The 144179-nt window shown below is 40.6% G+C and overlaps 4 protein-coding genes across 8 annotated transcripts; 1 reads left to right on the top strand and 3 right to left on the bottom strand.

Moving 5' to 3' along the window:
• The first annotated feature begins 48983 nt into the window (after window positions 1-48983).
• On the top strand, window positions 48984-51103 carry LOC121976941 (DELLA protein SLR1-like). The gene has a single exon (XM_042529371.1). The coding sequence runs from the start codon at window positions 48999-49001 to the stop codon at window positions 50880-50882; it is 1884 nt and encodes a 627-aa protein (XP_042385305.1). The 5' UTR covers window positions 48984-48998; the 3' UTR covers window positions 50883-51103.
• Window positions 51104-51655: 552 nt separating this feature from the next.
• Window positions 51656-59816, bottom strand: LOC121976942. Of its 4 annotated transcripts, none has more exons than XR_006110715.1 (19): window positions 59511-59816; window positions 59378-59443; window positions 59124-59276; window positions 56463-56537; window positions 56270-56396; window positions 56113-56177; window positions 55939-56009; window positions 55682-55791; window positions 55508-55545; window positions 54895-55045; window positions 54620-54820; window positions 54364-54444; window positions 54215-54279; window positions 53807-53894; window positions 53667-53713; window positions 52896-52970; window positions 52615-52792; window positions 52292-52344; window positions 51656-51983 (listed from the first exon to the last, which is right to left on the bottom strand). XR_006110715.1 is itself a non-coding variant. In XM_042529372.1 (18 exons), exons 1-17 carry the CDS (start codon window positions 59721-59723, stop codon window positions 52655-52657), a joined length of 1782 nt encoding a protein of 593 aa, XP_042385306.1. In that variant the 5' UTR covers window positions 59724-59816; the 3' UTR covers window positions 52113-52344; window positions 52615-52654. The 4 variants fall into 4 exon arrangements, 1 of the variants encoding a protein (XP_042385306.1); XR_006110714.1 differs by having other exon boundaries at window positions 51657-51983; window positions 54379-54444; window positions 59106-59276; XR_006110713.1 differs by having other exon boundaries at window positions 51658-51983; window positions 59106-59276.
• Window positions 59817-69362: 9546 nt separating this feature from the next.
• Window positions 69363-71036, bottom strand: LOC121976940 (protein FAF-like, chloroplastic). Its single transcript, XM_042529369.1, has 2 exons — window positions 70851-71036; window positions 69363-70745 (listed from the first exon to the last, which is right to left on the bottom strand). Exon 2 carries the CDS (start codon window positions 70728-70730, stop codon window positions 69606-69608), a length of 1125 nt encoding a protein of 374 aa, XP_042385303.1. The 5' UTR covers window positions 70731-70745; window positions 70851-71036; the 3' UTR covers window positions 69363-69605.
• A 31788-nt stretch (window positions 71037-102824) lies between these two features.
• On the bottom strand, window positions 102825-120074 carry LOC121976939 (oxysterol-binding protein-related protein 1B-like). 2 transcript variants are annotated; one of them, XM_042529367.1, is made up of 9 exons: window positions 118865-120074; window positions 111970-112054; window positions 110685-111133; window positions 107412-107567; window positions 105486-105653; window positions 105269-105409; window positions 103863-104093; window positions 103660-103773; window positions 102825-103197 (listed from the first exon to the last, which is right to left on the bottom strand). In XM_042529367.1, exons 1-9 carry the CDS (start codon window positions 119174-119176, stop codon window positions 103030-103032), a joined length of 1824 nt encoding a protein of 607 aa, XP_042385301.1. In that variant the 5' UTR covers window positions 119177-120074; the 3' UTR covers window positions 102825-103029. The 2 variants fall into 2 exon arrangements, with proteins under 2 accessions (XP_042385301.1, XP_042385302.1); XM_042529368.1 differs by having other exon boundaries at window positions 110685-111130.
• Window positions 120075-144179: the final 24105 nt, after the last annotated feature.

Raw genomic sequence — 144179 nt, 5'->3', positions numbered from 1 at the left:
CCGAGCGGATGACATGTTCGGTCGAAGACATAAGGTAGCATACTGCTAACGGTCTCCACAGAGCACCTTACTGAAAATCTCCCAAGTAGACCACGATATGTGATCGGCCGGACGCAAGGCGCTTGCTGGCCGGCCGGACACCCGGCAGGGAGTAAGCAGAAAAGGACAAGGGACATCTTCTGACAGTGGGCATGCTCTATAATCTGGCCATACTCCAAATCTTACGACAGAAGGATCCGCTGTCCCATCAGAGACGTGCTCAAACTGTAGCAGTATGGAGTCAAGTAAGCTCCTCTGACAAGCCCACACTACGGTATGGGAAAGGACACGTGTACACCTCGATATGTGTGCACTCGCTTCTCCACAGTCCTATATAAAGACCCCCACCCTTCGCCTGAGGTACGTTTTGGACAATATTTTGGAGCCACTTCTTTTTCGTTTGCTTACCTGACTTGAGCGTCGGAGGGTCGCCGCCGGGAACCCCTTCCCGGCCCGACTTCTGTGCAGGTTCGCCGGAGGTTCGCACAACCAATCGGAGATCTACGTCAGCGACTCGGAGAATGCCACGTGCCCAGCGTCCGTTGATTCAGCTTTCGGACAGGATCAATTTGGCGCCGTCTGTGGGAACGCTCCTGCATCCGAACGGAAGCAATGGACGAGGCTGGACGACAGCACACGGTGACGCTTTCCACGGAGGAACTCGACGCTCTGATCGAGTTGAGGGCCGCTAAGCTTATGGAACAAAAACAGAAAGCACCTGCCAAGCGGCCTGAGCAGCAAGCAACATCAGCATCTGGTGGCCGAGCAGAAGCACCACCAGCCACAGTTCCATTCCATCGGGCTTTATTCCGCACTCCTGAAGCCGCAGCAGTTAATCGTGATCGAGGATCATCCTCAGATGAAGCACCAAGACGAGACAGTAGAAAAGGCAAAGCCCCCCGGGCGGACGCCTCTCCCGAACGGATCAACCGTCAATTCTCAGAGGCTATTCTACAAGACCCTCTGCCGAAGCACTATGTGCCCCCGGCGATCGGTGAATACAATGGAACCACCGACCCGGATGATCATTTGGGTAAGTTCGATAACACGGCTACTCTTCACCAATATACAGATGGAGTGAAGTGTCGGGTTTTTCTTACCACCCTCTCGGGATCGGCCCAACGATGGTTTCGGAGACTGCCAGACGGATCTATCTCAAGTTTCAAAGACTTCCGAACTGCCTTCCTTCACCATTTTGCAAGCAGTCGGAGCTATCAAAAGACTAGTGTCAGTCTGTTTGCCATCAAACAAGAAGCCCGCGAATCACTTCGAGCTTACATCCAGCGGTTCAATAAGGTGGCCATGGACATTCCTACAGCCACCTCGGAAACCATGATGAATGCCTTCACACAGGGCCTCGTGGATGGGGATTTCTTCCACTCGCTCATTTGGAAGCCGCCCCGAGACTACGACCATATGCTACACCGAGCCAACGAGTACATCAACGTGGAGGAAGCCCAAGCGGCTTGAAGAAAGGAAACTCCAACCGAGCGGGCTCCCCCTGCCGAGCGGAAGCCGCACACCGCTCATCAGCCGCCAAGAGGACCGAGGGCCGAAGCAATCCGCTCCCCCCATGTGAGGTCCCACGTGCAAGAGGTAGATGCCGCACGGCCCAAGCCAAAGAAGAAATGGACCTCGATGTTTTGCTCCTTCCACCGGACGGACACACATAACACCAGAGATTACCGGAGTCTTCCTCTGATCGCCCACCCCATCCCCCGGAGTGGCGGCCGTCGATCGCCATCAGCCGACAGGCGACAGAGGCCTAGGGAAACCGATCGGACTATAGTCGACAGGCGACAACAACCGACTCCCGAGCGACACCACACTCCGAGGCGTGAGAATCCTCGGATGTCTAGGGAGCGGCCCCGACCGTCCGCTCGAGAAGAAGAAAATAGAAGTAATATTTCCCGAGGCGAGATCAACATTATAGCTGGCGGGCCGACCGGAGATGACTCTAATCGAGCAAGGAAGGCGAGCGTCCAGCAGCTCCAGATCCATGCAGTCGGCTGCAGCCAAGAGCGGACGAGCGGACATGAAATCAGTTTCGGGCCCGGGGACTTGGAAGGAGTTGAAGTGCCCCACGACGACGCTCTGCTCATCAAAGCGGTAATAGCCAATTACAGTATTCACCGTGTTTTTATTGACACAGGGAGCTCGGTCAATATCATATTCAAAAAGGCCTTCGATCAACTACAAATCGATCGAGCCGAGCTGCTGCCCATGACAATCCCCCTCTATGGGTTTACGGGCAATGAAGTCCTGCCGGTCGGACAAATCCGGCTGGCTATCTCAATGGGAGAAGAGCCGCTCAGGAGGACGCGGACAGCAAACTTCGTGGTGGTCGACTCTCCCTCGTCATACAACGTTATTTTGGGACGACCGGCGCTCAGCGAGTTCCGAGCGGCTGTCTCCACCTTCCACCAGAAAATCAAGTTTCCAGTTGAAGACAAAGTGGGAGAAGTACGAGGAGATCAACTAGCGGCTCGGCGATGCTACGTCGAGATGGTCCGATCAGAAGCTAATTCCGCTCGGAAGTCGCCACGGATCGAGGTGAACGCTATAACTGAAAAACCTCCCTCTTTAGTTTATGAAGAAAAAGAGGAAGTGCAGATTCACCCGACCCGATCGGAGGCCACAACGTTCGTTGCGTCGGATTTGGAGGCAAGTCATAAACAGGAAGTGATCAAATGCCTCCAGAGAAACTGTGATGTCTTCGTCTGGTCGACGCACGAGCTGCCCGGAATTTCGCTTAGCATAGCGCAGCACGAGCTACATGTCCGACCGGACGCTCGGTCGGTGAAGCAGAGAAAAAGGGATTTCAACGCCGAGCAAAATGCTATCATCTGGGCGGAAGTTGAGAAGCTTTTGGAGGCCGGCCATATACGTGAGGTTCAGTTCCTGAGCTGGCTGGCGAATGTAGTATTAGTCTCCAAGCCAGGCAACAAGTGGAGAGTGTGCATAGATTTTCGGGATCTCAACAAAGCTTGTCCGAAAGACTTTTATCCTCTACCTCGGATCAATCAACTTGTGGACTCCACAGCTGGCTGCGAGTTGATATGTATGCTCGACGCTTACCAAGGCTATCATCAAGTGCCACTCGCCCGAGAAGATCAGGAAAAAGTCAGCTTCGTTACAGCCGACGGCACCTATTGCTATAATGTGATGCCGTTCGGATTGAAGAACGCGGGAGCCACATATCAGCGTCTGATGAATAAAGTGTTCAAGGAGCAGATCGGGCGAAATCTGGAAGTATACGTGGACGACATTCTCATCAAGTCCGTCCGAGCGGCCGATCTCTTCGAAGACATGGAGGAAACTTTCCGAACGCTACGGAAATATGGAGTCAAGCTAAACCCTCAGAAGTACCTGTTCGGAGCAAAAGGCAGACGTTTCTTGGGATACATAGTGACTGAGCGGGGCATCGAAGCAAATCCCAGCAAAGTGAGAGCATTACAAGATATGCCGCCCCCAAGAAATTTGAGGGAAGTGTAGCGTTTGACCGGTCGGATAACTGCCCTGTCCAGATTCATCTCCAAGACCGCCGACCAGAGCCTGCCTTTTTTCAAAATCTTGCGCAAAGTAACTAAGTTTCACTGGGACGAAGAATGCGATCGGGCGTTCGAAGATTTGAAGACGTATTTGAACTCTCTCCCGGTACTAGCCAAGCCAGCTGCGGGTGAGCCACTTTGTATCTACTTATCTTCAACCGAGCAAGCAGTCGGCTCGGCACTAGTAAGGGGGCGAGCGGAGAAGAGCCTATATATTTTCTGAGACATCTTTTAAAAGATGCTGAATCTCGCTACACAGGGCTCGAGAAGTTGGCTTTCGCTCTGGTCCTCGCCGCTCAGCGCCTTCGTCCATACTTCCTGTCGCATACCATCATTGTCAAAACTAATAGCCCGCTCGGACGAGTATTACTGAATCCAGAAGCGTCCGAACGGCTTATTAAGTGGACAACAGAATTGAGTGAATTCGACATTCAATATCAACCCCGCTCGGCAATTAAAGCGCAGTCCTTAGCAGATTTTGTGACTGAGGTGCAGAATCCAGAGCCGGAAGCTATGTGGAAAATATTTGTGGACGGATCATCCACTCGGCTTGGAAGCGGGATTGGAGTACTACTGCTCTCTCCCCAAGAAGAAAAGATGCACTTATCCGTCCGGCTGGATTATAGAGCTACAAACAATGAAGCGGAGTATGGAGCCCTCATAGCCGGCTTGCAGGCAGCTCGGCATGTTGGAGCCGGTCGGGTAACGCTCTATTCGGATTCATAGCTGGCCGCTCAGCAGCTCTCGGGCACCTTTGAAATTAACAACGCTCGGCTCAAACTCTACGCTGAAGCCTTTGAGAAGCTTAAAGCCAATTTTAGAGAAGTCATTGTCCAGAAGATACCCCGAGCGGAAAATCAAGCGGCCGATGAGTTAGCCAAACTCGCAAGTTCAATAATGTCGGTCGTCATCCAGCAGCCAATTGAACAAGTATCTTTGGTGGCGCAAGTCGACCGGATGGAGGGCCTCACGTTTCCGAGCGACTGGAGGACAACCATCATGGAGTTTCTCCGCTCGGGAGCTACACCGTCCGATCGGGATGAAGCCCAGCTTCTGAGGAGGAGAGCCGGCCGGTTCACACTCATCGGCGATCAACTCTACAAGAAGGCTTTCTCCCGCCCACTTTTGAAATGCGTAAGTTCAGAAGACGCGGCGTACATCCTTCAAGAAGTGCACCAAGGATCATGCGGAGGGCATCCGGGCGGACAATCATTAGCTAAGAAGATCCTGTTGGCCGGATACTTCTAGCCAACCCTACAAGCAGACGCCGCTCGGACTGTTGCGACGTGCCTATCTTGCCAGAAGTATCACAATGTCTCCCACCGACCGGCAGAGGAGATGAAAGCATCCACAGTCTCCTGCCCGTTCGATCAATGGGAATGGATATTGTTGGTCCATTTCCTATGGCGACCGGGCAGCGGAAATTTCTGCTAGTGGCGGTCGATTATTTTTCCAAATGGGTGGAGGTCGAGCCGCTAGCCAAGATTACCGAACAGATGGTCAAGAAATTCATCTGGCAACACATCATCTGTCGGTTCAGCATCCCTCGCCGACTTGTTTCCGACAACGGGCGGCAATTCACTGGAAAGTTTCTCGAAGAATGGTGTAAAAGTTATGACATTGAGCAACACTTCACGTCCGTGGCATACCCCCAAAGTAATGGTCAAGCTGAAGTAGCCAATCGGAAAATTCTTCGTATTCTACGCGCTCGGCTCGACCATTTGGGAGGAAGTTAGGTGGATGAAGTGTCGGGCGTCCTATGGGCCATCCGAACGACTCCTAAGGAAGGAACGGGCGTCACGCCTTTCCATCTGGTGTACGGCGGCGAAGTGCTGATTCCTGTCGAAGTCGGTGTCAAGTCCGTCCGGATCCAGAATTATGATGAGGACAACGCCGAGCGGAGGAACATGGAGCTGGATTTGGTTGACGAGGAGCGAGCCAAGGCGTCCGTCCGGCTGATGACGTACCGGCAACGGATGAAGCAAAACTACAACCGGCGTGTAATCCCCAGATCATTCCAAGTCGGCGACCTTGTCTGGAAGAAAGTAAAGCTGGTCGGAGACGTCGGCAAACTAGAAGCTCCTTGGGCGGGCCCCTTCAAAATCATCGAAAAGCTTCGTTCGGGCGCTTATTATCTGGAGGATGAAGACGGGCGGCAGCTGGATCGGCCATGGAGCGCGAATCATCTCCAGCCGTACCGAGCTGGATAAGAGGTGCGCTGATGTAATTTTTGTATACGTTTTGGTCGCCCAAGTACTTGTAATGCAGGAAGCCAAAATGATTTAAAGGATGGCAAACAGCTTCGCCGAACGGCAGTGTTAAAATTAGCCTTAAAAGGTCGTCGAGCTCCGACGTTAAATATCGAGAGACGAGTCGGCGTCTATAAACTCTCCGAGCGGAAGACCGTCGAGCTCCGACGTTAAATATCGAGAGACGAACCGGCGTCTATAAACCCTCCGAGCGGAAGACCGTCGAGCTCCGACGTTAAAAATTGAGAGACGGGCCAGCGTCTATAAACTCTCCGAGCGGAAGACCGTCGAGCTCCGACGTTAAAAATCGAGAGACGAGCCGGCGTCTATAAACCCTCCGAGCGGAAGACCGTCGAGCTCCGACGTTAAAATCGAGAGACCAGTCGGCGTCTATAAACCCTCCGGCGGAAGACCGCCGAGCTCAGACGTTAAAAGAGACGAGCAGGCGTCTATAAACCCTCCGGCGGAAGACCGCCGAGCTCCGACGTTAAAAATTGAGAGACGAGGCGTCTATAAACCCTCCGAGGAGAAGACCGTCGAGCTCCGGCGTTAAATATCGAGACGAGGCGTCTATAAACCCTCCGAGCGGAAGACCGTCGAGCTCCGACGTTAAAAATCGAGAGACGAGCCGGCGTCTATAAACCCTCCGAGCGGAAGACCGTCGAACTCCGACGTTAAAAATCGAGAGACGAGCCGGCGTCTATAAACTCTCCGAGCGGAAGACCGTCGAGCTCCGACGTTAAAAATCGAGAGACGAGCCGGCGTCTATAAACCCTCCGAGCGGAAGACCGTCGAGCTCCGATGTTAAAAATCGAGAGACGAGCCGGCGTCTATAAACCCTCCGAGCGGAAGACCGCCGAGCTTCGACGTTAAATATCGAGAGACGAGCCGGCGTCTATAAACCCTTCGAGCGGAAGACCGTCGAGCTCCGACGTTAAAAATCGAGAGACGAGCCGGCGTCTATAAACTCTCCGAGCGGAAGACCGTCGAGCTCCGACGTTAAAAATTGAGAGACGAGCCGGCGTCTATAAACTCTCCGAGCGGAAGATGCCAATAAAAAGGACTGCAAGTGCCCAAGAAACTCGCCGTCAATTTCATTTGACCGTCTCTACGTTCCGCTCGGCCCAGTACCCAAAGGTACTTCATCGGCATCTAGCGAGCGATCTCTGCTATCAAAGCGGAATGTTACGTATTCGGAATATTACATATTTAGCCGAGCGGAAGGGTCACGCCAAATACTTCGTAAAAATCCCGGGCGGATTCTAGAGGTGTGATAATAGATGAGCGGACAACACACACATTGACTGGCAAAAGGGCAAAGTACGCGAAAGGAAAGCATTGCATTAAAATTAAAACTTTAAGCCGAGAGGCTTAAGTACAAAAAAGGATCATTTTTTGGCCGAGCGGCCTAATTACATATAAAAACGTCTACTCAATATAATCGTAAAGGTCTTTGGGGATGTTGTTCAGGAGCGCCACTTGATCGCCGGCCGGAATAGTGGTGGAGTCCGGAAGAAGACCCTTAGACTTCAGATACGTGGTGGTGGCAGTCATAGCCAGGTCGAAGGCTGTGTACATCCGCTCGCAGATTTTCACCGAGAATTCGGGCGAGCGGATGTAGCTTTGTCTTAGGGCAGCGGCCCGACTCGGCTCGGCCTCTTGATATTGTTTGAAGGCTGCTTGGGAGGCAGTAAGAGCCTCCTTCATATTCTGAAGCTCTTCCTTCTGCTTGTCTGCGTCGGCCGAGCGGCCCGCCTTCTCGCTATCGAGCTGCTCCATCAACTCCTTTACCTTCAGCTCTAGGCCCCGTGCCTCCACGTTCTTCTTCTCCAAGTCGGAAATGACCGTGTTTTTTCGAGTGGTGGCCAGGGTTATTTTTGTGTCGAGCGACTTGACTTGTCGCTCGGACTCGGCCAAGGCGTGGGCCTGATCGGCCGTCTTTTTCTGCTCGGCCGCCAACAAATCTTGAGCTTTCTTCAGCTCCTTTTGCAGCTCAGAATAAGAGGGGCCTTGTGGGCCGGACGGACCGACTGCCGCCTTCAGTTGCCGTAGTTCTTCATCTACCAAGGCCAGGCGGTTGGAGACAGCAATCTCCTCCACCCATCTCTGACAGAAGAAATAAGAAATTGTTATTGTCCGATCGGAAGGAATGCATACAAAACTCGGGAAAAAATAAACTTACCCCCGTGGCCTGCTGCATATGGCTGTTGGCCAAATTGCGGATGGGGATCAGCGCGATCCATGCCCGAGCGTCGGCCCACAACTCAGCTAATGGGCCCTTCAAAGTGATGGTATGCTCGGGCGCTGTCGGTTGGTCGGCCTCTGGCAGCAGTTCTTCAGTTGGAAGATGAAGAATGACTCGTATCGTGCGACCATGACCTGGGGTCGTCCGACCGGCATCCGGAAGAGGATCAGAGGCTGGCGCCGAAAACTGAGAGTGGATGGTTGAACGCCTGACAGGCTGAGAGGGCGGAAGGGTGCTGACCGGGATAGCCTCAATAGGGGCCGCCGGCTCGTCCCATTCCGAAGGGGTCCGATCGGACGAAATGGCTTCGACCTCCGGAGCCTTTCCGCGAGCACTTGCGGTGGCTCGGGCGGAGGGTTGAATGGCAGACGTGGCTGAGCGGACGGGAGTCTCCACTCGGCGCTTTTTCGGGAGAGGCTGCTCTTCTTCCGGAGCTGAGCCGTCTCCCCGAGCGGAAGGCTCTTGGCTGATGGTTGCTCCAGCCGCTGGCTCTGGGAGAGAAGCCTGAGCGGCCGATTCCCTGGCATGTGTCCTGCTCTCTTCTTCATGCGAGCCGACCGGCTGGATGCCGAGCGCCTCCATCTCCCTGGCTGCCGCGGCTTCGAGCGCTGCCGCCTTTCTCTTCAAAATGCCGGCCATTACCGAGTCCATGACGATATCCGCTGCAAAGGAAAGAAGAGAAATCAGTTAACAATTAAAGCATACGCTCAAGTAAAATTCTTACCGAAGCTGCTCGGAAGAGGAGTCCGTATTGGACTCAGGCCGAAGATGTACATCACTCCTTCATGAAGAAGCTTATTGATGTCAAGCCGCAGACCGGCTAGCATATTTGCAGCATGGAGGTAGTCCGACCGGGTCTTGAATTTCTTCAGCTCGGGAGTGGGGGGTAGGTCGACCTGCCACTTGGTCCGGAGGTTGGCCTGATCGGGCATGCGAATATAGAAGAAATGCTCCTTCCAATGTTTATTGGAAGAAGACAGTTTATTGAAGAAGACTAGGCCGGGCCGAGCTTGGAACATGAAGGTGCCCGGCTCGGACTGCTTGGGGTAATAGAAATAATAAAAGACCTCCGGTCGGAGGGGGATGTTGTGGATCTTGAACAAAACAACAACACCACAGAGAAGACGAAAGGTGTTGGGTACTAGACTGCCGAGCGGAACACTAAAAAAGTTACAAACATCTATAATGAAGGGATGTACAGGGAAACGGCTAAAAGAAGTTCAAAATCACCGGGGATTTCAAAATTATCGGTCAAAATATCAAAGTCACGCTGATCGAATCGTGACTGCATGGTAGTGTACCAAGGGCCGAGGGGCTGGTCTTCAGGATGAGAAGAGCTAGCCATGGTCCGATCGGAAGAAATCGAAAAGGCAAAAAGGCAGAAGAAAGATGGCAGCAAGCGAAAAGAGTACCCTGGGAGCGAAAACTGGGGAAAGATTGGTAAAGAAAGCACCGGAAACAAGAAACAAAAGAGGAGAACCTTACGAGAAAAAGAAGGATCGAAGGAAGAACACCGGGGATCGCCGGAAGCAGGAGAGCACGATGCCGGAGCTATAGAACGCGAGGGATAACCGGGGGCACGAGAAAGAAGAGGTGGGACGAAGGAGGAGAAAAACGAAGATTTTATAGGGTGGAGGCCGGGCGGCCTCCACCGTTGGATCCAGGTCACGGGAATCAAAGCGCGCATCGCGCCGTCCATTTCGAACCGCCTCGATCCCATCAAAGCACCACGTCGCTGCCGCCGTACGATGACGACAGCGCGACACGTGGCATTCAGCCATTTGAAGCATTTAATGAGCGCATGCTCAGTCTTAATGTCGAAGATTGGCGCAGATTACGAGGAGATTCAAGGAATGTTGTTGTTGACTAATTTTAAGGCCATCACTGCGGGAGGCCGAGCGGAGGATACTGGCACGAAGGAGCCGCCCGGCTAAACTCGTAGTCCAGTCAGTCGGACTAATCGCCTCCTTCGACTAGACTTGAAGGGGAGGCAAGTGATCCGGCGGTAAGAACAGGGGACCCCTGTTCTGGGAAGTCAACGCCACGTGGAAGTCAAAGAGCCAGGTAGCCCATCGGATAAGGATGGACCGACCGGACTCACGAGAGAAGGGCAGACCGATCGGCCGACCGGAGAGGGACGGACCGACCTCCCGACCGGCCGACCGGTGAATAACTGATGGCCAAAGGCGCCCCGGCAGGAGTTGGGGTTCCGGCGCTTATTGAATAGGATTGTAAGGCCGAGTGGATGACATGTTCGGCCGAAGACATAAGGTAGCATACTGCTAACGGTCTCCACAGAGCACCTTACTGAAAATCTCCCAAGTAGACCACGATATGTGACCGGCCGGATGCAAGGCGCTTGCTGGCCGGCCGGACACCCGGCAGGGAGTAAGCAGAAAAGGACAAGGGACATCTTCTGACAGCGGGCATGCTCTATAATCTGGCCATACTCCAAATCTTACGACAGAAGGATCCGCTGTCCCATCAGAGACGTGCTTAAACTGTAGCAGTATGAAGTCAGGTAAGCTCCTCTGACAAGCCCACACTGCGGTATGGGAAAGGACACGTGTACACCTCGATATGTGTGCACTCGCTTCTCCACAGCCCTATATAAAGGCCCCCACCCTTTGCCTGAGGTACGTTTTGGACAATATTTTTGGAGCCACTTCTTCTTCGTTTGCTTACCTGACTTGAGCGTCGGAGGGTCGCCGCCGGGAACCCCTTCCCGGCCCGACTTCTGTGCAGGTTCGCCGGAGGTTCGCACGACCAATCGGAGATCTACGTCAACGACTCGGAGAGCGCCACGTGTCCAGCGTCCGTTGATTCAGCTTTCGGACAGGATCAATATTATTAACCTGTTATTTATATATTCGTTGGATCTGCCTCGAGCCTCGGGGTACCAGAGACCAGGGCGATCCGGTCGCTGGCTGCAGGTATTGTTGACCAGAGGATTTCTGAAGACTTGGTCAACATAGAAACCATCTCAGCATACCCTCTACGGAACGTCACGATTCGATCAACATTCTCACCACCTCATCCGATGGTTCGTCTAACTCATATTATGGAGATGATCAATTTTAAATTACTATTCTCCTAAATCTTATTTTTCTTTTGCTATTAAAGAAGTTATTAATTTTAAACATGCATTAAGTCGAGGGGAAAAAAATTAGATAAGGAGATAAAAAATATAGAAAAGAATGAAACTTGCGAGCTTTATTCTCAATTAAAATACTGAAGAGAAGTGGATAAATTCAAGGTGAGATTAGTCACTATAATTATAATGTTAAAAAAGAATTTTATGATAAGTGAGAATTATATGATGACACTTCAATATAAGGTTTTTCTTCCTCCTTTTCAACAGAATTTGCTTTGTAACCGTCTTTCCTTAATCTGAGTGTTATCTCTGTTTAATCATCTCCTAACCGACCAACTATCAAGTTTTTCCAAATTTTACTCGGGGCACAGTAAATTTTCTTCCTTTTCTCTGCTATCAAAATTATAGTCGTGACTCTTTTTCTTTTAACAAAGTCATCAAATTTACTGTCCTCTGCATAGATTCAACCGTAGCAAAACTATAGCCCTCTAGTACTCTTTTTTTATTAGTACTTATTGTTTAGAAGATTTGATTGATCACATAGTTAGAAAAGACATTTTAATAAATTCACAATTAATTAAGAAATTAATTTAAATACATTTATCATTATTTCTATATTTATTATTATCATATTTAATTATCCTAATATATTATCATATTTATCATCATATTTTTAACATATTATTTTAATAATTTATATAAATAGACTTGTTAATTAATTGGCCTTTAATATTTATAAGCAATTGTTTTCTCTATTATTTCGTTATATTCTCGGTCTCTATGTTTCAAACAGCAGAGAACGTACGACATGAATCAAGGAGAGATGGCTAAGCTTTAGCAATTTCATATGAAACGAACTTCCACACAAATGTTTGAATTTAAATTAATTCAAATTGTTCATATATACAAAGGATCATAATATAAAATTGTTTATTACAAACATATTTTTGCTAAATAAAATAGAAGAGAAAATAATTAATTTACTTACATAAATGTACTTAACATATTGCCTCATATCCTCAACAATCTCCGGCGCCGCATCCTCCTCCACCACCACCACAGCCGCCGCCGCCACCACCTCCATAATCTATTTGTCTTAACAATACAATCAGAGCACGTTTCTTTGTGGCAAAAAACACAAAGAAACGTGCTTGCATATATAGTTTGTGGTTGAGAGATAGCTATACTATTGGACTCAGTTCAAAATTTGTTCATCCCACGCAACGTAAGAAATAAAACTCCTCCCATTCCCTTTTCAAATTAAAGTCATCAAACAAATAATAAGTCGACAAAAATTACTTTCTAATGAAGCTTAGCTTCTGCGTCAGCAACCAGCAAAAAGACGACTGGATCGCGTCAACTATCTTTCCACCTCTCATGCATGATCGAATCACTTCTACTCTCAAAAGATATATAGATCATAGTTATTTTACTTGATTTGTTTATTTACTCAAGTATTTTATCACTACTCTGCATATCACTGTACTACATCCGTGGAAGTAATGATTCATCGTTTTATTGTGACAAAAAATGAATACGTTTATCCCTAGCGTCCAATGATTCATCATTTCATGTTTCATATATATGTTGGATCTAATATCATGTTAGATTTTATAACTCAAATATTTGATCAATTTGAATTTTATCTTTATCAATTTTTGTCGGACTTCCAATTATCATATATTCAATCGATCGTGATCTTATTAAATATCCCATTAATCTTTACACAGAAATGATATGCTACAGACAAAGCCGAGCGGACCGCTGCGGACATGCCTTCCTGATCGGTCACCAGTCCGATCAGGGAACCGATCATTTTCTAATCGGTCTACAAACCGATCAGGAAATTCCCTGATCAGACTGGTGACCGATCAGAAAGATAAATCTGTAGCGGTTCACACGATTTTATCCGTAGCATAATACTTCTGAACCTTTACATACTTAAGGTCTCGCTCAAATATTAAATATCAAAATTGAACTCCAAAGTAAACTGAGCATTTACGTAATTGTGCACACGGAGCAAAGGTTGAATTTACAAGCGTACTTTTGCTAATTAAATAAAATAGAAAAGAAAATAATTGACTTACATAAAATTGTTCAATTATTAATTGTCAACTACTAATTACACGACACCGTAATTCAACATTATTCATATATTTTGGAGGACTCTTAGTAAAATTAAAAAACTCTTCAACTTGAGCAGTAAAATCATATCTAATAAATCAATTTTTTAATCGATTGTACATCCAAATTTTATTCATAGACAATTTCACCTAAAATTAATAAGTTAAAAATTAGAAATTAACTTAGATTAACGTATTAACACACAAAAAAAAAAATGACTATATTAAAACTACATATTAATATACGAATATAACATATATCTAAATTGAATCATGTTAAATAAAATAAAGTATAATTTACTAAATTATACTATAAACCTGAGAAAAACAACAAATGTTATCTATTTATAAAATAAAAATAATTTAACTTTAAATTTATAAAAAAAAATGACAAGAACAAAGTAGGAAATGCTACAGCCGGCACAACAATGTATGCCACAGCATCGTCCGACACAGCTACATAGCAACGTCTGGCACAGCCGGCAGCCGACACACTAGCATCCGACACAGCCGCTAGCAGGCAGCTGGGGGTCGCTGGCGGCCGACACAACCTCCAGCAGGTCGCTGGTGGCCTGCACAGCCGCCGGCGGCCACCTAGTGGTTCAATTGACGGCTGCTACAGAGGTCGCGCGTCGGAAAGAGAGAGAAAAAGGCTAGGGAGAGAATTGTACCGGCGACTCAGGGAAATCAAGGAGAGCTAGCCACCATGTGCGTGGAAAGAAAGGAAAGAGGTTAGGACTTTTTTAGGCGAAATTACCGACGGAATTATAATTCCGTCGGTAATTCTGACATTACCGACGGAAAATGATTTTCCGTCGGTAAATCTTGACTTAATACCTCAAAATAATTTGATATCATCGACGGAAATTTATTTTCGTTGATAATACCGACGGAATATGAAATTTCATCGGAAACCTAATATTTACTAATAGAATATAATTATCCGTTGATAATACCTAATAATATCGATGAAATATAAATTCGATCCGTAATTTCATCGGTAATATATTATATTTGTGTAGTGCATATTGTAGATGATGGGTTGATATTTTAAGGTTGTTTAAAGAGACATATTATCAATGCAACACTACTAATGATAAGTGGTTGAATTTAATTATAGTGCTTTTAAGATCTTTGAAGTATAACAAAAAGAAATTAAGAGTGAGAAGGAAAAAATCTAAATGCCGTGATACCGTGATGGAAATGTCTGGATTTAATTTTTTTTAAATTAATATTTTTTTTAAAAGAAGCACTATAAATAGCATCTAAAATTTTTTATCTTAAATATTATAATTTAAAAAGAAAATTTTAAAAAAATTTTATTAACTTAAATCTATTATAACTCAACCTCTAAATTTTAAAATCTTAAACCATAAATATATATAATATATCCCATGAGTATTTAAAATTTTTAATCATCAATACTATAATTTAAGATGTAAACTTGAGATCTAAATCTTATAAGAAAATTTTTATTGGCTCAAATTCATTATAACTCAATCCCTAAATTTTAAAATTATATAATATATTTTAAAATAAAAAAAATAAAATAAAAATACTGATTGAATCTAGATGCCTGGACCAGTGTCATGCACGGCCACGTGGTGAAAGATCGACAGCAGAGCAGATCGATCGGTCTAATGTATATGTGTGGTGACCAATTAAAATATGTCTTCTTGATCGATCCTTCGTTAGCCCCAAAGTTTTAAATCCTTGATGGCATCTTCAATGCAAGGTTTATGAGAAGTTTGTAAAATCTAAAAAGTTGAATAAAAAATCTTGAACCAAGGTGAGGTTTGAGGTTTGTATTTTAAGAGCAGTAGTTAAAACACAAATTTGTTCTTTTGTCTCGAATTTGATACAATATACATGAAACCATACAACTCATGTTATGAATTGGATCATAAGACATTTAGAGCTTTAACCATTGAAAATATTTTAATGAACTTTCATATTATTAATGTGACATATTGAAATCTTGAAAAAAAAACTCATTTAGGACTTTAATCATTGGAGATGCCTTGAGTCCTCGAGCTATCACATCCTCCCGCCCTTGCTTATGTATCCAAGCATTGCCCTCCCGATGATTTCTGCCAAAATCAACAACACTCCTTGGATATATGCTTAAATCACCTAATGAAGTATAAAAAAAATACATTTTAGAGAAGCAATTGGAATCATCTCTGATCATGAAATGACTCTATCGTCTGAAAGTGTACGTGAAAATAACTCGCTGAACCAGAAGAAATTAAAGTATTTCTTCTCTTCCACGATCCTGCTGTCTGCGAAGCTGACTCGATCGGGTCCAATATAAATTAAAGAAAAGAAACACCCTCCTCTAGCAGCGTGGTCGCGAGAGAGAAGTAGACCCTGTGGGTCATCCGAGATAACATGGGACGAAAGTTGTTGTAAGGAGATCGTCGGATTGAAATTCAGTGGCAACGGGGGAATAAATCTCCTATCCCTGTATTTCACCCGGTCCGTCCCATGTTAATTAGGGTGCTGCGATTTATCTCCCTCACAATGACCGTGGGTCCGGTCGATAGGGACCCTGGGGGCGAGAGTTTTCATCTTTTTGCTGCAAAGCGAGAGAGAAGAAGTGAGAGAGAGCGGTGAGGTTTCCGACGAGATGGCCGTGTGGTGAAAGCCCTCCACGGCGGCGTTTGAAAAAACACGAATCCCTTCTCCCCTCCGCTTATGAACAGTTACCCCTAAAACCAAAATCCTTATCTCAAATTGATTTTAATCCATCAAAATTTATCATATATATCACATCGCCAGTATAAATCAACAAAAAAATAATATTTTTAAATTTTTTATAATCATTAATTACTACATTTATAACGATTATAGTCCATATTTCATCTTTTTATTTATTAGTTAGACGATTTATATAAATATTTTTTTAGATTATAGTAATAAGGTTAATTATCCAAAAGCAATTATATGTTTTTTATCTATTTGTTTAATTTTAACAATACAATCAGAGCACGTTGCTTGCATAGTCTGTGGTTGAGACATAGCTATAGCATTTGACTCCGTTCAAAATTTGTTCATCACGCAACGTAAGGAATAAAACTCCTCCCATTTCCTTTTCAAAGTCACCAAACAAATAATAAGTCGATATAAATTAGGAGCAGATCTCCTCATCCATAAAAAAAAAAATAAATAAATTAGGAGATGCACCTCTCAATTATGGTCAGATTACAATTATAATGTCATTGTAATTAGTTATGATCTCTCTTTAAATTCATCATTCTCATCAAATTATAGTTTGGATCGGAACGGATGATCGAAAGTTGTTCCATGCTCAGCGCTAGGTAACATGGACACTTACCCATTTTTGGCAGCCTTCAGACGGCCTCCGACTATTTGTTCCAACCTAAATTATAATTTGATAAAGACGATAAATTTAAAAAAAGATCATAACCAATTAAGATTAAATTATAATTATGATCTAACATTAATTGAGAGTGAATCGTCCCCTAATTCATTTTACATGACCAAAAGATCTGGTCTGACAAAAATTACTTTCTCATGAATCTTAGCTTCTGCTTCAGCAACCAGCACAAAGACGACTGTATCGCGTCAACTATCTTTCCACCTCTCATGCATGATCGAATCACTTCTACTCTCAAAAGATAGATCATAGTTGTTTTACTTGATTTGTTTATTTACTCAAGTATTTTATCACTACTCTACATATCACTGTACTACATCCGTGTAAGTAATGATTCATCGTTTCATTGTGACAAAAGACGAATACGTTCACCCCCAGCGTCTAATGATTCATCGTTTCATGTTTCATATATATGTTGGATCTAATATCATGTTGGATTTTATAACTCAAATATTTGATCAATTTGAATTTTATCTTTATCAATTTTTGTCGGACTTTCAATTATCATATATTCAATCGATCGTGATCTTATTAAATATTCCATTAACCTTTACATACTTAAGGTCTCGCTCAAATATTAAATATCTTACTATTTTATTAAAAATCTCCTTCCTTTACCAACTAATTTTAGTGAAGCCTATAATGCATTTATCTTTTTTCTATTCACACTAAAAATGATTCCAAGGTTTATTAGTAATTCCATAAACAAAACAATCAGTGATCTAAAGTTCGAGACTCAGCTATAGCGTATTATTATGAATTTTTTTCATCAATAATTTTTTCTGGTTATTTTATATAGAAATATATAGTTCTATTTAGTCCCATATCTTAGAATTGACAATACTATGATCAAAAAAACTTCTATAAATATTTTAGTTTTTACTTTTTTTAATTTTTTTTACTAAGACAAGTATAATATTAAATTAAAATAATTTTTTTCATAAGGAAGTCCGTTATAAAGTGATACTAGAAAATCCAAATATTATTATATTACTAATGTGGGTCTAAGATGACACTAGTATTAATTAAATATCAAAATTGAACTCCAAAGTAAACTGAGCATTAAAGTAATTGTGCACACAGAAAGCAAAGATTGTTTTTACAAGCGATACTTTTGCTAATTAAATAAAATAGAAAAGAAAATAATTGACTTACATAAAATTGTTCAACTATTGTCACCATCTACCACGGCCGCCTCATAATCCACCACCGCTAAACCCTCAATCAGCCTCCACCGCCACCGCCACCGCCGCCACCACAGCCTCCACCGCCACCGCCACCGCCACCGCCACAGCCTCCACCGCCACCACCACAGCCTCCACCGCCGTGCCCACCGTGCCCGCCATGGCCAACGCCACCACACCCTCCACTGCCGCCGCCACCATCGCCGCCGCCATCTCCACACCCTCCGCCGCCGCCGCCGCCCCCTCCGTCTCTTCTCCTTCTTCTTCTTTTGGTCTTATTTACAGTAGGATCCTCGAGACAGTTGAAGACGACAATAGCCAAAATGGATACTACTGCAGCCACCCCGCAAAGCACATAGAACATCCCGGTCATCGTCGGTGGTGGCCACGTTGAATGGGTTTTGTGGACGTCCACCGGCGGCACGACCCACAACCTCACCATCTTCTTCTTCTTCTTCTTGGATGTGTCAATTAATTAGATGGATAATGCATAGTCTCTCTTTATCATGTATAAATAAGAGATCGATCGGTAGCAATACATTTCCATTAATTTGTGATTGGGACATATATATAGCGTTGAACAGTTCAAAATGTGTACACAACACGCAATGCGATTGCACGGAGGAGAGAAAAACAGGCAATATATATATATATATGCCGGAAATAATTCTACCATGGATTTATTGCTGCCTCGACGAATGAAGGCGAGCACCACTTGCTGGTGAAGGTTTTCACTGATTGCACTGTCGCATTCTGAGCTAGTCGTCTTGGACTCGTAGCGTAGTTTCCAAGAAATTAACAATAATGGAGTACTGGATGTATATTATATATTGGGTGTTTAATTAATTAATTATGGCCACGAGATTGTTAATTTGATCAGCTAACTATGAATATATCATATGGATAATGTTAAATGGTCAGAATCTGGTCAGCTAGAATCAATACATGCAAGTGTATACATGGGTATTTTAGTAATATCATATGTGTATATTAATTACATGTATGTACATGCATACATTCTAATTGAAGGATAAAAAATTTTAACTGGCCAAATTCTAGCCAACAAGAATTATCGATATCATATATGGCAGAAGTCATCGCATGACATGGAAATTATTATATATTGTAGCTCAAATTAAATAGAATTGAAGGAGCTTTCAGCTAAACGCTCGTTTAATTTTCAGTTCCCTGCATGCTACAAGAGGAACGAGCCGTGAGAATCTGTATCAGAATTAATTTACGGCATATATATGGTGCATATATATGGTGCGCTTTCAGTCCGGTCATCGCCGGGCACTCTTCTAGTGATCGAGCCTTATATGTAAAAGAACTAACAGTTAAGCTCACTAAAAAATACTGTCATTTAGGGACAAAATTTACAATAAATTTTAGAAAAAAAATCGTTGGAAATTAGATTTGGGACGAAAATTACGACAAAAAAAATTCGTTGGAAATCTGCCGTCCCAAAAATTTGCGACGAAAAATTATAAATTCGTTGGAAACTTTGCGACAAAACCAAAATTCGTTGGAAAAACTGCAACGAAAATAAATATTTGTTGGAAATGTCAGCATGAAAAATCTCCGACGAACCTCAAATTTCTCGCGAATTAGCAACTAAAAAACATATTCGTTGCAAACAGATTTGCAACGAATAATTATTTGTTGGAAAAGTTTCAAAATACAATATTACCAACGAAAATATAAATTCGTTGGCAATTTCCAACGACAGTGCAATTCCGTTGGAAATTTTCAAGGACAATGCAATTCAGTTGGAAATTTCCAACGAATCCATATTTTCGTTGGAAATTTCCAACAAAATTCACATTCGTTGGAAAGTTCTAACAAAATTCATATTCGTTGGAAATTTCCAACGAAAATATGAATTTGTTGAAAATTTCCAACGAATCCATATTTTCGTTGGAAATTTTCAACGAATTTATATTTTTATTGGAAATTTCAAACGAAATTTATATTCGTTGGAAATTTCCAAGAAAATTCATATTCGTTGAAAATTGCCAACGAAATATAAATTCATTGGAAATTTCCAACGAATCCATATATTCGTTGGAAATTTCCAACAAAATTCATAGTCGTTGAAAATTTCCAACGAATTTATAATTCGTTGGAAACTTCCAACGAATTTATATTTTCGTTGCAAATTTGTCGCGAATTAGCAACTAAAAAACGTATTCGTTGCAAACAGATTTGCGACGAATAATTATTATTGGAAAATTTTCAAAATACATTATTACCAACGAAAATATTAATTCGTTGGCAATTTCCAACGACAATGCAATTCCGTTGGAAATTTCCAACGACAATGCAATTACGTTGAAAATTTCCAACGAATCTATATTTTCATTGGAAATTTCCAACGAAATTCATATTCGTTGGAAAATTCCAACAAAATTCATATTCGTTGGAAATTTCCAACGAAAATATGAATTTGTTGAAAATTTCCAACGAATCCATATTTTCGTTGGAAATTTTCAACGAATCCATATTTTCGTTGAAAATTTCCAACGAAATTTATATTCGTTGGAAATTTCCAACAAAATTCATATTCGTTGAACATTGCCAACGAAATATAAATTTGTTGGAAGTTTCCAACGAATCCATATTTTCGTTGGAAATTTCCAACAAAATTCATAGTCGTTGAAACTTTCCAACGAATTTATAATTCGTTGGAAACTTCCAACGAATTTATATTTTCGTTGGAAATTTCCAACGAATTTATATTTTCGTTGGAAATTTCCAACGAATTTATAATTCGTTGGAAACTTCCAAAGAATTTATATTTTCGTTGGAAATTTCCAACGAATTTATATTTTTCGTTGCAGTATTCCGATAAAATACAATATTTTCAACGAATCTAATTTCGTTGCAAAATTTGTCCCAAAAATAAAAAATATATATCCAGCCCTATCTAATTTCAATATTTTTTCCTATTACAATTTTTTTCAAACAATTCAACATATATATATATATATATATATATATATATATATAAGAGCACTAAACACATTATTAACAGATTCAACATATTCACCACTAAACACACTAACACAAATATAAATCAAAAATCAACTAACATATTAATGTACAACAAAATAAATACAAACATCAACAATATAAACCCAAACACATGCACCATTAAAACATGTTGTTCCATATACAACCTAAACTAAGAGCATAAAACAAACAATACAACACATCATCATCCAACAATACAAACTACAACAATATACAACTACAACTAACACCCTAAACCAAACACTAATAAAGTTACAACAAACATGTCATAGTATCCAAATTCCAATATCATATAAGAACATGAAAAAGATAGAGTAGAAGATAATCTTATGGAGATCCTTCTCAATCCAAATCCTTCTTCTACCTACATCAAAAGATAAACAAAGAAAAAGAAAATCTTATAAACCAACACAAAAGTAAATAGGTAAAGACTTACATATTTTTACGTCAATACCACCATCATCTTCACCTACCAACCCTGTTTGAAATAAAAATAACAATACTAATCAAAATAAAAAAATTAAGAATTTATAAAATCGATAAAATAAAAGAAGTAAAAAATTCTAATTACAAACACTCATGCATCATCATCAACATCATCGGCGGCATCATCATCGGCATCATCATCATCATTAGCATCATCACCAATACCAGGAGGAATATAGCTTGGACCCGATCTAAATTGTTGAAATTGTTGTAAAAGAAAGGCTTGTTTTTTGCGCATTTCAACCATATCTAGATCTCTTTGTGAATTTTTAAAATTTGCTGATCCCTTTGAGATATTATGCCTTTCAAATTGTCAACCTCTTCAGTTAAGCTATGAATCTGTGTCGTTACTGCGGGTGGGGTAGAAGAAGATAAAGATCTTCGATGAACATTATGGATTCTACTCATAGAACCCATACCTATTATCCTTCCCGCTTTGACTCCCCCACTGGCCTCTAACCATAAATCTAAATTATTAGTAACAGACGGCTCAGATCCCTCAATATTATCGCCATCACCTGAACTTCTTTGTGATAATGATAGCTCATCATATCTCTCCTATGAAAAATTAAAACCTTAATTAGGGCAAATAGATAAGTAATAAAATCTAAGTTAAAATTAAGATTAAAGATTAAATCAAACCTTAATTATTCTAGCTCTATCTCCACTCCAAGTCTTGTCTTTTTTTTTTTTGAAAAATGCAGACAAAGTGTCTATAAAATCGGGTTCTTTTCCCAAATCCCTAGACTAAAAATAATACGGTTAGAAATAATATAATAACATCAAATATATTAAAAATCTAATTGTAGAGTTGAAAATTTACCAATCTACGTGTATGCTCCTCGATATTTATAGATCCTCCTGCATATATTGCACGTGAGTCTCCAGAATTATAAGCTTGATTTATTTTATTCCGCAAACTCCTTTCTTTGCACTCATCAGTTTGCCAAAAATTGCAGATCCTAACCCAATTGTCCGTCGTGATAAAGGGAGGCTTCTTTCCAGTACTTTTGGCATGGTTTAATACATGGCAAATGTGATCACCACATTTCTTTTTGAAAATTCTTTTAACTTCCATCCCAAAATAAGGGTCCCAACTAAATAATCGCTGAAATGATAAAAAAACAATAGATTATACATGAACGTAATTGTTTTATATATAAAATAAATTAGTTATACCTCTCGCACCACCAGAGTTCTTTTGTGGGTGCTGGAGTGCTTGAGTATGACATCGAGTCTCCTTTCCAAAAGTTATTCACAATTTGATTAATCTCACGAACAACCGTTACTGAATTTTCAAATATATCATAAAATTACAATAAACAACGTTAAATAATTAAGATAGTTAAAATATAATAATTTTAATACTTACGAGTCTCCAAGAGGGACTATATGCAGTCGAGCGTCGGCAATATCAACGGTTGAGTGTCTGGCAGGTATCGACGACTCAAGTGGGGAAGGTGAATGGCCATGTGAAGGTCCTGCTGGTGACTGGCCACATGAAGGTCCTGCCGGTGACTGGCCACGTGAAGGTCCTGCCGGGGACGGTCCACGTGAGGGTCCTGCCGGCGACTGGCCATGAGAAGGTTCTGCTGGTGACTGCCCACGAGAAGGTCCTGACGGCGACTGGCCATGTGAAGGTCCTGCCTGAGGGGAGGGCGTAGGTACCATCCTATCAGATGGTGAATCAGTTTGGCCAATGCTTGAACGGTGTCGTCTATGGCGTGCCCGTCGAAACTGCCAACCAAAAATCAAAATTAGAATAAAAAAAAATAAAAAAACTTAATGCTTGCTGAAGAAATATGAAAAACTTACAATATCCATAATATAAAAATCAGAGAGCGAGAATCTGCAGTGATAATGTCTCACCTCTAATGACCTATAGAAAAAAAAATAGCACACATATAACATATATAAATTTAACAATGAGATATTATGTAGACAATTAATTAAACTATGAATTTTATAAATTTACAGATTAAAATTAAATATAAAAAAAAACTTATCGTACATGTTAAAAATCAAAGTTGTCGTCGTCCTCCTCGTCCTCCTCCTCCTCCTCCTCCTCCTCCTCCTCATCATCATCATCAACCTCATGAAATTCACTGGCATCCACATTTATCACTACTCCGCTGGGATCTCGTAATGTTGGAATAATATATTCCTCGGTCTAAAATGTATTTACAACCTCCTCTTGTTGATATGCAATGTCTTCCCAATGTTCCTCTATTTTTTCCCGTGCTTTAGTTTTACAAACAACCCACCAATCCATTTTATCACGTTTCAAGCTAGGGTATGAAGCATAGAACACTTGAATCGTTTGTTGTGCCAAAACAAAAGGTTCATATCTCTTATATAATCTTTTATGATTTATTTCAACCAAATTATAACGTGGATGCACCTTCATTCCTCTGATAGGATCAAACCAACGACACATAAATAAGATAACTCGCATTTTTGGACCAGGGTATTCTATCTCTATAATTTCATCCAGTATACCATAAAAATCATTGCTTACACCTCCATCATTGGATGACTGAACACATACCCCACTATTCATTGTAGTCTTCCCTTTTCCATATTCTTGAGTATGAAAATTATATCCATGTATGAAATATGCTGGCCAAGTGCGTACCATTGCTTTTGGACCCCAAGATAGATGAAATAACATTTGATGTTCGAGGTGATCTTGATTATCATAAACCTAAACTCAAATGAATATGTTATTCATTTAAAAGTTAAAATATACTATACCAATACAGTAAATTAGAATACAAGGTAAAAATTACTTACATATGATTTGAACCAAGGTGCAAATTTGAGCTCATCTATAGAATTAGGAGACCAAGAGGAGCACATAGGAACTTGTTTCATCCGATTCCGAGGTCTCTAGGTCGGTCAAACGGGTTTTTAAGCCACAGCAAAATTTCCAACGAATCTGCGATTCGTTGGCAATTTCCAACGAATTGGCAGATTCGTTGGAAATGTTTCCAATGAATCTGCAATTCGTTGGAAATTTCCAATGAATTTCAGATTCGTTGGAAATTTCCAACGAATTTCAGATTCGTTGGAAACCCTATATATTCTTAAAATCGCGGTTGATCGACCTAGAGACCTCCGAATTGGATGAAATCGGTTCCTGTGTGCTCCTCTATTTATCCTGACTTCATATGTGTCCTCAAATATTTTTTTTACTTCATATATTTTTTTCCTTTATTTTTTCAATCCCCAATGTGTTGGAAAAATTAAATTCAAGTTTAAAAATTCACAAATCAAAATAAATTAGCTCCGTAATTATTTTTAATTCTTGGATATAATCACGAGAACCTTACACATGCCAACAAATTGATTTCCCCTCGTTCTGAGCACTCGAACATTATTTTTTAAATCTACCAAGTTCAACTAAACTCCAATTTGATTTAAAACTCTAACACTTTATATGCTCAAATTCAAATCCATCCAATTGACCTTGATGTTAAAAATTCATCCTATTTCAAAAAAAATATTTGAGCTCATCTATAGAATCAGGAGACCAAGAGAAGCACATAGGAACTTGTTTCATCCGATTCCGAGATCTCTAGGTCGGTCAAAAGGGTTTTTAAGCCACAGCAAAATTTCCAACGAATCTGCAATTCGTTGGCAATTTCCAACGAATTGGCAGATTCGTTGGAAATGTTTCCAACAAATCCAAAATTCGTTGGAAATTTCCAACGAATTTCAGATTCGTTGGAAATCCTTCCTATTCTTAAAATCACGGTTGACCGACCTAGAGACCTCCGAATTGGATGAAATTGGTTCCTGTGTGCTCCTCTATTTATCCTGACTTCATATGTGTCCTCCAATATTTTTTTTACTTCATATATTTTTTTCCTTTATTTTTTCAATCCCCAATGTGTTGGAAAAATTAAATTCAAGTTTAAAAATTCACAAATCAAAATAAATTAGCTCCGTAATTATTTTTAATTCTTGGATATAATCACGAGAACCTTACGCACGACAACAAACTGATTTCCCCTCGTTCTAAGCACTCGAACATCATTTTTTAAATCTACCAAGTTCAACAAAACTCCAATTTGATTTAAAACTCTAACACTTTATATGCTCAAATTCAAATCCATCCAATTGACCTTGATGTTAAAAATTCATCCTATTTCAAAAAAAATATTTGAGCTCATCTATAGAATCAGGAGACCAAGAGGAGCACATAGGAACTTGTTTCATCCGATTCCGAGTTCTCTAGGTCGGTCAAACGGGTTTTTAAGCCACAACATAATTTCCAACAAATCTGCAATTCGTTGGCAATTTCCAACGAATTGGCAGATTCGTTAGAAATGTTTCCAACGAATCTGCAATTCGTTGGAAATTTCCAACGAATTTCAGATTCGTTGGAAACCCTATATATTCTTAAAATCACGGTTGATCGACCTAGAGACCTCCGAATTGGATGAAACCGGTTCCTGTGTGCTCCTCTATTTATCCTGACTTCATATGTGTCTTCAAATATTTTTTTTACTTCATATATTTTTTCCTTTATTTTTTCAATCCTCAATGTGTTGGAAAAATTAAATTCAAGTTTAAAAATTCACAAATCAAAATAAATTAGCTCCGTAATTATTTTTAATTCATGGATATAATAACGAGAACATTACGCACACCAACAAATTGATTTCCTCTCGTTCTGAGCACTCGAACATCATTTTTTAAATCAACCAAGTTCAACTAAACTCAAATTTGATTTAAAACTCTAACACTTTCATGCTCAAATTCAAATTCATCCAATTGACCTTGATGTTAAAAATTCATCCTATTTCAAAAAAAATATTTGAGCACATCTATAGAATCAGGAGACCAAGAGGAGCACATAGGAACTTATTTCATTTGATTCTGAAGTCTCTAGGTCGATCAAATGGGTTTTTAAGCCACAGCAAAATTTCCAATGAATCTGCAATTCATTGGCAATTTCCAATGAATCCAAAATTCGTTGGAAATTTCCAACGAATTTCAGATTCGTTGGAAACCCTTCCTATTCTTAAAATCATGGTTGACCGACCTAGAGACCTCCGAATTGGATGAAACCGGTTCCTGTGTGCTCCTCTATTTATCCTGACTTCATATGTGTCCTCAAATATTTTTTTTACTTCATATATTTTTTTCCTTTATTTTTTCAATCCCCAATGTGTTGGAAAAATTAAATTCAAGTTTAAAAATTCACAAAACAAAATAAATTAGCTCCGTAATTATTTTTAATTCTTGGATATAATCACGAGAACCTTACGCAGGCCAGCAAACTGATTTCCCCTCGTTCTGAGCACTCGAACATCATTTTTTAAATATACCAAGTTCAATAAAACTCCAATTTGATTTAAAACTCTAACACTTTATATGCTCAAATTCAAATTCATCCAATTGACCTTGATGTTAAAAATTCATCTTATTTAAAAAAAAAAATATTTGAGTTCATCTATAGAATCAGGAGATCAAGAGGAGCACATAGGAACTTGTTTCATCCGATTTCGATGTCTCTAGGTCGGTCAAACGTGTTTTTAAGCCACAACATACTATCCACGAATCTGCAATTTGTTGGCAATTTCCAACGAATTGGCAGATTCGTTGGAAACGTTTCCAACGAATCTGCAATTCGTTGGAAATTTCCAACGAATTTCAGATTCGTTGGAAACCCTTCCTATTCTTAAAATCACGGTTGACCGACTTAAAGACCTCCGAATTGGATGAAACTGGTTCCTGTGTGCTCCTCTATTTATCCTGACTTCATACGTGTCCTCAAATATTTTTTTTACTTCATATATTTTTTTCAATTATTTTTTCAATCCCCACTATGTTGGAAAAATTAAATTCAAGTTTAAAAATTCACAAATCAAAATAAATTAGCTCCGTAATTATTTTTAATTCTTGGATATAATCACAAGAACCTTACGCACGCCAACAAACTGATTTCCCCTCGTTCTGAGCACTCGAACATCATGTTTTAAATCTACCAAGTTCAACAAAACTCCAATTTGATTTAAAACTCTAACACTTTATATGCTCAAATTCAAATTCATCCAATTGACCTTGATGTTAAAAATTCATCTTATTTCAAAAAAAAATATTTGAGCTCGTCTATAGAATCAGGAGACCAAGAGGAGCACATAGGAACTTGTTTCATATGATTCCGAAGTCTCTAGGTCGGTCGAACGGGTTTTTAAGCCACAGCATACTTTCCAACGAATCTGCAATTCGTTGGCAATTTCCAATGAATTGGCAGATTCGTTGGAAACGTTTCCAACGAATCTGCAATTCGTTGGCAATTTCCAATGAATTGGCAGATTCGTTGGAAACGTTTCCAACGAATCTGCAATTCGTTGGAAATTTCCAACGAATTTCAGATTCGTTGGAAATTTCCAACGAATTTCAGATTCGTTGGAAATCCTACATATTCTTAAAATCACGGTTGACCGACTTAGAGACCTCCGAATTGGATGAAACCGGTTCTTGTGTGCTACTCTATTTATCCTGACTTCATATATGTCCTCAAATATTTTTTTACTTCATATATTTTTTTCCTTTATTTTTTCAATCCCCAATGTGTTGAAAAATTAAATTCAAGTTTAAAAATTCACAAATTAAAATAAATTAGCTCCGTAATTATTTTTAATTCTTGGATATAATCACGAGAACCTTACGCATGCCAACAAACTAATTTCCCCTTGTTCTGAGCACTCGAACATCATGTTTTAAATCTACCAAGTTCAACAAAACTCTAATTTGATTTAAAACTCTAACACTTTATATGCTCAAATTCAAATTCATCCAATTGACCTTGATGTTAAAAATTCATCTTATTTCAAAAAAAAATATTTGAGCTCATCTATAGAATCAGGAGACCAAGAGGAGCACATAGGAACTTATTTCATCCGATTCCGAGGTCTCTAGGTCGGTCAAACGGATTTTTAAGCCACAACATACTTTCCAACGAATCTGCAATTCGTTGGAAATTTCCAACGAATATCAGATTAGTTGGAAATCCTACATATTCTTGAAATCATGGTTGACCGACCTAAAGACCTCCGAATTAGATGAAACTGGTTCCTGTGTGCTCCTCTATTTATCCTGACTTCATATGTGTCCTCAAATATTTTTTTTACTTCATATATTTTTTTCAATTATTTTTTCAATCCCCACTATGTTGGAAAAATTAAATTCAAGTTTAAAATTCACAAATCAAAATAAATTAGCTCCGTAATTATTTTTAATTCTTGGATATAATCACGAGAACCTTACGCACGCCAACAAACTGATTTCCTTTTGAGCACTCGAACATCATTTTTTAAATCTACCAAGTTCAACAAAACTCCATTTTGATTTAAAACTCTAACACTTTATATGGTCAAATTCAAATTCATCCAATTGACCTTGATGTTAAAAATTCATCTTATTTAAAAAAAAATATTTGAGCTCATCTATAAAATCAGGAGACCAAGAGGAGCATATAGAAACTTGTTTCATCCGATTCCGAGGTCTCTAGGTCGGTCAAACGGGTTTTTAAGCCACAACATACTTTCCAACGAATCTGCAATTCGTTGGCAATTTCCAACGAATTGGCAGATTTGTTGGAAACGTTTCCAATGAATCTGCAATTCGTTGGGAATTTCCAACGAATTTCAGATTCGTTGGAAATCCTATATATTCTTAAAATCACGGTTGACCGACTTAGAGACCTCCGAATTGGATGAAACTGGTTCCTATGTGCTCCTCTATTTATCCTGACTTCATATGTGTCCTCAAATATTTTTTTTTACTTCATATATATATATTCCTTTATTTTTTCAATCCCCAATGTGTTGGAAAAATTAAATTCGAGTTTAAAAATTCACAAATCAAAATAAATTAGCTCCGTAATTATTTTTAATTCTTGGATATAATCACGAGAACCTTACACACGCCAACAAATTGATTTCCTCTCGTTCTGAGCACTCGAACATCATTTTTTAAATCTACCAAGTTCAACTAAACTCCAATTTGATTTAAAACTCTAACACTTTCATGCTCAAATTCAAATTCATCCAATTGACCTTGATGTTAAAAATTCATCCTATTTCAAAAAAAATATTTGAGCTCATCTATAGAATCAGGAGACCAAGAGGAGCACATAGGAACTTGTTTCATCCGATTCCGAGATCTCTAGGTCGGTCAAACGGGTTTTTAAGTCACATCAAAATTTCCAACGAATCTGCAATTCGTTGTCAATTTCCAACGAATTGGCAGATTCATTGGAAATGTCCAACGAATTAGCAGATTCGTTGGAAATGTTTCCAACGAATCTGCCAATTCTTTAGAAATTTCCAACGAATCTGCCAATTCGGTGGAAACATTCCAACAAATTTAAGATTCGTTGGAAACTCTACCCTCAAATATTTTGCTGTAAAATTTGTGATAAATTATATATTTGTTGGGAAGTTCCAACAAATAATAGTTTCGTTTCAATATTTGCGACAAAAATACTATTCGTTGCAAAAATTTGCAACGAACAAAATATTTGTTGCAAAATTTGCAACGAACAAATTATTCTTTGCAAAATTTGCAACAAATTTTATTTTTTGTTGCTAACTTGCAACAAAATTAGTGACAAAATATCTTTTGTTGCTATTTTGCAACAAATTTATTTTGTTGGTAAATTTGTTGCTAATTCGGAACAATTTATTATTTTGTTACAAATTTTGTTGGAAACTTTGGAACAAATTTTAAATTCGTTGTAAATTGTCATCCCTAATAGACAGAGGCGGATCTAGGCAAGGGCTGGAGTGGGCTAAAGCCCTCGCCAAGATCTGCAGGAGAAGGAGCCATGGAGGAGTCCCGTCCTTGAGATCGTCTCCCTTGAGATCACCACGCTCTTCTTCGCCATTTCAAAATCAGAATCCTCAATCAAAATGATTGCAGACCAGGAAAATGAGGAAGAGAATTAGAACTCGGAGATCGAATCGATCGATGCAAGCTTTGACACTTTAACGAGAGAGGACGATCGAAGAGCAGGTGGAGATTCTCGTCCTTTATGCGTTTGAGTAGGTTTCTGCGGACGAGTGGACGACCATGGTTTTGGACGTCTAGGAAATGGACCCTTCAAGGGACAAATGGACGGTCTGCAATTTTTAGAGATGCAGATCAGATGGGCATGAACGATCGAGTGATCTATTAGCGCATTGGTTTCGTCACGAAGGACAGGCGGGTCTAGGTACATTTGGCAACAAGTGGACACGATGCGGGGCAGTAAAGTAGACATGCACGTGATGAGCCCATGACTTTTCTTCAGATTTCTCATGATTTTTGTATAGATTTTTTTCATAAGTTTAACAGAAAATTTTATATAGATAATAGAAATAAATTAACTCAGCAAATAAAATCGAACAAAAGCCATGAAACTCATAAATCTTTACCTTATTGAAGTCATATTCATAAAAAATTGGAAGATCCCAGCATATAAAATTACAGATAAAGTCAACATATTTGTGACTTAATAAGATCCCAATGTTAAATATGGAAGATAATTATTTGATTGGGTAGTAGGTATAGCAGGTAAATCTTCATCAATATACATTATTATCATATGGAGATTTTCAATCAGATTTTATTTTTTAAAAAAATTATTTTATTATTATATTGTCAATAAATTTTTTTTACTTATTAATTATTATATTTCAAATTACAATGTCAGATGGTTGATTTAGTTGTGCAAGAGATGAATACTCAATTTTAAGAAGTTGACATAGAATTACTTAGTTGTATAACATGTCTTCATCTAAGAATTTTTTTTTCTTGAATTTAATGGTCAGAAACTAGTTCTATTTCGTGATTTATATTGACTTCTCAACAAATGATTGCATAGTTATTGAGCAATGACTTTAGAATTTTATTCATAATATGTGACAAGATCCAAATTTTTCTGGAATTGAAGATTTGAGAAGTCTTGTTAGAAAATTGTTGAAACTCTAAAAAATCAAGCTTATCCATTGATTTATCGTCTGATTGAGATGACATTAGTTTTACCAGTTACGATTGCTTCTGTTGAAAGAGTATTTTCTGCGATGAAGATGATAAAGATTGATTTACGTAACAGAATGAGAGACTAATGGATGAATGACAGTCTAGTTATATACATCGAGAAGGATATCTTTTTAACAATTGAAAATGAATAAATATTGTAGCATTTTCAAAAGATGAAAAACCATAGGACATAATTTCCTCTTTTTCTTATCCAACGATCATCTAATGTCTCATCAAGTGTTAACCAATACTTCAATAAGCAATAGCCTCCTAGTAATCTTATAATTTATTAATTTAGTATTTTATCTTTTTTATGATGTCGAATTTAGTTTTTTGTTATTAAATATACCTATTGTTAAAAAAAAAAGAAATGTTAGCCCTCGGTAAAAATTATCTCTAGATCCCCCCGCTAATAGACTGTTTTTTTGTAGTGGTCGTAGCTCGGGTTGCTTTCAGGTCTTAAGCTGATCGCGCAAACAGAATCTTGCGCCCAGCAACCAACGTACCTGATTTTTCATTCAACTAGAAGAAAATGCCCTGCCCCGTAACTGAGATTCTATAAGAGTAGATGTTTTGGAAAGTTTTCTAATGGAAGTTAGCCATCCACGCCCACTAATTCACTCATTAGGGTATTAGCAAAATATTTTTTAAAAAAATAGAAATGATCAAAATTGTTGCTATAATGGACAATAATTATAAAATAATTAATCCAATGTCATAGTAATTTTTATATATCTTTCGAATAACTATTGTAATTTTAAATTTTATAGTTAATTATTTAAATTTTTTAGATCCCTTAGAGGCATTTAATTTTGAGGTTGGTATATATTTTAATTTAATTGAATATACTAACTCGACTCTAAAAGTATGATGAGTTGGGATACAAATTAATATGCACTAGTATAGTTGTATATACAAATATTGTGTATTTAATTAATTTCATTGAAGTAGAGTATGTTGTTTTTAGAAGATGATCTCTCACATATTGTAGATGAGGTGTTGATATTTTTAGGTTGTTTAAAGAGAAATATTATTGATGCAACAATACTAATAATAAGATGCTTTGAAGTATAGTAAAAGAAATTAAGAGTGGGAAAAAGAATTCAAATGTATATATGTTGTGGCCAAGTAAAATATGTCTCGTCCTTCGTGAGCTCCAAAGTTTTAAGTCCTTGAGTCCTCGAGCTAATCACATCCTCCCCTCCCTTGCTTATCTAAGCATTGCCCTCCCGATGACTTCTGCCATCGGGATTAATTTATTTGGTCTTCCCATTTTACCTCTCTTGACAACAGTATGAAATCTCAATATCTCCCTCCTTTCCTCTGTCACCACACACACACACACTCTCTCTCTCTCTCTCTCTCTCCACTCGTGGAAAATAAGTCTTTATCTCACCTATCGATTTATTCTATTCAAATTCATTTTTTCAAACCACCACCATCAAGGAAGACAAAAAATAATATTGTCTACTGATTACCCTAGAGAGTTCTGATTACATCTATTTCAAGTACAGTGGATTTTTGAGGTTATAAGGAGTTACGTTCAAATATGTTGTCCATTGTTTATTTCAGCTTATTTGGAAGTGTTAAATTGTTATTAAAAGAATCGATCGAAATTCCACATTAGGCCTAATATGAGTTCATATCAGGCTCAACTGATTTTGGTTGAAATCCACTAATTAACCTAGAAAATTCTGATTGCACTCATTTTAAGTTATGTGAATTTATGATGTTACAAGGAGTCCAAATACATTCTCTATTGTTTATTTTGGTTTCTCCAGTCCAACGTGAGATTTCAACGATTCTTTCAATAACATTTTAACACCTTCAGAGAAGTCAAAATAAACAATAGAGGACGCATTTATATTCCTTACAACCTCAGAAATCTACAAGACATGAAATGGGTGTAATTAGAACTCTCTAGATAAATTAATAGATTTCGATCAAAATCGGCTGAAGTCCCATATTGGGCCTGATATAAACTCCTGATATGAGTTCATATCAGGCCCAATGTGGGATTGTTGGTGCAGCGGGCCGACAAGAGTGCATGTGTGAATTGCCTGAAACAGAAAAAGATACCTTCCTCGATCTTTCAACTCTTAAAGTGCAATAGAAATAAATAAAATAAAGCAATGAAACTTAAGAAGACTCAGGGTTTGACTTGGTTACAACCTAGGTTGTTAATTCAAGGCGGTTGCAAGAGCTTAATAAGAATCTCCTTTTCTGAAGGCGGAAAACCTTTTACATACTATGAAAACTTAATCGTTGCTAGGAATTGAGTACAAGAGTTGATTGTTAATTTCCTAACTCCAGGGCCCTTTTTATAGGGCCTGGAAACTCTATCTTCAGTTTGAGGGCGCCTCCCATAAGCATGGAGGGTGTCTCCAGCGTGACATTTGGATAAAGTTTTATCCAAATGTGAAACAATCACTTTGACTGGGTTGAGGGCACCCTCAACGCCATGGAGGGCACCCTCAATGTTGTAGCGTATAAATAGCTACAACGTCTTTTCACTCCTTTTCTTCTTCCGAAGCTCCGATCACTTGGGTGATTGCAAACCCACCGAAATAGGGCTCACCCGAACCCAATTTTCGATCTTCTCCTCGAGCAGGCTTCCGCTCTAACTTCTTGTCCCTCGAACGTCGCACACGTTCTTCTTATCCACCGGTGTACTCTTCCGCAACTCTTTTCGTCCCTTGGACGCACCAAGCCCGTCGGCTCCCTTCCCGTGTCATCCTTCTCGACAACTGCGTCTTCTACTCGACTTCCTGTGCTCCTAAGCTCCTGCACACTTAGACACAGGGATCAAAAATAAAACAGGATATAACCTAACTTGGTTAATCACATCAAAATAACCACGGGGTCTAACAAGAATTTCGGTTGATTCTTTCAATAACAATTTAACACCTCCAGAAAAATTGAAATAAATAATGGATAACATATTTGAACTCCTTATAACTTTAGAAATTCATATCTTTTGAAATAGATACAATTGAAACTCTCTAAGTCAAGCAGTAATTTTTTTTTGATATTTTTAGGTTATTTGAGGAGATATATTATTGATGCAACAATACTAATACTAAGTGGTCGAATTTAACTGTAGTGCTTTTAAGATGCTTTGAAGTATAATAAAAAGAAATTAAGAGTGAGGGAAAAAAAAATCAAATGTATATATGTTGTGGCCAAGTAAAATATGCCTCCTCCTTCGTGAGCTCCAAAGTTTTAAGTCCTCAAGTTATCACATCCTCCCTCCCTAGCTTATCCAAGCATTACCCTCCGGATGACTTCTCAAAATCAACGTATATATTTATTTATTTATAATTTTTAAGATAATTTATTTTTTTCTCCTTCTAAATTTAGAGTGATTTCTTAACTTAATTATATAATATTTTATATTTTGTATTTTTCAGCATTAATTTTAAATGTAATAATATGATTAATCTTTTCTTTTTCTTAATTTTTATTATATGAGAAGAACTAAAGATGTTTGATAATACTCTTTATAAGGCCTCAGGGTGTAATACAGATGGTGGGCATTTATCCCACCATATTCCTGATGTTTATATATTTATATATATCTTCCTTTATATTCATGTGATTATTACTAAGGAAATCGTTAATGTAACGAATCTATATTTAAATGATCTGAGAAGGAAAAATATTTTTTAGAGAAGCAATTGGAATCATCTCTGGTCATGAAATGGTTCCATCGTCTGAAAATGTACGTGAAAATAACTCGCTGAACCAGAAAGAAATTAAAGTATTACTTCTCTTCCATGATCCTGCTGTCTGCGAAGCTGACTCGATCGGGTCCAATATGAATTAAAGAACCCAACACAAGGCAAAAGTGCCAGCACGCTCGCTCAAGCGATGCTGACCCTACTCACAACATTCTCACCGGAAATTAAGCTACTTTTCCGATGACTACTACGGCGAGTGTGGTGGGGGAGCCATGAACGCTAACTAGTTAGCTTTGCTGCGATTTCGAAAGGTTATCCCTCAGGTTATATAAATATATATAAAATGGCATGATTGGAATGTTGATCAAGTTGTCATGATCCAGATAATGGATATGCTAGGTAGCCTTCTATGTTGATCGAGTTGTCAGAAATTCTCTGGCCAATACTATCTGTAGATAGCGATCGGGTTACCTCGATCCCTAGCACCCCGATGCTCGAGACAGGTTCCAATAATATATAAGAAACGGACCAAATGAATAGTGGAATAATGAAATAAATAAATGATGAGTACGGTGACGTACCCTGACCCAGGGGGGCGCCCTCGGGTAGACCGGTGAAGAGTAGATAAATATGAGTCAGCTGAGGAGCTGGATCTGGAGGCGATGGCACGGAGTCAGGTGCAGAATGGATCCAAAAGACAGCATGTAGGCTGAAATATGATAACGACACCTAAGTCGGAATACCACAGCGACTCGTAGGCCGGAACACGGCACGCGGGTTGGATAATACCAGTAGCTAACAATCATAATAGTGGTGTGAAGAACAAGACACAGCGGTCCGATGCCCGGCACATAGCAATGGTCAGATCTGCCCCAAAAGTGGCAACCGCCACTGTAGAGGTGTCGTCTATAGTGGCGTCAAAAGGAAATAAGGCTGCTGGCAATGGCTGTAGATGCCAGAAAAGGGGAGGCATTCTCTATTTTTCTTGACTTCAAGAAAATCATCGAAGGGGAATTAGGCAGAAAAATTAAGACGTTGCGGACAGACAATGGAGGCGAGTTTTGTTCAAATGAGTTTCTCTCCTTCTGCCGAGACAATGGTATTAAAAGGGAGTTGTCATGTCCGGATACACCACAGCAAAACGGAGTTGCGGAGAGAAAAATCAGACATCTTGTGGAGACTTGTAAGAGTTGGTTGCACGCGAAGAAATTGCCCAAGGAGCTGTAGGCGGAGGGAATGAATTGTGCAGCCCATGTGATCAATCGGACGCTTCTTAGTTCGACAAATAACAAGGCACCATATGAATTGTTGTATGGTGTTAAACCAAACGTGAAGCATTTTCGAGTATTTGGATCTCTTTGCTATGTTCATTTGCAGGATTCTCAAAGGAGTAAGTTGGATGCAAAAGCAGTTAAATGAGTTTTCGTCGGCTATGATGAACGAAGAAAGGGTTGGAGATGTTTGGATCCTACAACAAATAAATGTGTTGTGTCTCGCAACGTCATCTTCGACAAAATTTCCTCCTATCACTTTGAAGAGCCACCTAGAGAAGAGAATGACATGGTTACCTTGCCGCTGTCTCGCTTTCCAGAAAATTCTTCTCTAGAAACTCAAGAAGAAAGGGGGAGTGTGGACCAAGGCGAGAATGTTCAAAAAAATCAACGACCAAGAAAAAATGTTGATCGACCTCCTCGTTATAGAGATGAAAATTTCGTCACTACCTTTTCGTGCTTTCTTGCTAATCAAATTGATGACGAAGAACCCTCTTCATATGAAGAAGCCAAAGGAGTAAAGGAGTGGAAGGTTGCCATGAAGGAAGAAATGGATGCATTACTGAAAAATGAAACATGGGACTTAGTTCCGAAGCCTCCCGGAGTGCAGCCGGTTTCATGTAAATGGGTCTTTCGCATTAAAAGGAAGACTGACGGGAGCATAGATCGGTTCAAAGCAAGGCTGGTCGCTCGGGGATTCTCACAAAAATATGGAGAAGATTACGAAGAAACCTTCAGTCCAGTAGCGAAAATGACTTCGGTACGCACTATTCTTGCCTTAGCAACTAATTTCGGGTGGAAACTATGGCAACTAGATGTCAAAAATGCATTCTTATATGGAGAGCTTGATAAACATATATACATGGAGCAGCCAATCGGATTTGAATCCGAGAGTCATCCGGATTTTGCATGCAAGCTGAAGAAGGCACTTTATGGATTAAAGCAAGCCCAGCGAGCCTGGTTCAGAAAAATTACAGAATTTTTACAATTTTGTGGTTATGTGGTATCCGATTCGGATTCAAGTCTGTTCGTCAAGAAAGGCCAAGGATTTTTTGTGGTTGTTCTACTATACGTCGACGATATTATATTAATGGGCAGCAATCATTCAGAAGTTGCTCGACTTCAAGAAGAACTATCCTTGCGTTTTGACATGAAGAAGTTAGGCGAGGTGAGTAACTTTGTCGGAATACAAATTGAAAATTTGGATGATGGGGTTTTGTGTCTCAATCCAGCTACGCCAAGAAACTCGTTGAGAAGTTCGGAATGATAAACGGGAAGAAGCGGTCAACGCCACTCGATGTAGGTACGAAGCTTCGTCGTGACGAAGGAACACAACTATCAGATCTCCATCTCTATCGTGTCCTTGTGGGAAACCTGATTTATTTGACAATAACAAGACCGGATATTGCCTTCTCTGTTGGCGTTGTTAGCTGATATATGCAAGCACTGAGGAAGTCACACCTCGAGGAGGCAAAGAATATATTGAAGTACGTTAATTCCACTCTTGACATGGGCTTATTTTACAAGAAGGGTGCAAAATTCTCTTTGGAAGGATTTGTGGATGCTGATTTTGGTGGAGATTAAGATGATCGAAGATCAACATCCGGATTCATTTTTTTATGCGAAAAAATAAGTATTTCATGGTGCAGCAAAAAGCAAAGTTCGGTGTCACTGTCCACCACCGAAGCCGAGTATAAAGCTTCGGCCCATGCCGCTCAAGAATGTGTTTGGCTTCGTAGACTTTTTGAAGATCTCCAAGAACCCATTGATGGATCGGTTCCTATTCATGGAGATAACTTAAGTGCGATCAAGCTTACATGAAATCTCGTCTTCCACGCAAGGACGAAACATATTGAACTTGAGCATCACTTCATCCGTGAAAAAGTGCTTAGCGGGATTATCGACAAGGTTGCTGTTCGAAGTGAAGATAACATCGAAGGGTCCATTCGAAGACCTACGTTCTAAACTTGGGCTGATTCAGAAGACATCACTTTAAAGGGGAGTGTTACAAATTAAAGTGATGTTGGCCACGTCTTCTCTGCATTCGTGGTGATAAGATTTCTTTATTTCTTAAGATCAAGTTAGTAGTATGAGTCATCCCTATTTACATGGTTAGTGGTATGAGTCATTCCTACTTACATGGTTTAGTGGGATTAGTATAATGTTATCTTTATCTCTTGTAGTGTATTTAAAGGGTCGATGGTGTAAGTGTTTGGTGTGCAAGAAAAATAAAATAGTATTTTCAAGTCTCTCCCCTCTTCTAATATTCTTCTTCACGGTTCGATCATCGAGGTCTTCCTTCTGGGTGGCTTCGTTTTTCGCTACATGGTATCAGAGCGAGGTTGCATTCGTGAAGAAGGTATCGTTTTTTTAATATGGAAGGTGGTGGTCGTATTGCGGGACTTGGTATGATGCTCTTGAATCAGTCCAACTATCGGATTTGGAAAACCTGTATGGAATCGTATCTTGTTGGTGAAGACCTATGGGATGTCGTCGTCATCAATGGTGTAGTTGCTCCGGAGGACGCCCCTGCTAATGCGGAAGCGCTCAAGAATTGGAAGCAACGTAATGCGAAGGCAGAGTTTGTTTTAAAGAGGTCTATTTCACATGAGATCTTCGAGCATATAATGGGATGTGCGTCGGCTCGAGAGATTTGGGATACGCTTGATCGTTTGTTCAACAAGAAGAATGAAGCTCGACTACAATTACTTGAGAATGAGTTGGCGGTTGCAAAGCAAGATGGAATGTCATGTTCAGAATTTTTTTCTGAAAGTGAAGAACTTGTGTTCGGAAATCTCTCTTCTAAATCCCGAAGAAAAGATCTCGAATGCTCGGTTGAAGCGGTATATCATTCATGGACTTCGGCCGGAGTACACTCCATTTGTCACCTCAATTCAAGGGTGGGCTCAACAACCGTCGCTTGAAGAGTTTGAGAATCTTCTCTCCTCGCAAGAGTTGTTGGCTAGACAAATGGCCAGAACGCGCATCAAGGAAGAATCAAGCAATGCCTTGTTCACAAAGAAAGGTGACTCGATGAAAGATGAAAGTAAACCAGAAAGAGAATCTTCGAAGTTATCGAAGAAAAGTTTCAAGTGTTATCGTTGCGGCAAACTCGGCCATATCAAGAGGAATTGTCGAGTTAAGTTGAAGTCAGGGAATTATGCGGATGTTGCGGAGAAACGAGAAGAACAAAATGAAGAAGATTGGAGTCATTGTTTTCTCGCAGACTCAATCATCGAAAACTCACAGTGGGTCCGTGATCAGTGAAGACCGAGGGAGATGGATACTCTAATAAGATGGTCCGTGATCAGTGAAAACCGTTCAACCCCGAACGAGGGAGATAGGGGATCCAATAAGCTAGTTCGAGACCAGTGAAAACTACTCAACCCGAACGGGGGGAAATAAGAGGTCTGATATACTTGGTCCAAGACATGAAGACCACTCGACCCCAAACGGGGAAGATAAGAGATCCGATATGCTGATCCAAGACTAGTGAAGGTCGCTTGACCCTGAATGGGCAGTTCGGATCCTCTGTCCCGAACTGCCTCTGTCCCCGTGTCCCACTGTCGATCGAACGGTCCAGATTGCATCTCAAGACATCATGACATCTTTAAGATGTGTGCAATATTCTTGTGATATGCAATGCATCCTTGAGATGCAATCTGGACCGTCCGATCGGCAGTGGGACATGGGGACAGAGGCAGTTCGGGACAGAGGATCCGAACTACAGAATGGGGGGAGATAAGAGATCCGATATGCTAGTCTGAGACTATCGAAGACCGCTCGACCCCGAACGGGGGAAATAAGATATCCAAAATCTTGATCCAAGACTAGTGAAGACCACTCGACCCCGAATGGGGGAGATAAGAGATCCAATATGTTGGTCTGAGATCAGGGAAGACCGCTCGACCTCGAATGGGGGAGATAAGAGATCCAATATGCTGATCTGAGACCAGTGAAGACCCCTCGATCCCAAACGGAGGAGATAAGAGATATGATATATTGATATGAGACCAATGAAGACCGCTCAATCCCGAATGGGGGAGATAAGAGATCCCATATGCGGGTCCGAGACCAGTGAAGACCGCTCAACCCCGAATGGGGGTGATAAGAGATTCGATATGATTGTCTGAGACCAGTGAAAACCGCTCGACCCCGAACGGGGAAGATAAGAGATCCGATATGCTGGTCCAAGACCAGTGAAGACCACTTGACATCGAACGGAGGAGATAAGAGATCCGATATGCTGGTCTGAGACCAGTTAAGACAGCTCAACACGGGGGAAAATAAAAACATCAATAAGCTAGTTTGAGACCAGTAGAAATGGTGTAGACACGAGTTTATAGTCGCTGCTCGACTATTGTCGTAGACAGAGGTTTATAGTTGTCGATCAACTATTGGCGTAGACAAGGGTTTATAGTCGTCGCTTGACTATTGAAGTAGGCAGGGGTTTATAATCTCCACTTGACTATTGGCATAGATAGAGATTTATAGTTGCCGCTAGACTATTGACATAGACAGGGGTTTATAGTCTCTGCTTGACTGTTGGCGTAGACATGAGTTTATAGTTGCCGCTCGACTGTTGGCATAGACAGGACTCTAATATAATTTATACCAAGACGATCAGCACAGGAATCTTCGATATTGAGCTCGTGGCTCTAATATAATTTAAGCCCGGCCGATCGGCACGGTAGTCTTCGATATTGAGCTCGTGGCTCGAATATAATTTGAACCCGGTCGATCGGCATAGGAGTCTTTGGCTAAGGAGCCGGATCTGGGGGCGACGGCACAGAGTCAGGTGCAGCATGGATCCAAAAGGCGACACGTAGGCCGAAATACGACATCGACACCTAAGCCGGAATACCACAGCGGCTTGCAAGTCAGAACACGGTACGCAGGCCGGATAATACCAGTAGCTAACAATCATAATAGTGGTGAGAAGAGCAAGACACAGCAGCCCGATGGTCGGCACATAGCAATGGTGAGATCTGCCCCAAAAGTGGTGGTCACGACTGTAGAGGTGCCATCTATAGTGGCGTCAAGAGGAAATAAGGCTGCCAACAATGACTGTAGATGCCGGAAAAGGGGAGGCAGTGCTTGGGCTGCTGGCACGTCGAGGGAGAGGGAAAGGCGGCGCGGTGGCGTCGGAGACGATGTGTGGGTTGTTTGGGCCTAGGGGCAGCAATTGCCGGAGGTGTCGAGGTCCGACGAAAAAGGGGCTTCTGTCAAAAAAAAAGGGGAGGCCTTCCCCAATAGATCCGGCCGGCGACGAGTGAGGATCCAATGAGCGAGGCGGGTGTCACCGATGTGCGTCAGGCCTCGTGCGTGAGAGCTAGGGGCTGCTGGCAATGGGTGCGATCGGCGTCGGAGTCGGCAAAGGTGACATCGGCGAGCCTCTGCCAAGAAGAAAACGCCTCTTTTCCTCGGTAGTCCGCCTTGTCGGAAACGATCCACCGCCCCTCAAACGACTCATCAAATAACTTGTAGAACAGTGGATTCGACACCCAAATTGTTGATGATGGTGAGATTTCATGAGGTTCAAAGCCATCGTTCTTTGCCGGGTCTCCATCTGTGGCTTCTTCTTCCTCTGGGATTGCGTCCAATGTTGCCAGCCTCGATGGATGGAGATGATTGAAGCCTGGACTTAGGAGGTTGCGAGAAAATAGAAGACCCGATTGAAGCTGCAAAGTAGCAATCCATGCTCCAGCCTGTCTTGTGATCTCTCACTGATGACGGTAACTGATGGTGGTTGAATCCAATCGCCCAGTTGCTCCTAGGTGCATCCATCTACATCACGATCGGCGCGGTTGCGTCAGAGGTGGATGGTTGTAGGCTTGGATGCACGCGTCGTTTGATCTCAAGGGCAGTGCCTCGGTCTCGGAGGTGCGAAAGGGTGAGGAAGGGTGGAGCGACTGCAGAGGCGCAAGGGAAGGCATGGACCTCGAAGAGCCCCCCCCCCCCCCCCCCTTTTCCCTAACCTTTATATAGAGGGGACCCGACAAGGGGTGTGCCTCTTGGAGGGAAGACCAAGAGTCGCATCCCATGTCATTAAGGGGGAAGGGAAAGAAAAGTCTAAGAGGTCTTCTTTGTTAAAGGAGGAAGAGAAGTCTAAAAAGAATTCCTCTTTGAAGGAGAAAGGAAAAAATCTCCCCTCTCCACATGGCTTTTATCCATCCCTACATCATATAATAATATAAGATGCACCCAAATTTCTGAATTGATTAATAGATATACTATACTTTAATAAGTACCAAATGACATATTAATTTATTTGGTCATTCCATTCTACCCCTCTTGACAATTGTATGAAATCTCAACATCTCCCTCCCTCCTCTCTCCTCTCTCCGAGAGATCTCTTGGTCTATAAAAAATGGACTTGGGGATGGTCCACTCCCAATTACGATCGAATCTCAATTACGATCCAGTTACAATTAGTTGCGATCCCTCCCTAGGTTTACCGTCCCCACCAGGTCATAGTTTGGGTTGAAGCGGGCGGCCGGAGGCCGCCTGGAGGCTGTCAAAAGTAGACAAGTGTCCAGGTTGTCGAGCATTGAGCAGGGGCGGTCGCTCGCTCTGACCCAAACTATAACCTGGTAAGGACAGTGAACCCAGGAAGGGATCACAACTAATTATGGCCGGATCTCAGTTGCGATCCGGCCGTAATTGGGAGTGGACTATCCCCTGGTCCACTTTTTTATGGACCGGAAGATCTGGTCTGCCTCTCTCCACTCCCTCTCCCTTTCCACTCGTGAAAAATAAATCTTTCGAATTCTCTACCTTTATCTCACCTACCAATTTATTCTATTCAAATTCATTTTTTTCAAAACACCACCATCAAGGAAGACCGAAAATAATATTGTCTACTGATTAACCTAAAGAGTTCTAATTGCCTTAATTTCAAGTCCTGTGGATTTTTGAGGTTGTAAAGAGTTACGTTACAATATATTGTCCATTGTTTATTTCAACTTCTCGAAGTGGTAAATTGTTATTAAAAGAATCGATCAAAATTTCATATTGGGCCTAATATGAGTTCATATCAAACCCAACCGATTTCGATCAAAATCCACTAATTAACCTAGAGAGCTCTGATCGCTCTCATTTCAAGTTTTGTATATTTATGATGTTGCAAGGAGTCCAAAGATGTTCTCGATTGTTTATTTTGGCTTCTCCGATCCAACGTGAGATTTCAATGATTCTTTCAATGACATTTTAATACATCCGAAGAAGCTAAAATAAATAATGGAGGACGTATTTGGACTTCTTACAACTTTAGAAATCTACAGGACATGAAATGAGTGCAATTGAAACTCTCTAGGTAAATTAATAGATTTTGACGAAAATCAGCTGAAGTCGCACATTAGCCTAATATAAACTCTCGATATGAGTTCATATCAGACCCAATGTGGGATTTCGGCTGATTCTTCCAATAACAATTTAACACCTCTGGAGAAATTAAAATAAACAATAGATAACATATTTGAACTTCTTGTAACCTCAGATATATATAGGATTTGAAATGTATACAATTGAAGCTCTCTAAGTTAATTAGTGAATTTCGGTCAAAACCTACTAATTAATTTACATAGCTCTGATTACACCTATTTCACGACCAATGAATTTCTGAGGTTGCAATCAGTTCAAATATGTTATCCATTATTTAATTCAGCTTCTCTGTATGTGTTAAAATATTATTAAAAGAATCGACTAAAATCTCACAGTTAACCTAATATGAGTTCATATCAAGCCCAATGTGAGTTTCAGTCAAAATCTATTGATTGACCTAGAAAGCTCCGATTGCATTTATTTCAAGTTCTGTGGATTTTTGAGATTGTAAGGAGTTCAAATATATCCTTCATTATTTATTTCGATTTCTCAGTCTAACGTAGAATTTCAGCTGATTCTTTTAATAACATTTTAACACCTCCGAAGAAATCTAAATAAATAATGGAGGGCAAATTTGGACTTATTACAATATCAGAAATCCACACAGGACCTGAAATAGATACAATTGGAAATCTCTAGATATTAATGGATTTCGACCAAAATTGGATGAAATCCCACGTTGAGCTTTATATGAGTTTATATTAGGTCCAACATGGGCATGATATGAGTTCATATTAGGTCCATCGTAGGCATGATATGAACTTATATCAGGCCCAATCGTTGGGTTTGATATGAACCTATATCAGGCCTAATATGGGATTTATACTAATTCTTTCAATAACACTTTAATACTTTTTAAGAAGCTAAAATAAATAATGGATAGTATATTTAAATTCCTTGCTACTTTAGAAATTCACAGGACCTTAAATGGGTGCAATCGGTGATCTCTAGGTCAATTAGTGGGTTTCGGATTTCAACAGATTTCGATCGAAATCAATTAATTAACCTAAAGAGCTCTGATTATACCCATTTCATGTCCTATAAATTTCTAAGGTTACAAGCTGTCTAAATATGTCTTTTTATTATTTATTTCATCTTCTCCCGTTCAATATAGGATTTCAGCTTATTCTTTCAATAACATTTTAATGCATTCGAAGAAACTGAAATAAATAATGGATGACATATTTAGACTCCTTACAACCTCAGAAATTTACAGTACCTGAAATGAATACAATCTGAACTCTCCAGGTCAATTACTGTATTTCGACCAAAATCAATTGAAATCTCATGTTGGACCTAACATGAGTTCATATCAAGTCCAACATTAGGTCCAATGTTAGATGTCAACTAATTCTTTTAATAATATTTTAACACTTATGGAGAAGTTAAAATAAATAATGGATGTCATATTTAAACTTCTTGCAGCCTTAGAAATCCACATGACTTAAAATTGATGCAGTCGAAACTTTCTAGGTCAATTAGTGGGTTTCAACCGAAATCCACTAATTGACCTAAAGAGCTCCAATTATATTCATTTCAGGTTATGTGGATTTCTCATATTGCAAGAAGTTTAAATATGTATTTCATTAATATTTTCGGTCTTTCTTGGTGGTGGTATTTTGAAAAATTAAATTCGAGTGGAATAAATTGATAGCTGAGAGAGAGGAGGAGAGAAATTTACCTTCCAAGAATGGAGAGAGAGTGAGAGAGTGGAGAGAGGAGGAAGAGAGATATTAAATAGGAAGACTTAATAAATTAATACGTTCTTTGATAATTAAATATAATTTGTCTTTTGATCAATTCCAAATGTTAAACAAGTCTTTTTATAAATTATTGAAATAAAAAAATATCATACCATACGTTGTAATTGAGATTAAAATCATAAGTGTAATCTATTAAATACTTCATCGTTGCATCATTATCAAAGGATTCTCTATCCCCTAGATAAGATTAAATTGGTTAGTGTAAGATAAAGTTACTAAGAGAGTAAGAATTTAAATTTAAATTTTTTTTATAACTATAATTTTTTCATTTATCTTCCGATAAACATATAAAACCGCCGGTGACTAATTTCACCATCGCCATCATTATCAGAGTATTTTCTTTTAGCGCATATTGAATGAGTGAAAAAGATGTTCTTACATGACAATTAAATAAATCAAATTGATTAAAAAAAATCGAATAGATATGGTAAAATGCTCGAAAAGAAATCGAGGCTTATCGTAAGAAATAGCCGCACTCTGCATCTTGGTGCGCGCATCCAGAAGAGCTACGCCTGATTGAGTGAGATCAAATTTAGCCTTTCTAAACTGCAACTTTCCGTGCCCATACTTTTACCAACATCGGGACCCACGCCGCCCCCAAAACAGACCTAGCCAAGTCTGCCCGGGCCCACCTCAATCTCTATAAACAGAAACGTGGTGACTCTGGGTCGACAAAGAGAAAGGCTACTGAAAAAAAGACTGACCCTTAGGTAGGGACCACGCAAGGAGAGAATCTAGACACGTGGGAGGAGGATAAGATGCCGCGCTGGCGCTCCTGTCGTCGTCGTCATCATCATCAACTGAAGACGCATCGGGAAACGGATCGCGGGTGAGGATAGCCACGATGCGACGCCGTTTCCGGATTTCTAGAAAAAAAAAAAAAAGGCTAATGAGGAAGGTTAAAAACACACTTTCTGTAATATGATTACGGTTAACGATGAGAAGGTTGAGTCACATGATGGATACTTAGTCAACATGGTTTTTTAATAGATTCTTAATCAAGATAAATTTTACAGGGCACGTCAACCAACCGAATCATAACCCGCGAGGGTTCTTTCCCGTAAATGCTCGAGTCTTTCCTATATGAATTTCTAGAGGAGTCATACATATTATTATGTTTTAAAGGAATTTATATATTTTTATAATAATATAATATTATTTATTTTTAATTTAACCTTTTAAAATTTTATTTTTAGATTCTATCTTAAAAACTTATATCATTTTAAAATTATAATATTTTTCATATATTTCTAATATGAAATTTTAATTATATCTCTAATATAGATAGACGACTTTCCCAAGGACTCTTCCCTATAATGATCGATTCTCTCGAGGAATCTTCCTATGGCTAACTTTATGATCTTCATGATGAAAACCAACTCCCTAATCGTTCCCACAAAGGCTGACTCCCTAGTCAGTTCAATTTTACTGAACTGACACTCTTACCCAATCAACTCAGCTTTGTCGAACTGACACTTTTACCTAGTCAGCTCAGCTATATCGATATGGCACCTATTCACTTAACACGTCAAATCCTCTAGAACAACTGCACGTAGATTAGCATGTCATATGGGATAGCACGTGGACTATCATAGTACGTGGAACGACCTAATCGACATAGTGTGATTCGCACAATTTTTCTACAATCCCGAACGTGGATGGCATGATAGCATGATCATTTGACATGATGATATGATATCTTTCCTAGCAAATGCCCCATCAATCAAAATCTAAAGGAGAAATATATTATTTCACTCCTTTAGTAGTAATATAAAAGGGATTCGCTCCTACGAATGAATAAAGATATGTACGTGAAAGTATCTTCTTCATTGTTTACATTGAAGAATGACTTAAGGTCAAAATTACTGAGTCAGGATACCCCGGCCTCTATCTCTTTTTTTTTCGATTTACAATCTTTCAATGTGATCAAACCTTTCTCGGTATTTGATGACTCCATCAACATAAAAAGTAGCTCATCGATGATTGACTAACTCATCAGTCGTTTTTTTTTTGTTAGGGAATGATCTTGTCTGAAAGTGTGAAGCTGAAAAGTTAGGAGGTGACAGCTTTGCAATCGGACGTGGATTTCGCTCCGCTCTACAAAACAAATAATGTCAGTACTAGATCGGGTGGGCTCCCCGAAATTGGCTCTCCGGCGCTCAAGTCAATCATCGTAATGTGGAGAAAAACGGAGCAATAGTAGCAACAGTAGAGCTCAAGAATAATGTGTACCTCCACCGTTGATGGACCCCTCATTTATATAGAACCCTGGTGGACAACATTCGCACTTCTTGAGGCATGAGTGCACTCTCTAATGTGTCCCATGAAAGGTTTGTCAGGAAAGTACCTCTGACACCATGCCTTAACATGACATACATATCCTTGACAAAACAGTAGAAATTTCCACCATACGATCTGCCTATCGACCATGCCTCATGTCAACAACACTATCTCCCAAAAGAATATCGAAAGATACTACAGTAGTCTTGTTGCTTGGCCGAGTGGATAGTCCCCCGACCGGGACTCCGCTCCGTGACTCCGTCCATGACCATGTCCCGCTGGTTGGCCGAGCGGGGTAGTCGCTCGGCCGGAACCCCTCCGTTTTGTCGACTTCGGTGGCTCTTCTATGCGATGACTTTGTTGCACTTGCCTTCCCCCGTTCGGACCAGTTATCCGATCTCCCTCGACGTCCTGCTACGTTGTATTGAGCGTCGGCTGTCTTACGTGTTATCTTAAACTGGACGAATGATCTATTCAGACATATCTCCCATCGATCGAACTCTGACTGTTCGACTGATCATTATCATTATCCTCCATTTAACTCTTTGACACTTAAATATTGACCCTCTTGATTTTAACTTTTACTCTGATAATAAAAAAAAACATCCTGAGCTCTATCAGGTCGTCGGCAATCGTCATCGAGGAGTCCGCGGCAGAAAACAACGCGGGGAAAGCGTTTGGACTCCGGACAGCGAGAGGTGGAGGCCGTTACGGATGCCGTCAGCTAAAACGGCGACTCGTAACGGGGAGGCGAGGAAGGAAAGGCCCACGCGACCGGCGCTGCGGGCCTGAGGGACCCTGTGAGCTGTTGGCTGGGCCCACCCCGAGAATGCGTTCTGACAGCGACAGCTGGCCTCGCCCTCGTGTGTGGGAGCCCTATGCTGCTCATAGAAAAGGAGCCAAGAGATTGGCTACACGTGGAGTTCAAGAGGCGTGTAAGGAGATGGACGGATGCCGATGGCCGGGTCTGAAGGGTTGTACTCGTCGTACAGCGTGTCGCAGCGCTGGTGCCTTTTTCTTGGTCTGGCCTCGCAGTGGGTATAGAGCATAATGCATAAACTTAATTTAATCAGCAAACAATATAAAGGCGGATTGTTAATAGATTGCGATAAACCTCTTCTCAGATAAAAATTATCGAATATAATTAATTTAAATTGATCGTGTTTGTCGATAAATAGTATGTTTACCCAAATCCGCGTCTGCTCTGCTTATCCCTTCGTTATATTCGGCTTCTCAGTTCCCCTCTCGGGCGTCCCTCAAGAAGAGAAGGAGATGAAAAGAGACCATCAAGAAGCAGGCGGCGGCGGCGGCGGCGGCGGACGAGGAGATTGGTATGCTGTGGCGGAGCAAGAAAAGGGCAAAGCGTCGATGGGAACGGATGACGGCGTCGACGAGCTCCTGGCTGCGTTGGGCTACAAGGTCCGGTCGTCCGACATGGCCGACGTGGCGCAGAAACTGGAGCAGCTGGAGATGGCCATGGAGAGTAGTGCTGCCGCTAACGACGACGTCCTCTTCGCTCACCCCGCCTTCGATAGTGTCCACTATAATCCGTCCGATATCTCTGCCTGGGTCGACAACATTCTCTCGGAGCTCAATGCCCCTCCGCCTCTTCCCCAACAGCCGCCGCCGCCGCCTGCTGCCTCGCTCCGCCACCAGTTCGACCTTTCCCCCGCTGGCACAGAGCAATACAGCATCGGCACAGTTGACCACTACAGCCCGGCCGATGTTTACGAGCTTAAGCCACAATCTTCTACGGCCTCCCTGAGAGATCGGAAGAGGTTAAAAGTCTGCAGCGCATTTCCATCGTCGTCGACCACCACGGATGTGGCGGCGCAGCAAGTGGTCGTCGTGGACTCGCAGGAGGCCGGTATCCGTCTGGTACACGCTCTGATGGCGTGTGCAGAGGCGGTGCAGAAGGATAACTTGAAGGCGGCGGGCGCCATCGTGAAGCAGATATCCGTCCTCGCCGCATCGCAAGGCGGCGCGATGCGCAAGGTCGCTGGATACTTCGCGGAGGCCCTTGCCCATCGGATCTACCGGCCGCAGTCCCCTCGTGGCGTGAGCTGCTCGAGTACTCACGAATCCACCGCCTTCGACGACATGCTTCACCAGCACTTCTATGAGAGTTGCCCCTACCTCAAGTTCGGCCATTTCACAGCTAACCAGGCGATTCTGGAAGCCTTCGCCGGCTGCCGCCGCGTCCACGTTGTTGATTTTGGGATGCGGCAGGGACTGCAGTGGCCGGCTCTCCTCCAAGCGCTCGCTCTCCGCCCAGGAGGTCCGCCGTCGTTTCGCCTCACTGGAATCGGCCCGCCACAGCCCGACAACTCGGACTCTCTACAGGAGGTAGGCTGGAAGCTCGCCCAGCTCGCTGAGACCATCCGCGTCGACTTCCGCTACCGCGGCTTTGTGGCCACTAGCCTCGCGGATCTGGAACCCTACCTGCTGCTCGGTGCGGAAACCGACGGCAGAGGCGTAGAGGACGACGAGCCGGAGGTGGTGGCGGTGAACTCGGTCTTTGAGCTGCATCGGTTGCTCGCGCGGTCAGGGGCACTGGAGAAGGTGCTAGGGACGATCCTTGCGGTACGACCGCGGATTGTGACTGTGGTGGAGCAGGAGGCGATCCATAATGGAAGGGCGTTCCTGGATCGGTTCACGGAAGCGCTGCACTACTACTCGACCATGTTCGATTCACTGGAGGGCAGCACCTCGCCGCCCTCGTCCCCCGAAGCGAGGCGGCATGGCCAGGCGATGTCGGAGATGTACCTGGGCCGTCAGATCTACAACGTGGTGGCGTGCGAAGGGGCGGAGCGGACGGAGCGTCACGAGGCGCTGGCGCAGTGGCGCGCGCGCATGTGCCGTGCCGGATTTGAGTCCGTCCCAATCGGATCCAACGCCTTCAAGCAAGCGAGCATGCTCCTTGCCCTCTTCGACGGCGGAGAAGGATTCCGGGTGGAGGAGAACGACGGGTGCCTCAGCCTAGGCTGGCACACGCGCCCCCTAATCGCCACCTCCGCCTGGCGCGCTGCCGGCGATCCCCTGAGAACCTCCGCATCCAGCTGAATCACTTCCCTGCTAGGGCACGCACCTCAGCCGTTAGATCGACTCACGGGTAACTCCTAGCCGCACGATCTAGAGAGAGTGTTTTCGTAAAATCGACGGACAAGTAGGCTAACCATCGATGCACGAATCTCCAAGTTTCTTAAATAAGCGAACACAACCACCCCTTATGTTCAAAGAGAAGTTAGACCTTTTTCTTAATGGTGTGAATTAAGTTTAAATTAGAAGTAGATTAATTAAGAATGAGTCTAACATAAGAGAATATCTTAATTTCTCATTTTAAAATTATTATTTTACTAATTTAAGATTTACATCATATTAACACATCTGACTTGATCAAAATCTAATGTTAAGATGGAATCAAAGATGACCTTAACCTTTGATAAGGACCTTCCCATTCGCGCCAATCTGGATTCATCCCTATTGTCGATCCACTAATCTTTCCCTCTAGTCTTCTCAAGGAAATGATTTTTTTAATGGAAATGATTTCCGTGTCTGCTTTCTAGCTTAAGAGCCTAATCAATATTGCATTCTAGTTTAATAGCCTTAAATCATTTGAATTCTAAGTTCTCAAATCATAAACGTCACAAGTTTAGTGAGGTGAATATATTATGTTGCTAACTAGCAAGTCCAAGTCTATAGTCACTGCATATGGCATTTGAAGGGAAAACATCTTGCTCTCTTCTTGTGTCCTTGTCAAAGATTTTAAAACATTCAACATAGATGAACCAAATTTGGAAAATAAAGAGCACAACAGTCATCATTTGTTATATCTAATACAACTGCACTGTCTGCCTCTACTTTGATTTACTTATCGCCAAATTATTTTAATATGATGATTTTTATTACAATAAAGTAGGTTGTAGAATTCTTCCTTTGCTCGTTGTGCTATTTAAAAGACAATCACCAAAGGAAATATCTAATAGGTATAGGCTATTTAAACAAAAAGTCACCATCAAAATCCAAAAAGTTGAAGGATGAGATTCAATGATCAAAATTGAAAAATAAAAATCCAGTGTCTACCACCTATGTTGTTTGCTTCACCCAATTTGCTTGGCCGCTCACTATCCATTCGTCTCATGTAGCTCGCAAAGAATAAGCATTCTATAAGATAACAAAAAAATCATAATAAAGTAGAGGGATCTTGAGGGAATAACAAATTTAAAAGAATTGATATATTTCAAATTTATTTTTTAACTAAATCAAAAATAATAATTATTTCATGCAAATTCATTTGGGAACAAAATAGTCATTTCGATGAACCAAATATGCCATCAATTATGCGTAGGCAACATATATTTAGTGCTCAAGTCAGTATAAACTAAATTAGATGACTCAGGTAGATGAACTTTGTCGTCACGGATTTGGGATAATTAATGGGTGTTCCTAACAAAATCAGATTATTAGCTCACCAGTCACCAGATTTAAAACTCACTTGGCGCACAACATTTGCTTCATCTCCAACCTGGTAGAAAGAATAGTTATGAAGAATCATTAAGGAATAACAAAGCTATGAGAACTAGTACTTCAAGTTTAATTTTGGACAAAATATAGAAATTCTATGAGAATTAGTAAAGGATAAAATAGTTATTCTGCGAAGTAAATATACCGTAATTAAACACAGGTTGATTATAAGAACATAAATTTAACAAAACTTTTTGACTAGTCCATTTTTTTTCAAATCATTTTCGGATAAATAAAAACAAAAACAGGCTGCTGAATCTAAATTTTTTACCATTTATCCCAAACAATAGTGATGGATGTCACTTCTTCAGTCAGGTAAGCAAGGAAGCAACTCGTTTGACGAGCTCTTCCTTCTTTCCTCCTACTTTGGCCCTTTTAAATGCAAGGAAGCATTTCAGGTCCGCTACAGTGAGGGATTGTAGCTCCCCTCTGATATAACAATTTGCAACCTGAAACGAACAATTTACATAACTATCTATGCAGACAAGAAGTTAGTTGTTTTTTATTATTATTATTATTAAAACATAAGAGTTACGCGCAGAACCACACTACCTTTTCACTTATGGCAGATTGGTCTGTACATTGTTTGGGCCTTGTCTTGGAGTCTTCTGCTAAGTTATCTTTCTTGTGAAAAAAATAAGAAGGTACAGTGTAAGATAACAACAATTCTATAATTATTTAGAAATTAATATATAATTATAATGAATAAAAATAACATAGAAGTAATCAAATCATATATATATATATATATATACTGTATTAATAATAATTTAAAAAATCTTCTTACTAATAGTATTATTATTTTTAGTTATATTCAATCAATATTATATGATAATCTTACTAAGAGTATAATGATAATATAATAACAAAAGTAATAGTTTACGATAATGTAATACACATAATATGATATGCATACTAATCTACACAATGCATATAATACTAATTTACATGTGATAAATACTTATTAATCTAAGAATATAATATCAGATTTTTTTCTCTTTTTTTTGAATGTTGTCTTGTGAATTCTGATTGGATACAATAACACCTAAGTTTTTGGAACATCTGATATCGAAACCAATATTGATAATTATGACCTAAACCTAACGTTCAAGTTGCTTTAAATCAAGATAATTCTTGATTCCCAAATATAAATAGACAGACAACAACAAAATAAAGATTCTCAAGTTATGGAACTAAAACAGTACAACTAAGATTATCTAATAAATTGTTTTTAAATTGAAGAATTATAAACTGGAATGCTCTATATTATCACTGGTTCGTCAATAAATGACATAGTGAAAGATATTGTAAAGCTGAACTTATCTTCTCATTGTTACGAGCCTTCTTTTGAGAAATCTCTACTGCTACCTCTGGATAAAAAAGAATCAACCATGAGAAATATAATCAAAGACAATACAAAATAACTTTGGAAGATACATATTGAAAGTAAAAAAAAAATGTACCTTTTCCAGATTTTTCTAGAGATTTAGTTCCAGGAACTATAGTTTTTTCTTTCTTGTTACCAAGTTGTTTTGATCTTTGAGGAGGATCCTGGAGATGAAGTCATACATCAAGTTCATATTCCCAGATGTTCCAAGTACCAAGATTCAATGAGTTCATATGATCCTTTGTTTCAAGTAGATATCACTTGAGAAAATATGATAATAACTACCTGTGGACATTCTCGCGACAGCTTCAGAATAGGCGTCAGTTATATAGCATATTTCCAATAAGAAACTAATGTGACTACTTGCTGAGTGATTCGCATTCCTTATATTTCAACAAGACACAAGGTTCTAGTAAAACTCAATTATTCTTATTATTTACCTACGAATTCCAAAATGTTTTTTAGCAAAGCAATTTTGACTTACTTTGCTTACGCCAGATCCAGCAGAAATGTGCTTTTCTTCAGCAAGAAAACTATGAGTCATCTGACCTAATCTCAGAAAAACACAATATAAGATCGAGTAAAGAATAGTACGTGAAACTGTATTATCTGAAGGCAATTATATTTCAATACTTGAGGAGATTATGCCTTTCTGAACTTTAACCATTTTCCTTTTTCCGAATGTAGGTTGCCGAGGCTTCTCTGGAGTAACAGCTTTTACAAAAAGGAATATAACAATCATATAACAAGAATTCATTGCTATCAAATTGAAATGTTTTTTTTTAATAATAATAATACAAGAGACACTCCACTGGGGCTGATATGAAGTTTGAATTTGTTCCTTCTAGTTTGTTAAAGTTACTATAAGAAAATTCGAGATGCAAATTACCTGAATCAATGGAAGCAGAAGGTGGAACTTTCATGACTGCTGCTGGTACACTATCAGTAGTTGAACATATATTGCCAATATTTCCAGTATAGTCTTTCCTGGTGCCTAGACTACTCCTGCATATAACTGTAGAATTCTTTTGGACATATTTGTGCTGCAACTCTCTAGTGCCACATATTGAAGGCTTGGGAGTGTGGAAGTCTAATATTAGAGCGTAGTTATAGACAGTTGGTATAAAATATAAGCTAAATGGAAATTTTAAAGTGTAGATATACCTAACGATGACTTTAGGTCCCTGCAAATCAAATATTTTTTTACGAATTCCTCACTATAAGAAGTGTCCTTTTTTAAAATATGACATGCCAAATGATTTGTAGCCTTTATCCAGGAGGGTATATTTGTTCCAGTACCAAGTGTTGACACTTCCTGTATTGCCAAGATCCAAGTTGATAAGTCTCTTGATAAAAAAGAGACCATCCTGTTCTTATATGTGGATAACTGTCAGAGTTATGCTAGCCAACGAGTAATACGAAGCATTTCAACCATAGAACATATAAAGCTACCACTCATATAGTTTATACAAAAACATAACATCAAGTTTTCCAATTGAACCACTATCACATTTGTGGAAAAATAATAGCAGCAAAAACATGAGGTATCAACTATCAAGTGTTATAGAAAGCAACACACAGGTAGTGAGAAGTTGGACAGGCTTCTTAGAAGCTGTATATTCAACATGTTCAACAATAGGAGCACATAAGCTGTAGAAATTCGGAACCATATAGCATGAGTACCAAAGTATTAGAGGATGGATGAAGCCTGAAGGGGCAGAGGATGGGAAAAAAATGACAAATCAATAACAACAAAATAAATCCAGTATGCACATGCCTTGACTTTAAGCTGTCCCAGGCTGAAGAAATTCCAAGCTGCATTTAGAATGATTTTTCAGTACAAAAGACCCAGAGGAAAAGCGCAGATAAAGACTATTAAAAGATCATGTGAGCAGAAGATATTCATAGAATTTGTATATGTAGGCACACTGAAATAGAAAATGCTACCAACCTTCAATTAGTTTCACGAATGATTCTAGAGCATCCAGAGCTTTTAAGCTTCTAATACTATTCAGGGCTGGAGAAAACACAGGATCTTGAAGAATATAAGCTGATGGGAACCTGGATTTGAACAATTTTGTACAGAGAATATATAAATAACCATAGCATCATAAAGGTAGGAAAAACTGAATGAAATGATCTAATGCAATATAATTGTAAATATTGTTCGTCAATTCATGCAGAGGCTACTCCTAGGAAAAGAAATACCATTTATTTGGATGGCTTCCATGTCTGAGTTGAACGCAAATGAAGTAATCACTCTTTAATTCTAGACCATGCTGCAGGACATAGTTTAGTGACAAACAGAATCTTATGATGATTTTCTATCTTGATAAAAAGTGTTGAATAGAAGATAAATAGGAACTTCATAATTAGTGCCACCTTTAATGACCAAAGACATGTCAGCTTCTCAAAACTTTCATTATCTGGAAGTAGTTTACAAACTCCTATTCAATTTCTGCCATTCTTAGTAATCAATAACGATAATATTAGAGAAAGATTGAAAATGTACAACCTACGAATGAAGGACATCAAGTACCAATTATATACGCTTGGTATAATGAAGGAATAATGGTACAGGCCCGTAATAAATCACAATCTTCGAGCAGTACTTGAACACCATTGACAAATCTCTCCCATGCTTTAGAATTAACTAAATCTGTTACCTAATTTGCAGAACAGCAAGTGCTGTAATGAGATGCCTCTTTTGTGGTTTTAGATTAAGGCGATACCTTGCATCTGTTGAACCTAACCACTTCAGGTGACACAAGGAAAACCAAGTCATCCCCCATCTCTGGTTGTACCCTCTGTAACATTGAATGTTGACTCAAATCAAGATAATTGCCAGCTTTGTAGAGCATATGATTGGTACAATTCAGGAGATACAAGTTTAAAGGAATGAGCTAGAAACTGTTTAATGCAGAAAATGGAGAAACTTTCTGAACATGAATGCTGAAAGTTATCTTACTAATTTGTCTCTTTTATGATTAGCAGTTTCTCTTATTTGCCAATTTTGGGTGTCTCATAGCTAACTTCTGTAGTTTCTTTCAACCCAAGAATCATCCAATATAGTATTTATTGTCAGAACATTCATAACATCAGCACATGAATTTAGACAATAGATAAGTTTAGTACTACCTGCTAGTCTTTCTCCTATCTTCCTTCAATAGGTGAGCTTAAACTCAGCAGAGAACACTAATTAGTAGAAGAGGGTACACCTTGAATGTATTTATACTATCTTACTCGGTAAAGGTTTTTCCTTTAATTTTGGATCTTTTGGATACCAAGCAATATTGATTGTTACTAGGAACTAAACATAATTTGTAAAGATTATTGGTCAAAGCAAAATTACCAACAAAGTTAGAATCAAAGACCAACTTGATTAATCCGCGTCCAATATCAAAATTATTATCAAGCTCATCCAAAGCAGAAGTTTCATCTAAATGATAAATGACGGTAAGAAAAGGCCTTATCTAGTATGAAATCGAAATAAGACTATAAATTTAACTTAATAGTTCCCACAAGTTTGACATCTTCATCAGCACAATTCCCAATCTCAAATCAAGCTTCTCCTTAATTTGGTCTCTATTTGTTTATAAACCACTTTAAAATTATAGCAATGTATAAGGTTGCAATACTACCTAAGCTCCGTGTATTTGAAGGTACTCGAACTAAACTGGATTCATAAGAAATATGGGCAAATGAATTTAATTACTTTATCCATCCTCTTCCTTTTTTTAATCAAGATTTAAATCTTAGGCAAGCACTCCCCTTGTGGCACTTCTTTCTGTAAAAGAAACCCTTGATACTCTTCTTTTTTATAGTAATTGAATCACCTTGAGATTCTTACTATTACCATGCTTGTTATTTTTAGTTTGTTTGGGACCTTTAAATATAACTTTCCTGGGATGAACTGTACTTAGTTCAGTTTGGGTTGATATACAATAACTGCACTCTCAATTTTTCTTCCTTAGATAATACTTAGACATAAAATAATTCAAGATCCAACGACTCATTTAAGGTATATAGTCTTAAATTGGGAAAACTAGGATAGAAGAGAATTAAGGGAATGATCAATAACAAACTTATTAGGAAGATTTGTCATGAGATTTAGGTTTAATTTGAATGTGAAAAAATTTAGGCTACTACCAACTTCAATTTTATCAAATATATGATCTTTTGATCAAATGTTTTTTGCAATTTTACAAATATGGATTCAACTTAATAAACGCTCTGAAATTGATTTCCTAACAAAATATACACAAAAGCATAGCTGTCGTATGAAAAGCAACTGTAATATGACAGCTATGCTATCGCGTATAGGGCAGCTATAAGAAGTCTCACCACGTATAATACAGCTACAAAAAAAAAAATCTCATCATTATGTGGTTGTTATATGGAACAGACATCTATTACAGTATTATCAAGTATCGACTAAGAGTGTTGGAAACCAACTGTTTCCAAATGGTTAGTTCAATTTAGTTGTATAAATTCCTTGAACATTAAATCTGAAAAAAAACAATTAGTCACTCATCATCTTAACTTCTGCTATTACTTTGACTAGTTTCTTTAATCCTTTTAACTTCATATTCATATTGAACAATAACCACTATGAGGATTGCTATTACTATAACTAAACTTGCCCTACATACCTATGCATTTAAAACACTGACATCTGAGAATCTACACCATAGTGACATCAAAATGGTTGTGGTAATGTATGAAGTATAGGAAGAAAACAAGGATGAAATCTTTGGAAACTGCTGCTCGTCTTGGAATGTTTCTACAAAATCATTTATGCCACTCTTTCCCTCACGTACTTGTTTTTTCCTATTTTCTTTTCAACCATTTTGGATATTGAAGGGAAGCCTTGGTGCAACGGTAAAGAAGTTGCCGTATGACCTAGAGGTCACGGGTTCGAGTCTCAGAAACAACCAAACAACCTCTTGCAAAGCAAGTAAGGTTGTGTACAATAAATCCTTCCCCGAGACCCACATTGGCAGGAGTTTCATGCACTGGGTTGCCCTTTAATGTTAGTTAGTTTACACTAGAACTTTTGCCGAGTAAGTACTTCAACTTGGAATTTTATTGAGATTTGCTCAGATATTTTTTTTTTCTATCTCTAGTCAGCTGTGCTTGAGCTTTAGCTTGAAATATCATAATTATGTTATAAATCATAGTAGCATCACCAAGATCCACAAATGTATCTTCAAAATGATTATTTTCATGAATTCCTTAAACTAGGTGTGTTTCATCTAAAGCAATAATGTAATTAGGTGACTAAATCAAAATAGTTCTTCATCATCATAACGAATGTTCTTTATAAAACAGAAAAGACATAAAATATGCATGTGCAGAAGTTAAAGGATTACTACCAAATTAAGGGCACAAACATTGCTTCTCTCTTCTGTTCCCGCAAATGTTGAATCTACAAATGTACAGTCGCCAACACATGTCCATTTATGCTCCATCATGAGAATCCTCAACCAGATCTCGACTGCTTTTGCAACCAATGCCGCTGATGCTACCTCTTCTTCCAGCCCAATCTACCATCCAATATTTAAGATTAGTCTCGCTCGTCACAGGGTACATCTTATTTCTCTATTAAGAGGAAACTGAAAATTCTAGATTGGATGATTTAACTTACAGTGAAATCCGGCATTGCCCGGAGAAGCTCTTCCAATGCACGATCAACAGACTCGTATTGAGCCCTCTGCCTCAGTAGAGGATGAGATTTAGAAGGAAACACAGACAGTGCCCGGATTCACTAGGGTTCGAACCTGGTAGATAAGGAAGACGTCGGGAGGCTGAAGGAAACACGCGAGGCGCCACCGGCGACAGATCTTCCAGCAGAGTATTTCGACGTCGACAGCGAGAGAAGACGGAGTCGGAGACGGATCGGGGCGGCGGAGGAGGGAGAGCTGGCGTAGCAGGAAGGGCGAGGATAAGTTCGACGGCGGATGCGTTCGCAAAACCACTGTGTTGCGAAACATCTCGAAACTGCAACGCCACTCCGCTACTACTCGCTAGTTTTCTATAGGGCAGTCTGCCCTGTCTCGCGGACTAGGCGCAGGCGGGCGGGAATAATGGAACGGCTTTTACTTCTAGAAGATTCTTCGAGTTTTGTGGATCCGAATCCGTATTTGACGATTTGGAATTGCTCCGCAGTCCGCCTAAAGCATATCATCCGATCCGGAAGCATATTGAACCGGGATAAAAAAATAAAATTACCTCAATCCGACCCGCAATATATTCTTCACGTGTAGAAGGGGAAGAACGATCGGAGCTAACAAACATTTGGCCATCGCAAAAGCTACGAAAGCCAAGCAATGGAATCTCTCAAATCACAGAGCAAGGCGAGATGAAAGTGTGCGTTCAGCACTCAGCTCTTTCTTCTTAAGAAAAAGCAACAGAACCTTTGTGATGTTATAGCTAAAGCAGTATCAGCCATCTTTATAAAAAAGGAAAAGGCACTTTGTGCTAATTCGAGCACCATTTGTTGGCATGCATTGACCCTTAAAACAACAGTCTCCTTTCTTTCTTCTACTTTAGTGCTATGCCGGTTCTCTTTCATCTTTGAGAATCGAGAGTACGGGATATATTAAATTAAAATATTAAATAATTGTCATTATCTGTTTTTTTATGATAAATTTTCATGATAAATTTTTACTGATTTTTATAAAATCTCGTATAATTGTGAAAAGAATTTCATAGAGTTTTATAATTTTTTTTTTCAAGATTTTTACATATATTTATAAATTTCACGAAAACTTGTAAATTTAAGGAGATGTATTCAATCTTGAAAAAGCATAGACGATCATGATCTCACACAATATTTATTTTCAAACAAAACCTAAAATACCTAATTAAATTTATTTTTTTAATAAAATAATAAATATCATACTTGTCCATAAATTTTTTTTTAAACTTTTTATATTTTTATCTTGTTTTTGGCGAAGATAACGTCTCGCTTAAAAAAGATTTTAATAATATAATTTTAAATCTAACAATATTATAATAATTTTAAATATTTTTATTTATAATTTTGATCAAATTAACTTGAAATATTGGTCAACCTTTTAATTTGTCAAATTTTTAATAAAATGTTAGATTGATAAATTTGATTAGTAATAAAATTAATAATATTATTATTAATTTGATTAGTAATTGTAAGTGTTATTGTGGTATTGTCAAACATCAAAAAGGGGGAGATTGTTGGTGCAAAATCCCTCAGGTCAAGGTTGACCTGGTTAACCAAGCTGAGTCTTGGTTTGGGTTTAGATGTTTGACAATAAGATATTGATTGAAGAAGAGTCAAGTAGGTCAAGGTTGACCGGATACTTGACTAGGAAGTCCTAGTGAGTGAAGCTAGGCAGAAGGAAATCCTAGTGAGTGAAGCTAGGTGGAAATCCTGGTGAGTGAAGCCAGGTGAAAGTCCTAGTGAGTGAAGCTAGGCAGAAGGAAGTCCTAGTGAGTGAAGCTAGGCAGAAGGAAATCCTAGTGAGTGAAGCTAGGTGAAAGTCCTGGTGAGTGAAGCCAGGTGAAAGTCCTAGTGAGTGAAGCTAGGCAGATGGAAAACCCTAGTGAGTGAAGCTAGGTGAACGTCCTGGTGAGTGAAGCCAGGCAAGGAAGGAAATCCAGATGGATCAAGGATGATCGGACATCTGGTGTTAGGAAGTCCAAGTAGGTCAAAGGATTGACTGGATACTTGGCAAGGAAGGAAGTCCAGATGGGTCAAGGTTGACCAGACATCTGGTGGAACTCCAAGTAGGTCAATGGAGTGACCGGATACTTGGCACGACGAGTAAAAGTCCAAGTGGGTCAAAGGGATTGACCGGACACTTGGTGGGGAGTCCTAGCAGGTCAAGGGAGTGACCAGATGCGAGGCATGATGTACCAACAGGTCAAGGTTGACCGGATGTTGGTTAGGGAGGATTGGGACTTGGTTTTGGGCAAAAACCAAGTTCTGGATCGATCCGTGGATCGATCCAGGCTGTGGATCGATCAGTGGATCGATCCGATTCTTCCAATCGACGAGCTCGGATCGATCCGTGGATCGATCGAGGTCCCGATCGATCGGCCGATCGATCGGGACGATGCTGCCGCGATAAGCGCCGGATCGATCCGTGGATCGATCCAGCGCGCTTCTGCTGAAGCTCGGATCGATCCGTGGATCGATCCAGCCTCCCGATCGATTCGAACATTCGAATCGATCGGGATCCGACCGTCGGCGTTAAAGCCGCAGCGAGCGTGGTCTTCGGCAATCCTTTTACAAGCTCTTCTAAGATTCATTCCAGCTCCTCCACAGCTCTCTACAAGCACGTGATCGCCAGTTCTTGAAGGTTCTTGGAGGCTTTCCAAGTCAAGAGGCGGATCTATTGCAAGAGGAAGAAGTTAGGGTTAGGGTTTTTACTGCACATCTTGTAAGCTTTTGCTTAACTTGTATTTCCCTTTCTTCTTCTTGTATTGAGAGTGTTGTAGGGCTTCTCCGCCTTTGGTAGTTACCATAAAGGAGTGTTATTCATAGTGGAGGGTGTGTTCGTTGGTGTGGATCCTTGGATTAGTCACCTCTTGTGAGGTGGATACCAAGTAAAATCCTAGTGTTAGCGTTTTGTGTTTGTTTCTGTATTTTCCGCTGCACATCCAAGAAGAAACAAGCAACGCCAAGCAACGCCAAGCCACGAAGCGCACCGAGCGAACGCGACGAGCTATTCACCCCCCCCCCCTCTAGCTACTTTTGGTCCTAACAAGTGGTATCAGAGCAAGGTTGCTCTTCACCGGAATCATCGCCGGAAGGGTCAAGCATATCAAGAAAAGCTAGAGGGTGAAGAAGTTGGAGCAAATTCTTCAAGTTCAAGACTTTATCAAGCTCAACTTCAAGATGCAATTCCAAGATGGACTTGGATTTGACACAAGGGTGGCTCCACCATACACCTCCACGAGCTTCGATTCTTGGAAATCAAGAATCGAAAACTTTCTTATGATGGAGATAGAGCAATGGTTTGCTCTTACGGAAAGCTTCGAAGCTCCAACAAATTCCAAGGGCAAAGTTCTAAAGAAAAGCAAATGGAGCCCGGAGCTAGTCCAAAGGTGCGAGGCCAATAACAAAGTGACCAAGCTTTTGGTCAATCTATTGCCAAGCACCATCCTTTGCAAAATTGGAGAATTTGAAGATGCAAAGGATTTATGGAGCAAATTGGCCAAGCTTCATGAAGAGATCCTCTGCATCGAATCAAGAAGTATCTAAAGAGGGTGACTCTTTGGAGCAAGACCAAGAGGAGGACTCCGAGGTTGAGAGATGCTCAACCTCCGAAGAAGAGGAAATCCAAGAAGCTTCATCCTCAAGGGAATGCAACGAAGGGAACAAGGAGGGAGCATACTCCTTGTTTCATATTCAAGATGATGAAGCCTCCACCTCTAGGATTGAGGGGGAGCAATCCTTGGTGACACCGGATCAAGAAGAAGGAGAAGCTTCTACATCCGGGTCAAGAGAAGAAGAGGAGGAAGAAGCTTCTACCTCCACAAGTCAAGAAAAATCAAATGGAGAAGCTTCTACATCCAAAACAAGTGCCACCCCTACAAGCAAAGGTATAAATATTTCAATTAATAATAAAAATCATATAATATGTTTTGAGTGTAGGGAACATGGGCACTACAAGAGCAAGTGCCCTAAATTAGCCAAGAAGAAGGGCCAAGTGGCACAAAAGGGCAAGGTGAAGCCCAAGGAGACCATCCCCAACACAAAGAAGAGCAAGGAGCATATTATATGCTTCTCTTGCAATCAAAAGGGGCATTACCGGAGTCAATGCCTCAAGGGGAAGAAGATGGTCAAGGCTCAAGGAGGCATTAGTCAAGGGGGAGCCTCCAAGGTAAAGAAGAAGGTAACATTTATTGAGCCTACTCCTTTAAATTATGGTAAAAAGCATGATAGTTCTAATTTTTATCATTTTAATGCGATTTACCATAAGAATAGGAAGCATGAGGGCTTTAAGGAAAAGCATGTGGCCCTACATGCCAAAACTACTACACCTAAGGCTAGGAATGTAGGTAAAAGTCTAGGCAAGAACTCTAAGGATTGTAGATACAAGCCTAGAAACAAAAATGCTCATGGACTTAATGAAAAACCAAATTCTAAGGATTTAATGATAGAAAATCAAGTCTTGAGATCAAGACTTGATAAAATTGAAAAGACCCTAAAAAGGATGGAAAATATCCTAAAAGGGCAAAATGAGCAAAACCTAGGGCTAGGAAAGTCAAAGCCATCAAATAGCCATAGAGGTTTGGGATACAAACCAAAGGCTAAGAAGGATGTGCCTAGTTATCATAGGGTTCCATATAGTTATGGAACAAACCCTAGGTTTAGTGGTCAAGTCAAGAATACTAGGGAAGTCATCCCTAAGAGTATTTTTGCAACCAAAGTGACTAAGACTTCTAAGAAGTCTAAGAAAGTCACTAACAAGGTCACAAGGAGGCTATCCCTAGGGTTGACCTAGAAAATGTGACCAAGGCTTCTAAGAAGCCCAACAAGGTCACTAGGAAGGTATCTAGGAAGTGATCCCTAGTGAGTACCTAGAGCATCCAAGGAGCACCAATAGGTGTTGGGTTCCTAGGAGCATCTTCTCTACCCCATAGATGGGTTAGAGAGTGTCAACTCCAATTAGAAGGGTAGTTAACCCAACTTTGAGGAAATTGACACTCAAGGAGCATTTTCAAGGTTTTTGTTAACCTTTGAAAATGAAATGGAACTATTATTTACTCCTTGAAAGAGTAAAATGTGCCTAGTGGTGAAAATTTGATTTTAATCTTAAAAGGCACATATTGGGAAATTCATAAGAGCTACTAAGTTGGGATTTTGGTATGTTCTTAGGAAATTTAAGGCAATCCGGGCCTTAACTTTGAAGTGCTACTCTTGTGGAAAAATGAAATATGCCAACATTTGAGGATATGCTTAATTTCGACTGGCATAAATTAATCAAGGGAATTAGAAATGCCAATTTAGGCTTTGACATTTTCTTGAAGCACTTTAGGGCAAAAAATCTAGGTTTAAGTTGTAAGTTTAGCTAAGGTTTTAAGGATACTTAGATAGTTAATCTAGGTATATTTTATTTATGCTAAATCTTGCCATGATTGTTTGCCCATCATATGCCATGACATCATGTCTACTTTTGCATTCATGACTTATTATGAAAAATACAAAAATACCATGTCATGACATTCATACATCATGTAATTATAGGATATTTTCTTTTGAAAATTATTTCTTTTTGATGTATGCCATAACATTATCATGCATTAAGTTTAATTCCTTGTAATTAAGGACAAATGGCATTTAACAACACTTATTAACAAGTGACATCCTTGGTGGATGTCTAATATATATCTAAAATGCCTAGATAGATATGCATGATCCCTAGATTAGGGCAAAACCAAAATCTACATCTCACAAGACCTATAAGATGACTTGTATGTGTTTTAGTGCACATTAGATACAAGTGAGATGTTAGGATGATGAACAAAACTCAAGATGTTGATTTAGTGCATTCTTTTGAGTTTTAGGTTCATCAAAACACATAGTTATGTGTTTTCCCATCATTGGGAAAGCTAATGTACAAGTCATGTGCATTAAGCCCAAGGAATATGGTGGGATATTGGTTTTGAAAATGTTTTCAAAATGATTTTGGAAAACCTTGGTGAAGGCTATCTTTTGATAGTAATCACCATTGAATAGTTAGACACAAACTTGAAGAAAACACTAAAGTTTTTGGAAGTTTTCAAGTTTGTGTCAATCTTTGAAAATATGATGTATTTTCATAGAAAACTATTTTTCCTTGATAGTATATGCCCTAACTAAAGTCTACACGAAATTTCATAATTTTTGGATTTTTGTAGAATTTTCTAGGGGTTTCTGAAGTTGACTGAAATGGAATTTCAGCAACTATCAGAGCTCCGATCGATCCATGGATCGATTGGAGTGCCTGAATCGATCCATGGATCGATTCAGAAGGCAGTTCTCGCGAGCAGTAGCTCGCTGGATCGATCAGTCGATCGATCCAGGGTAGTTTGAATCGATTAGTGGATCGATTCAGCCAGGTTCAATCGATTGGAACCCAACTCCAATCGATCCAAGTTGCTGATTTTGGCTGGGAAAGCCTGATTTCAGCACTTTGAACCTATTTTAGTCAATGTAACCTTTCCAAACCCCTAAATATACATTTGTATACATAAGGAGGGTGTTTTCATGTGAAAACAAGGATGGATTGGTTAAGGAAGGCTAAGTTGAAGTTTAGGTTGAGGTTTGTTTCAAATTTTGAATATTTGAACCTCAAAACTTCTACAATTGGGTTTCCTAAGGTTTTAGGGATTCCAGGTCATTGTTGGTGCAATGACAGAAGTTACCACCATGTCTTTAGGGGGAGGTACTCTTTAAAGACATGAAAATTATTTTTCATAAACCTTGGAAGGTGGTTAACCTTCTGCTTGAGAATGCTCATGGATGAGCGATTGAACTTGAAATGGGGAGTGGATATCCTCATTATTTCAAGTGGGAACTCAAGGGGGAACTCAAGTGGTTAAAAAATGCTCAAGGTTGGGTATTTGTCTACATTGAGGGAGAAGTTAAGGATAAATGAAGGGTATGGGACCTTCATTATTGTGTTGATCACAATGAGTGAAGTTGTGATCACGACGAGCAACTCTTCAGGGGGAGAGTCTTCAACAGATGAAGTTGTTGAAGTGTGCCCAAAATTGGAGCATAGGTTGATGTGTGTCCAAAGACGGGTTGATGTGTTTTATGAGTAGGGGGTTGATGTGTGCCAATAGGGGGAGAATGAAAGGAAGTAAGTTAGGTTTTCATTACCTAGAGGGAGTTTGCCCTCTTAGGGGGAGAATGAAAAGCTTAACTTATGTGTTCATTACCTAGTGGCATGAAGAAGGAGGCTATAGGATTAGCCTAACTTACATGTGGGATTGTAAGTGTTATTGTGGTATTGTCAAACATCAAAAAGGGGGAGATTGTTGGTGCAAAATCCCTCAGGTCAAGGTTGACCAGTTAACCAAGCTGAGTCTTGGTTTGGGTTTAGATGTTTGACAATAAGATATTGATTGAAGAAGAGTCAAGTAGGTCAAGGTTGACTGGGAACTAGACTAGGAAGTCCTAGTGAGTGAAGCTAGGCGAAGGAAACCTAGTGAGTGAAGCTAGGTGGAAACCTTGAGTGAAGCGTGAAAGTCCTAGTGAGTGAAGCTAGGCGTAAGGAAGTCCTAGTGAGTGAAGCTGGAAGGAAACCTAGTGAGTGAAGCTAGGTGAAAGTCCCGTGAGTGAAGCCGGTGAAAGTCCTAGTGAGTGAAGCTAGCGGATGGAAAACCCTAGTGAGTGAAGCTAGGTGAACGCCCTGGTGAGTGAAGCCGGGCAAGGAAGGAAATCCAGATGGATCGAGGATGATCGGACATCCGGTGTTAGGAAGTCCAAGTAGGTCAAAGGATTGATGGATACTTGGCAAGGAAGGAAGTCCAGATGGGTCAAGGTTGACCGACATCTGGTGGAACTCCAAGTAGGTCAAAGGGAGTGACCGGATACTTGCACGACGAGTAAAAGTCCAAGTGGGTCAAAGGATTGACCGGACACTTGGTGGGGAGTCCTAGCAGTCAAGGGAGTGACCGGATGCGAGGCATGATGTACCAACAGTCAAGGTTGACCGGATGTTGGTTAGGGAGGATTGGGACTTGGTTTGGGCAAAAACCAGTCGGATCGATCCGTGGATCGATCCAGATGTGGATCGATCGGTGGATCGATCCGATTCTTCCGGAGAGCTCGGATCGATCCGTGGATCGATCCAGAGGTCCCGATCGATCGCCCGATCGACGGCTGCTTCGCGCGATAAGCGCCGGATCGATCCGTGGATCGATCCAGCGCGCTTCTGAGCAGCGCCTGGATCGATCCGTGGATCGATCCAGCCCCCGATCGATTCGGAACATTCGAATCGATCGGATCCGACCGTTGGCGTCGTTTAACAGGCGAGCGTGGTCTTCGCAATCCTTTTACAAGCTCTTCTCGATTCATTCTCCTCCACGGCTCTCTACAAGCACGTGATCGCCAGTTCTTGAAGGTTCTTGGAGGCTTTCCAAGTCAAGAGGCGGATCTATTGCAAGAGGAAGAAGTTAGGGTTAGGGTTTTTACTGCACATCTTGTAAGCTTTTGCTTAACTTGTATTTCCCTTTCTTCTTCTTGTATTGAGAGTGTTGTAGGGCTTCTCCGCCTTTGGTAGTTACCATAAAGGAGTGTTATTCATAGTGGAGGGTGTGTGCGTTGGTGTGGATCCTTGGATTAGTCACCTCTTGTGAGGTGGATACCAAGTAAAATCCTAGTGTTAGCGTTTTGTGTTTGTTTCTGTATTTTCCGCTGCACATCCAAGAAGAAACAAGCAACGCCAAGCAACGCCAAGCCACGAAGCGCACCGAGCGAACGCGACGAGCTATTCACCCCCCCCTCTAGCTACTTTTGGTCCTAACAGTAATAATATTATTAAAATAAATAAATATAAATATTAAAAATTTATTTAGAATTTTTTAAAATTTAATAGAATATTTTTAGGTCGAATTTCATTATATTTTTATTAAATTATCTATTAATTAAGTTGAGAATAATATATATATTATATTAAAATCTACAGTTTCAAGTTTTTCTTTATACACAGCGCGCCATCTAAATCGACTTGAACTTCGACCTGCTCACAAGTAGTCGACGGAAGCATCACCGGCCGCCTAAAACAATTTTTCTATTTGTTTTCCTCCTTTCCGGTGCACCGCAGGTTTCATGACACTCATTGTTTTCCATCACAAGCAATCGGAGAAAAAATCTCTGCCTGCAGTGTGCCGCCATGAGTCGTCGTCGGAGAAAAGGTTGCAAGCAGCTGTTGTTCCATTCTAGTCGGTCCTATCCATTCTTTTACCATTATAACGTCGGAAAATGATATTTTAGAAGACTCTCAGTTTCGCATGAAATATAGGCTGAGAAGTTGATTCTGGTCACCGAGAAGTTGAACAAGGACATGATCTTTAAAATTAAGAAATAATTAAAATCGAGAAACGGAAAGAGAAAAGATTTATTTATAAAAATTTAAAGAATTTGAATTCTATAGAAATCTTATAAATAGATGAGGAGAAGATTTTTTTATTTTATTTTTAGAATTGTACAAGTGTTTTGGAGAATTTTTATTAGTTAAAATTTATATCCAATGATTTCTAAAAGAATTCATGAAAATATATTAAAATTTTATATACCAAAATTTTTATAGAATTTTAAAAAGTTAAATTTAATACATTGATTTAAAACTCTATAAAAATTTAATTTCAATATTATTAGATTTTTATAAAATTTAGATTAAATACCCTAAATTTTTAAAATCCATAAAATATATTTAAAATAATTAAAAATTTAACATTAAATACACCCGATAATACGGGACTCGAATCGTGCAGGGCCGCATAAAATAAGTCCACAGCTAAGCATGATTCGTGCCACGTACAAACTTAATTCAACTTATCAAATACAAAAACAGAAGTGGCTTCCCATGCATCAACTATCCCAATCTGATTGAAGACAAACCAAAGAACAATCTTAGACAAGTCCCATCACATGGATCTCAAGTTATATCAATTATGCTCTCAAATCTAATCACTGTTTGGAAAAAAGACAAGGAGACAAGCCCAACACTAGTGCTGTAAGCTAAACCAAACAGTGACTCTTTCACCGTACGTAATAATAATAATAATAATAATAATAATAATAATAATAATAATATCAGTCACTCTTAATTAATAGCTTAACGATATATATACTATTAGTAGTAGGGTATCGGCGCTCCCAGTGAAGTAGACGCTTACGTGGAAGTGACGAAGCAGCAGGGCTCCCATATGAACAATCGCCGGCGACGGAGCTGGCTGCACCTCCTCACGCTGTGCAGCAGCTCGTCGCGGTTCCGGCGTTTGGAGGTGAACAGCAACACGTTGTCCAGTATTGGATGGTGGTGGCCGCCGCCGTTGCTACCGTCCAGTGGTCCGGAGTTGTAATTGTAGCCCTCCGAGACAGTGCTGGAAGCCGCCACCACCGCTGCCGCCGCCGCGGTGGAATTCATCGGCGCAGCCCCCCTTGGCCTCTCGTTCGCGGCGGCGCTGGCGCTCAGCGGCGTTCCGCCGAGGAATTTGTTGATGACGAGCGACGAGCGGTGGGTCTTCGCGGCGCCGCTCTGCTGCTGAGGCTGGGTGCTCACTTTTACCTCGACGACGGTTCCTCGGTCGACGACTTCGACCTCCTCCTCCTCTTCCTCTTCTTCTTCCGCCTCCTCCTCCTCTTCGTATTGATCCTCTGTTTTCACTATTTCCTCGTCTTGGGTTCCTACTCTGTTTCCTTCTACCTTTGCGTCGACGGTGCCAGAGTCGTCGACGGAGGCTTTAGTGAGGGAAATCACGAGACGGCCATCTGCCCGATGGGCCTGGAGATAGTTGGTGGAAGGGACGGCGACAGCCTCGACGACGAGGCGGCCGCCGACGCGGTGGGGCCGCATGTGCAGGCACGGCACGTGGCGTTGCGAGATCGACGGCAACGGCGGGGGGAACGACCTCGGCGGCGACTTCCGCCCGTGGTAGCTCACAGGCGCCAGCACCGCCTCTTCATCTCCAACACCGTTATTTCCACCTTCTGCTTCCTCGAGGCCGAAGCCGTCGATGGCGGGGGAGAACTCGTCGGAGCCGGTCTCCGAGCCGAGACTCTCCGTACATACCTCAAGGCTCTGCTGGCTCAGCGAGCTGGAAGATCGCCGGACGAGGGGGTGAACATAAGGAACCTCTGCCCGCATCTCGCCATCAGCAGCTGCCTTCCTCTTATGCGACTGGCTCAAGCTCCAGACGCCAGATCGGACGGGACGCTCCTCACTCTCGAAGTCCTCCGGCCGGCCGAAGTTTGAACAAGCAGCTGCCGGCGAGATTTGCTTCACAACAACTGACATCTTCGGCCCCCTCAACTGAGCATAGATCAAAAACAAGGTTTCCTTTTCAATCGGACTGAACAAAACTAGCTAAAGATTCAACGGCACCATTAAACTCCGTATAATCTTGACTCGTGATACCTCAAGCAAGAAAAAGAGCGGCCGGAGTCGCGAAGGAGTGCTGAGTGCTCGCCGTGCTTCTCTGGAAGTTCGGAGAGGGGGACCGTATTTGTAGGGGCGGAGGAAGCGTCGCTGAGGGCCCTCATCAATATCAACGCCATTGCTTTCGCAGTCACAACTCCGATTCTGCTTTCCAGCTTTGTATAAAGGGTATTGCTAAATGATCAGTTAATACATATGTATGGATATTTTAGTAATTTTATATGTTCATATTAATTATATGTATGTCCATACATGTATTTTTAGTTGGTCAGATTCTAACCAACAAAATTTACTCTGTATAAATTGTCGCGTTTCCTCGCCCTACGCACAAGTTGGTCTAGACGTGTGGTAAATTGAAAAGGACTCGGTATTCGTTTAAAATAATTAAATGAACCGAATCATATTAATCGAATTATTATTATTTTTAACCCGACCAAATATATTAAAATTTATCTCTAAAATTGAATAAATGAACTGATTTAAAACTAATTATTCAATCAGGTTTAATCAAAATTTAAAATTTAAAATCGAGATAATAAATTTAAATAATTGAGATATCTATCGTTCTAAAGTTACTAGGGATCATTCTAGGATAGTGTGCCATATGACTGCAATCCAAAAATATCTACTCGATAAATTATCTTTGTTCGGTTCTATGCAAGTTGAAGTTACTTAAATAATATCTTCAATTTGAACCATATAGATATATATATTTTGAAAGGAAGAAATTACTTAATAACCTCCTATCGCTAGCATGGAACCTCAAGTGTTGGCCTTGAGGTTAAATGGGAAGCGAATGAGGTCCAACCGGCAACAAAGGCGAATCCTAAGTAAAGGGTGTTGAAGATGCATGATTCAACCATGAAACATTATCATAGATTTTTTTTTCCTGAAATTTATTTAAAGGTTTTTTTTTAAAATAATAATAATAATAATGTCAATTTGACAATTATTAGCCAATTCATTTATTAATTGATAATCATTTTTGTCCCTTTAAGATAGTACGATGATTAAAATATGAAGTGTTATCATATGAGATCTTGAGGTTGAAATTCGGTACATCCGAATATATCTTTCTCACTCATGATTTATCTTCTCAGTATCGATCTAAGAAACGATTAGCGAGGACGTTGGGACGAACGGATTACTTTTTACCACATAAACTAATAACAAAAATGTCTCAAGGCACTGTTGAGTTAGCAATTACAGGACATAAATTGCTAGGCAAGGGATAGAATCAGGGTGAAATCAAGATAAATATCATTTTCATAATGGTTAATTGTAATTTTTTAATTTACCTTCTCATAAATATAAATGATAGATTGTTGTCAGACTAACCGTATCGGACCTGACAAAATTTTCTCAAGCAGTTTAATATAATTCATCCCACTAAAATATACTCAGTCCTGGCTTATTATTTAAAATTAATATAACTATTAACCTATTGAATGTGCTCAATATTATAAATAAAAATTTATGGTATATCATTTTTAAATTAACAATATTAACCACTACTAAATTGTATATATTATTAGATAAAAAAAATATAATCTATCTGTCAATTTTAGATAAAATCAATTATTTAAATAAAATCATTTATGTCTACAAAATTCATGTAACCAAATGTTATTAAAGTTCAATCCTTGAAGTACTTAAAACAAACAAAAAAAAAATGTTAGGACGTGTGAGAATTCGAGGGGAAAGCTCCACAATATTAATAATCTTGTGCCGAGACTGTCGAAGGTAACTCATCGATGAGCTAGTAAGCATCTTGATCACATCCATAGATCCTGAAGATGAACAAAAACAAACTCGAAGGATTAGAAGGGCATCAGAGATTCCTCCGGTGTTTCTACTTTGACGCTCAAATTAGAAGCAGTAGTAAGAAGAAGAATTAAAGTAAAGGGGAATCTCAAGATGATGTCTTAATTTACCTCCTTTGTATTTGACATGTCATTTTATACCTTTTTCAATGACCTTTCATCTTCTCTTATTTAATGGCACTGCATTAATTGTAACATGAAACTATCTTTGTTTTGACTTTTTACATTCAATGTGACTGTATTAAATACAGGCGGAATATTCTCCTTTGTAATTGTTTATGTCGTCTTCTCCTCTTTCCTTGCTTTAATATTATATATACTATAAACGATGATTATCATTAATGACTAATGATACGTGTTGTGAGTGACCCCAAAGATAATGTGAGGTCGATAGTCAAAATACTATGGTGGTCAAAGTTAAGGTGAGGTTGTTGGTGCAATTGACCTGGTTTCGATGTTTGACAATGCACCCAAGTCTGGTCAGTTTGACCAAGGGTGAATCCAAACAGGACTTAATGTTTGGAAGAGAGTAGTCTAATCAGGACTAGATGACTAGCAAGAAAAAGTCCTAACTAGAGGTTAGGCAAAGTGAAAGTCCTTGCGAGTGAAGTCATACCCTAGCGAGTAAAGCTAAGTAGTGGATGAAAGTCCTGGTGAGTGAAGTCAGACCCTAGTGAGTGAAGCTAGGTAGTAGAAGTCCTAGTGAGTGAAGTCGGGCCCTAGTGAGTGAAGCTAGGTGGTAGAAGTCCTGGTGAGTGAAGTCAGACCCTAGTGAGTGAAGCTAGGTGGTGAAAGTTCTGGTGAATGAAGTCAGACCCTAGTAAATGAAGCTAGGTATTGGAAGTCTTGGTGAATGAAGTCAGACCCTAGTGAGTGAAGCAAGGTGGTGGAAATCCTGGTGAGTGAAGCTGAGTCTTAGTGAGTGAAGCTAAGTGGAGGAAGTCCTGGTGAGTGAAGCCAGGCAATGGAAGTCTAGTGAGTGAAGCTAGGTAACCCTAGGGAGAGATAACCCTAGGTTATATGTGACCAACTGGTTTTCGATCGATCACGCGCGGTCGATCGGACCAACGAATCTTGAATTTTGTTAACATTATTTTACCTTATCATTTTATCTATTGTGCTAACTCAGTGTTGCAGGGAAGTTCAGCTAAGTTGACGGGCTGACCGGATAGCTGACACAAAGTTCAGACAGGTCGACGGGCTGACCGGATGTCTAGCAGGTAAGTTAAGGTAAGTCACTGGAGGGGAGTGACTTGGTGAGGACGCATTCTTAGTTAGGGAACTTAGGCGTCGATTCAACTTAGAACCATTTCGGAAATCTAAGTTGAGATCGTGACTAAATTCTGGTCTCGGTGAGATAGAATCTAATTACTACTTTAATTAATTATAATTGTGCTAACACTTTGTTCTGCAGGGTAGTATAATTTGTATTTACCTCGAACTAACATTTTCTTGCAGAAAAAAGATTTGCTGAAAAATGGTGGTCCGGGCACCCGGAAGGGATCCAGGCGCTTGGAATGCAAAATTCTATGTCAACCCAAACGTGGAGAGCATTTGTTGGTCGGGCCTATGACATAGTCCAAGTGCTCGGAAGGGATCCGGGTGCCCGGAGCACTCCTATAAAAGGAGCCTTTCACCAGAGCTTCGACAACACCTTCTTTCTGTGATTTCTCTCATGCGCACTACTTCCAAGACGCTCTTGCTAAGCTGCGAAGCTTCTCCGACAACCAACGATTCAGTCTTTATTTTCTTGTTGTCGGTAATTTCATTCTGCAAGTTCCTATACTCATTTTGTAAACATCTTTTCAAATTATTAGTGATTGTCCAACGAAAGTACTCAACGAGTGCAAGTCTTGGAGTAGGAGTCGAGGAAGGCTCCAAACCAAGTAAAATTGGTTGTGTTAGCATTGCCCTTACTTTCCTTATTTCTGTTGCGTACTCGATTTAATTTTTGAATTCTCATTATTCACCCCTCCCCTCTAGCGAACTATATGATCCAACATAGGTGACAGTCAAAGTTCGAGTATATGTATTCGAACGAACCACCTCTTAGAAGCAGGGTTTTCAGCATAAAACTCGGGTGGCCACAGAGCTGGTCAGACTTACGGGGCCCAACTCTCTACTCTTTCAATGTAAGGTTCTTAGCATAAACCTGGATGGCCCTATAGTCAGCTGGGTATACGGGGCTCAACTCCCCACTCTCTTGTACAAGTCTATCAGCATATAACCAGTCGGGCCCTAAAGATGGCCAGATACATGGGGCCTAACTCCCCACTTCTTCTGTGCAAATCCCTCAGCATATAGCTGGTCGGGCCCTAGAGTCGATCGGGCATACGGGCTTAGCTCCCCGCTTCTCCTATGCAAGTCTCTCAACATATATCTGCCTGAACATAGAGTCAGTTAGATCTCCTCAAGGAGACAACATTGCCAAGGAATTGTAACAACTTGTCAGAGAATAACAAATATTCACCAGCGCATATACCCTTATTCTGGTATATACACGCAATTGAACCTTCCTGTGCCCAGAGGAGAACTGTTGTACATACTCCATCACCCGACATATTCTGATACCAGACATTCTCTGCTGCTTCATTATTACGGAGGTTATGAGAGGTAATATAAAAGGGGGTCCTCTCCGTTGGTCAGGTACGCGAATGCATCCGAAGGCACTCAAATTCCATTGTTCTACTATTCTATTGTTCACCTTCTTCTCCATTTTGCTCAACTACTACTTTGACATGAGCGTTGGAGTGTTTGCGCCAAGAACCCCCCTCCCCATTTATCGCTCTAACGTTCTCATTGGCTCTATCTATGGTATGTGCAGGTCCACAGCTCCCAACTCAAGGCCCGTAACTCCCAGCTCGAAGTCTCTCCTCCGTAAACATTTCTAACCATATTATTGGCCCCTTTATCTACTCATCTTCTGAATGGAATCAACTAATGGCCATTAATGCCCAGTCCTGATGGGACCCACTACATATAAGATAGGATTGCTCGAGAGACTTTGTCCCAGTTGGTAGGAGTTCTCACCCCAGCCAAGGAGTTTGGCCAGCATAAGGTCCACTCGGATAGAGAATCATGCCCAAGGAAAGTGGAGAATTGGGCCCCATATATCCGACCAACTTTGGGGTCGACCAACTCGGACCTAGAGTCTGGTTGGCTAAATAGAATTGGACATCGTGAGGACTTGGCCTCTTGAAGACAAAGTATCCGCTCGGACAGTTAGTCTAGTCAGCATAAGGTTTGCTCGGACAAGGAGCCAAGTCTAGGGGAAGTGGGAAAATTACCGTAGATCTGACCACCTTTGGGGTTGACCAGCTCGAACCTAAAGTCTGGTTGGCCAAAGTGAATTGGAGATCTTGAGGACTTGACCTCTTGAAGACAAGGTATCTGACCCTACATTATTTGCCATATCACAAGTATTTCCTTCAAATCTAGTCGAAGGAGGTTGCAAGCTTAACTGACTAGACATTCATGTATTTTTGTGCTTTGCCTTAGTGTATTCGCATAGTACTTTTCTTGATTATCTACCGTTCAACACTGATTTGTGACAACCTATTTGGGTAATATTAGTCAAGTGATCGTACGACCGATTGGTTGAAATACACCCAAAAACTTGCTTGTAATTTGTTTGATCGACACTAGAATCTGGGGCTTGGACATGAGAGCATGCTCCCTTATAACTTGATCTGTCGGCACGAGAGTCTTGGAACTTGATCCATCAGTGTTTTGATAGCTCCCTCTCGAGGAGTATGAGCCTCTTTAAGGGCAATTCCTTGATGGCTCCCACTCAAGGAGGTTGAGCCTCTTTAAGGGCGAATCTCTTTGATGGCTCCCGCTTGGGAAGGTTGAGCCTCTTTAAAGGCGAATCTCTATGAAAGCTCTGACTCGGGGAGGTTGAGCCTCTTTAAGGACGAATGTCTTTGAAAGCTCTTGCTTGGAGAGGTTGAGGCTCTTTATGGGCGAATTTCTTTAAAAGCTCCCTCTCGAGGAGGTTGAATCTCTTTAAGGGAAAATCTCTTTAAAAGCTCCCGCTTGGGTAGATTGAGCCTAAGTGTAATTCTGAAAGAAGAGATTGTAATTAAATAATTTCTAACATCACGTTTATAGGTCCCTTGGCGGCCGACTAAAGGAGGGTGAATATCCCTACAAAGAAAAACGAACCTTCCTCGAACTTTATATTAACCTTAACACTTGCATAAACAAAAATAAGAGGCACAACAGATTTACTTAATTATAACCGGAGAGACTGTTAATCTAAGGAAGATGAAAGTACACTAATGTCTCCTTGAGGTGGAGAAGTCTCTTACAACAGTTGAACCACTCAGTTATAGAACAAGATTGAAAAGAAATCAATTACAAGTGTTCTATTTTAGCTTCTGGAACGAGGGCTATATTTATAGCCCTAGTCGGGGTGTCTGGAAGGGTTCCAGGCACCTGGGAGAGAATAAACTTTTATCCCCATCGTAACGAAACACGTCACGTCGCGTTCCGGATAAAAGCTTGCTCCAGGCACCCGGACCCAAGTCAACATCAAGTTAACTATTTGGTTCGGGTTCTTCCGCTCCGGCTCCGCATGCTTGGGTCCGGGTCTTCCGCTCCGGCTTCACTTACTTGGGTTCGGGTCTTTCGCTCTAGCTCCGGCTCCGTTTAGGTGATCTCGGCCAACCAGAATAGGGCTCACCTAAATCCAACTTTTGCCTTCGAGCAAACTTCTGCTCTGGCTTCTCGTCTCTCGGAAACGTTGCACGCCTCCTTCTTGCCCGCCCACGTACTCTTTCACAACACCTTGTATCTCGGACGCACCGAGCTCGTCGGCTCTCTCCTGTGTCGTTCTTCTCGCTAGTTGCGTCTTTCGCTCGACTTCCCGTGCTCCTAACTTCCTACACACTTAGACACAGAGGTTAAATACCAACAGGACCTAACTTTACTTAGTTGATCACATCAAAACTAGGGATGACAATGGGTCCGGGTTGGGGCGAGTTTGGCCAAACACGGAACCCGCCCCGCCTCCCTTTGGACCCACCCCGCCCCACCCCGTGAACCCGACGGGGTGGGTCTAGGTTGACCCTCTAGACCCGCCATATTTAAAATATATTTATTTCAATATTAAAATATTATAAAATTAAATTTTAATTACAATATTAATTATTAAATATAAGAAAAATTATAATTATATTAATAAACTATATATTTATTTATATAAATATGGGTCCCGGGGGGGGGGGGGGGGGGGGTCCGGTTAAACCCTGAACCCGCCCCGGACCCGCCTTAGACCCATTTAGACGGGTTTAAACCTGCCCTGCCGAGGCGGATTTATTACAGAGCCGGGTTTGAACTCGCTCCATTACCATCCCTAATCAAAACTACCATGGGATACTTACAATCTCCCCCTTTTTTATGTAAGCAAATCCCAAATTAAATTAGGGTAAACCATAAATTTAACAGTTATAAAATAACAATTCAAATTTTGAAAGTAAAAAAAAAATTGTAAGTACAAAAATTAAAAAATTGTACTATCCTCTCCCTAGACTTAATCTTTACTACTCTCTCTTTTGATCACAAAAAAATAGGGTACCTTTAAAGACGTTACTTAGAAGGTCTAACACAAAAGTCTAAGGGAAAAATTAAAGTTTAAGTTTTGATTTATCAATGTAAATTAAAATTTTTTAACATATATAAGTCAGATAAAGTTGAAATTATCATAAAAATTTTTAATATTTTTACAGATAAAGTTATTTTTCTTGGAAAAATTAACTTCTGAATAATTTCTAATTTTTTTTTGAAAAAGTATTTTTATAACAACTAATTGCTTACCAGTAAGTCAATTAAATACTTATTTCAATAATTGGCTTACAGGTTGTGGCGAGACACTAGGTCTTCTTGGATATTGGAGCAACAACCACTTTTTTGACAAAGCTTCTTAAAGAAATTAAATATTTAACTTTCTGTCTGAAATCCAAAAAATAATTAATCTAAGTATAATTTTAGAACCCAAAATAGGTTCCTTCTTAGAGGGTTAATCAAAAATTTTTGGGGAATGTATTTCTGGGATATTTTCCTAATTGACCCTTATGGTATTTGAGATACGAGTTAAGTCCTGAATAATTTCTAAAATTAGAAAGAATAAAAGTTGAGCATGAATGACTTATCAAATTTTTTTATTTCCTTTTTCAATTTTTTCATTTTCTATTTTTATTTTATTGAAATCTTCTAATCGACAAGAACCAGCTAAAGTTGATTTTAAATCCTTATTTTCTTTCTCTAATTTACAACAATTTTTCGACAATAATTTTATGAACTAAAATAACTTGTCAGGAGGAAGAGACCGTACCTGACTTATCTTGTCGATTCCATAATTTGAAGCTCCCCTTGAAGTACCACTTTCTTTCGATGTCGCTCCTCCTTCATCGATGTTCTCGATACTTATTTCAGACGTAACTCTTCATCCTGCTCAGAGTCATCTACTCTTCTGGGTCACGACAACTAGAGCAGCATCCTGACCAACTCACTGATCCACCGAAGGGCGCCCCCTGGGCCAGGGTATGTTACCGTACTCACTCTATATTTATTTCATTATTCTACTATTATTCAATTGCTTATATATTCATTGGATCTTCCTTAAGCATCGGGGTACCAGGGACCGGGGCAACCTGATTGCTGACTACATGTAGCGTTGACGAGAGGACTTCTGACGACTTTGTCAACATAGAAGTCATCTCAGCATACCCCCCCTCATGGCCATAACGATTCGGTCAATACTCCATCCACCTCACCCGACGATCCGTCTGACTCAGTTTTCGAATAGGATCAATTTGACATCGTTTGTGGGAATCTTCTTCACCTGTTCTGGAATGTGAAGATAGACGACCTTGGGAGGTTCTATGCCATTATCATAGTCCCAGAGGATCCTGACGAACATATTATCTTCTCCCCTTGCTTCACAGGTATTCGGGAGTCGAGGGATTGACTTGGAGTTTCAGCTGGCTGATAGGTTAGTTTTTCCATTATATTTTTTTCCTGATTCCACGGGTATCGAGAGTCGAGGGATTGAGACAAATCCTCAGTCAGTTAGCACAACTCCTCGATCAGGTGAATTACGGGCTCTGCTCCCTTTTTACGATTACAAGATCTGCTATATCTCCCTGACAAGATAGTAAGATCCTAGTTCCTTGATAAAAAACTAGGACCCTAGATTTTTGATCGGACACTAAGGGCACAACTCCCCGATCATACATTAGGGGCACAATTCCCCGATCAGACACTAGGGACACAATTCCCCAATCAAATACTCGCAGAACAACTTCCCGATCAGGATCTAGGGGTCTCGCTCTTTGATTACAAGCTAGGGGTCTTACTCTTTGATTAGGGACTGGGGCCCAGCTCCCCAATCAGGTGTGTTGTAGGTTCTGCACCCTTCACCATGGGGCTCTGCATCTCCTTACTGTTATCGGCTCTACACCCTCCACCCATGGGACTCTGCACCCTATTACTACTATATACTCTGCACCATCCACCTATGGGGTTTTGCATCCTCTTACGTCTACAGACTCTGCACCTTCCACCCATGACTCTCTACTTCATCCTATTGCTACGGGTTTTGCTCCCTTATATTACTATGAGCTTCACTCTCTTTAACGGCCAGGGCTCAGATTATTCTCTCCCTAACTCCGCGGACATTTGGGAGTTAAGGGATCAAGTCAGATCCTCAGTCGGTCGACACCACTCCACGATCAGGGATCGGATTATTATCTTCTCCTTTCGCTCCACGAGTATCCTGGAGTCAAGGGATTGACTTGGAGCTTCAGTTGGCTGATAGATTAGTTTCTCCATTATATTTTTTTCCCGACTCCATATGTATTCGGGAGTTGAGGAACTGAGACAGATCCTTAGCCGGTTGACACAGCTCCTCGATCAAACACTGCTACGGTCTTCTCATTCACTAATATTAGGGTTTCACCTCCCCCGTTTAGGGTCGAGCTATCTCTATTAGTCTCGAACCAGAGTATTGCCATCTGTCTCGGATTAGACTATCACCATTGGTCTCGGACTAGAGTATCCCACCGGTCTCAAACCGGATTATCGCCACCAGTCTCGGACCAGAGTATCGCCACCAGTCTCAGACCAGAGTATCGCCACCGGTCTCAGATCAGAGTATCACCAATGACCTCTCAGTCGGGTTCTAGACTCTCGCCCAGTGTGAGTTATAAGTGAGCACGCTCTCGTGACCAATTGCCTCTTGGTCGGGTTTTAGACTTTTGCCCCGGTGTGAGTTATAAGTGAGCATACTCTCACGACCAACGACCTCCAGGTCGGGTTCCATACTCTCACCCCAATGCGAGTTATAAGTGAGCATGCTCTCATGACCAATGATCTCTCGGTCGGCATTCTAGACTCTCACCCCAATGCGAGTTATAAGTGAACATGCTCTTACGACCAACGGCCTCTCGGTCGGCTTTCTAGACTCTTGTCCCAGTGCGAGTTATAAGTGAGCATGCTCTCACGATCAAGGACCTCTCGGTCGACTTTCTAGACTATGCTCTCATGACCAATGACCTCTCTGTCGGCTTTCCAGACTTTCACCCCAACGCGAGTTATAAGCGAGCATTCTCTCATGACCAACAACCTCTCGATCAACGTTCTAGACTCTCACCCCAATGCGAGTTATAAATGAGCATGCTCTCGCGACCAATGACCTCCCGGTTGGATTTCAGACTCTCGCGTTAGTGTGAGTTATAAGCGAGTATACTCTCGCGACCAACAACCTCTTGGTCAGATTTCAAACTCTCGCTCCAGTGTGAGTTATAAGCAAGCATGTTCTCACGACCAACGACCTCCCGGTCGGGTTCCAGACTCTCACCTAGTGCAAGTTATAAGCGAGCATGCTCTCGCGACCAATGACCTCCCGGTCGGGTTCTAGACTCTCGCCCTAGTGTGAGTTATAAGCGAGCATGCTCTCACGACCAACGACCTTTCGATCGACATTCTAGACTCTCGCCCCAGCGCAAGTTAAAAGCGAGTCTGCTCTCATGACCAACAACCTCTCGGTCGAGTTCCAAACTCTCACTCCAGTGCGAGTCATAAGCGAGCATGCTCTCGTGACCAACGACCTCTCGATCGAATTTCAGACTCTCACCTCAGCGCGAGTTATAAGCGAGCATGCTCTCGCAACCAACGACCTCCCAGTCGACATTTCAGACTCTCACCCCCAGTGCAAGTTATAAGTGTGCGTTACCCACACGCACATCGACTGGCCGATCAGGTCTCCTCCCTGGTCAGGTACTCGTTTCACTCGCCGCTCAATCAGCACTCATTCCACTCGTCACTCAGGTCACGGGCTTCACGCCCACTTGGCTCACGGGCTTCGCGCCCACTCAGATCCCCGGTTTGGCCCCCTCTTGCATTCACCTTCAAAGGACTTCGCGCTCGTTCGGTGCATCGACGTTGTGCCTTTCAATCTCTTGGAATTTGCTCCTGCTCAGCTCACGAGCTCTGCGCTTGCTCGGCTCAAGGGCTCTGCTCCCATTCGCCTTCAATTCTCACGGGCTCCACGCCTACTCTGTTTATAGGATTCACTACGGCTCAGCTTACGAGTTTCGCTCTCATTCGCCATCAACCTCTAGGTTCTGCTCGACATTGTTTCTATTTCTCGGTCGACATTTTTCGATCACCCGATCGCGGTTTACTGTCGCTCGATCTACCCACTCGGCATTATCTCGGTCGTGCGCTTGGCTCTGCTTACCTGTCGTCTGTCTACCCACTCAGCATTATCTTGGTCGCGCGCTCAGCTCTGCTTACCTGTCCTTTGTCTACCCATTCGGCATTATCTCAGTCGCACGCTCAGCTCTGCTTCCCTGTCCTCTGTCTACCCACTCAGCATTATCTTGGTCGCCCGTTCGACATTTTTTCGATCACTCAGTCGACATCTTCGTAGCCGCTCGATCAGTATCGTTTGGCTATTCGCTCGACCACTCATTGGTACCACTCGGACGCTTGATCGACTTTCTCTTGGATGCCCGGTTGGCATTCTTTTGGTCCTCTGGTCGGTATCTTCGTAGCCTCTCAATTAGTATCACCCGACCATTCGCTCGGCTACTCACTTTATTCCGGTTGGCCTATCGCTCAATGTTTCTCTTGGTTGCGCGTTCGACACCGCTCGCCCATCGTCTTTCACCTTGCCTGTGTTCTCCCGAGAGCTCAATTGACATTTCTTTGATCTCCCACTCGACACTATTCGGTCTATTACTTTGTTATGTTTATACGCACACTCGGCATTCTTCTGTTCGCTGGGCATCTGCTGGGTACCATTCGGCCGTTCAATCAAATTCTCTCGGTCGACTTTCCGGATTCTTGCCCAAGAGCGAGTTATAAGTGAGCAGGGCTCTCATGGCCAACAACCTCTCGGTCGGGCACAATGACTAGTCGGCTGGGTTCTCTCCTTGATCAAGTACTGATCTCACTTGCTACTCTATTCGACACTCGTCGCCTGGTCGACATTCATCTCATTCATCGCTCACGCCTCATTCGTCGCTCTGCCCGACGCTCATCGTTCGCATCTCACTCGTTGCTCTACCCTGCATTCGCCGCTCTGCTTACCACTCATTGTTCGCGTCTCACTCGTGGTTTTGCCCGGTACTCGCCACCCACTCGTCACTTTGCCCTGCATTCGTCGCCCGATTGGCATCTGTTTTTTACTTCTTGGTTGACATTTGCATAATCGCCTGATCGCTCTACTTAGCATTGCCCGACCGTCTTCTAGATATCTCTTGGTCTCTCACTCCGCATCCGATCAATCGCTTGCTCGACATGCGCTCAACATTATTTTTTGTCACGTGATTGGTATTGTTTCAGTAACTTGCTAGGCATCACTATCGTTACTCGTTCGACGTTATATGACAAGCCCAGCAATCTGACTATACATTCAAGAGCAATTCGGCTTCACGTTAGGCTTGGTCTAGTCAGTCGGACTTGCATCTCCTTCGACTAAACTTGGAAGGGAGGCTTGTGATACGGAGGTATTGAGGGGGATCCATTAGGAAAAAGGAAAAGGAGGCAGAGCATTTTGGGGATTCCACTGTAGAGACCCCTTTTAGGTCGAAGGGTTTGGACGAAGGAAAGGGGTTTCGTTCCTGAGGCTCGCCGCCACCAGGAACAGGGGATTTTTTGGTCCTTCGCCAGGAGGAGGTGCATGGGATGCCACCCTCGCCTTCGGTCGGCGCTCAAGCCACCATGCGACGCCACCTCTGCCCCCTCCTCCTCTCTATCTCGGCCTCGCTCTCTCGCAAGATGACGACGTCGCCCGAGAGGGGGGGAGCGTTTTTTCCATTGCCAAAGGGTCCACGAAGGAGAGGGCCGCGTTTTCCTCCTCCACGCCGACACTGCTGAGGTTGGCGATGCCGATGCACCGTCGCCCTACTCACACCACTGACTCCCCCTCACTGTCGTTGCCTCTGTCGTATGAGTGCGTTGCCCCTTTCCTCCATCACGCCGCACCCTCCTCCTCACGCCACCGCCACTGCGCAGACCTACGCGAGGATGCCGTCGTCCCTTCCTCTCTCTCTTGTGACCAGGTCGCTGGTAATGAGTGCTCGCCGTCTCACTTGCTGCTCGCCGCACGCTTCACCGTCACCTCCCCGCATGCGTACAACCGGCTCCACTGTCGGATAGGCCTTCGGGCGCCGACACTGGACGCTGTCGCTGCATCCCTCGTCCCTCAACGCACGTTGCTGATCCCTCACGTAAACACCACCTCTTTTACCTCGTCTCTAGTTGGCCGACGGTGCATCTTCCGTTCTCTTCTTTCCGACATCCACAATTGCCTGCCGGCAGCTTCCTCTCCGCTGTTCACAACCGAACGACGTCACCGCCTCCCCCTCTGTGCGCCGATAGTACACGCTCCTCCTCCCTCCATCTCTAAGTTCGCCGGCACACCGACAGCCGCCCTTCAGTGGCTGCTGCTTGCTACTCTCGACCCATTCTAGCGTCGAGCGTGTCATCATCGCGCTACAGCCGACTACCACCTTTGTGCCATAGTCGGTCTCCGCTGCATCCACAACCAGTCTCCTCCAGGATGTCATAGCACCGCCTCTCTTGCCGTTGTCGGATTTGACCACTCGACAAGCTCGTCTCTCGGAGTCTTAGTCTCTATTTTGTTTCGGTCATCGAGCCGTTGTTGTGTTCTAGCTTCATGCTAATATGATGTTCAACCCTTCGCGCTGTTATTTCTATTCGCGCTGTTATTACTATTCAGCCCGTGTGTCGTGTTCTGACCCGTCATTGTAGCCCGGCCTGCGTGCCGCTATCATTTCCCGGCCTACATGCTGATGTCCTATCTCAGCTTACGTGCCGATGTCATATCCCGGTCTGCGTGTCATTGCTAGGTTCCGGTTTGTATGTCGTCTTCCGGATCCAGGTCACACTTAACTAGGTGCCATCAGATCATCTCTTCATCCTTGCTCAGAGTCATCTACTCTTCTGAGTTACAACAACTCGAGCAGCATCCCGACCAGCTCATCGATCCACTGGAGGGCGCCTCCCTGGACCAGGGTATGTTACCGTACTCACTCTATATTTATTTCATTATTCTACTAGTATTCAGCTGCTTATATATTTGTTGGATTTGCCTCGAGTATCAGGGTACTAGAGACCGAGGTAATGTGGCGGTAGTGTTGACCAGAGGACTTATGACGACTTGGTCAATATAAAAATCATCTCAGTATACCCTCTCCGAGCCATAGCGATTCGATCAATATTCTATCCACCTCATCCAACAATCTATGTGACAAAATAATAATAAAAAAAATAAAATATGACATACAATATTATAAGCCAATAGTCTTCCTTTCTAATTCGTTTATGGGATAAATGGGAAGTACAACATAAACCAATTTAGAGATTGCCCTTAATAATATTCATCCCTATGGCTGATCTACTCGCCGTCGTCAACGCCAACGCCCCGGACAACTTTCTCTCACGTTATTTGTTTCTCCAAGTCCAGTTAACCTATGAGCCCTTGGCTCATGGAGGCTTGGCTCCAGATGGAGACAACGAGGGGGCGTGGGAGCCGATAGAAGCGGTGGCGACGCTGATCGAGGCTGCAAGTGTCCGTGCCAGCGATGATCGATCGCAGCATGCAGGCGGCTGGGCATGCATGGCGTCAGCGAGCGGCGTGTGAGATCACGTTACGCTTCAGGTGATGATTGGCGACGCGCTGCGGCGGTCTATCTGTTAATGCGCCATTAACGTACGTAATTAAGAAGACGACGATGAGATCGTTCATCGATCTCACAAGGGAAGAATATTAAAGCTGCAGCCATAGACGTACGGACACGAAAGGGAACATAAATAAATATATTAAAAAGGGTAAATGAGTGATGATTGATGTTGCCAAAAGTGGGATGATCCTTTCAGAATCAGGGATTTCCCTTTTGGGAAATCCCTATCGATCGCTTTGTTTAAATATTCCACTAATTGTTAGTTAGCTAGTTAATTAGTTTTCATGACCTAATAAAATAATAATTTCTAGATGGAGTGTTTTATGTTCCATTCTCCAACGATTTCATTAGAACCTTTTAGTTTTCTGGGCACTATGTCACTTTAATTAGTATAACTAACTTTGTATGACGTGAATTAAAAATTATATCTCAGGCGGAAAAGCAGTTGATTAATGATGCTAAAATTATATAAAAATTATATATTATTCCTGTCTTTTTAAAGCCGGACCTGCAGATAATGATGCAGGGGTCACAAGTCTATATCACTTTCAATTTTGTTATAGAAATGAATAAAAAGATTCACAATGACTTATGTCACATCCCATGGGATTTGAAGGTATCTTATGTTAGGCTTAGCAATATAACTTGTAGGTCACGCTAGATAATGACAACTTACAAAAAAAAATATTCAATATATATATATTGATCTTGTGTTGAAGCTGAGTAGATGGCAACCTGAAAGTAATGTTGAGGTGATTCTTCGTCTTCGCTGCGGCTCCTCCGTTTCTGCAACCACAAGTCGTTAGTGCCAAGCCGGGAGGGGGCTCCCGGCGACGGCCCTCCGACGCTCAAGTCACACACCTACAAGCAAGGAAAATCGAGAAGGCAAAGATGAAGCAATGAATAGTGGCTCCAGAAGACGTGTATGCGTACCTCCGCGGATGGCTGCTCCTCTCCTTATATAGAGCTTCGACGGGCAGACTACACGCTTTCCGAGTGGATGTGCATTCCCAAACTTTCCCAAAAAGCGAACATCAAATAAGGGTCACTGACATCTTACCATAACAGGGCAAACGTATCTCTGCCTAGGCAGCGAGATCTTCTTCCGTACGATCTCCTGTCCATCCGCGCTGTCAGTCGGCGGCACCAACTCCCAAAAGGATGTTGGCACGTATCTCCTGTCTCATTTATCGGCTGTTGGTCCAACTGTACTTCCTTTGATCTGTCCGACCAACCATCTCTTTGACCTCCTATGCCTATGTCTAGTCCGATCGGCTTGAGTGCCCTTTGCCTCGGTGCGTCGTAGGTTCGTCCAACCCCCTCCGAATTCTTCTGACCGACCGGGGGCGAAGGTCCTTCCGATCGGCTAGTTTAATAGCTGACCACCTCTTGACTTTGGCGACCATCAAAACGTTGAACTTCTCTGGAGGTGGACCCTCCTGAGTTATCACCGAATCATATATATATATTGTTTAAAATGATTTGAATTTTTTATTATTTTTATTTTTTTAAAAAAAATTCTAGATTAGTAGTTTAATTGTATCAATTAGTTAAATCACCACTCATCGTATCATTTTAAACAATCATGATAAAGATAATCATTATTTTTGTCCGTTTAGGATGAACAGTTAATTGTCATCATAAGATTTAAGGTCAAATCTTAGTTAGTAACTTGGTGTCTGCTCTCTTCTGTGCATTATTCAACTGCCCAAGACGGATAGTCATTCATAATTTACTTGATCCGTATTGACTTAAGGACATCTTCCGTTAGCGTCTCGGTCATGCGCTTTCAGTTGTGTACCTGCATTTACCTCCTTCCATATCCGTGGGACCAGCTCTAGGGGGGTCATTGATGTGATGATTCCACATTTTTTGAGGGCGGCTGACGGAGATTTTGGGATGAATGAATCCTTTTTTGTCATCATTTTGAATACAATTGATTTACTCCCATAGGAGTAGGCGAGTTGATATTCGGATAGTAAATTATTTCATTAGGCAATGGTCGATTCTTGTAGATTCATTTTCTTGACGTTCGGTACCATAATTTATCTCTCTTTAACTTAGTGTGCGTGGGACCGACGATGAAATATATTCGAGCGAGCAAAATCACCGTTTGCAATTTATTGAATACATTCGGTTTTGATTTTGAAAAGAAAAAAAAAGTAAAAGAAAAAGAGGCATCAAACTTAGCTGTTCTCGATAAATGGAATGCGATATGATGATATTCTTTCCTGTTCGTTCCTCCCTCCGCACTCGCCTGCCACTGCTCAGACTCTCTTCCTCTCACACTGTTAATTCGCTTGTCTTCTTCTCATTCAGCTTCCAATTTTCTCATAATTAAACTAAAAAGCAATGAAAAGGAAAGCAAAAGAGAGACAGAGAGAAGAAGAAGAAGTAGTAGTAGTAGTGGGAAATATATGGATGCCCCTCTTTGAAGCAAAAGTGACGCCTTTGGACAGGAAGCCACGCTCCCATGCATCAACATCTGTCGCCGATATCTTCGAAACTGCATCTTATTCATGTTGCAGTATCTTAATAGTTGATATTCAACGAACGGCGCTGCGACACATGGAACAGCAACGAGGAGACAAATTGAATCGGGCATATATTGTTGGAGATCTTCGTCACAGGCTTTTTTTCTGGCCTGCCACTGGAGACGATTATTCGCTTGGTGGAGGAACGGGGTTTAGGGTTGTAGGGTTGCAGGAATGGGGTTTAGGGGTTTAGGGTTACCGGAAAAGGTTTAGGGTATCATTGCGACTTGCGAGTGTGCTGATGATGAGGTTAAAACATTTGAGATGGGTGTTAGTGGCCGAGGCTATTCATTTATTCTTAGGCACAATTTTTTTTTTAAAAAAAATAGTAAATAATAAAAACTGGACAGGATTGTTTTGTTTCAAAGTTGGATCAAATTTTCTTATATTGGAGGATCAAACAAGCACAAGCATTTAGTCTACAAATCTATGTGTTCAAAGGAATAAAAAATTTCCGGTCAATATTAGAGTTGTCAAACAAGTCAGGTTGCTTGCAACATGATCCAAACCAGGCATAGCCCATTTCTTAATCAGCGCGGATCCTCTAGACCGCATCCTTTTATCCCCCAAGAGGCCAAGACCACATAACTCATTTAAATCCAATTCACATGCAAACACATGCATGTAGAAACGCAACAACGCAAAACCCTAATGAGGTCAACCTCTCACGATCCGTGACCTCCAATGGCCTCTCGCAACCTCTGCGACCTCTTGTGATCTCCCTTCCGCGACCTCCGACCCTCTGCGACCTCCTGCAACCTCCGGTAACGTTTGAATACAACCGTCCGAAGCTCCGAGCAGCACACCTTTGACGATCCAAGCCTCAGACTCCTATGAGGATAGCCAGCTCTGAGGCTCTACCCTGCCATCGACCCCGACGACCCAAGCTCTGAGCTCTACACTGCTATTCTTGGGAGACAAAAAGTCTTCTTCTTAGTTAATTGCTGTTCTTGGGAGGATCCGAAGATTTGATAACTAAAGAGAAGTTGGACATGCAGAAATTTGACATAAATTTGATGTTTTTATATGCTTCTTTTATCGCTATTTTTTTAGCCCTAAATTCGTTATTTTTTCCTGCAGGATCAAAGTAATTATCATGAAAGGTGAATCTATGAGTTATCGTCCTTTGAATTTTGAAGGAAATGAAGATAGTCGGGAAGGTGACTCTGATGTTATTGATGAAGATAATAAGATTCAGATTGCGAATGTATTAAGCTTCAGTATATCAATTTTTTTATTTTTAGCCATTTTGCTTTGTTTGTTTGATTTATAGGCTTGAACATTGAAACAAATTTGGATATACCACAAATGGGGCTGGAATTTGAGACAAAAGAAAATGCATATCAATTTTATTTGTCATATGCTAAAAAGGTTGGATTTGGTGTAAGGAGAGGTAAAATTCACAATGATAAATCGAGTAAATTACTTAATAGGGTTTTTTTTTATTATTGTGTCCAAGGTAAAAAAAGGAAAAGACAAACGAGATCTTTATATCAAAACAAGTCGTAGTGAACAAGATTTGGTTGTAAGGCTAAAATGAAGATTAGTAATCGGAAAAAAGACAAGCTTAATATGGTGTAATTTGTTAAAGAGCATAATCATTATCTCTCAAGTCTAAACAAAACACCTCTATAGAAGTCATAGGAATATATCTTCTTCTTCAGCGATACAAATTGAGATGACAAGTGATGTAGAAATCCCTCAAAAGCATTTCATGATCTTATGGTGAGGCAAGTAGGTGAGAGTTAGAATTTAGTATTTATTCTTAAGGATTACAAAAACTACTTGCAATATAAAAGAACAATAAATATGAAAGTTGGGGATATAAGGGGTATATTGGAGTATTTGTAGAAAATGCAGCTTGACGATTCTAATTTTTTTATACTATTCAAGTTGATGAAGATGATTTGATTACTAATATTTTTTGGTTTGATGCTAAGATGATAGCTGATTATACTAATTTTGAATATGTTATTTGTTTTGATATAACCTACAGAAAGAATAATGAAGGCCACCCAATTACATTATTTGTAGGTATTAATCATCATAAACAATCTATACTTTTTGGTACAACTTTATTATATGATGAAACCAGTTTGACTTGTGAGTGGTTGTTTGATATATTAACTAGAGCTATGGGTGAGAAAAAAAATCAACTACTATTCTTACAGATCAAGATGTAGCAATGGCAAAGACGTTAGCTTCCAGATGGCCTGAAACACATCATCATTTATGCATTTGACACATTTGTTAAAATGTCGTCATACATTTGAGTGGAGTTTTTTCTCAATTTAGAGACTTTGCTAAAGATTTTACCTCATGTGTATATGATTTTGATGAATAAGAAGATTTTATTTCAATATGAAACATGATGTTGGCCAAGTATGCACTTGAAGACAATGATTGGTTGAGGCATATGTACAACATAAAGGAAAAATAAGTTTTAGTATATGAACAACAAATATTTTGTGTGGATATGACTACAATCCAAAGAAGTGAAATCATGAATAGTATTGTGAAAAAGTACATCACTTATAAACACAAGTTTTTAGACTTCTTCAATCACTTCCAAAGACTCCTTGATGATCATCGATATGAGAAATTAAAAGCTTATTTCAAATCAAGTACAACTATTCCATATTTAATGTTTCCAATTGAGATTTTAAAGCATGCTAATGAAATTTATACTCCTGAGTCATACAAGTGTTTTCAACAGGAGTGGTGCTTATCTCATAATTCTAGTCTAGAAATTTATGAGAATGTTGATACATTTACAAAATATAAAGTTACTCCTCCTAAAAAAACCATTATATAGTTACACTTGATAAGAAATTTGAAAATATTGAGTGTAGCTATAGAAAATATAAATTTGTTGGAATTTTGTATTCTCATATTCTGGAAATATTTACGTACAAAAATATCATGAAGATCCCAAGTGAGTATGTATTGAAAAGGTAGACAAGAAAAGCAAAAATAGGATATTTTGGAGTTAATGATTCAATGGCCAACAATGCTAGTTTCGATCCAAAAGTACTTCAAAACATGAGATACAAAGAGCTGTGTGGGTTGAATATTTGATTGGTTACCAAAGCAGCAAAATGGGATGGCACTTACAAGGTTGTTAAAGATGCTATGTTGAGCTTGTGTAAGATTGTGGATGATAAGGTACAAGTTAATGAATCAAATGTCCAATAATTAAAAGTGAACCAAGAATCCTGGGAATTTGATTATAATGAATGGAACTCTACTAGAGTGAAAGGAATTAAAACGAAGAAGAAAATCGTCTCAGATAAGAGGTTGAAAGGTGGGTTAGAGAAGATTTCAAGGAAAAGAAAAACAGCGAGGAAAACAAACCAAACTTCAACAATTGTAATGGTTTATACTCCATAACTTCCAATTTTTTTATTTGATATTATTTGTTGTTAAATTTGAACAACTTAAATAATTCTAATTTTTTTTGTATAACACAGAGTGTAGATCAAACTATTTCTAGTATGCCTAGCGTACAATGTGACATGATCAATCATCAAGTTGACATTTATTTTATTTATGTTAATCTAAGATAATTTATGTTATAACTATCTAAGACTGTATTTTATTTTCTTGGTTTAGCCTATAAATTCTGTGCCAATAATTGATAGCTCTGTTGATAGTTTGAGTATGACTAAGATTCAATTTCCATCATTATTGACATCACAACTTTCTCAGGTATTTATTTTTTATACAAATTCATAATTTTTTATTAGATGGCCTAGTTTACTACTAGTATTTATTTTTCATACAAATTACATCATTTAGTCATTTAGCTTATTTTTTTTAATAGTTTACTATTGAGTATATACTTGATAATACTTTACTACTATGTTATAGTTGCATCAACCATCTCATCTTGATTATTTTCCGACAAATTACTTGGAATAATGCTACAAAAGGTAGGTATTGGGGACCCAAAAGTGAAAATTTGTGAAACTGTTGAGGAGACTAATTTAGATTGTTGTTTAAAGTTTCAATTATCTTGTATATTTAAATATTTATTCTTTTCCTTGTTGGGGAATCTATGTACTAGATGGGTATTGGGTATCACTTAGAGTTGCAATGTTTTTCTTCTTATAACAGCAGTACCCTAGTGTTTGGATGGATGTTGGTGGAGTTACTTGTGAATCTAGTGATTCATTTTTTTTTCCAGTGTCGTCTTGCATCAACTTTTCGATGCAAAATTATTGAGGTAAGAAAATTTAAAGATGATCAAATAAGGATTTGAACATAGATGATTGAAATAAGATTATGAATAGTTCCTTTATTCTTTCATAAATTCAAGAGTTATAAGTTCTTCGTTGGTCTTAAAATGGTAAGACATGCGTTGACTAGTAGTTTAAAAATTGCAGAATTGTTCATCTTCTTGCTAACTCTTTGCTATGTTAAATCAGTTTCCCTCTCTTGTATGATGTTTGTATTTCAAGTTCTAGTTCGGCTTGCATAACTATCTCAATGGTTGGAGGGGAACCACACTTTAATATATTTAGATGTGCATCATAATTCCTATCAGTAATCTTGCTCCTTATGAGGTATTACATCATTTGCTGTTGAAACATGGCAATCATAGTTCAAAAAAATTCATAGATGCATCATGCATGAATTGGTTCGGTGATCATGTAACTTTTCTGCAATTTCATCGAAGACACTTATCCATGTTATAAGAGCCTAAAGAACAGTATTAAAAGGCAACATGGAAGAGCACTACTTTCAGGTAGTTCAAGTGATGGTAATTTGACTCGACAAGATTAGATGAGTGCTAGAGTTTGACTTCCAGAGCTAGCATTTCATTTAGGACGATCTCCCAGTTGTCAACATTACTTTAGGGAAAGTAGAACATTACTTTAGGGAAACCTCCATTTGATCTCTCCCATAGAAATGATTGAAGATCAATTGAGAAAGTGTGGTCTACTAATTCCGACAATGCCGTAGATGGCAATCACATGAAGAGGCAAGTCCAAATCTACTTTCAGCGCACGAAATTTCTATCAAACTTAAACAGTACTACTGGATTCGACCTATAAGTTGTAAGCACAAAACATGTTACATCACTAAGAGTTATATCACAATGTCAAGTTATATCACAAAACAAGTTACATCAACCACATCTCCATCATCACAATCCAAGAACATACAACTATAACTATAGCAACTCTAAATTTCCTATTCAATGAACATATTTCATCACTCAACTGCATAGTTACATGATTGTTGTTCTCATCATTTAGAACATCATTATATTCAATTGCACTCTCATAACTAGCATATTTCTTTAATTCACTAATCTCTTATTTTAATTTTTTTTATTATTTCTCTTCAACTCATTAATAATTACCTTATTTCTCTCTGACGGTTCTGGGTCATACCATAAGAAAAAGTCACATCCTTTGATGCGATGGTAAGGACGAGCCCACAAGGCACGGGTTAATGGCCTCAGTGAATGCTAAAGTCAAGACGGTCAACGTGGCTCAACCGCGTAGCCCGAGTGAGATGGGGATACATAGGTCGATCGACAGAAAAGTGGGCCGAGTGGGACATCCGTCCGGCTCGGGGTATGCCATTGACAGTGAATAATGAACTAATATAATAAAAGAGGAAAAAAACGGATACTAAATAAGGGAAAGAGAAAATAAAAGAGAACACTCCATCTATCATTGAATACGGAGAAGCCAAGACAAAGATGTTTTCTGTTTGTAAATTAATATTATTAAATAGGGGAATATGAAGGGTCACTAAGACAGGTATAAAAGAGTATGATAGGTATGAAGAAAGGAAAGATTAATCTCTATCCCTAGTACTTTCACTTTCTCTTCTTCTTCTATTTCTAACTTGAGCGTCGGAGGGCCAACGTTGGGGATCCCTTCCCTGGTTTGGTTTTGTTTTACAGAGAGGAGCGAGGTCTTCATCCAGTCGGTAGAGCCACCACATCCCCGGCTTTCTAGCTTCATGCTTTCGGATAGGAACATTTTAGCGCCGTATGTGGAAACGTAACCTGCATCCGAACGAGAAGATGGAAGACGTTAGACGATTCACAATGGTGACACTGACACAAGAAGAGCTTGACACGCTGATACAAGCCCGAGAGGCGAAGATAGTCGAACAACATCAACAACAGGCGCTGGCCGAGCGTCAAGCGCAAGAGCCTGCGGCCTCCGCAGCAGGTCTGTTGTATCTTTGAGAGCATGAAACAAAGAACATAAATTAAATTGTAAATAACTCACAGTGATCTCCCAAAGAAATCGAAGAAGTCTTTGTACGTCGTTACTGTCGAAAGCACGATCACGGGTAACCAGAAAGTGCTTCAAGGTTCACGAGCCAAATCCCCAGCCTCTCGGACGTTCTCCTTTGCTCGACCGACACTGATCACCGTCGCCTCTCCCCTTTTTTTCTTGCCCAATACACCGATTGCTCTTGGACGTCATTTTAAATAGGAAGCAAAACATCGGTTACTAACCGATGCTTTGATGGCTTTCAATGGAGGAAGATGAAGGTGAATGAGCACCCCTTCATCTTCTTGACGTTGCAACTGATGCAACGTCCAACATCTCCCACTCATCCAAATCAATCCAAAAAAGTTTTCTGGTCACATAGACCATGACAGTCACATATACTACAAGGTGATCATGTCATAATGCTAAAGCCAAACATTAATTGGTCACAAAGACCAAATAAGTCACATAGACTATTTGACGATCAAGTAACAAAGACCAGAGTAAAATTAATTAGTCACAAAGACCAAATAAGAACATCCATTTCATACATTAGGGAAAATGGTTTGTGCGACAACAAGCATATTGAGCATTTATTGCTAAGAAGATTGTTACACCTTACATAACTGTTCTTTAGAACGAATCAGAGATATCAATGACTTGTCTTTACCGCAAATTAAATTATTTACATTATTATGAACATCTCTAATCCCTCATATTGACTATATGTCAAGAGCATGTTCAACATCTCCAATTAAACAAATTATTCACAATTACATTTTATGTACTGAACAAAAAATGTAACTGGTACCAGTGAATAAATGTCACAGATGTAAATTAATCTTAATTTTCCTTTTTAGTTAAAATCTATTCATTTTAATCAGTCGCTTTCCTAGTTATGCTCCATAGACCGAATCATTCATAGCCAATAGGAAACATACTAAAGTAGTAGACACTGATCAATACTTTAAGTGGCTGCTATCATTGAGAAGCTGCCTCCCAGCTGGAAGGACTTTAAAAATTACCTGAAGGACAAGCGGAAAGAGATGAATGTGGAGGAACTCATTATTAGACTTCGCATCGAAGAAGACAACAAGAGTTCAGAGAGAAAGTTGTTCTCTCAGGCTACTATGAAAACCAACGTGGTCGAGTACAGTCAAAGTTCGAAACAGAAGAACCCCAAGTCTTCCAAGATGGGACCTAGAGGAGGCATTAGCAAAAAGTTCTCTAGGAAGTGCTTCAACTGTGATAGAGTGGGTCACAAATCTTCGAAGTGCAAGAAGCTGAAGAAGAAGCAAGAGACCAATATGAACGAGAGACTAGAAATGGATGACCTCTGTGTTGTGGTCTCTGAGTTGGACCTGGTGGGTTCAAATTCGCGGCAATGGTGGATCGATACTAGAGCTACCAAACATGTGTACTACAATAAGGAGATGCTCCACAACTTTGAAGAAGTCAATAGAGACAAGCTGTTCATAGGGAACTCAGCAACCTCAGACATAATGGACCAAGGAAAAGTGGTGCTAAAGATGACCTCAGGCAAGGACCTTACTCTGAATAATTTGTTGTATGTTCCGGAGATTCGAAAGAATCTAGTGTTCGGATCACTGCTAAGTAAGCATGACTTTCGCATTATTTTTGAGTCAAACAGAGTTGTGTCATCTAAGAATGGAATGTTTGTAGGAAGAGACTATGTATTTGATGGGCTGTTTAAGCTCAATGTAATGACCATTAGGCCTAAGATAAATAAAAATGAAAACTCTTCTACTCATATGCTTGAGTCTTCATGTTTGTGGTATGGTAGACTAGGACATGTTAACAACGATGTGTTGTGTAGATTAATAAACATGCAAAGCATACCTATATTTCATCTTTACCCAAAACACAAGTGTGAGATTTGTGTTGAAATAAAAATGACAAGGTTATCCTTTCAACATATTGAAAAAGCAATGAACTACTTGGGCTAATTCACACTGACATGTGCGACCTCAAAGGTGCACCAACACGTGGTGGGAATAAATACTTCATCACTTTTGTAGATGATAACACAAAATACTATTATGTGTATTTTCTCAAAAGTAAGGATGAAGCTATAGAGAAATTTACACTCTATAAGAATGAGGTTGAAAATCAGCTTAATAGGAAGATTAAGGTGGTTCGAAGTGACCGAGGCAGTGAATATGTATCACCGTTCACTGAGTTGTGTGTTGAACATGGGACCAGATACGAAATTACAGCTCCTTATACTCCTCAGCAAAATGGAGTTGTTGAGCGAAAGAATCGAACTCTAAAGGAGATGATGAATGCTCTTCTATTAAGTTCTAGATTGCTAGAGTTCATGTGGGGGGAAGCTGTGTTAACAGCTAATTACTGTTGGTCCCTTGGTGGCCGACATGAGGGGAGGGGTGAATTGCCCTGTAAAAATAAACTCAACCCTTTCTCGACTTATAGCTTAATAAAGAACACTTGTAATAAAAAACTAAGAGACTAATTACTGAGACAGAAACACAAGGAGTCTTACTTGGTTTGCAATCAGAAGATTGCTAATCCAAGGAAAATAAAGCGCACTTTTATGATGATCTCCTTCGGGCGGAGTAGCCTCTTACAACGTTAACAGCTCACAAATGAAAGTAGAACAGAAAGAAATAAATTACAAGTTGTTGTCTGAACTACTAAAAACAGAGCTATATTTATAGCACTGTTCCGAACGCCTAGAGTGGGATAGAATTCTATCCCCGATGCATCGATCAACGGACACATCGAATCTGATAAGAGTTGACTTCCGGGCGCCTGGAAGGGTTTCGGGCGTCCGAACTCCAGGCGCCCGGAATGGCTCGGGGCGCCCGGACCCATAAAAGTCAACATGGTTGACTTTTTTGGTCCGGGCCCTCTGCTCCGGTTCTGCTCGCCTTAGTCCAGGTCTTCCACTCCGATTCCGCTTGCTTGGGTGATCTCGGCCATCCGAAATAGGGCTCACCCGAACCTAATTTTTGACCTTCTCCTCGAGCAATCTTCCTCTCCGGCTTCTCGTCTCTCGAACGTCGCGTACGTTTTTCTAGTCCACCGGTGTACTCTTCCACGGCACCTCGTCCCTCGGACGCATCGAGCCCGTCTGCTCTCTCCCGTGTCGTCCTTCTCACTAGCTGCGTCTTCCGCTCGACTTCCTGTGCTCCTGCACACTTAGACACAGGGGTTAAACCAAACAGGACCTAACTTAACTTGTTTGATCACATCAAAATAACCTTGGGTTCCAACAATTACCTTTTAAATAAGGTGCTCCGGAAGAAAATAGATAAGAGACTTTATGAGTTGTGGAATGGAAGGCAACATCCTACAAATATTTACGAATGTGGGGGTATTTTGCCAAAGTTTTGGTGCCTGATCCTAAAAGGATTAAGATCGGACCAAAGATTGTTGATTGCATATTCATTGGGTATGCACATAACAACACCGTGTATCATTTTTGTGTGTATGAGTCACACATACTGGAGATACACAAGAACTCAATAATCGAATCGAAAAATGTCTCGTTCTTCGAGTATGTGTTTCCATATAAAACCCGAGAGGATGCTAGCCTCTCAAAACATGCATATGAAATATAAGGAGAAGAAAAAGATGATGAACCAGTCGAAGTTGAGCTTAGACAGAGTAAAAGAGCTCGAGTAGGAAAATATTATGGATAAGATTTTATCACTTTCATGTTGAAAAGTGATCCCCGAAGTTACTCAGAAGTTGTAGGCTCTTTTGATGGACCTCACTGGAGAGAGAGACAATTGCATCTGAAATAGAATCTATCTTGCAAAATCACACTTGAGAACTTGTGGATCTTCCTCCGGGAAGTAAACCACTAGGTTGCAAGTGGATCTTCAAGAAGAAAATGAAGTCAGAAGACACAATTGATAAATACAAGGCCAGATTGGTAATCAAAGGATACCAACAACGAAAATGCCTTGATTACTTTGATACGTATTTTTCGGTGTCGAGAATAACTTTCATTAGAGTATTGTTGGCTATTGCCGCTCTATGAAATCTTAAAATACATCAGATGGATGTAAAAACAGCATTTCTAAATGAGGATTTAGAAGAGAAAATCTACATGGAGCAACCTGAGGGGTTTCCTGTGCCAAGACAGAAAAATAAAGTTTATAGATTGGTAAAGTCATTATATGGCTTGAAACAAACACTAAAGCAGTGATATGAGAAATTTGATAATGCCATGAAGGAATGTGGATTCAAGATTAATGAATTTGATAAATGTGTCTACATAAAAGTCACAGAGAATGACTACGTCATCTTGTGTCTATATGTAGATTGTTGAGGTTGCAAGGTTGCAAGATAGTCCCACATTGAAAACATATGAGAAAGATCATAGGTTTATAAGAAAAAAGATATCTCCATTGGCATGAGGCCTTTTGGGGAGAGCCCAAGAGCAAAAATCATGAGGGCTTAGGCCCAAAGTGGGCAATATCATGTCATTGTGGAGATATCTAAATTCTTTTCGATCCTATATAGATGACATATTTATCATTGTGAGTAATGATAAGATAATCAAATCCACTAAAGATATGTTGAACTCAAGATTTGACATGAAAGATTTGACATGAAAGACATGTGTCTGGCTGATGTAATTCTAGGAATCAAAATTCTTATAATGACAGAAGGACTTATTCTTAGTCAGTCCCATTACGTGGACAAGATTTTTGAGAAATTCACCTAGGATGATACTGCGTTGGCACGAAAGCCGATAAATACGAGTCAACATCTATTAAAAAATCGAAGTGAAAGTATCTCTTAGATAAAGTACTCTCGAATGATTGGAAGTTTGATGTACTTGATGAGTTGTACATGGCTAGACTTGGCCTACGTAGTAAGTAAACTAAGTAAATACACGAGTAATCCCAGTTTTGAGCACTGAAAAGGGATAACAAGAATACTAAGGTACTTAAGGTATACTCATGAATATGAACTGTACTATACTAGATATTCCACTGTGATTGAAGGATACAACGATGCGAGTTGGATATCCGACATAAGAGACTCCAAGTCTACGAGTGTATATGTATTCACTCTAGGAGATGCAGCTGTTTCTTGAAAATCTTCTAAACAAACCGTAATAACCAGATCAATGATAGAATCTGAGTTTGTAGCTCTTGACAAATATGGTGAAGAGGCTGAATGACCATAACAATTCTTAGAAGATATTCTGAGATGGCCAAAATCGGTGCTGACAATTTGCATACATTGCGATAGTCTATTAGCAATTGGCCGGACACAGAGTCATCTGTATAATGGTAAGTTTAGGCATATACGTCATAAACATAATACCATGAGACAACTACTCTCAATGGGAGTTATCACTATTGACTATGTGAAGTCAAAGGATAACCTAGCTGATCCGCTAACCAAAGGGTTAAATCGAGAGTTAGTTGCGAGCTCATTACGAGGAATGGCTTGATGCTGTTGTCAGTGATCAGTGCAGAGGACACCCAACCTATGCTGACTGGAGATCCTAAGAACTAGATTCAAAGGGATAACTAATTTGTATTGACTAGACACACTATGGGGGAATGACCCAATGAATCAGTGAAGGATGGAGGTTAAGCACACGACTTTTAATGATCAAGAAGAGTAGATGACTACTCTCGAGGGATCACCTATGTGAGAAAGAAGTGGGGCAACTTCGAAAAGAATTGGAGGCACAATTCTTATAGCTTCTCACAGAACCAGGCGTGTTCATAGCCAAGAACAAATACACTAATGAGAACTGAGTTGTATCAGGAAGAGTTTTGGGTGAGATATGTCAATGCTTTCACAAACGGCAGAATAGTTCAAGGACATCGCATCTACTATCAACCAATAAACAAACAAATCTTCACAAGGAAATGTTCAAAGAGTAAAACCTATCTATCCTATATTTGACTCAACTGTTGAATGATATCATATACCCTATTTTTCATTCATGTGGGGGATTGTTGGAAATGTGAATGAAATAAAGAGGTGGAGACGAAGAGACTCTATTATGCATGTGTTTAGTCCCACATTAAAAGTCTCTTGGCTTTATTGTTGGTTTAAATTATGACACATGCATTAATGTTATAAACATATGCATAGGGAGAGACTCTCTCACGCATGAGTGCACAGGGGTGGGTGCAAATCCAGAGCCCGGATTGTACTGAACCAAGGTTGACTCGTGTGCGAGCATGACCTGTGCATGTCGAATGTCAGACCGGTCGAAACAAAATTTACCCAAAAGAATAAACCAACATATTACCACTTGAATCTCTTTTTGCTACATGCTCAAGAGTGTAACGGAAGCATTAATGTGAAATTAATAGTGATTCCATAACGTCTCAATATTAATAGCGGCATTAAACTCATTAATGGTGATTTTGTAACATCTCATTATTAATGGCGACATTAAACTCATTAATAATGATTTCGTAATGTCTCGACATTAATGAAGACATTAAGCTCATCAATGATGATATTAAACCCAACATTAAATGACCATAATTTGATCATTTATCGCAGGTAAGGTGAGAGCTCCTATATAAGGAGGTTGAATCTTGAGCAGAGAGTAGAGCGGAAAATCAATGAAAGAGAAAGCAAGAGGAAGAGCAAGGAGCAAACCTTTCTCCACCCGTGTTCTCCCACAAAACTCTCTCAGTCATGCATCCGCTAGACTGAACTACTCGTGATATCACTCATGTGCATTCTCAATTCGCCATGAACAACCAGTACTTGGTTGTGTTGGTGGTTTTGCCGTTGTATCCTGGGAAACAGATGACCCGAGAGAACCTCGAAGCACAGCCGGAGGTGGTGCAAATCTGTTTCAAGGAAACTGCGTTGAGCGCAGGCCTCGACATCTTACTCGGTGAATTCTCTTTCTGACTCGCGATTGACTCTCGATTATGCTACGTACCGCATCGACTCCGCGACTCAGACCACCGGAAGCTTAGCAAAACCAACCTCATTGACAGTCTGAGATTATCAGCTCAGGTCATCTTGATAGATAAGTTGAATTTAATTTGATATGTTTAAATTCGATTAATTCCCCAATATCTCCGGTAACAGATTGTCCAACACTTCTTTCATGAAAAGATAGAAAACTTTTGAGTCATCTTTTGATCCTAAATTCAAAGAAAAGAGCATGATCCGACGAGGCCATAATTAGGGCAATGACCAAAATTAAGGCAAAATAGTACTTGAAAATCAGTCCTAACGAGGGTGGAGCTCAGAGCTTGAGCCGTCGAGGGTCGAGGGTAGGGCGAGATCTTGGAGCTAGCTGTCATCATTGGAGTAGGAGCCTTGGGTCGTCGATGGCGTGCTGCTCGAAGCTTCGGACGATTGTGTTCAGACATCGTCAGAGGCCGTGGGAGGTCGCGGAGGGTAAGAGGTCGCGAGAGGGAGATTACAGGGGGTCGCAGAGGTCGGGAAGCTCTCAAATCACAAGAGATTGACCTCATTAGGATTTTACATTGCTGCGTTTATGCATTTTGCACGTGAATTGGATTTTACACGAGTAAAGCGGTAAATACCTTCATGAATTTTCCCAAAATAGAGCGTTTTCTTAACGAACATATTACCTTTGGTCGATTCCTAATCGACTAACCACTTGAGTCAATTAAGAAAAATTCTCTAGTCAATAATCTCGACTTAAGATCAAATTAGAAAATTAACCACAATTACTTATTCCTTGGTTGCCCAAGATCTTTCTTTTACTAGCTGCATTTCGTTTATTCTACTACCGTGTACTTAGCCAAATGCCACAATGAAGAAGTTGCCATAAAACGCAATAGGAGGCCATACATTTCTTCCCAGGTTAACTTGATTTTGTGCACAAGCACAGTATAGGATATCCAACTCCGTGCTCCTGCACGACTTGGCAGAGGTGGATGATGAATCTTCCAAAACACGTATACTACATGAATATAATGATAATATGCAAAAATAAAGAGAAATTTTGAAGCACTAGGTTCCATCGATTCCGATAGGTTTTGAACAAGTTCAGCCAGTTCTGAAATTCTCCGATCACATGTACACAAGTCGGTTATGTTGCACTCGCACTTGGAAAACTAAGCAACCTGAGATGAAACTCAAGGGTGACAAGAACGACTCGGTTATCTTGATGAACTGGAAGAATTGGAAGATTGCGACTTTTTGTGTTTATTCTTATAAAAGTTGGCACTATACTTGTTTATTCTTCTCTTTACACCCTAAAATTCATTTTGGCTGCTAAAAAATTGTGAGCAGTCAACAAGAAACCAAAGCAGATAAGAAACAGAAAAGAAAATAGTCCGTAAAAGCTGCAAGAGAAGAACCTTGGTTTCTGTCTAAACTGCAAGTTAATCAGTCATTGGATCGCTGGGGACTTGGCCAAAGATATCAAGGCATCCATCCCACTTGCTGTCTTCTCTGGCCTCCCAGTATCCTCCTATGTACCGGTATGTCTCGCTCCCTTTATCTTTCACAAACCACTGCGGTTTCCAACCACTTTCCTGCATCTTTCTCGCCTGCAACACATGGTGACCAAAACATCAAAGGAAGTACTCAGGGAATAGCATTTACAAAAAACAGCAAACAATAAATTAGACATTTAGAAATCTAACTGTGAAGACAACTCATCCTTTTTAGCAATGTCACTGAACAAATTTACAACACTAAATTCTCACTATGCACCATGCGTTTATATGTGTTAACCTCTTATTTTTTATGACCTTAATTCAATTTTTCTTATGGACATGTTAGGATCCTAGGGATATCCTAGTGCAATGGCTTCATGAAACTTCAGATTTCAGTTAGTTTTGGATGACTGAAAAAGTTTATAATAGGCAGTTCAATGAATGATCATAAGATTAAAAAAAATGTCCCTATCGATTGCCCAAATATATAAAAAGCAACATGGAAGCAAGGCTACATAGGAGCAATGACTTCCGCACCAATTACCAATCGTAAAACAATATTCAAAACCTAACCTGGCGTTGTCTCTGTTCCAGTCTCAACTTCTCAGCATTTGCCATCTCATACTCCCCATTCTCCAAGCACCTCTGATCAGGCCTCAACCTTGAATCTGTCGGTGGCAATTTTTCCTGCTCAAGATTGAGGATAAGAAGTAAAGAAGTAAATTGAAACTTAAAACAAAGGACGAATGGATAATAAGTAGAACACAAATTGTAACCTTTAATCCCAGGGTCAGCTCATTTACTGTTATTGCAAAACGTGTGAGATTGTATCTAGTGAGGAATTTAGGGGGTTTGCTACGTTTCCACAATAATTGGGCTTCAGACAATGATTCAGATCCTTTGCCTTTTCCAGAGATATCTCCATCCATATAATGCATGCTTTCATCCCATTTTCCAATAAGTGTTGCTGCAGTTTTGCCACTGCGATCCTGAACTATGCCTTGCACCTACAAATAGATTGCACATGGTCACCACTATTCTCTTGGCAGAAAAGAAATCAAATTATTACATATATCAACAAAGTTAACAGTGAGATTTAAAAAGAGTTTTAATGATAAATGAATGTGTCGAAAATCACATGCAAGCAAGATGTGTCTGGATCACCACATAGGGCATAGAATGTGAGTGAAAATGTATATTACACCTAGTGCACATGGTGATTACTATTCTAGTGGCTGAAAAGCAAACAAATCATTACATATACCTAATAAGTTAACGGCAAACCTCTATTAGAGTTTTAAATAAGAAATCAAGGTGCTAAAATAGCATGGAGAAGATGCACAAGGATCACCACACAAGGCATATACATTATGCATGAACGAATATGTTATGTGAGTGAGCTATGATATTTAATATCATATATTGATAAAATAGAATGATTCTTAAGAAATTCTAATACAAAATTCATAAAAAGAATTAACAAATGCAAATAATATTTAAGTTTCTAATGCTAAGGAGAACATGAAAACATGTATAGTGTTTGTAAAGATTACCTTTTTATTCTAAATCAATCAAATAACTATTTCTTTACACACTTCTTTTTCATTCTAGGGCACTCTTGTTTTCTCTTGATGATTGTAAATACTTATTAAGGTGTAGCATTAGATACTCTTCAGATTCATAAACAAATCACTAAAATCACTGAAGTGTCACTAGGGAAATTTTTGTCTCCTTATTTCCATCCAGCATTCCTTCCGTCATATGAAACATACTCTTAAGAGTAAAATTCTGCAAGGATCTTAAATGACAAATGACAATCTTTCTTGAGTAACACAATTTGGAGAGAGAAAAGGAAGAACTTGAAGAACCATTGACTTTATATTTATTGGCTAGGCACAAACATTATAATGTATAATTGAATAGTCCTCCTGAAATTGTGCTTTTCTCCAGGAAATCCTTAGTTTTCTCTGTTTGAAATACCATAGCAAATTTGCGATCCACTCTGATGATATTGCAACTAAATTAAGGAACCTTGATCAACTAGCCCTAGAATAGAAGAAAAATATGCGACAACAGAATGCAACAAAAACTAAAGTGAGGAAAAGGATGGGGGACATAGTAGCTACCACGTCACCAACATCACAACATTACAAAAAGAACAAAGAAAAAAAGAACTAGGTACCTGATGCGGGTTCCGATCAATTATTGATTGCTCCTTGAATTTTAGCTTGCATGAATATTCACAATTTCCTTGTATGCGCATAGTACCATAATGATCACAATAGAGTTTCCCCAATATAAGATTGTAAATGGAAGTTGTTACCTGAAATAGCAAAGCTCAAAATCTATACATATAAACCAAAACCAAATTTTTAAACAATTGATGCAATGCCTAATACCTTGCTCCACTGAAAAACTTCGCCATCATCAAATTCAAGGGTGAGTACACCAACAGGATCAAGCTGAATTGAGCGACCCCAAAATTTGCTTTTCAAATTACTATCTCCCCAAAACTTCCATCCCTTACCCTCACAATGGCATGCAACAATCATAGGGTGATGACTGACCTACATAAGTTGCAAAGAATACGAGTATAAGTAATTCATCCAACCTGTTGTGATACAAAGAAGGAAAAAAAAAGAGCTGCAAATCAGCACAGATATCAGGTGAGTGTGACTTGTATCAACTTTCAAATCATATCAACCATCCCAGATCAGCTGATTAATAAAAGGAACATGAATTGTAGCAGAATACACATTTCTAGTCAAAACACCAAGTGGAAGGTTGTTTGTTTTGTTTGTCCTGGGGTAACCCTATTTTTATAGGAATCCCGAATCCCTTCGGTTATTTAGCATGGAATCTTCACTTTTGTCATTATATCATTATACATAACTTTAATTTGCCTTAATATATGTTACGTAACACTTTCTGTTTTTAGAATTTTCAATATAATTTCCTTCGGGATTTTATCATAAATTTTTTCCAAGTCAATGAATACCTTGGATACGTTTTGCTTCTTTTCTCAAAAATTTTCAATCGGTTGTCTAAGAAGATTTATAGCTTCTATCATTGACTTTTTAGGCATTAATCATGATAAACAATAAATGAAAACCTCTGAGAACACCATCAATCAATAGAATCTCCTGTGCCAAAACTAGTAGGAATTTCTTACCATCTTTTAAAAATGTATCCCAACCTCTTAGTGAAATAATCTAGGCATTATTGGTGTTATAAGAAGTCTTCCCCTTTACTGAGTTGGTAACCATGTTCATGAAAAATGCCCATTTTAGCCAAAAGGCCCAAAAGGATAACACCATCTATGGTTGCCATATCTATCAAATGTTACCACTAATATCGAGAAACATGGTTTAAAGTGCCATGCCGAAACGGGCGAAATGTCTCGTTCCGCTCGGCGACCGGCACCGGCACGACCCCAGCACCAGACCCACGACAAGTGCGACGTGTTGCGCGACCCCGTGGTTACAGCAGACGGGTCGCTCGACCCTACAACAACAGTAGCAAAGAGGTCGCATAACCCTTTCGCTGTCGCCGTGGAGGCATCGTGCGACCCTGCGGTCACTACAGAGGGGTCGCACGACCAACGTGGTCGCGCCGAAGGAGTCATTCAATCCCCACGGCCATGGCTGGTCGCGCAACCTTGCGACAGTACCAAAGTCGTGCGGACTCGCGAGTGGTGTCGGATTTTAGATTTTTTTTTTTAATTAAACTTAGGTTATTTTTTTTTAATCAATTCCAAGTTATGGTGGAGATAATCTAAAAAAACTTTATTAAACCCTAATAAAATTATCTAATTAATTTTATATTTTATTTATTTTAATTTAAAAATTATAATAAAATTTTTATTTATTTATTTATTTATCTATTTTCATACCTTTTCCTTTTTTAAAAGATTATTTTTTATCTTGTTTATTTTTTAAATATTTATGTTAAATATTTTAGTTTTTAATTAATATATTTTATATTTAAAAAATACCGAAACTATATCGGCACGGTACGATACGGTACCGAAATCGTATCGTTCCGATCCAGGACCGAAACCTCGGCACGGATCGATATTTTAAACCTAGCCGAGAAAACCAAGCAAAAAATATTCCAAGCTCAGACAAAAATTAAGAGTTCACAGCCCTTCAAGAAATTTTACTGCCCTTCATAAAAGATTCAATATAAAGACAAAATATTCATATGTAAGTATTATATTAAAAAAAAATCGGCTAATATGGATGGGGAACATGAAGGTCGAAACTGAGGCCCAATTTAACCAGAAAACTGCATGTAATTGTATTTGTGAGAGACCAATCACTCACCTTTTCTGAAATGAATCTAAGGCCTTTATCTGGATAGTCAGCCTCATAGGTTTCACCAAGAAGTGGATTAAATGGCTTGCATATTCTACCATCAGTTGAAGCGTATCCAGAAACAGCAAATGCAGCAACATTAAGCATCCTCATAAGACCATTGCCCTGGAAATTAGGTAGAAAATCAAGTATTAAAAAAAGAGAAGCTAAATTTGATAACATTAGAAAGTAAAATAGCATCAGGATGAACATGTAATTAATAGTGTAAAATTGCATTTTGTTACAATTTAGATTTCTGACTATGAATTATTGAATTTTATATATTGTTGTGAATTTCAGCAGCAGCAGCATTATCCCACTAGATAGAGTCAGCTATATGGATCATTCTACGCTTAATACTATATCATCATTTATATTTAAATAAATTTTATCTTATTTTATTGTGGCTAACCAAGTGTTTTTTGGTTTTTCTCTTCTCATTTGATATGAACATTTGTCATAGTTTCACATCGCCTAACTGAGTACATGTCTGTACATCATAAACGCGTCTCCGGAGTTTTTCCTTAATAGGTGCAACCCAACTTTCTCTCTAATATTTTCATTTCTTATCTTGTCCATCCTTGTATGTCCGCACATCCACCTTAACATCCTAATTTCTGTAACTCTCATTTTCTGCTCATGTACTCGTGTCATAGCTCAACATTCCACTGCATATAACATAGCAGGTCTAACCGTTGTTTTGTAAAACTTTCCTTTAAGTCTTTAAAGGTACTTTATGATCACAAAAAACACTAATACTTTCCTCCATTTCAACCATCCCACTTGTATTCTAAGTAAGATATCTCTCTCAATCCCTCTATCATTTTACAAAAATAATCATAAATACTTAAAATTCTCAATTATAAATAATCGTCATCTCCTATTTTAACAATTGTCTCATTATGTCTAGGATTACTAAATTTAAATTTCATATAATCTGTCTTTACTCTACTAAGCAACCTTTCACTTCTAGTGTTTTCGGCCAAGATTAGAGTTTAGCATTTACTCATTCACATGTCTCATCTACCAAAACAATATCATCTGCAAATGCATCGCAATAATGTATCTTGGATGTGTTCGGTGAGTTCATTCATGATTAGTGTCAAAAGATAGAGACTTAGAGTTGATCCTTGATGTAACCTATCTTTATGGGAAAGAATTCCGTTAATTCGCTTGAAGTCTTCACTCTTGTAATTACGTCTTCATACATATTTTTAATTAGTTCAATATACACTATGCTAATACCTCTCTTTTCTAGCGTTCTCTATATAATTTCCCTTGAGACTATATCATAAGCTTTTTTTAGGTCGACGAATACCATGTATAAGTCTTGCTTCTGTTCTTAGTACTTTTCAATTAGTTGTCTTAGAAGATGTATAACTTCTATTGTCGACTTCCTAAGCATAAATCTAAATTGATTTTCGGTCACCAGGTCTCCTTCCTTAGCTTTCTTAGTTGCAAATATGAACATTATTGTTGTTATATATTTAATGTTATTTATTAATTTATGACATTTATTTTTATTGTAATCTTAGTTTGAATGATTAAAAAAAAGGACCGCCCAGTGTAGGAAGCTCCTGCCAGTGTGGGGTCTTGGGAAAGGTCGAACCATATTGGGTATGTTGAACGGAACCTTTGCATTTTGCAAGAGGTTTTTACTACTCGAACCCGTGACCTCAAGGCCACTTGGCAATGATTATATATATATATATATATATATATATATATATATATATAGGTGTCTGCCTATTGCCTAAACCCTAAGCAGTGAACTTTTTGCTATAGTTTGTACCTTATTATGTTAAAATTTTAATATGGTGAATTTTTGATTGACATATATTTATATTAGGAAGTAAATGCACCAAGCAGACAACAAGCGAAAGACGGTTAGAGGACCAAAATTTAAAGTTAATTTGAATTTTTCTCAGCAAACTTTGGAGTGTATGGGTACATTCCAAGCAACACAACATAATACCAAAACATACCATTTCAATTGGAGACCAAACCTCCAACAAGGAATGAGATTTTAAACTAGTTATAGTCTATTGTTGTATGGGCGCGTCTAGGAGAAGCCCACTCGTAAGCTTTATTCCTCGGATTTCTTTACATCTGGGTTTGATTTCATATTTTCTCTGTTTATTTTCTATCTGAAGTTGAAACAATCATTACTTGTATGTTCCATCAACAGTTTTACGAAGTATTAAAGTTAATAGGGTTACTAAGTGCAGTTAGTTTAATCCTACATTGGTTCTTCTAGATTTAGAGTTTTTTATGAGCCGTATATATACTCATTGCAATAGATACCTTAATCAATGCAATAGAATATACTCTTTCTCCAAATACACCAGCTAACCTAGATCATTAGCACCTTTCACATGATCTCTTAAGATGCAGCAGAAAAGGCCATTGAGCCATTGAAAGGTAGAATATTCAAAACTTTTAAGTGATAGGGCGTCACCAAACTAGAACCATATTACAAACTCTGTTCAAGTGTTGGTAATGTCACATTGCAATATGGTGCACTTATGGAAATGTTAAAAGGTGGGAGACTCCACCAGTCCCAGAGGCCACTTAGACAAGCATAGTGGTCCAGAAAGTGTCTTTATAATATGGGACACTTCCGTTGCAAGTCATTTTAAGAGGAATAGCCTTTTCGTGTTGTCAAACATGGCATCAAAGCCAACGGTCACATTTGTAAGCCATGATCCTCATGTACAACTGCAGTGGTCAGTCATGGTTGGTTTTATATAAAGATGCCTCTTGAAGTGATTCTAGCATTTGGGATTAAATCAACTTAGCTCCATTTTCAAACAGAATCTAAAGTATAGATAAGGGGTAAACTATTGTGAAATACAGCATAAATATTATTACCCCCCTTTTGGTGACAATTTAAACCCCATTATGTGCATGTCAAGATGATTTTGTTATACATAGAATGGAAATGAAATAGTCAGCAATGACAATGATGCCAAGTGTCAGTAAAACAAAAATCAAACTCTACAAGTATCACCTTTATGAGTTGTGTCACCATTACACATATTTACTATGATAAAAAATTAATGCAAATCTTGATACACTAAATCATGTTGATGCTCCCTTTACCAAACATGCTAAATTTCAAACATAATTGAAAATAGAGGATGGTAAACATGTATTTCAGTCAAAATCTATTGACAAGGCAGAGAGAACTTTTAGTATTGTAAGCTAACCTGATTCTTCCAAATATTTAAGTATCTATATTACCTTTTTCCCCCACTCATATGCTCGATCAATAAGGTACGAGTATTCCAGATCCTCAAAACATTTCTGCAGTGATGAAATTGGTTCATTAAAATACACTGGAAGGCAAACTTTAGTAAGATCCTTTCCAATATTGTCTTTGATCATTGACCAGAGGCTCACTCCCTTTTCCTTTTCAACAGGATCAGGCAATTTTTTACGTCTCCTCACATAGGGATAGCTAAATCCCACAGATTTCATAGAAGAATCACTAGCATCTCCAAAACAGACACCATAATCATCCTCATCATCAGAATCAATTTCAGATCTATAGAAATCAGATTCTGTGCTCTTAAAAGAGATTGATGATAGAAAATCTCGTGTATCAAAAAAGGCATTATCTTCTTCATCTGTTTCTTCTTCAACAGCATCAGGACGTTCATTGTCATAATCAGATTCACTTGCACTCCCTTCTAGAAAAATATTTAATGGGTAAGATAAGACAGATAATGTAACTTGAAGCAATTAACAAGAAGTTAATTAGCAAGAATGATACATTACAAGTATTGACAATATAAACAACTGAGGGAAAAGGATAGCAGTCAAATATGTACCAATAGTGAACCATGAGTGATTTTGTAGAAGGAAGCAAAGTCTGATGACAGGTTTCCATGTATAAAAGATCAAAATAAAATATGCAAATTACAAACAAGTAAAACTCCTAGTCACAATTGTAAACAATCACAAGAATGAAGAATTAGACAAAGGAAGCATCTAACAAAAATAGTTATTTTAGAAATTACTTGTTAGTGTTCAAGTTTTCACATATAGGGAAAACATAAAGAAACTAAGCAAATGCTTGAGAGGTAATGAAACTACGGATGAACAAAGAAGCTCACTATTAGGTAGATTTGTTAGTCCCCAAGTGATGTGAATTTGTCACTCAACCTTGGAGTCCTAGTTAAAATATATCCAACAATAGCAAGGCACATTTTCATCAGCCAAATTATGAATTTACACATAAAAGAGATACAACAGTGGACCATTTATAGTCCGACATGAAAAAAATATTCTTATCATTCTAAGAAATGGTATACAACATAATACCTAAACTTTGACCACAGATTAATCCATTACATTTAATTGTAAGGTAAGATAATTGTGCTAATAAAAGCTTCAAAATTTAAATGATGTTGAGTCTTTCTAAATCAGGATACATCAACAACTGAATAGAAAGGAAAGATAGCCCAATAAATTAGTATGGTGAAAACTAGCATGTTATCACAAGTCATTCTATTATGCATCATACCACTATATTTCTCTTGTCTTGATCTAGAAGCAATCCCTCTTTGGCTCTCGTCGACAAGGGTATTCTCCAAATCAACCTTTTCTGACTATAAAAAGAACATGACAAATTATTCAGTCAATGTGCTAAGAAATAAGAACACAATTTAATATACGTCCAACTGTCAAAGATAACTGAACAGACAGTACGTGCCTTTCAATGGATTGTTTAACATTATTTTAAAATATGAAGTAATCAGGATGATAAATGTGAATCCATATGCCAGATGACAAGTTACAGAAAGTGTCTGATGAAATTATAATGTTAGAAGTAAGGTTCTTTTACTAGAATGAAGAATGGCCTGTCCATATTGCCACCAGATTGCACCATCCCCCTCACTTCCAGAAAGCGCTAGCTAGGAAGTGCGGCGAACCAGTTGGATTCACAAAAGCAAAGGCGGCAGAGAAAACCCTTTCCACTAGGCCTTGATATTTTGCACAGCTCCATTCTTTGTTTTTAAAAAAAATAAGGATACTAAAAGTAATTGAAGATTTGACCATTCAAAACACATATTTCTGCACTTTTCACTCAGTTGGGTAGATGGACTCATGCATAAGTGTATCAGCCAGGGAGAAGCAGCATGGAATATTGCCATCCAAAGCCATGCCAAAGCTCACAGATGTATCTACAGACTATATAATTGCTCTATGCTTGATTAAGAAACACATATATAGTGGTATATTAGTTCATAATAAAACTGGCAAAACCAATTAACATCTCAGAAAAAATATATTCAACATAGCATTTCACACATTCACCATGCACCCAGGTACTACTACTCATATAGGCTCTTCTCATACACTACAAAACTATGCTGCAATTGCATTTTGTAAATTAATAACATGATAACACCTCTGTGTCAGAATTTGATTGAGCCGATAATAGATATTTTGTTGTTTTAATTTAAATATTTGTTGGATCATATGTTATTCTGCTTAAACCTGGTATTATCGCTGAATTAGAATTTTTTCTATATTGACATATATCTATCAATAAATAACTTACACATTTGTTCTTTAGGCACAAATTATTTTGTATGCATTTCGTTGCATCAAATCCTAATTCTTAAAAGATTAAAGAATGTCAAAATTGTTCTCTCTAAAGGAGATTTTTTTTCATCTTCTGCTAAACTCATAGTTTTATCCTTATCATCTACTAAAGATCCTTTTGATGCCAAAGTCTTATTAAATTCTAAATCTAGTGGTGTTTTACATAGTAAATTAGGTCATATCAACTTTAAGTCCATGTTGATAATGACCAATCTTGAGTTAATTCCTAAGCTCTCTTATAATCCTAATTTTAAATGTGAACTATGTGTACAATCTAAACAATCTACGGAACTATTTAAACTTATTCCTTTTTTTGACACATAACTATTAGAATTAATCCACAGTGACCCCTTTGATTTATTATTGTACCAATTTCTTGAAGACCATAGATGAAATATTCCTAAAATTTAAATTTTATAAAACTGAAGTTCAAAAACAATTTGAGAAAAGGATAAAAGTATTTAGATCTAATAGGGGAGGAGAATGTACCTCAAACTAACATTCCTTTTTCTATAAAGAGCATGGGATAATTCATGAAGTTATTGCTTACTCCCCTAATATAAAGAATAAGGCATAGTTAGATACGACAATGCTAATTAGTTTTATTGCTCCCCATAACTTGTAGTGGGAACCATTTTCTGGCTACATTTTAAATCGAATACTAACGAAGGACAAGAGCATACGTCCATCAAAATTGGAAAGCTTACAAGTCTGAATTAGATTACTTTAGAATGTGCAGATGTCTAATCAATATAATGTTCCTCGCTAAAAAGAGTTAAATTGGCCCCTAAAACTATAATTGTTTTTTTAATAGATTATTCCTTTGGTAGTAGTATAAATAGGTTTCTTGTCATAAATTCTACAATCTCAAACATCTCAAACAATAGATCTGACAGACTCAAGAGATGCAATTTTCTTGACAAACAATTTTCCTTTCAACTCTAGACTTTCTACGCCAAAGCCTAATTTTCCTCTAGTTCTCATCAAGATTGTCTCCTACTTTCCTTGATCAATCTGGTACTTTAGTTTCTTAGAAACCTAGACGAAAAAAGAAAGCTAGAAATGTAAAACATTTAGGAGCTTTTCAAGAATCTGATGCTTCTTTTCTGAAAAAAACTACAAATAGTAAGTAGCATCAGCACTTGAATTGTGATGTCGGAGGATCTGCGGATTTTTATTATTATTTTTGATATTTAAGTTATTTTTGTTGGTGCAGGAGTACAAGATAATAGCAATCAACTTCTAGAGTTTTGATGTTTAACAACAAATCTAAGTTTGGTCAGTTTGACCAAGGGTTGATCCAAACAGGACTTGATGTTTGGAAGATAAAAGTCTAATTGGTTTATTGTTGGTGCAAAACCTAATGGACCTTAAGGTGACTAATATTTTTTTTTTATGTATGTCAAAGGGGGAGTGACCTTAAGTTAGAAATATTTTGAATCTCCCAACTATGGTATAAAACCCTAAAGACCATTACCTAACTTAAGATTATTATCAAACATCAAAAAAGAGAAAATTGTTGATACAGGGAACACCAGATAATAGCAATCAACCTCTAGGGTTTCGATGTTTAACAATATACCTAAGTCTAGTCAGTTTGACCAAGGGTTGATCCTAATAGAATTTCATGTTTGGAAGATAAAAGTCTAGTCAAAACTAGATGACTAGCAAGAAAAAATCCTATCCGAAGGATAGGCAGTGGAAATCCTAAGGGAGGTAACCTTAGGTGGTGAAAGTCCTAGTGAGTGAAGTTAGGCCTTAGTGAGTGAAGCTAGGTGGTGAAAATCATAAGAGGAGGTAACCTTAGGTGGTGGAAGTCCTAGTGAGTGAAGCTAGGTCTTAGTGAGTGAAGCTAGGTGGTGAAAATCATAGGGGAAGGTAACCTTAGGTGGTGGAAGTCCTAGTGAGTGAAGCTAATCAGTGGAAATCCTAAGGGGAGGTAACCTTAGGTGGTGGAAGTCCTAGTGAGTGAAGCTAGGCCCTAGTGAGTGAAGCTAGGTGGTGAAAATCTTAAGGGAAGGTAACCTTAGGTGATGGAAGTCCTGGTGAGTGAAACTAGGCAATGGAAATATTAGGAGAAGGTAACCCTAGGTAATGGTAAAGTCTTGGATGTGATCTAAGCATGAAACCTAGTAGGTCGGGTAGACTTACAAGAGTGCGGCTTGATCCTAAGGGATTGATCCTTAGGTGGTAGACTTGGAGGAGGGACCTCCAAGCAAAAGGTAAACCTAGTAGGCTAAGTAGACTTACATATATAAGTTAGGTTGTTTGTTTGTGTTTGAATGGTTGTTTTGCAGGAACTTGGAGCTGGAAGCAAAACAAAGAGTAGACAAATGCAAATAGGTGAACCAGACTTGACTCGGGTCAAACCGAAGCCAAACCAATTCGGAACGATCTAGATTGCTTAGTTGTCAGAAATGTTGACATCGAAGATGATGTGGCAAAAGAGGATCAAAATGAGGATAAGCTAGATGATGTGAATAGAGATAAGGCTTCATCCAGATATAGTTCCATCCATATAAGAGTTGATCTAAATATGGATTTGATCCAACTCTATAAAAGGAGATGAAGGTTTTACATTCAAGACATCGATTCTTCATCCTACTATTCATCTCTGCACGCAGAAAGCTACACTGCAAAGCTCTGCGACCGAGGAAGCTCCGGGGGTGCGCTGCGCTCAGGACTTCTAGATCAGCCGTCATCTTTTGTTTGGTTTGTTTATTACAAGTTGTACTTAGTTTATTATTATTTGTGCCTGTATCACAAACTGTAAGAAGGGTTTCTCCGCCTCCGGAAAGGAGATCACTAGTGGACGGGTGCCTCCCGTGATTAGACCTTGGATGTACTGACCCTGGGAGGTTAGGAACCAAGTAAATCCCGTAAGTATTCTTTCCTTTAAATTTTTATTATATTCCGCTGTGACTAACCCTTTGATAGAAAGAAAGAACGGTATTTAATAATTTTAATTTGTTTTAGAATTTATTTCCTTTCTTTATAAGATAGGAATTATAATTCATATATAGGGATTTCTTTCCTTTCATAGGGAGAGTCTATATGTATAGCTGGTTGAGGAATTAATCGTCTATTATTGAATAATATTTTTTTTTACGGAAAAAAATGGAGGGCAACGGTTATCTCTTCTTACCATCTCCTCAATTCCCCTCTTCTTGTCAACCATAGGATAATTGTTATCATGTCCGGCGTCAGTTGGTATCAGAGCAAGGTGCGGATCCAATAGAAGGTCATCATGCTCATGGTCTCGCAGTAGGCAAGTGTCGACAGGTTCCGATGGAGAAAGACGAACACCGTCTATTATTGAATAATATTTTTTTTTAGGGAAAAATATGGAGGACAACAGTTATCTCTTCTTACCATCTCCTCAATTCCCCTCTTCTCGTCAACCGCAAGATAATTGTTATCCTGTCCGGCGTCAGTTAGTATCAGAGCAAGGTGTAGATCCAAGAGACGGTCATCGTGCTCATGGTCTCGCAGTAGGCAAGTGTCGACAAGTTCCGATGGAGGAAGACGAACACCGTGAAAGACAATTGAGGATTGAGGATTTACATAGGTAAGTAGATTTAACTCAGCGTGTAACAACGGCTATGTGAAAACTCAAAGATCATAAGGTACGTGGTTGAGAGGAACGATATAGAGACCTCAAATTTCAAGTTGATCTACCTGAATTTTATAGTACATCACAAATAGATTTCAAGTTGATCTACCTGAATTTTATGGTACATCACAAACAGAGAATATTGTTGATTGAATAAATAAAGTGGAGCAGTTCTTCGCCTATAAGCAAGTTCCGAATTGGATGAAGGTGAAATTGGTTGCCTCTAAACTCAGAGGTCTAGCATCATCATGGTGGGGGTACTCGCGACGCTCACGAGACCGACAAGGCAAGACCAAAATCAAGGATTGAGAGAAGATGAAAAAGAAGAAGAAAGGTCAATTTCTTCCCTTTGGTTAAATTCAAACTTCATTCCAAAGACGATTAGATCTTGCCATGGAGAACTACAGCTTCGACACCCAAGATGATCTTGACGAATTCAAAGATAACGAGGAGGAAGACCTTGATGACAAGATACTTTATGGTGATGGCTCCGAGACTTTAATCATTCATGAGAAATTTGACCCAGAAGAAATTGAAGAGGAATCTTGATCTCAAATTGAAGACGAGACTAAGACGATTAATGATCCAATTTATGACGATTATGGAACAAACAAAGTGCTTCATGTCAAAGATTCAATGTTTGATGGTAAGGACGTTGAGGATATGACCTCTATTTAGATGACAGCTCAGAAGAGCAAAACATGCATCCCCTTGTTTGCCGAGAATCCACAAACCGAAATCACAACATACTTTGTGGGTCTCCTTAACAAAAGAATATATCATATCATCCAGAGCCTCTCGTAGCGGCAACACCAAGATTGGGAGTTTCACAATGAAAAGGCTATAATGTTGCAACTATGAAAAATTCTTCAAGATTTTGGAAACTTAAAAATCAACAACTTCCACAAGAAGATTAGCAACAAATTCCTAGAAGACTGGTTATGCCGCTTCAAAGGTAATATGACAAACATGCTCAATGACTTGGATTTTATTGTATTGCCTAGCGACAAACGACAAGGTAATGATCTTTCAGAATTTGACGAACATATGCTAACTTTTAAGAAAGCGATGAAAAAGTTGTCGGAGGCCATCGATGTAGCCACTGGTCTCTTCCGTGAAATTAAGGATCTTACGGAGGGAATGGAGGAATTCGAACAAATCTACAGCAGATCGGAGAAGCAACCAGTCACCAATTTGGGACTCCCCACGTTGCCTTACGAAGTTAGGGAGTTGAAAGGACTAGCTGTGGATAAGGAGAAGAAGGAAAAGGAGAAGGCGAAAATACTAGAGGCGCTACTTCACAAAGGAGAATCAAATGAGTCGTAGCAATCAACGTCTTCCAGTTCAAGACATAGTGGTCGACCATGTGGGTCGGGAGCTGTGACTTGGACCTGCAAATGGAGACTCAATGGGTGCTCTTCGAGGTCCCTGAGGTGGGCACCTATGTCCTCCTCCTCCCCTAGCTCGTGGGCAACTTCCTATCAGCCATCTTTCTAGGCGACAATGACCATGTCATGCTCTGCGAGGAGAGCGGCTCTTCCGGAGTTCTGACTCCTTCAAAGCTCTAACGTACGCCCATGTTGGCAACAACCCCTTCACCTTGATGCGGGAAGCTTACGTCGCTGCTAGGGGTCGCCTTGGCACATTCTGGCTAAGGGAGGAGATCGAGGTGTGGCACAGCGTCAAGGACTTCGCAAACTGTGGAATTTCGCTGTGGTTTCCTCATGATCAACAATGGGTGGCAGAACATCAACTTGGATTGGGAAAATCCGAACGAGGATGCCGGAAATCTGGTCTTCGACGAAGAGCAGATGACCGCTAGGCTCTACAGGTTTGACGAGGGCGAGAAGCTTTGCAAGTACAAGGTGTTGGATTAAGACGCACATGAGAAGAGAGGTGACTCGTGATTTTAAAAACAAATTTTTTCGGTTTTATAAAATAAGTACGCGGCAGGAAAACACGAAAACAAAACAAGTAAAAAGGCACACGTTCGGTTTTACTTGGTTCGGAGTCTTTGACGGCTCCTAGTCCAAGACCTAAGTCCCACGGACCTATCAACAGATAATCCACTAAATACCTCTTCCAAAACTGCTAAAAGAGGGGATCGAGTACAATAAAAGAATCAGAAAAGTGTAACATGCTACATTTTCCTTTATACAATAATTTAAGTACAATATTAAAGTTTGTTACCCAACACCTTCGTAGATGATCGGATTAGGCTCGGTGTTGGACAGCTCCTCAGCAGTGGTCGGGCGCAAAACGTCGTAGCAGAGCAGCAGGAAGTCGGAGTACTCGGAACGTCGAATAAACACGTAGAAGCTTGTAAATCAGTTATTCCAAAGCCTTGGGCGAATACCTCTTTTAAAGAGGATTGAAGGCGCCTTCCATAGCACTGAAGGCGCCTTCCATGGGCAAAGTTTATCCTGCAAAACCAGTGTTTTATTGTCGCCGAAGTCTTCTGAGTTATCTGACTGAAGGCGCCTTCCAAGCTCCTAAAAGCGCCTTTCATTAACAGTACTTAAGGCGCCTTTAGTCGCTTGGAAGGCGCCTCGGGTACTGTTCACCCGAGACATTTTGTACTCTTTTGCCTTGCAAAATGTGTTAGTCCAACATAAATAAAATATACCTGCAAGACAAAGTTAGCACAATAAAAATAAACATTAATAATTAGTTCCTGTCTTTTCGAGATCATGAACTAGTCAAGGTCTCAATTTAAGTTTCTGAAACGGACCTAACTTGGACCGACGCCTACTGTCCCCTCAATCAGAACGCATCCTCACTGAGTCACTCTCCTCCAGTGACTTACCTCCACTTACCAAGTGTCAAGTTACCTTCTTGACATCTAATCTGACCCACCAGGTCTTTCTGCTGGAATCGCACATCCAGACTTCACCTATCCGGAATCGAACATCCTGACCTCCTGCCGGAATCGCACATCCGGACTTCAACCTATCGAGAATCAAACATCTCGACCTCCTGTAAGAATCCCACATCTGAACTTCGCCAATCGAGAATCGCACATCCCAACTGGACTTCCTACCTAGTGTCTGGCCCTCTTGACCTATCAAGTTAATCAACCTTACACACTCGATAACAAGGTTAGAGCAACAACACATCTAACTTCCACTTGTCATTCATCAAAACTCAGGTTTGATCATTGGTGCCAACTGCAACGCAAGGGAGGTAGCCTCCTCGGTTGAGAAACTTTATTGTACGATAAGTCGAGGCCAAAGAAGTTTTCCAAGGTGAAGGAGTTCAAAGAGGCAAAGATAACCAACAACCAAGTCAAAGCACTAGAATTGGAATGAAAAATTGACGAAATGCTCGTGCAGACAAGAAAACTTTTAGAGGATGAGCGAGGGGCCCTCGGCGAGATGGGTGGATTGGGAGGTTTGACTAGGGATTTGAAGGCAAGGTTCATGCATCTCAACCAGGTCCGACCATGCTTCTGGTGAGTTCCACGCGGTGGTAGGAGCCATCTGTGGTAGACTAGTCAGCGACGCCGTCGGTTCCCATAATTTCGATCTCATCAGAAAGCTCGTATTCAATGATGGAACCATACCCAAACGTGTGCACTACACTTTGTCAACTAAGGACTGTTTCTCTACTATCCAACAAATAATTGTTCAGCACAAGGCGAAAAAACTATTGTTCATGGCTTGAAACTTCGATGTGATCCGCTTCACCATCCAATAAATAATTGTCAATTTGGTGTAAGATGATCTTCCGGCTGCCACTTGAAACTACTCTAAACTCCAGGACAAGTTCTTTTAACCCAGGGTGACTGAAGTAACCTCCGCAAATTTTTATTATTATTTTTGATAATTTTCATATTTTTTCTATTTAAGTCATTTTTTAATATTTAGGATATTTTTTTAGTAATTTTTATCTTTTTATATTTTGAATTCGTTTAGGAATTTAGGATTATGAGTGTTTAATAATTTTTCTTTTCTTTATAAGATAGGAATTATAATTCTTATATAGGGATTTCTTTCCTTTTATAGGGAGAGTCTATATATATATATATATATATAAGCTTGCAGGATAATCATTATCCTGTCAATAATATTCCTTTTTACGGAAAAATCGGGAGGACAACCCTTATCGATTCTTGTCTTCTCCTCAATTCTCCTCTTCTCGTCAACGCAGGATAACCGTTATCCCGTCCAGTCAAATTGTGACTAATCTCTTAATAGAACTGATCCGCGGTAAGAATGGGGACCCACTTCAAGGGTCCCACCGAGGACGGATGGAGGTCGACTGCGGGTAATGGCCGCGTCGAGCAATTGAGCAGTCCGAGCGGAGCGAGATAACCCAGCCATGGCTTGGGTTTCCGACGCCAAGCGGGGAGGATCAAGGGCGGGTGTCCGCCATTGACTGGCGGCCGAGCGGGTGGTCCGCTCGGCCGGGATAAGGCGAGGACAGGTTAACCGGCGGCCTATTCGCTCGGCCGATATGGGATGTCGGCAGTATCTGATGATTACGCCGTATAAGATGCGCATGGAGGATCTCGTCACATCACTGGAGAGGTTGATCTGATGGCGGTACGGCCTTATGGATGCTCTTCCGACAAACCCATACCTAGGCATGGTCGAAAGCATGTGATTGCTTTGATCATGCCAGCTCGAGAGGTCTATAAGGTCTCCATTTCTTCACCGAGGTACGATCTCTCAAGCCACCTCTTCGTTATTCCTCACCGACTTGGCGGAGGCCGTCGGACACCCTCCCGCGGTTTTATTGGCAGTTCACGAGCACTCGAGGATCCAGAGGAGCGCCACGTCCCCGCCCTTTGACTTGATTCGGACAGATCAATTTAGCGCCGCTCGTGGAACGCACCGCATCCGAGCAAGCAATGGACGAGGTCAAGACCATACCGCGCACTCTCAAGAAGAGTTGGGCCGTATAGTCGAGGCGGGGCAGCAAGATAAGGGCGCAAAGAAAAGGAGAAAGCATGTCGAGCGAAGCGCGAACATCGAGAAGCTCCGGGTATTACCTCAAGGATCACGCGAAGGTCGGATGTTGGACCGCCTGAGTGCAAATCACCTTCAACCATATAAGTGGGTGAGAGAGGCGCTACCGTCATCTATTTGTGTAAATTCAAAATAGTCAGATTCTTGTCACGCAGAAACAAATTATTCCCAAGGCATTCAGGTTCATACCGAATCCACTGTTATCCGGGTCCCCAGCCGCCTGGACCGGGAGGTTTATATGCAAGCTCGCTAAAGATCGGAGACGGTCCCAAGATCTATAAACCCCACCGAAACCGGAGACGGTCCGGCCTATAAACCCCCGGAAGAGACGGTCCGGCCTATAAATCCTACGAAACCGGAGACGGTCCGGGCCTATAAACCTCCTACGAAATGAGACGGTCCCGGCCTATAACCCTCCGCCGGAAACCGGAGACGGTCCGGCCTATAACCTCCTCCCCGAGACGGCCCGGAACCTCTACCGGAGACCTTCTCCTCCTACGAAACCGGAGACGGTCCGGCTGGTTTATAAACCCTCCTACAGAAACCGAGCCGCTTATAAACGCCCGAGCTAAGACCTCGCTGCTAAAGATCGAGAGCCGCCGACCGCTATAAATATCCGCGCGACGAGCCCGGCGTAAAGATCGAGCCGCGCCGACCGGCTATAATATCCGCGCCGACGAGCTCGCTACAAGATCGAGAGCCGCGCCAACCGCTATAAATATCCGCGCTGCTCGACGTTAAAGATCGAGACGAGCGGCTTCATAAAAGTCCGAAGCGACCGACGAGCCCGCTGCTAAAGATCGAGAGCCGCGCCAACCGCTATAATATCCGCCGCCGAGCCCGACGCGAAGATCGAGACGAGCCGGCCTATAAACGCCCGAGCAAGACCGACGAAGCCCTTCGCAAAGATCGAGAGCCGCCGACCGCCATAAATATCCGCTACCGACGAGCTCAATCGGCAAAGATCGAGCCGCTACCGACCGCTATAAATATCCGCGACGCCGAGCTCGACGTTAAAGATCGAGAGACGAGCCGCCTCATAAACGCCCAGCGAAGACCGACGAGCCCGCCGAAGATCGAGCCGCCACCGGCTATAAATATCCGCTACGACGAGCTCCTGTCAGAAGATCGAGCCGCGCCGACCGCGCTATAAATATCCGCCCAACAAGCCCGTAGTTAAAGATCGAGCCGCGACCGGGCTATAAATATCCGCTACGACGAGCCCGCCGCAAAGATCGAGAGCCGCCACCGGCTATAAATATCCGCGAGCTCAGCGGACGCTAAAGATCGAGAGACGAGCCGCTGCCTATAAACGCCCCGAAGGAAGACCGACGAGCCCGCCAAAAGATCGAGAGCCGCGCCAACGGCCATAAATATCCGAGCGAAGACCGCTCAATTCTGTGTTAAACCGTGAGACGAGCCGCCTATAAATCCTCGAGGTAAGATCGACGAGCTCCGCCGTTAAAAATCGAGTCGGGTCCACACTATAAATACCCATGGACGAACGAATATCAGAATAAGAAACCGCGGAAACCACAAGTATTAAACATTTAGGCTCACGCGCTGTCCTTCGATACTGGGCGTCATTGAGTTCACACTGCTGATACGGTAGAGCGAGTAGCCTCCCGCCGGATTTGTTTAATGGGTTGTCGACCTACCAATTTTGAGAACGCTTAAGAGCACGACTAACCTAAGCATAAACGTTAAGCAAACAAGAATATTATGGATAGGAAGACACAAGCAAAGACATAATCACATTAAAAAGGAAGTAACGCATAAGGCAAAAAAGTCATACCGGGCTTAGAAACGAAAACAAGGTACAAGGAACACTCTCACTGTGGTCTTCGTCAAGAAGCTCCGATGTCGCCTATCATGGCCGCTGACGGGAGGCGGAAATGTGCATTCCCGCAGAAGGTGGCCACCCTTCTTCAAGTAGGCCACAGCCGACCTTTAACGGCCTTGCAAGGTCAAGAGACGCCAAATTCCTCGGCCAAACCTCTCCCGAGCTGAGGTAATCTCGACGCAGCAGACGACTCCGCCCCTTCCTCAGAGTTTTGAGCTCCGACCGGAGGTAATCTGAATCGGAGGACTTTCCGATCCACCGCCGCGCTCACCTGAGCGCCCATCCTGCTCGCGCTTACGGGCTTCAGCCCCAGATCACGATCTAGGGCTCGACTTCAACTTTCATTTCGTCCATACCGCCGATCGCCCGCTTCTTCCGCCATCGGCGCTTCATGTCTTCATCGCGCTTCACCAGCCTTCAAGTCGAGCCACCAGCTGTGTCGGCGGCTTCCGCTCGCCTCACGGGCTTTCTCCCGCCTACCACGGACCCCAGACTGGTTTTCCACGAGGTCCTCCAATGCCACCAATGGTTAGGGCGATTTGTTCCACGCCGTAAGAGAAATAACAAAATCAGAACCGAATGTAATGACAGAAGAAAACGAACCTACTCGATTTGTCAGATACGACACGCCGTCAAGGCTACGAGGGCCACCAATCTGGGCGCATCGAAAGTTCGCGAGCGGACCCAAGGTTATTTCATTAACGCTCACGGCCGATCCAAGAACAATAAATATTCCACGGGAATCAAGGGTAGTCTGATGGTTTGAGGGTCAGACTTCTTCGCCCGCACCGCTCGCCCGAGGACCCCTACGGTCAAGTTTTACCAACCGTCCGAAGCGCACGACGAGTCCGCCATGAGGAGAGCTGAGGGTCAGACGGCAGGCCACGGGTCCGATCGCGACTTCAGGCGATCTGAGAAGCGATCTCGACGACCGTGGTTCGACCTTGGGTCGGCGGAAGGCCGAGCCTTCGACGTTACCGAACTTCCAGCAGGAACTTCTACTGGGGACTCCTACTGAGCAGGAACAGGATCCGCCTCAACCTCCGCCGGGCGGACGGGCAACTGCTTGTGGGATCGCGCTCTCTCCCGATCCGCCGCGGCCGGGACGACCACAGTTATTTTTTGTAGCCGCCAATTTCCACCGCCCATTTCGGATGACCGTAGCTCGAGCCATGACTTCAAATGCAGGGAAAAATTAAAATCAATTAGATAAAAAAGGCGAAGGGAGTAAAGAATCCTTACCCACGCGGTAGAGATCGTCCGAACGGGAGATAATCCAAAATGTACAACACCCTCGAGAAGAATCGTCGATTTAGATCACCGACCGACAAACCACCTACGTATGAAGGTAGTCGATCGCTTCGACCACGAGCCTCCGAGCCAGACAATGTCCGCCATTTGCTCAACGCCGTCACGGAAGTCGACATGTAAGAACCTTCCAGATTGTCGAGGCCCATATATCTCAAAAATCAAGCCTATTCTACTGAAAATAAAAGTACCCAACCTGATTGTCTGGGGTAGAAGAAGTGGAATATCTGGGGTCGAGTGATCACGCAATTTAAGAGGACGCACCCCGCCAAGAAATTTAAAGGAATCACAAGTTGGCCGAGCGGGATGCGAAAATAATTACAAACTTCCAAAACAAAAGGACGGGTGGAAATCTAAGGCCCCGTAAAAACAAATGGTACCGATCGGTTAATGGCCGATCGGTCGGCTAATAACTATTTCATGGTCGTCCGATCCCAGATGTCCGAACAAGACCGAGCGCCTCTTCATCAAACCGACTTCCATGGACCACATAATCAACAACAGGTACGGAAGTGTCACATGACTAAAGTACCAAGAAAAGAAAGAAGGAAGTCGAAAGAAACGGAAACGAGGATGATAAGAGTTCGCAAGCAAGGGAACGAAAGGAGTCCCCGCGAAAGGAAAGGCCGAACGAAAGGAAGGGAGAAGCTATCGAGGGAAGAGAGGATCACCAGAAAGTCAAACCACCGTGAGGCAAGAACTAGGATACCCGAAATGCATGCACCTTCGACGGAGGAAGCGGAACGAAATGGAGAATGCACAGGGCGAAGACGGGCTTTACGCGAACGAGGCTGGTCGGCCTCGTCTGGCTTGACATATGTCACGAGACGAGGTCATCATCTAACCGCCTATTTCAAAATAACGCCCCATCGACGGATCATCACCGCCACGCGAGAAGAGCCACGTGGCGTCTCACCACGCAATTAATGCGCCCATACCGCGGATGCTTCACTTAATGAAAAGGATTTGTGATCTTCGAGAAGATTTAGACAAGCAAACATCCACGCTGAGCGCCAAGACATCCAAAACGAAGAGCCGAGCGGACGACATATAAGGGCCGAACGGCTCAAGGGATATTATGTTTACAGGCGATCGATCACCGCGGACACATAGTCTGGGCCACGGACTCCACCGCCTCCTTCACTCAGATCAAGGGTGCGATCCCGGTAAGAATGGGGACCCACTAGGGTCCCACCGAGGACTAATGGAGGGTCGATTGCTGCAATGGCCACGAGCGCTGAAGGTGTCCGAAAGGAGCTAGATAACTCAAACACGGGCTTGCCTGACGCCATGGAGGACCAAGGGCCGAGCGTGTCCTTGCTGATCAAGCGGTCGAGCGGTGGTCCGCTCGCCAGATAAAGGCGAGGACAGGTTAGCCGAACGCCTATTCGCTCGCCTCGGATACGGGATGTCGCAGCGTATGTCTCACGATTACGCCGCACACAAGATCGCACGGCGAGGACCGCCACATCACGGAGAGGTTGATACATGTAGCTGTACGGCCTTATGGATGCCCTTCTCGACAAACTCATACCGGCATGGTCAGTGTGATTGCTTGATCATGCCGCCTGTGCCCTTCAGAGGTCTATAGGTCTCCATTTCTTCACCGGAGGTACGCTTCGATCTCAAGCCACCTCTTCGTTATTCCTCGCCTCGACTGAAGGCCGGAGGGCCGCACGACACCCTCCCAAATGGCTTTCAGGTGTTCACGAGCACCGAGGATCCAAGCAGGAGCGCCACGTCATTCTTCGACTTCCGATTCGGACAGGATCAAGAACAATAAGTTGAAAATGAATCTTAAATAAAAAGATTTGAAATGATGGAATGGTAAATAGTATTAGGCACATTTGGTTGATCAAGGTTTTCGACAAAAGGGTTTTGACTACTTTGATACCTAGACACTTGTAGCATGTATCAACGTCATCTAAGTTGAACTTGCCCTACCATCCATTTGTACCATGATAATGGGGTACCTATAGCAAGTGTCTTTGTTGGCACAAGTACTTGCTATAGTATATGGAGATAGATCCAGATTATCCTGGTGCAAAAGACCAATTTTTTGTTTGTTAGGATGAAAAAAATATTTCTGCCTCACTCTTAGCTCTTCTTTTACTTTATTTTCTTTTATTGTCTACTTATTCTATGGTTTTCTTTATTGATCTAAGGGCAGGGTTACTCTTCAGGTAAAATGCAAATGAAGAGACAAGTAACTATTTTGGTATCAAAGTGCTCGTGGAACTGGGCAAAACAACTAATACTTGCAGATTAGGTAAAAATAGCCATGATACTTGCTAGGATGTAGTTCTTATGATTATATTTATGCTCTCAAATATCAATTTGACCTAATATATTGAGAGCATTAATTTTTTAAACATGAATTGTGATTTATTTGAAACTATGGCCAAATGAACCTAAATAAAAGTAATAAAAAAAGATTAAGGTTCATGACCTCGAAATGATATGAAACCAGTTCATATGTGTTTGTCTAGTTCTCTTGATTGTAAAAATACTATCAACATCAATTTGATGCAATATATTGAGAGCATTGATTTTTTTAAAACTATGACCGAATGAAACTTTGAGAAAAAAGTAAAAAAAAATTAAGGAAAGAAACCTCAGTGACTGAAAATTAATTTGGGTTCATGCTTGGAAGGTTGACAATAGAAGCTATACATCTTCTTAAATAATGAATTGAAAAATATCGGGAGCATACCCATGGTATTCATTGACTTAGAAAAAACTTATGATAGAGTCCCAAGAGAAATTATATGGAGAATTCTAGAAAAGAGAGGTGTTAGCGTAACATATATTGAACTAATTAAGAACATGTATGAGGATGTAACAATCAGAGTAAAGACTTTATACGAAGTAACTAAAGCATTTTCAATAAATATAGGATTACATCAAGGATCAACCTAAGTCCTATCTTTTTACACTAATTATGGGCGAACTCATTGCATACATTCAAGACACAGGATCGTAGTGCATGTTATTTGCAGATGATATTATTTTGGTAGATGAGACACGTGAAGGAGTAAATATTAAACTAGAATCTTGGCGGGAAATACTAGAAGGAAAAGATTTTAGGCTTAGTAGAATAAAGATAGAATATATAGAATTTAAGTTTAGCAATATTAGACTTAATAAAATAATTATTAAGATAGGAGATGATGAGTTGCCCAGAATTGAGAGTTTTAAATATTTATAATCATTTTGGAAAAACGATGAAGGGATTGAGAAAAATATCTTACATATAATACAAGTATGATGGTTGAAATGGAGGAAAGCATTAGGTGTCTTATGTGACCATAAAATACCTCTAAACTTAAAGGAAAGTTCTATAAAATCGTAGTTAGACCTACTATGTTATATGGAGCTTAATGTTAGGGTATGACTCGAGCACGTTGTTAGGATCGATGATCGCGGCTAGAGAGGGGGGTGTGAATAGCCGACCCCAAATCTTCGCGTTTCTTTCTACAAACTAGGGTTAGCGCAGCGGAAAATACAACAAAGAAACGAAAGAGAAGAAAACCAAACCTTAACACAAGGATGTAACGAGGTTCGGAGATTATGGCTCCTACTCCTCGGCGTGTCCGTAAGGTGGACGAGTCCAGTCAATCCGTCGGTGGATGAGCCCCCGGAAAACCGTCTAATATGAACTCCTTCTGGGTGGAGAAACCTCGCCACAAAACTTGCAACAACAAGAAGGAGTACAAGAAATACAAGTAGAAAGACAAGAACAATGTACAAACACTAACTCGCCTTCTCGTCGACTGCCTGTGAAGCAACAACTTCTCGGACAACAGTAGCAGCTGACCGTCGACTGGAAGCTCACACGAAGCTTACTGGGGAGAGCTCAAACAAAGCTCAGATCGCAAGCAGCAACGAGCTAGAAGAAGGAGAGGAAGAAGAGAGAGTCTCAGCCCTGTAGCCCTCGACCTCTTTATATTACCTGTGCCTGCGAAGAACCTGCAACGAAGACAGAAGACGCAGAACCTAGCCATTGTTACTCACAATGGCTAGATCCAGACCGATCAGGCTTCACCCTCTGGGGCTTGACTCGATCGGTCGTGGGGACCGATCAGGGGCCTGATCGGTCCCGCACCAATCGGAAGGCTTCACGAGAGTTGCCCAACTCTCGTGGAATCTGATCGGTCCTCGACCGATCCCACCTCGTGGTAGCGTCCCGATCGGTCCGGGACCGATCAGGGCTCCATCTGATCGGTCCCGGCCGATCGGTAAGCCCACGTAACCATGATCGCCTTTTGTTTCGATTGGTCACCGGACCGATCAGATACACAACGTATCACTGGTTCTGTCGATCCAGAGCTTGGTTTTTGCCCAAACCAAATCCCAAGTCTCCCAAACCAACATCCGGTCAACCTTGACCTGTTGGTACATCATGCTTAGCATCCGGTCACTCCCTTGACCTGCTAAGACTCCCCACCAAGTGTCCGGTCAATCCCTTTGACCCACTTGGACTTTTCTCTTCGTGTAAAGTATCCGGTCACTCCCTTGACCTACTTGACCTTCTCAACACCAGATGTCCGATCATCCTTGATCCATCTGGATTTTCCCTTGCCCGGCTTCACTCACCAGGACTTTCACCTAGCTTCACTCACTAGGGTTTTCACCTGGCTTCACTCACCAGGATTTCCAATCTGCCCGGTTTCACTCACCAGGACTTTCCCACTGCCTGACTTCACTCACCAGGACTTTCCCTTTCACCTAGCTTCACTCACTAGGATTTTCACCTGGCTTCACTCACCAGGATTTCCAATCTACCAGGACTTTTCCGTCTGCCTGGCTTCACTCACCAGGACTTTCCCTTGCCTGGCTTCACTCACCAGGACTTCCCAACTGCCTAGCTTCACTCACTAGGACTTTCCGACTGTTTGGCTTCACTCACCAGGATTTTCCACATCCGGTCCAGAGAACGAGCTCCCGAGCCCTCTCTGACCTCAGTCCGGAGAACGAGCTACCGAGCCCTCTCCGACTTCCCATGTGCCAAGCTTTCATACTTGGACTTCTCCGTGCCAAGTCTCCATACTTGGACTTTTCCCGTGCCAAGCTCCCTGTTTGGACTTTTCACCATGCCAAACTCCCTGCTTGGACTTTTCCCATGCCAAGCTCCCTTCTTGGACTTTTCCCGTGCCAAGCTCCCTGCTTGGACTTTTCCCACGCCAAGCTCCCTGCTTGGACTTTTCCCGTGCCAAGCTCCCTGCTTGGACTTTTCCCAGTCAGGTCAATTCACCTCGAGTCAACCAGGTCAACCTTGACCATAAGGTTGCACCAACACTCTCCCATCAAAATACAACTCTTCTGGTTTTGTCAAACATCAAAATACAACTCGAGTCAGGTCAACTCGAGTCGGGTCAACCAGGTCAACCTTGACCTAAGGTTGCACCAACACACATGAGTAGAATATGAGAGTTACAGATATGAGGATGTAAAGATGAATGTGTGAACATACTGTTGGAACCCCAAGGTTAGTTTTGGTGTGATCAACAAGTTAAGTTAGGTTCTGTTATTTTCTTACCTTGTGTCTAAGTGTGCAGGAGCTTAGGAGCACAGGTACTCGAGCGGAAGACGCAGCTAGCGAGAAGGACGGCACGCGGTGCGTCCGAGGGACGAGGCGCTGCGGAAGAGTACACCGGCGGACGAGAAGGAAGTGCGCGCGATGGTTCCGAGGTACGAAAGCCGGAGCGGAAGATTGCTCGGGGAGCAAGAGACGCAGCTAGCGCGAAGGTCGGCACGGGGTGCGATCGAGGGACGAAGTCTGCGGATGAGTACGCTAGTGGACGAGAAGGGACACGCGGTAATTCCGAGGGACGAGAAGCCGGAGGGAAGCACGCTCGAGAAGACCGGAAGATGGGTTCGGGTGAGCCCTATTCCGGATGTCAGAGATCACCCAATCAAGCGGATCCGGAGCAGAAGACCCGGACTGAGACGGGGACTTAACGGAGAAGTGGTCCCGGACAAAAAGTCAACAGCAGTTGACTTTTTGCTCCGGGCGCCCGGACCCTGATTTTGACCAAGATCGCGATTTACGCGATCTGAACGTTGGGGGATAAAACTTTATTCCCCCCAGGGCGCCCGGAACCCTTCCAGGCGCCCCGACCAAGGCTATAAATATAGCCTTGGTCCAGAAGCTCTGAATCAGTTCAGAAATTGTAAACAACACTTGTGTGCTTCCACTGTTTAGATTAGCTTCTGTCTTTTTGTGCTTACACTGCTGTAAACGAGGCTTCTCCGCCTGAAGGAGCTCTTAGTGCGATCTTCATCCTTGGATTAACAACCTCCCCGGTTGTAACCAAGTCAAATTCGGTGCCTCGTTTTTATGCTTTATTTTATGCTTAATCTATTTTTTACGTGTTAGCTTAATCGTACGGGAAAGGGTTGTCTTTGATTTTTCAGGGCTATTCAACCCCCCCTTCTACCCGGCCGCATCGGTCCAACAAGTGGTATCAGAGCCGAGGCGCTTCAGGAAGACTAACCGCTGAACGAAGCAACAAGATGGCCGGATCCAACATCCACGCACCAAAATTCGAAGGGGACTTCGCCAGCTGGAAAAAGCGAATGGAGGTATTTCTTGAAACAGATTATGATTTATTACTAACAATGGAATTTGGCTATGAAGCACCAGAGGATAAAGCAAGGAATCAATGGTCAAAGAAGGAGCAGGCTGACCACGTGGCAAACAAGAAAGCAGAATTTCATCTGCTAAGTGTACTTCCAACACAAGAAGTCAATCGAGTCGGTACCTACAACTCGGCAAAGGAGCTTTGGGAGAAATTCCTTGAGTTACACGAAGGAACATCCGAAGCCAAACTTGCAAGACGGGATTTACTTCGTAACCAGCTTACAAACCTCCGATTTGAAGAAGGTGAAACAATTGCACATCTACACTCGAGGATTCAGGAACTCATCACCAGACTTACGAATCTCGGAGAAGAGGTAAGTAACCGAGATTCGCTAAGGTATGCCCTAAATTCCTTTCCTAGAAACTCAAAATGGGCATCACTAGTAGATGCCTTTTACATTTCAAAAGATCTAGAAAAAATTTCATTAGACGAATTCTTTTCAACTTTTGAAGTGCATGAGTCAAGATGTGCAGGTCCGAAGGAGCCCAAGAATAATGTCGCCCTTAAAGCTTCGAGAGACGAACCTGAGTCAGAATCTTCTCTCGACGACGAGGAAATGGTAATGATGGTAAGACGATTTAAAAATATTTGTAAATCTAGGAAATCTAACCATCCGCAGGGAAGAAAGAAAAGAATCATCCGCTGCTACCATTGCGATGAAGAAGGACACGTCAAGGATAATTGCCCTAAACTGAAGAACAACGGGAAGGACAAGGGTAAGAAGCCTATCCAAAATCGCAAGGCCCTAAAAGCGACGTTGGACGATACGTCGTCGGAATCAGAAGTCAAGGAGTTCTCCGGGCTCGCGTTAATGGCGAGTCATCAAGACGACGACTGCGAATCAAGCTCTTCCGAAATGAGCATCGAAAGCATCAATGAAGGGGGAGCCACGTCCGAAGAAAGCAGCAGTTCAGGGGGAGAAACCGACAACGAGATCGACAAGGTAAGTGAGGTACGATCTCTTCCTCCTAATAAAATGTTTAAATTCATTAAAATTTTAACAAAAGATTGCTGCAGATTAGAAAATGAAAATAAAGACTTGAAAGCAATATTAGTTACATCTTGTCCGTTAGAAATGCTAGATAAATCAAATTTAGAAAATGAAAAATTAAAATTAGAATTTCAAAATTTAAAAATTCAAGTAGAAAATTTGAAAAACTCTGCTTGCTCATCTAAAACTAATTTTAGAAGGTTCAATAATTTGAATTGGTATTATAGATATCACCAGGGACAAATTAAAAATATCTCTAGAAAATATGTCCCTAAAAACTTTTTAGTTAATCCAGTATGTTGGAACCTATATTGGGTTCCTAAATCATGCTTAAATTAATTTTAAAAGTAAAATTAGCGCTTTAAGTGAGAAAATTAAATAAAGAATTTCTTTATGAGGCTTTGTCTAAGGAAGTGGTTGTTGCTCCAATAACCAAGAAGGTCTAGTGCCTCGCCACGACCTGGAAGCCAAAATATTGAAATAAATGTTTAATTAACTTACTAATGAAGCATTAATACAAGAATTAATTAGTGCTTGAAAAAGGTTATTCAAAATATTTTATTTCAATTTACCTACTTAGAATTTTTTTTTTTTTTATTTATATACTTAGAAAAATTTTCTAACTTTCTTAAAAACTTAGATTTTTTTTGAAATACTTTTTCTAAGTCTTTAACCCTTAGATTTTTTCTTGGAACCCCAATTTTTTGTGATCAAAGGGGGAGAAGAATAAGTATAAGTCTAGGGGGAGGTAGCCTAAAACCCTTTTTTCTATCTTTGTGCACTAAATTATAAATTTAGTTAGTTTATTTTTTATCTAGTTAACCCTAACTTAACTTGGGTTGATCACACCAAAAAGGGGGAGATTGTTGGAACCCCAAGGTTGGTTTTGGTGTGATCAACAAGTTAAGTTAGGTTCTGTTGTTTTCTTACCTTGTGTCTAAGTGTGCAGGAGCTTAGGAGCACAGGTACTCGAGCGGAAGACGCAATTAGCGAGAAGGGCTCGCTGCGTCCGAGGGACGAGGCACTGCGGAAGAGTACACCGGACGAGAAGGAAGTGCGCGATGGTTCCGAGGTACGAAAGCGGAGCGGAAGAATGCTCGGGAGCAAGAGACGAGCGAAGGTCGGCACGGGGTGCGATCGAGGGACTAAGTCTGCGGATGAGTACGCTAGTGGACGAGAAGGACACGCGGTAATGACGAGAAGCCGGGAGGAAGCACGCTCGAGAAGACCGGAAGATGGGTTCGGGTGAGCCCTTCCGGATGTCGAGATCACCCAATCAAGCGGATCCGGAGCGAAGACCCGCCGAGACGGGACTTAACGGAGAAGTGGTCCGGACAAAAGTCAACCGCAGTTGACTTTTTCCGGCGCCCGGACCCTGATTTTGACCAAGATCGCGATTTACGCGATCGAACGTTGGGGATAAAACTATCCCAGGCGCCGGAACCCTTCCAGGCGCCCCGACCAAGGCTATAAATATAGCCTTGGTCCAGAAGCTCTGAATCAGTTCAGAAATTGTAAACAACACTTGTGTGCTTCCACTGTTTAGATTAGCTTCTGTCTTTTTGTGCTTACACTGCTGTAAACGAGGCTTCTCCGCCTGAAGGAGCTCTTAGTGCGATCTTCATCCTTGGATTAACAACCTCCCCGGTTGTAACCAAGTCAAATTCGGTGCCTCGTTTTTATGCTTTATTTTATGCTTAATCTATTTTTTACGTGTTAGCTTAATCGTACGGGAAAGGGTTGTCTTTGATTTTTCAGGGCTATTCAACCCCCCCTTCTACCTGGCCGCATCGGTCCAACACATACTAGGATGGACAAAATAAAAAAAAATGAGAGCATTAGAGAGAAAGTCGGAGTTGCATCTATTGAGGGAAAACTCTGAGAGACATGTTTAAGATGGTACGAGCATGTACTTAGACGACTAATAAATGCTCTATTTAGGCGATGTGAAACTATGACAAATACATATATCAAACAAGGAAGAGGAAAAAAAAAAACTTGGTTAACAACAATAAATCAAGTTAAAATTTATTTAAGCATAAATGATGATATAGTAGGAGATAGAGCTCAATGACGTAAAAAGATCCATATAGCCGACCTCACCTAGTGGATAAGGTTTAGTTATTGTTATTGTTGTTGTTGTACAACCGAATGAACCTAAATAAAATCAATTTAGGTGCATTCGACCAAAATCAGTTGATGGACCTATAGAGCTTGAAATGAAGTGAAACCAGATCTTATGAGTTCTTCTAGTTCTTATGATTATATCCATACCCTCAAATATTAATTTGACCCAATATATTGAGAGCAGTGATTTTTAAATAAGGATATATTCGAAAAACTAATTCATATTTTAAAAATTACTGTTCTCAATATATCGATAATATTTTTATAATTAGGAGAACTAAACGAACACATAGGAACTGATTTCATGTCATTTCGAGGTCTCTAGGTCCATCAGCCGATTTGGTCGAAACCGGCTAATGAACCTAGAGACCTCAAAATTATATGATGTTGGATCGAAAGCGCTAGAGGGGGGTGAATAGCGCTTGTGGCTTTCACTCGTTTCGTAATCGTAAAACAATCGAGAAGTAACAACGGAAAAAGAACAATACACAAAAGACACCAAGATATTTACTTGGTTCGGAGCTTAGGGCGACTCCTACTCCAATGCCCGCGATCGTTGATCACTTTCTGTGGGCAACAACTATATCGTGCAAATTCAATTACAAAAGTATTACAGTAGTGCAATAACAATAACAGAGTTATACCGACGACAGAATTAAAGTCTCGGAGCTTCGAGTCGTCGGGAACTTGCAACAGCACTTCAGGGCATCTTTTGGAGCAGCACGTTGTAGTAGAGATCTCTTGAATTTGTTGAATTAAACTGCTGCTCAAACACTCCTTTTATACAGTGCTGGAGGCGCCTCCAAGCCTGTCCGAGGCGCCTCCAGGCTGCCGAGTCACACGCGTGGATCAACTCTGATCTGGTCGCGCCTTATCTCATTGAAGGCGCCTCCAACTCCTGGTCCAAGGCGCCTTCAGCTTCCTCCGAGGCACCTCCAACGCCTCTGGACAGCTGGCTTCGGCTAGCACCTGAAGCACCTCCAAGTTCCATGGAGGCGCCTCGAACACTGTTCATCCGAGGTTAAATGTGCTCCTTTGTTCCTGCAAAATGTGTTAGTCCCAAACACAAAACCCTGCAAAACAAAGTTAGCACAGAAATATGATAAATGATATCGATAGTCATCGGACTGTCCGGGGTCTGACTTCGGATTTCCAACCGGAAACCCTAGGTTGACCCGACACCTACTGGTCTCTCTACGGGGAACGCGTCCTCACCTACTCCACTCAGGAGATTTACCTATTGCAGTGCGATCCTCCAGATCGACTAGACTTTTGCTCAGCGTTCGAAGCTTCCGGACTGGTCCAGTCTTCCACCTGGTTCGCGACACCAGGACTTTCCGCCTAGGGTTACCCCCCTAGGACTTTTGCCTGAAGCTCTCGACCCGCCAAGAGTTTCCGCATAGGGTTACCACCCCCTATGACCTAGGGTTACCATCCCCTAGGGTTTTTCACCTGCCTAACCGCAGCTAGGACTTTTGCCTAAGTATACTTAGGACTTTTCTACAAACTTGTTCAACATATTAGAAACCAAAACACCTTAACTTTGAACCCTTTGACATAATCAAAACATAGGTTCGATCGGCGGATGCTTCCCGCACCAACATATGAGACCAGTTTTTATGTGTTCTTTTAGTTCTCCTAATTATAAAAATACTATCAAACATCAATTTGACCCCAATATATTGAGAGTAGTGATTTTTTAAACATGAATGTGTCTGATTTTTGCCAAAATTGGTTGATAGATTTTTTGAATACACAAAAAGAAATCAATTCTACTGGAAAAAATTAGTCGACTAAATTTTTTCCAATCGAATTGATTTGAGAACGAAGGTAAAATGGGAAGTGGGTACACAATTTGATAATTTTAACACTATAGTACATGATTTGAGTATTTCGAAAACTTATATGGGTTTGGTAAAAAGCTATGAATCTAGGGGTGTCATTGATACTAAATTATGGTTAAATCATCTCGCCCTTTACCCTCAGATGAGTAGTTGCCAAACTTTAAGTAGTGGAGTTTTAGGGTGAATTTCATAGTTTTGGGAAACTTCATTTGTGCCCATGACGTGCATCTTTTACTTACAATGTGTTCTTCCAATTCCTTTTTTTTTTTTTTTTGATAATTTAGGTCCGGAAGATCAAACCCCCATGGTACGTAGCAATTGACATTCAAACTATAAGTACTTGGTTAATCTAGTAAACGTCTTGTCGTTGCACCATGTCGGCACACGAGAGGCAGACGGGATCCTATGAACCACATTTTGCGGTTCAGAGGATGGACCACAAAGGATGATTAGTCCCTTTGAATGGACCCTACTTGTTTAATAGGTGGGATCCATTCAAATGGACCAACGAATGGAATGGTCCATCCTTTGGACCGCAAAATACGGTCCAGAGGATCTACCCTCCATAAGATGAGGAGGGGACAATTGTGCTTCAAATTTATCTAGTAAGCAAACTAAGGAGAAGATCATCTATCTCCAGAATTAATTGGGAGAAGTTCATACATTTGGATTATAAAAAAAAACATGGTTAAAATCTTAAGTAGGGATCACTTAATCACAATCTTATTGGTACAATCAGCCTCTAGGGTTTCGATATTTGACAATGTACCCAAGTATGGTCAATTTAACTAAGGGTGGATCAAAACAGGACTTGATGTTTGGAAGAAAGAAGTTGATGACTTGCAAGGGTAAGTCCTAATTAGAAGTTAGGCAGGTGAGAAGTTTACTAAGTGACTAGTCATAACTGGAGGTTAGGCAAAAGGAAGTCCTAGTATGTGAAATCAGGCAATGCAAGCTCTAGTGAGTGAAGCTAGGCCCTAGTGAGTGAAGTTAGGTGATGAAAGTCTTGATGTGTGAAGTCAAGTAGTCAATGCCCTAGTAGTGAAGTTAAGCCCTAGTGAGTGATGCTAGGTGGTGAAAATCCTAGTGAGTGAAGTCAGGCAATGGAAGTCCTAGTAAGTGGAACTAAGCCTAGTGAGTGAACTAGGTAGAGAAAGTCCTAATGAGTGAAGTTAGACAATGGAAAACTCTAGTAGAAGGTAACCCTAGATACTGAAAGTCTTGGAAGAGTTAACTCCAAGCATGTGTGAACCAATGGTTTTTGATCGACTACACACGGTTGATCAGACCAGCGAATCTTGAAAGCTGCTAACACTGATTTACTTTAATATTTTATATATATTGTGTTAATTTGGTGTTGTAGAAAAGTTTTAGTTGATCAAGTTGATCCAACACTAAGCAGGACCAAAGAAAGTTCCAACAGTCTAGGGGACCAGATGTTTAACATGTAAGGTCAAGTAAACAATTGAAGGAGAGAGATCTAGTGAGGACGAGCTCCAGTGGGGCTGTAGGTGCTAGTCCAACTTAAATCCATTTTGAAAGTCTAGGTTAAGATCAAGACTAGATACTGGTCTTGGTAAGGCATGATCTAATTCATAAACTGATCTTATTTTATTATGTGCTAACTCTATTTTGTAGGGTATTATTGTTATTAGATTAACTCATTTTTACATAAGTTAGTTTGTAAAAAATCACCTCGGATGAACAGTGCTTAAGGCACGTTGAGTGCTTGGAGGCGCCTTGGATGAGTTGATGGAGGCACCTTGTGTTGGGTTGCAAAGTTACAAACAAAGTCTTGCATTGAAAATACATAGGAAAGATCATAGATTTATAAGGAAAAGATATTTCCATTGGTATGAAGCCTTTTGGGTAGAGCCCAAAAATAAAATCATTAGGGCTTAGGCTTAAAGTAGATAATATCATGTCATTGTGGAGATATCTAAATTTTTTTTGTCCTAACAATTGGTATCAGAGCTCGGATTGGCAGAAGGTATAACCGCTGATTGTGCACAAGAGTTATGGTCTAATTGAACCATGTAAGTAGAATATTAACTTCGAATAAAGGAAGTGGAGGCTCCCATGCCCGAATCAAGAGGACTAGATACCAGACAAGAAGTCCTAGTTGTGGTTAGGCAAGGAATTCCTAGTAGGTCAGGTGGACCGAGGGCCAGGGAGACCTGGTGGGTCGAGGATCGAACGTGAGAAGCCTGTGGTCCTTCGTTTGAGGAGGGGGAGTTGTTGGGTTGCAAGGTTACAAACAAAGTTCCACATTGAAATTACATGGGAAAGATATCTCCATTGGTATAAAGCCTTTTGGTAAAGTCCAAAAATAAAACCATGAGCCCTTAGGTCCAAAGTGGACAATATCATATCATTGTGGAGATATCTAAATTTCTTTTGGTCCTAACACCTTGAGCAGGCTGAAGGTGCCCTCGCATGAATAGAATTTGAAGATGAAGTTTCTCTTCGAGGAGGCACCTCGAAGCGGACTGGAGGTGCCTTGGAGATGAGAGAGGTGCCTTAGAGAAGATAAAGATCGAAGTTTTCAGATTATATAAGCACCATTAGAGATGGCCTAAACTGTTAGAGGTGTTGGTTGGTCCTAGGAAGATCGTATCGGTTCCACTGTACAAAAATTTTGTACAAGTGTCAAACTTTTCCTAAACAACCTATTGTGTTCTTTAGAAATTAAATTAGGAATTACAAACGAAACTTAACATTATTGATTCCAAATTTAACTTATATGTTCTTAATAGTTTAGATTTGGATCGCAAGCGGAACTTAACACTATTTATCCAAATCCACCTATGTTATAAAGTTGATTAAATATTTATTTCTAAAATCGGCTCCAAGGTCAAACATGGCGAGGCACTAGGCCTTCTTGGGTATGGGATCATCCACCACTGCCTCGACAAAGCCTTTAATAGAAATTCAATATTTAATTTCCTAAAATAACATTAGGTTTAACCGAAAAGAACAATCGAATCACAAATCCGAAAAACAAAGAAAAACACAAACTCGAATTACAATTCAAAAAACTAGAATCTAATGCCTCTTGTGTTTAGAATTCATACAAAAGAAAAACTAGTATGATGCGGCAAATAATTACTAGTTATACATTCCTTTGTATGCAATGACCTCTTGATCTTCTACCGTATTTCTCTTCTTATCCCGGACGTTGTGTGGGCAACGATCTACTGAGATGAGAACCACCCAAGCCCTTCTCCTTCCTCCTTGCAAGTTTCGGCCAAACCAAGAATCCTCCAAGGATGTAGAATTTTGGCCACCACCGCCAAGCTCTAAGGGATGCAAGAAACAAAGCCTCCTTTCTCTCCTTCTTCTCCTAGCTAGAACCGGCCACCATCAAAAGCTCCAAGAGAAGGATGAAACTGACCACTAAAGAAGAAGAGAAGAGGAGAGGGAGAACCTCTAGGGTCGACCACACCAAGGAGGAAAAGAGAGGAAGAAATAGAATAGAGTTATTTTTTATGAAGGCACCTCTACCCCCTCTTTTATAATCCTTGTCTTGGCGAATAAAGAAAATTTAAATAAAAATTTCCTTATTACTTTTCCATGAAAAGGAAATTTTAATTTGATTAAAATCAAATTTCTTTTCTTAGATCATATGGCCGGACACAACCAAATCTCCAAGCAAGGAAAGTTTAAACACAAATTAAAACTTCCTTATTTGTTTCCGGAAATTTTAAGATAAAATTTCTCTAATAAATTATCCCTTCATGGTGGGTTATAAAAGGAAATTTTATAAATTAAAATCTTTCTTTTAAACATGTGGATGATTTCCAAAAAGGAAAGTTATCTTTAAAATTAAAATTTCCTTTCAATCTACAAATAAGGAAAGATATCAAATTTTTTCTTAATCCTTTGTAGAAACTTATAAAAGGAAATATTTAATTTTAAAACTCTATTTTTAAATCATGAACATGGTTAAAAAAAAAAAAGTTTTATCAAAATTAAAATCTTTCTTTCAACCTACAAATAAGGAAAGATATCATATCTTTTCTTAATCTTTTGTAGAAAGCTATAAAAGAAAATATTTAAATTTTAAACTCTCTTTTAAAACTATGGAATCCACATAAGAAAAAATTTAAAATAAAAATCCTTTTAATTAATTATGGCCAGCCACACCAAGCTTGGACTCAAGATAGGGTCGGCCACCTCACACCTTGGTTTAGCCGGCCCTAGCTTGGGCTCCAAGCTAGGCTTGGCCGGCCACCTTAAGGTGGGTAAGAAGGTGGGTATGGGTGGGTATAAATCTCTATATACAAGAGGCTACGATAGGGACCGAGAGGAGGAATTGGTTTTGGTCTCCCGATGAAATTAAGCTTCCCGTGTTCGCCCCGAACACTCAACTTAATTTCATCAATAATAATTCATACCACTAAAGAATTGTTATTGAACTACCGCACCAATCTCAAATTAAGTTTTGGGCTCCTTCTTATTATGAGTGTCTCCCTGTGTTTAAGATGTCGAATCAGCTCCGATCCTTCTACAGAGGAGGCCCGGGGCGAAAAAAAAGGTCCAAAATAAATTTGGGCCCCAACTACTCAAGGCCCCAATTACATGCCTAAAAAGATAAAAGTAAAAGGCAATATCAAAAGATTCTGAAATATGAATTTGGATCCAACTATTCAAGGCCTCAATTACATGCCTATAATACATAATACTTAAAAAAAAAAAAAATTGGGGTCCTCTCAAATTATGGGCCCAGGGCCATCGCCCAGTGCCGCCCTCCTCCAGGGTCGGCCCTGTGTCAAATGTCCACTAATTAAATGAGTTACTGACAACTCACTGAATTAATATCTTAGTCCAAGAGTAGTACCACTCAACCTTATCGTCATGTCGGACTAAGTCCACCTGCAGGTAGGGGTGAACATTCGGTTATTTCGGTTAATTTGATATTAATTTTGTATAAATTCTTTTATTGTTATTTTAAACAAATTTAGTTAATTTTGTGTTAACTGAAATAACTAATTCAGTTAATTTAGTTTTAGTAAAACTTTGATTTGATTCAGTTAGCCAACACTAAATCGATTTTCGATTAATTCGGTTAATTTATGAACCGAATTAACCGAATGCTCACCCCTACCTGCAGGGTTTAACATGACAATCCTTATGAGCTCCTCTTAGGGTCATTCTCAACCTAGATTACTAGGACACAGTTTCCTTCTATAATCAACAACACACACTATAAGTAATATCATTTCCCAACTTATCGGGTTTATTGATTTATCGAGCTAAATCTCACCCATTGATAAGTCAAAGAAATAAATACTAAATATATGTGTTTGTTATTATATTAGGATTAAGAGCACACACTTCCATAATAACTAAGGTCTAGTTCTTTTATCAAGTCAGTATAAAAAAAAACTTACCTAAAATGGTCCTACTCAATACACTTAGAGTGTACTAGTGTAATTTATTAGTCAAGATAAACTAATCCCTAATCACACTACGACTTTACCGATGGTTTGTTCCTTTCCATCTTAGTCGCAAGCAACTGTTTATAATTTATAAAGAACTGATAAAATGATCTTCTGTGCGTGACACCACACACCATGCTATCTACGATATAAATTAATTGAACAACTACACTTAACAGAAATGTAAATATTTTTGACCAATGTGATTCTTTATTTCAAAATAAATGTTTACAAAAGCTAGGCTTTTAGTATACATTCCAACAAGAGGCACCTCCAACAGTATTTAAAAGGAGGGGTTGGCTAAAAGTTTCTCAACAAATTTTCTACGCGATTTCTCAATCATCCTACTACTCTGACTTCACACTACTACTGTGTTGCAATGCTGCTACACTCGACTACTACAGACGGACCAACAACAACACCCGAGCTCAATCATTTCTCTGTCTCCATGTTGGGTAACTATTTAATTAAGTTATTTATTGCTTAAGAAAGTGTAGGCTATTACACTTTCTTTATTTTGATTTTACGATTGTTAGTGGATTATCTGTCGAAAAGGTTCAAAGGGCATGGGTCTTAGAGTAAAAGTCGCTGAAGACTTCGAACCAAGTAAATTGTCGTGTTCTGTCTCGATTCTTTTCTTACTTAATCTTTCTTTCACTTTGCACTCAGTTTTAAAAAGTCTAAAAAAACATTTTTAAAAAGCTACGAATCTAGGGGTGCCATTAATATTAAAGTATGGTTAAATCATCTCGCCCTTTGCCCTCTTATGAGTAATTGCAAAACTTTAAGTAGTGGAGTTTTAGGGTGAATTTCATAGTTTTAGGAAACTTCATTTGTGCCCATAACGTGCATCTTTTACTTACAATGTGTTCTTCCAATTTCAATTTTTCTTTTTGATAATTTAGGTCCAGAAGATCAAACTCCCATGGTGTGTGGCAGTTGGGATTCAAACTATGAGTACTTGGTTAACCTAGTAAACGTCTTGTCGTTGCACCATGTCAGCACACGAGAGGGGGGGCAATTATGCTTTAAATTTATCCAGTAAGCAAACTAAAGAGAATATCATCTATCTCCAGAATTAATTGGGAGAAGTTCATACATTTGGATTATAAAAAAAAACATGGTTAAAATCTTAAGTAGGGATCACTTAATCACAATTTTATTGGTGCAATCAACCTCTAGGGTTTCGATATTTGACAATATATCCAAGTATGGTCAATTTAACTAAGGGTGAATCAAAACAGGACTTGATGTTTGGAAGAAAGAAGTTGATAACTTGCAAGGGTAAGTCCTAACTAGAAGTTAGGCAGGTGAAAAGTTTACTAAGTGACTAGTCCTAACTGGAGGTTAGGCAAGAGGAAGTCCTAGTATATGAAACCAGGCAATGCAAGCTCTAGTGAGTGAAGCTAGGCCCTAGTGAGTGAAGTTAGGTGATGGAAGTCTTGGTGAGTGAAGTCAGGTAGTCAAAGCCCTAGTGAGTGAAGCTAAGCCCTAGTGAGTGATGCTAGGTGGTGAAAGTCCTAGTGAGTGAAGTCAGACAATGGAAGTCCCAGTAAGTGAAGTTAGGCCTAGTGAGTGAACTAGGTGGAGAAAGTCCTAGGGAGTGAAGTTAGACAGTGGAAAACTCTAGGGGAAAGTAACCCTAGATAATGAAAGTCTTGGAAGAGTAAACTCCAAGCATGTGTGATCAAATGATTCCCGATCAATCGCACACGGTTGACCAAACCGGCGAATCTTAAAAGTTGCTAACACTTATTTACTTTAATAGTTTATATATATTGTGCTAATTTGGTGTTGTAGAAAAGTTTTAGTTGATCAGGTTGATCAAACACTAAGCAGGACCAAAAAAAGTTCAAACAGTCTAGGGGACCAGATGTTTAACAGGTAAGGTCAAGTAAACAATTGAAGGAGAGAGATCTAGTGAGGACAAGTTCCAGTGGGACTGTAGGTGCTAGTCCAACTTAGATTCATTTTGGAAGTCTAGGTTAAGATCAAGACTAGATACTGGTCTTGGTAAGACATGATCTAATTAAATTGATCTTATTTTATTATGTGCTAACTCTATTTTGTAGGGTATTATTGTTATTAGACTAACTCATTTTTACAGAAGTTAGTTTGTAAAAATTCATCTCGGATGAACAGTGCTTAAGGTCCACCGAGTGCTTGGAGGTGCCTCGGATGAGTTGATGGAGGCGCCTTGTGTTGGGTTGCAAAGTTACAAACAAAGTCCTATATTGAAAATACATGGGAAAGATCATAAATTTTTAAGGAAAATATATTTCCATTGGTATGAAGTCTTTTGGGTACAGCCCAAAAATAAAATCATCAGGGCTTAGGCCTAAAG

Source organism: Zingiber officinale, chromosome 4B (assembly GCF_018446385.1).
Source record: "Zingiber officinale cultivar Zhangliang chromosome 4B, Zo_v1.1, whole genome shotgun sequence".
Taxonomy (NCBI): domain Eukaryota; kingdom Viridiplantae; phylum Streptophyta; class Magnoliopsida; order Zingiberales; family Zingiberaceae; genus Zingiber; species Zingiber officinale.
The sequence above is the reverse complement of the archived record's forward strand: the minus strand, read 5'-3'. Positions and strand labels throughout refer to the sequence as shown.

Excerpts from the sequence above, each read along its gene's own strand:
- LOC121976940 (XM_042529369.1), bottom strand. The coding sequence starts at position 70,730 with ATGTCAGTTGTTGTGAAGCAAATCTCGCCGGCAGCTGCTTGTTCAAAC.
- LOC121976941 (XM_042529371.1), top strand. The coding sequence starts at position 48,999 with ATGTTTACCCAAATCCGCGTCTGCTCTGCTTATCCCTTCGTTATATTC.
- LOC121976939 (XM_042529367.1), bottom strand. The coding sequence starts at position 119,176 with ATGAAAGGCGCTTTTAGGAGCTTGGAAGGCGCCTTCAGTCAGATAACT. Across the intron at positions 104,094-105,268 it reads TTGATCGGAACCCGCATCAG|GTGCAAGGCATAGTTCAGGA; the intron begins GTACCTAGTTCT and ends ATCTATTTGTAG. Across the intron at positions 103,198-103,659 it reads TGGAACAGAGACAACGCCAG|GCGAGAAAGATGCAGGAAAG; the intron begins GTTAGGTTTTGA and ends CATGTGTTGCAG.
- LOC121976942 (XM_042529372.1), bottom strand. The coding sequence starts at position 59,723 with ATGTTTCGCAACACAGTGGTTTTGCGAACGCATCCGCCGTCGAACTTA. Across the intron at positions 56,538-59,105 it reads ATGTTTGTGCCCTTAATTTG|AGGGTACAACCAGAGATGGG; the intron begins GTAGTAATCCTT and ends TCAATGTTACAG. Across the intron at positions 53,714-53,806 it reads TCTAGAAAAATCTGGAAAAG|AGGTAGCAGTAGAGATTTCT; the intron begins GTACATTTTTTT and ends TTTTTTATCCAG.